The sequence below is a fragment of the Staurois parvus genome, unplaced genomic scaffold (genome assembly GCF_062004578.1).
Source record: "Staurois parvus isolate SC_StPar_1 unplaced genomic scaffold, SC_StPar_1.0 ptg000064l, whole genome shotgun sequence".
NCBI lineage: Eukaryota > Metazoa > Chordata > Amphibia > Anura > Ranidae > Staurois > Staurois parvus.
Window position 1 is genome coordinate 5692464 of NW_028317860.1, and position 144179 is coordinate 5836642.

The 144179-nt window shown below is 41.1% G+C and overlaps 3 protein-coding genes across 7 annotated transcripts; 2 read left to right on the plus strand and 1 right to left on the minus strand.

Annotated features, from left to right (window-relative positions):
- Window positions 1-10525: 10525 nt before the first annotated feature.
- Window positions 10526-48965, minus strand: MTRF1 (mitochondrial translation release factor 1). Of its 5 annotated transcripts, none has more exons than XM_089668816.1 (10): window positions 48875-48965; window positions 38383-38811; window positions 37040-37131; window positions 29623-29704; window positions 27612-27719; window positions 21670-21842; window positions 21464-21581; window positions 20089-20225; window positions 18707-18805; window positions 10526-13714 (listed from the first exon to the last, which is right to left on the minus strand). In XM_089668816.1, the coding sequence occupies exons 2-10, from the start codon at window positions 38789-38791 to the stop codon at window positions 13598-13600; spliced, it is 1335 nt and encodes a 444-aa protein (XP_089524942.1). In that variant the 5' UTR covers window positions 38792-38811; window positions 48875-48965; the 3' UTR covers window positions 10526-13597. The 5 variants fall into 5 exon arrangements, with proteins under 5 accessions (XP_089524942.1, XP_089524941.1, XP_089524939.1 ...); XM_089668815.1 differs by having other exon boundaries at window positions 38383-38808; window positions 48719-48954; XM_089668813.1 differs by having other exon boundaries at window positions 48719-48954.
- A 26-nt stretch (window positions 48966-48991) lies between these two features.
- On the plus strand, window positions 48992-100536 carry NAA16 (N-alpha-acetyltransferase 16, NatA auxiliary subunit). The gene is made up of 20 exons (XM_089668810.1): window positions 48992-49148; window positions 56094-56178; window positions 56879-56983; window positions 59007-59164; window positions 61942-62076; window positions 63408-63561; window positions 69842-69961; window positions 72431-72526; window positions 75001-75107; window positions 75946-76018; window positions 79006-79175; window positions 79854-80006; window positions 80170-80298; window positions 84313-84526; window positions 86536-86729; window positions 88424-88532; window positions 90507-90605; window positions 90689-90832; window positions 92695-92792; window positions 95697-100536. Exons 1-20 carry the CDS (start codon window positions 49095-49097, stop codon window positions 95895-95897), a joined length of 2598 nt encoding a protein of 865 aa, XP_089524936.1. The 5' UTR covers window positions 48992-49094; the 3' UTR covers window positions 95898-100536.
- Window positions 100537-116128: 15592 nt separating this feature from the next.
- On the plus strand, window positions 116129-120106 carry LOC149469682 (activity-regulated cytoskeleton-associated protein-like). Its single transcript, XM_089668817.1, has 2 exons — window positions 116129-119264; window positions 119461-120106. The coding sequence occupies exon 1, from the start codon at window positions 116659-116661 to the stop codon at window positions 117805-117807; it is 1149 nt and encodes a 382-aa protein (XP_089524943.1). The 5' UTR covers window positions 116129-116658; the 3' UTR covers window positions 117808-119264; window positions 119461-120106.
- Window positions 120107-144179: the final 24073 nt, after the last annotated feature.

Below are 144179 nucleotides of genomic sequence, written 5' to 3' on the forward strand. Positions count from 1 at the left end.
ACAGCCCTGCTCACTCACCAGCAATCCTTCCAGATCCGCCACAATACTCAAGTGATGCAACCTTAATAGCTCGGTTCGCTGATTTACTGCAACGCGAACTGGATAGAGCTACTTCAAAATTGACGGCTGACCTTAAACAGGATTTTCAGGAATTGGGCCAACGCCTGGATAGTATCGAAACAAAAGTTGATGCGACAGTCCATAGAGTATCCCATAATTCTATTATGATTACCGACTTGCAAGATCATTTGGAGGAAGCTTACTCTAAAATTGATGATTTGGAAAATCGGGCTAGGCGCTACAATTTCCGCATTCGAGGACTCCGTGAATCAGTCAAAGAGCTCACTAGCTGCACACAAACCTTCATGCGGTCTGCACTACCTGATATCGATGATCTTTATACTGAAATTGATCGTATCCATACAGCATTGATCCCCCCTAGACAAGGTGGGCCTCCTAGGAATATCATCATAAAGCCTCACTTTTTTCAGGTCAAGGAAGCGGTCAGGAAGTATAGTAGGGAGACTCCGGACCTGGAATTTGCAGGACATAAGATACAAATTTTTGCTGATGTCTCTCCGACCACCATCCAGAAATGGCGATCTCTTAAGCCACTACTTTCCCACTGAGTGCAGAAGGATATCCGGTATCGATGGGCCTACCCTTTTCACCTACAATTCAGTTTTAATGGAAAGCCTTATGGGTTCTCTACATTCCAGGATGGCGAGGAATTGTTACTTCAACAAGGCATTATCTCCCGTGGTCCTACATCCCACTCCCCAGTGGGATCGGCTCCTCGACCGCCGCCACTTTCACCTTTGTGGATTGCTCCAAATGCTGGGAAGATGGGGTCGTGGAAATCACCTGGGAAGACTCCTTGAGTTAACATGTCTTTTTGTGGGTTTTCTTATGTGCTCTCTGCATAGGTGGTGGCCTCTCAGTGGTTCCTTGGGAACATTGGCCACTGCTGTTCAGATGTTGTGGGAGGATTGGAGAGAGGAGCGGGGGGGGGGGGGGGGAGGGGGACCTTGGGTTGCCTCGCATCCGTCCACTGTTTACATATCAGAGGGTTCGGTTATTTTCTTTTTTTTTTTTTTTTTTGCATTACTACTATTTGATATGTTACTGATGGGTTATTGTTGGTACCCTGGAGTGTCTATGTGTCCTCCTTGATTGGAAGACTCTTCCCTGAGTTGTTTTCTCTGGGTAGATCCATTCCATTGCAGGGCTATAGCTTGGCTATTATTGGTATAAAGTTTGATTTGCTTATACTATATTATTTGTATACTACCACTGGTTACTTGACATGAGGATTTTTATACTCTGAATGTCTCCTCTTTTCTCTCCTCCCCCTTTTTTTTTTGTCGATATATCTGTGGATATATCTGGATCTTCGGACCATTTTCATGCTCCAAGAGTGGTTGGTTCCTATCTTCTATAGTTCTTTAATTGTCGATTATGTCTTCCCTACAGTCTCATAGCGGAACTATCCGTCTACTTTCTCACAATGTTCAGGGGCTCAATTCCCCCGCCAAACATATAAAGGTCTTTAATTCATACCGCTCTTTTGGGGTGGACATAGTTGCTCTGCAGGAGACACATTTTCCCCCTTCATTCACCCCACGATATGTTCATAAAGATTCTCCTGTTATTTTGCTAATGCTACAGAGAAAAAACGGGGGGGCTGCCATTTGTTTCTCCTTTACTGAATCTAAAATTATCTGGGACAGGGAGAGGCGGTATCTTCTGGTGAAAGGCCACTTGGGGGGACAATTACTTACTTTTTTGATCTACTACACCCCAAATACCAACCAGGTGGAATTCTTTAAGTCCTTATTGAGCACTATGGCTAAGGAATTCGAAGGCGATGTTATTCTGGCCGGTGACTCTAATTTAGCATTAGATCAGATTTTGGATCGTTCCCGAACCGCCGTGCTTCAGCCCCCTTCTAGACAGAGCCGTAAGTTGGCCCAGCTACTGTATCGTTATGACTTTGTCGACGCTTGGAGAGAAGCTAACCCAACTTCTCAAGATTACTCCCATTATTCTAGGGCTCATAATTGCTATTCTCGCATTGACCATATATTTCTTCATACACACTCACTCCCCAGACGCCTTACGGCTAAAATCCTTTCCACGCCTTGGTCTGACCACGACCCTATTTCTATATCGTCATCCTGGATGCTGGTATGACTGCTTATTACTGGTGCCTTAATGAATCTATTTTGGGTAATTTCTCCTATTGTCGGGATATCTCCTTGCACTTACACACGTATTTTGAACATAATAAAGCAGAGGATACGAACCCGGCCATTAATTGGGCAGCCCATAAGGCCTCGGTTAGGGGGTTTATTATTCAACTCTCTTCACGAATCAAAAAAGCCCAAAACAACCTACTAGCCACCAAAACTCAAACATATACTGACTTAGTTGCCAAACATAAGCAGAATCCCAGTCCTGATTTGCTGCTTAAACTTGATCAGGCCCGATTAGAACTAAATCTATGTCTTACTACCACTGCTGACAAACAACTACGTTGGTCTAACCATAAATTTTTTACTTGGAGGGATAGAACTGGCACTTTATTGGCATGCAAGTTGACTCCTAGACATTCCCAAACGGCTCTCCCTAAACTCAGATTGGATAACGGAACGTTATCTCAAGATTCTGGTAAGATCCTCCAAAAATGTCATTCTTTTTACACTGAACTATACAGCTTTTCTCAGGGAGGTTCTTCTTTGTCTCTCGACACCTTTTTGAGCTCTGTTCCTCTTCCCTCTCTCCAGGAGGCCCATAGGGAATCGATGGAATGGCCTCTCTCATGCGAAGAGACTAGGAGTGTTTTGAAATCTCTTGCTCCTCATGAATCCCCAGGACCAGATTGTCTTCCTCACAACTTTTCCTGATATACTGATTCCCCATATGGCTCATTATTTTAATTATCTACGGGATGGGGGACTGGTGCTCTCTGATGAAAACAAGGCATTCATCAGTGTCATCCCCAAACCCCTCAAGGATGCTTCTATAGTCTCTAATTATTGACCTATCTGCTTAATTAATTGTGATCCAAAGATTCTTACTAAAATCTTGGCCTTACACCTCCACAAATTTTTGGCCCTGTATATTCACGATGATCAGTCAGGATTCATCAGCAGTCGACAAAAGTCAGACCAAATTCGTCAGACTTTAGCCCTGCTGTCAGCTGTACAATCCAATTGGTTTAAATCCTCACAGAGGGAAATCCTATTGTTATCATTAGATATTCATAAAGCGTTTGACAGTCTATCTTGGGACTATTTATTTCAGATGCTAAGTTTGGGTTTGGCCCTTATTTCACATTACTACGGGCCCTATATTCTAACCCTTCAGCTCAAGTCTCCATTCACGGATATAAATCAGCCTACCTTTTGATAAAACAAGGTACTAGACAGGGTTGTCCTCTCTCTCCACTACTATTTGCTCTGGCAATGGAACCTCTGGCGATTGCTATCCATTCTGATCCCACCATCTTGGGCATCCGCTGCGGTGAACGGGACCATAAATGCGCCCTATTTGCTGATGATGTCCTTATGTATATATCTAACCCTCAAACTTCTTTACCTGGTCTCCTCCAACTGTTTCATCATTTCTCTGAGGCCTCTGGTCTTACGCTTAATTCCTCTAAAACAGTTGCCTTAAATATTTTGTTGCCTGACTCGGGAGGTTCATCGCCTCCAGGATAATTTCCAGTGGGCCCCTCGTTCTCTCCCCTATTTGGGGATTCACCTCACGAAATCTATTTCACTCTTATATAAGACCAATTATCGTCCGCTCTTCAAACGACTCAAATCTGACTTACTAGAATGGCAGGATCTCCCACTTTCCTGGTTTGGTAGAATTCACTCAAAATGACTTTTTGTATTACTTTAGGATGTTGCCGATCATGGTTCCCAAATGGGAACTGTTACTTTTACAAGCTGCAGTCTCTAGATTCATTTGGAGGGGCAAACGTCCTAGGGTAAACAAGTCAACTCTATTTTCCCTAAAAAGGCATGGCGGTTTGGGACTTCCTAATCTCCTGGCCTATTTTCAGGTGGCTCAGATAGCTCAGTTATCTTGCACTATGGCCAGGGGTTATGTTCCCCAGTGGGTTGGCATTGAGGCCTTATCGCGCTACCCTTATGCTATTGGTGCTCTTATGTGGCTCCCCAGACGATTGCATCCCCCTATTCTGTGTCCTACGTTGTCCTATTTGTTAACGGTGTGGGATAGATGGCGGGCTCGCAAACCTTTTTTCTCCCCACATACCCCACTAGCTCCAGTTTTTCATAATCCCAAGTTTATTCCTGGCTTAACACCGTCTGTGTTTCAATGGTGGATGAATAAGGGTTTGCTGCGTATTGGAGACTACCTGGATGGATTCCATCCTCGTTCTCTTCAGTGTTTTTTGACAAAGTATCAGATGCCTTCTGGGGAATTGTTTCACTACTATCAACTTATCTCATTTATCTCTAGCAAACTCAAATTAATCGCAGAACCTTGCACACTCACTATTTTAGAGGTCTCCTGTGGGATAACTGGGATGATGAGGGGTCGTTTGCCTATTATAATAGATAATTATCTATGCTTCCCTTGTTGATTCCCTTACTAAATTATCATATATTACTCAATTGAAAGGGATTTGAATAGCTCACTAGACCTGGATACTTGGCGGAATGCGGCCCACACGTTATCAAAGATTTCGATTACTACTGCTCTGATTGAAGCCAATTATAAAATGCTACTTCGCTGGTATCTGGTTCCTATGCGCCTTACTAAAATGTACCCTGCAGTATCACCTAGTTGCTTCTAACACTGCAAAGAGTGGAAATAGATTTCCTCTTGATGAATCTTATCTTCATGCAATGTCTATATAATATCTTCTTTAAATTCTGTAAAGTAGAAACATTTTTGTTGAATGTGATATATCAGTCACAAGTGTGAAGTATTAAGCTCTTGTTCAATCTTCTTCCCATATGAAGATCTCTTCTTTAATGTCCAAATTCCTTAAAGTTGGCTTGTAGGAGATTGTTACACTTCATGTTTGATTTTAGATGTCATTTCTGTAAAGAAATGCAGTATCATTACTTTGGCACAAACATTGCATTATTCTTGCACCTTTTTCAACAAATATGAAGATTATGGAACAATCAGTTTATGAGTTTGAAACACATATTGTGAAGTAACATTATTTCCTATTTCCTTTTACAGAAAACCTCTATATATCAATCAAAATACTGTCCTAATCCTGTCTGAAATTACCTAAACTAGAATACAAAAGTAGTGTGATATTTAGGTATGACAGGACGCAATATTTCATCATAGGTCATGACCGCAAAACCCTGTTTTACTAAACAAAGAAAGGTTTTGTATCACCCCAGAGATGACAAAGGTTTATGCCTTTGTTCTCATCCCTATAATATTAGAAATATGCGTAACTGTTTTCTGTGCTGATGTCATTATTCTGGTGTTAGAGTGTTTTTCAGTAGTACATGTGTTGCTGTGAATGTGAGGTAGAGACTTGTCTGATACAGCTGTACCTATCACAATGTATTTGGCTAACAGTGCTCTTATCCACTGAGGATACCTTTCACGACATTCTCTGAATGTATCTTCCTCAAGAATTCTTCTTAGTGAACTGTCAGGAGACTAATATGATACTATGTGACTTTACTATGTTTTCTGAAGCTTTGATTGCATAAAAGAAACTCAACAGTTGTTGTACCTCTGATGTAAAAGTTCTTTCCAATGGTGATAAATTTCTGGAGAAGTAACCAGTTAGTCTCTCATTACCTTCTTTTAATTGAGACAAAGTTACTGAAATTGCATTATCAGATACATGAGTTTTCACAACAAAAGGAGCATTGGAACAAACCTCAATAGTACCTAATGCTGGCGCATTCTGCAAATCCTTTTTCAACACTTTTAAAGCATTATTCTCATTTGGACCCCATTGGTCAACTAAGTTATTTTTACTCTTCAAAAGATGATGTAATGGCTTAACTTTCTCTGCGAAACCATGTATAAACTCTTTACAATGGTTTATGTTTTTCAAAAATTGTTGCAATGGTTTATGTGTTGTAGGAACTGGAAAGGCAGTGATAGCTCTGACTGTTTCATGTAATAATTGTCTCTTTCCTTGACCAATCTGCATGTGAAAGCATTTCACCTGACTTTTCATCAGCTGAACTCTTTCCGGGTTTAATTTTAGGCCTGCATCCTGTAACAACATAAATAACTCAGACAAAAGAGTAATATGTTCGTTAACATTCTGCGTATTTAGCATAATTGTATTTACATGCTGAAAAATGCATTCTGGCCTTGAAAATTGTGATAGAATTTTTGCTATGGATTCATGGACTATACCATCACTGATATCTAAATCAGCTACTAATCGAGTGAATGCATAGGTCTCTTTCTGAAACTTAAAAGCTAGCTTGTATTGACAACTTTTAGCTAAGGGGATCGAAAAATGACTGTTATCGATTTCCAAAACAGAAAACACTTTGGATTCGGCCTTTAAATGTGATTTGATATTAGAATGATCAGGAACAACTGCTTTGTTATTTGTAATATGTTTATTCAGTGTCCTGAAATCAACTGACAAAGAATATGAATTGTCAGCATTTTTGATAGGCCAAATACAGTTATTTACTACTGATTGTGTTTTCTTTAAAATGCCAAGTTGTACAAACTCTTGAATAATGGCAGAAAGTGGTCCTATTGATTCTTGTGGTAACTCATATTGATTAAGGGGTATGGGATCTTTTCCCTCAATATTCAATTCTGTATCTTTCAATGTTCCTATGTCATTTTTAAACTTTGACCACAAACTTGGAAAACGTTGTACCAATTCATTTAAAGCACAATTACCAACAGTATCAGGCCATTTTTGTGCTGTAGAAATTTTAGAGTTGAAACCAACATCACTGTATATAGAAGGATCCATTAACATTGATTTGGGCCTAGATGGATTCCTCCAAATAACTTTGGTCATAATATCAATAATCCACTTTTGCTTATTGATAAAATCAATGCCAAGAATATTCTCGGTGGCATTACTATACCAAATATCAATGTTAGTTTTCACTAGCCCAGGTACTTCAAATGCTACATTAGGCACCTGTCTAGCAGTGGAATGACCTGTATTATTAAAACCTTTTATTTTACACATGGGTGAATTTGGTTTCACAGGTATGTTTTCTCTGGTAAGGCTAATTTCAGATCCACTGTCAATCAGGAATTTAATCTTTTTACCATTTAGTAATCCGTGTAGAAATGGTCTTCCATTGTCATCCAATACAATTGGAGCGACAAATTCTAACGATATCGGGGATGAATGTGGACGTGATTCTATTTTTGGAACTGGTAATAAACCATTTCTGTCAGTGACAGCCCTTCTCACCCTGTTGTCAGAACAGTTGTTTCTAGTCAAAGTATGAATTTGTTTAACTGTTGAGGCATAAGGCAATTCAGTTAAACTTTTATCATTACACAACACAGCAGGTTGTACAAAAGCTGCTTTTTCACTTTTTATTTCCATTTTCTTTATTTGTGAGTCAAGTTTAAACTTCCAACAATGCCGTCTGATATGACCTTGTTTATGACAGTGAAAGCATGTGGTATACTCATTATGGCTCACTTGCTTGCATCTGTCGTTGTCATTCTTACTGGGACCTGTAGTTCCTGGCATAACTGCAGTCTGACTGTTGTTGTCACTTTGAAGCACAGCTACCTCATAAGTGAGATTGCGGTTTTTCAATTTTCTCTGGATTTTGTCAATGAAACTTACTATGTCATTCAAATTTTGTTTTTCCTCTGCTATGACAATGGTTACTGGGTCTAGATACGTGAATTTCTTTACAAAAGCTTTGATCATAGCTGAGTCTTCCTCCTTTTCTACTCCAAATATAATTTTATATGCTTTGGAAAACTTATTTTTAAACTCAAAAGGGTCTTCGTTAGCAGTAGTCTGAAGTAAGTCTAGCATTTCTACAGAAGGTACGTCTTCACCTGTTGAACATAACAGCAATTGTCGCAGTCTGTCTGTCGCGTCATTATGTTTTTTCTGATCTTTATCGTTAATAACAGAATTTTTAATTCGAGACATAAATTTAATTGGCAGCCACAACGGAAATAAATAATTTATGTCATGATTTGAAATCTGATGGCATTTGACATGCATTTCATATATTTCCATGTTGCTGTAGATATCTTTATCTGAATCATAAGCAGGGATGTCTTTTAAAACTTTCATTAATTATGTATTTGCAACTTAAGTTTTGCAGTTTTACATAACAATTCTTTATGTTTAATTTGTGTTTCGTCATCAGAGTCAATATCCGAACTTTCAGAGATATCGGACAGCCGTGGCTCTGATTTTGAATCACTCTGTTTGTCATCTGTGTTTATCATGGCAACCTGTTTACTGTCATTCTGCAGTCTTAACAAAAGATTTGTCTTTGAGTCAATTTGTTCCTCAAGATTCTCTATGTAATTACAAAAAATGTCACAGTTTGGGCAACTAAGAGCATCTTGAGACAAATTTTCATGCTTTTCTGTATTCTGTACAGTGTTACATTCTGTCTGTTTTAATGTACAAGCTTTTTTAACAGATAAATCAACATTCAAAATCATTTTGTTGAATATTCTTACTAAATTTAAGATGTTAGATATCTTTTTACGCTGTCTGTGCACAGTAAATCTAGCTTTATCTATCTGAATATTGGCCTGTAAACATTCGTTATACATATAGTGCCATAGCTGACCGTCTTCAGGATATAAAGAAACATCTTTAAACTCTAGCTTGCTTTCATTAACTAAGTCATCAATAAATTCCATAATTGTTATTCACCGTAATCAGAAGATTTTCTCGTTTGACCCGGCTCAGTCACTGGACCTCTCGTCCACGTCTGTTTAATCGCCTTTTCTTCTAGGTTTTTTTCACCGTGTTTTTCCCAAGACTTGACAATCACAGAATCGTGCGTTTTCTCCCTTAGCGAGGCATGGGAAGACCGTGGAAAAAACGACGGCGGTGGCTGGCTCACCAAAATGTTGGATGTTAGACACATATAATACTTCTTCTAGTGTCTTGAGGCGATTATGAATGAAAGAGCCATTGAAATAAAAAATGAATTGTGATTTTATTCTATCACACAATGGTGTAAAATAACAAATGTAAAGCGTATTATGAACAGTTCCATGTAGATAAAATTACTGTAGAAATAACGAGCAAATGTGTAAAGATAAAGTCACCATTATTAGGTATTGAAGTACGGCCATGTGCAGTTATCCATGTCCTTGTCCATCTCAATGACTTTGTGAAGAAGAAACCGGACGTGACGATATCGTAGCCGGAAGTGATCTTGTAACAGTATGCACCTGTTGCAGCTTCTCAGACGTGTGTATGCAAGAGTCATGTAGCGTGTAAGTGTGTGTGAAAGAGAGTTCCCCTAGTCCGTTGTCTCATGGTCTTATATGAGGCAAATTTATGTCATAGTTAGTGATCTTAATACCTTCTATGGAAATTATCACTGCTTAGCAAAGCCATTTCATAAAAGGAAGCTGATGCTATACATATGATGTTTGATGGACAGGAACATATGTATGCTGATGTAAATAATATTAATGATGTAACCCTCAGCTATATATTTAAAGAATATTATAGCTTAAGAACATATCAATGTATAATCACTAAACTATATATGTATCAATGTTAGAAACGTATACTAAATACACACAGATACTATTAAAATACATAATGTAATAGTAAGTCACTTCTAATAACCTTGACATAACTACCAGATACTTTATGCCTAAATATAGTATACTCAGCCTTATCTTACTGTCTCAGCTTAACTTATTCATATCTTTTTCAGCCTCAGTTTAATTGAAGAATACTAATACTACCATTTGTCAAAAGACCATTTACACATATTAATATTAATTATGACTAATCATAAAAACCAAATATTTTGCAAGCTTGCCATCAATATAAGTGCCGAATCATAATTTAGATTTATTACACACACCATTTCACCATGTAGGTGAAAATTGTTTCTATTTCTGTGTATACCACTGTATACCAATTTTCAATAAAAATACTGAAGTATAAATGGCCCATCTGACATGGATCTATTGCCCTAATGCATGTTTGCTCACACAGCGTTTAGTGCAAGTCCATGTCAGATGGGTCATATATTGTCAACAATCCTCATATTTTTTTTACATAGATATTTATTATGGAATTGTTAACTCACCAATTTTAAAGGTGCTTCCTCCCATAAAGTAGCTAAGGGGTACTGGGTGTGAGGGTGCTGTGAGTAAGAGCTAATTCAAACATGTGTGGGGCGGATTGAAACTCAGGTTTCACAGCTAATTGACACAGTAGTTGTTCAGTATCCAATCCGCATATATGTGAACCGGCACTTAGTTTTTTTTTGTAAAAATGTCATCAAACCTTTTCTTTCATGTTTGTTTTGTAACAAAAGTAACATAGTGATATATATTATTTAAAAATGTATTATTTATATTTTATTTCAAAATATATAAATTATACACATGTATTGCTGTATTTACAATATTTGCATGTAAGAAAGCACATCCAATCTGTTTGTCAGCAGTATTTTGTATGGTTGACCCCCGAAAATCCTACCACAATGTTTCCATGTCTGCAGTTTATATAGAAACATTAATGAAAGCAGACCTCACCAGATGAGGCAGATACAGAGACTAGTTTCACTACTTCGGAGGTGATGTGGAATTGTACTTAGCACATCTATTCCACTTGCAACACTAAAAATTACCCTTAAATGCATACATTAGAATTATCTGGTGTACTTCCCAAGGTCTAAACAGAACTAAAACTACCGTATTTTTCGGACCATAAGACGCACTTTTTCTTCACCAAAAAGTGGGAGGAAAAGTACCTGCGTCTTATGGTGCGAATAGAAAAAGTTGCAGAGCGGCAGCGGGTCCCCCGGGACCTTCCGTGTCCAGGCTTCTCAGGCGACTGCATCATCCCTCCCCCCCGCCCCGTGTCCAGGCTTCTCAGGCAGAGCGGCAGCGGATCCCCCCTCACCTTACCTTGTCCTCGGGAAGCCGATCTGTGCAGGAGGCGCGATGCTGCTGCTGTGTCACCGCCGTATGCTATTGGAGGATAGCATGTAGTAGGCGGTGTTACAGTACACAGCAGTGCGCATGCCCCTCTCACCTTACCTTGTCCTCGGGAAGCCGATCTGTGCAGGAGGCGCGATGCTGCTGCTGTGTCACCGCCGTATGCTATTGGAGGATAGCATGTAGTAGGCGGTGTTACAGTACACAGCAGTGCGCATGCCCCTCACTCCAGTCATCGGCTTCTGAGGTAAAATGTCGCTACACACTACACTACATTTTCCCAATAAACTGTTCCCAATAAAAAAAACTGTTTTCCCTCTGTCCCTTTTTTCCTTTCAATTGTCACTCTTTTTCTTTCAATTGTCCCTCTTTTCCTTTCAATTGTCACTTTTGTGATCTGAAGTACCGTACCATATACGGTACTTCAGATATACGGTACCATAAACCATACTCCCATATATGGTACCATAAACCTGTATGAAAAATACCGTATACAGTATGCAGTGACAAAGCAAATGGTCAGCGGTCAGTGACAACGCACATGGTCAGTGGTCAGTGACAATGCAAATGGTGATTGCTCAGTGAAAACGCAAATGGTTAGTGCTCAATAGTAATCATTGAAGAAATTATGGTATACTGAAAGTTCCTTCATTTCTTGCAGAAAAATATTGTACCGTACTACTGTACCTCATTCTACAAAGATGCTGAAGCAGAAAAGAATAGCCTATAAAATTCCATACAAACTGGAGGTTATCAAATATGCTAAAGAGCATGGAAACAGAGCAGCGGAGAGGCATTTTGGGCCGCCTCCAACTGAAAAACTGATTAGAGAGTGGAGGAAACAGGAGGATCAGCTGCAAAAAGAAGACAAAAGCAAGCACACTTTCCGTGGGCATGCTGCAAAGTGGCCAGAGTTGGAGGTGGACGTGAAAGAATGGATCATGCTTCATCGCAATAATGGCTTCTCCATCTCAACAAAAATGATAATTTTTGAAGCGAAACGCATTGCTAAAGAGAGGGGCATTCAAGACTTTACAGGATCACCATCATGGTGCTACAGATTCATGAGAAGATGTGGTCTTGCTATGCGTACCAAAACCAGAATTGCCCAAAAAATGCCCAAAGAATATGAGGCTAAAATTCTGTCCTTTCACAATTTTGTTATCAAAGCCAGAAAGAAAAACAGCTTTGAAATTGGCCAGATTGGGAACATGGATGAAGTTCCGCTAACATTTGATGTGCCTTCTAATGGGACTGTCGACCTGAAGGGTGCCAAAACCATCACAGTGAAAACTTCAGGGCAGGAGAAGACGCATTATACAGCTGTGTTGTCCTGCTGTGCCGATGGCACCAAATTGCCACCCATGCTGATTTTTAAAAGGAAAACATTTCCAAAAGATGCCATTCCAAGAGGTGTTGTGGTACACGTCCATGAAAAAGGATGGATGAATGACAATGGCATGAAAATATGGGTTGAAAAGGTGTGGTCCAAACGTTCTGGAGGACTTCTGAAAAAACCTGCCCTATTAGTGCTTGACCAATTTAGAGCACATATTAGTGAACCAACCAAAAAGTGCTTCAAGGAAGTAAAGACCCATCTAGCTGTCATTCCCGGAGGTCTTACCAGCCAGTTGCAACCTCTTGATGTCTCCATAAACAAGCCATTTAAGGTCTTTATGAGAGAAGAGTGGAACAAGTGGATGGCTGATGGACGAATGAAGAGGCCCACCATCACTCAAGTTTGCGAATGGGTGAAAAGATCATGGGACTCAGTGAAGGAAGAGATTGTTGTACAGTCGTTCAAAAAATGTGGCATTAGCAATGCCTTAGATGGAAGTGAAGACTGTATTTTATACGAAGACAGCGAAGAAAGTGATGTCAGTGATTGTGACCAAATGAGCTTCATGAATTCTGACTCCCAGCGAAGAAGAGTTCTTGGGGTTTTCAGAAGACTAGAGTACTCAAACCTTTGTCTTTATGTGTTAATGACAGTGATAATGGTTCTTAATGCCACTGTTGACTGCTGTTCAGTTTATATTGTTCAAATATTATTCTGTTATACTTTATTAAATATTTTATTACACTATTTGGTTCAGAATATTTTTTTTCCTATTTTTCTCCTCTAAAAACCAGGTGCGTCTTATGGTCAGGTGTGTCCTATGGTCCGAAAAATACGGTAAATCCTTCAAAAGCCAGACAATGTTAATCTGATTGACTTCCTTCTTATGGGAGACACTCTTAGTTTACATGGTCTCAAACTAAAAAGTACATTCTTTTATCTGAAAAAAGGTCTTTAATTCTCTGATATCAAACAAACTCCAGGAATTCAGCGGCTCTCTAAAATGTGCTGGCTTACTTTGCGGTAAGCGATAACAAAAAGAGACGACAAGGCAAGGCTTAGAGGAACAGGGAAGGCAAGAGTAAAGGCGCCACGTAGTGAACGCTATCACAAGCCCAGAGCCCTTCATCTGTTTAGCCTTAAAGAATTATTTTCTATGACCTCAAGAAGAGCCTCTTCATTTGCTGACTGCTGTAACCTTTCTATTAAGTCATCCAAAAGGTCTTCTCCGTTTATGAACTCCTGAAAGGGAAAAACAAACATCAGCAGGATTTACACTTTTCTTCACACAATGCGTGCAGTTACTTCACCTATTTTTATTTAGCAAAAGCAAATCGCTGCTATCATTTTAAAAAGACTAACAAATATGATTGTGTCAGGAATGGACTTGCCAATGGTGGTGGGACTCACCTGCCTTGTGGGCTGCAGTACCAGGGCTGGCCAGCGGGTGCTCTCAGCAACCAGAAGCTCACTCCTGCAGTCAGCCATCACCTGAGGCTGATTGCAGGAGGTGTATTTAAGGAATGGCCAGACCTGCAGTCAGTGCCTTGGTGTATGTTTCCCATGAGCCCCTGTACCTGCATCCTGTCTGCTTCCTGCCTGATTCTGCTTGATCCTGACCCTGAATGAACTCCGCCTGTCCTGACCTTGGGTATTCCTGACCACTCTCCAGCCTGCTCCTTTGGTACCATGTCTGCCCGATGATTCCTGACCCGGCCCACCTGACCACTCCACCTCACCAACCCTGACTGCTCTTATCTGTGTACATTCCGTTATCAGTTGGAGGTTTGGTTTTGTAATATTGTGCGTTATATTTGTGTATAACCCTTAATAAAATTATATTGTTACACCATACTTGAGCCTGCGTTTCCCTGTGTCAGTTCACGCATCTCTGGTCTTACCGGGAGCCCTGACAGATTGATATAACCACCCATGCTATTGAAATTGCATTTGAATATTTAATATGCAGCCATCTATGATTTTTTTAAAACTGAAAATTCGAATTCTTATCCTTTGCAACCACGGCAACTCTTATCATTGGTCAGAACAGCTTAGGGCTCATGCACATCGAGTGTTTGCTACACTGAACCCCTTTCACCTAGCAGGAGAAAAGCTGCTTAAAAATAAATAAAAAAATAAACGAAAATGGGAAAAGCCATGTAGCGCACACGTTTATGCTCATTAATGCATTCTATTGGCTAGAATATTACTTTATTCTGGCCTATAGAATGCATTAAAGTGTGACCACACCTAGCATTTAGGCGCATTTTGCATTTTTTGTGCCCAATAGCTCTTCTCCTCAATGCGCCGGGGATGTTTATTATCTGCCTGTAAATGGTCCTTTTCTAATATATCTGTAAACACCTATGCGTGCATGGACACATAGGATAATATAGAGGTGCTGTTACAAGCGGAAAAATTAAAAAAAGCCAAACAAAAGCAGCATTTTTTAACCGCCTCTCGGTTCTCTCGTTCTGGGAGGAGGTCGTATGATGTCCTCCCATTCTAACTGCACATGCGCGGCTCCAGGAGCGTGGCGATCGTTGGTGCCCTGTGTGCCTCGGACACAGCAGATCACAGATCAACGGAAAGAGCCGAAGATGTCGGCTCAGTCATGTGATCAGCTGTGTCCAATCACAGCTGATCACATGTAAAAAGGGAAATGCCGGTTATCAGCATTTCTCTCCTAACGAGCTGTCACGGTGACAGCTCGTGAGGAGAGGAGAGCCGGTAATCGGCATTACTCAGAGGGGACATGTGCACTGATGATCAGTGTGCCCTGATGATCTGTGTAGCCCCAGCAGTGCCACCTGTCAGTGTCCATCAGTGCCAGCTGTCAGTGCTAGTCAATGCCACCTGCCAGTGCCCCTCAGTGCCACATATCAGTGCCTACCAGTGCACATCAATGCCACATATCAGTGTCCATCTGAGCTGCCTTTCAGTGTCACCTATCAGTACCAGTCAGTGCCACATATCAATGCCAGTCAGTGCCACATATCAGTGCCCGTCAGTGCCACCTATCAGTGCCACCTACCAGTGCCAGTCAGTGCCACCTAACAGTGCCACCTATCAGTGCCAGATATGAGTGCTGCCTTTCAGTACACATCAGTGATGCCTGTCAATGCCCATCAGTGCCACCTACCAGTGCCTCCTCATCAGTGCCACCTATCAGTGTCCATCAGTGCAGCCTATCAGTGCCCATCACTACAGCCTCATTAGCGCACATCAGTGAAGGAAAACAATCACTTATTTACAAAATTTTATAACAAAAACGAAAGAAAAAACTTTTTTTTCAAAATTTCCAGTGGTTTTTGGTTTGTTTAGCAAAAAATAAAAAACCCAGAGGTAATTGAATACTACCAAAATAAAGCTCTGTCTCAAAAAAATGATAATTTCATATGGGTACAGTGTTGCATGACCATGCAATTGTCATTCAAAGTGTGACAGCGCTGAAAGCTGAAAATTGGGCCGGGCAGGAGGGGGTAAAAGTGCCCTGTGGGCTTGTGGTTAAAGCCAGTGTGCAAGAGAGCTTAGAAATCTAATTTCTCTCCTATGGTAGTGGGTTGCTCTTTTTTCCAGAAATCTGAAATCAGCTTGATTTAAAATTTCTGACATACCTAACACAGTCCTTAAGTTCAAAGCAGTGAACCTTTTACATTGAGATACTGCTTATAGGCCTTCACGGGGGAAAGAGAGGGAGGGGGGAGAGAGAAAGAGAAAGGGGGAGAGACAAAGAAGGGGGGGGGGGACAAAGAAAGGGGGGGGGGAGACAAAGAAAGGGGGGGGGGGAGACAAAGAAAGGGGGGGAGACAAAGAAAGGGGGGGGGGGGACAAAGAAAGGGGGGGAGACAAAGAAAGGGGGGGGGACAAAGAAAGGGGGGGGGACAAAGAAAGGGGGGGGGACAAAGAAAGGGGGGGGGGAGACAAAGAAAGGGGGGAAGAGAAAGAAAGGGGGGAAGAGAAAGAAAGGGGGGGTGAGAGAAAGAAAGGGGGGGGTGAGAGAGAAAGGGGGGGGTGAGAGAGAAAGGGGGGGTGAGAGAGAAAGGGGGGGTGGAGAGAAAGGGGGGGGGGAAAGGGGGAGAGAAGGGGGGGGGAAAGGGGGGAGAGAGAGAGAAAGCGGGGGGGGGGGGGAGAGAGAGAGAGAAGAGAGAAAGAAAAGAAAAGAGTTGGGGGGGGATTAAAAAAAAAAAATCTAGATTTAAGCAAGCAGTAATATAGCAACCAAGAAAACAGGCAAAGAACCTGCAGACATTGCAAGTCCAAGGTCTTTATAGCCATCAAGAAAAAAAGTGAAGAGATGCTATTTTTTAAGGAACATCTAATAATGTTAATTTTGCCCAGACTGCCCTGAAAATCTGACCCTAATATGGTTGCGGGTCCAGTCTCTCCTCTCTTGCGAAACTCTGCATATGGTAAATAGGAAAGAAAAAAGGAGCTCCAATAATGTAAATCTGTTTTACTAAAATTGTTCTTTATTTCTATTAAAGCGGTAGTAAACTGTATCAAAAAAGAAGAAAAAAACCCCACCCCCTGCATGGTAAAGGTATAATATGCTAGTATGCATTACATATTAGCACATTATGAAGGACTTACCTTGAAACAAAGCCCTCCAATGGAGTGCTGTCATGGCTCCCTGGGACTTCCATCTTCACCCAGTCTTCCTTCCAGGTTTGCAAACTCTGGCTGAGCTGCGAATACATCATTCCCACGCATGCATGCAAGAGTCCCGGGCCAAGGCACAGTGCTCTGAAGGAATGGCATGGGTATTCCGTTCCTTCAGAGCTCTTGTAAGGGCTATCAGAAATGGCTAATATCTCCTAAATGGTTCACGTTTAGGAAATATTAATTTTACGTAAATGTAAGCTTTATTATAAGTTTACCTGTAGGTAAAATTATTGAAGAAGAGTTTACTACACACCCACAAGAAGCTAAAACAATCCAGCATTACTAATGTGACTCAGCTTGCATGATGTATTGTGCCAGAAGGAACATTAAAGCGTGGTCACGGTCTCACCCAATGTCCACGGAGTCCCTTCTGGAACTGCCACTGACGTCATATTCAGTTGCTGCTCAACCAACGCCCCAAGGTTTAGTCTATTCCGACTTTGTCAAGGGGAAGGTTTGGGTGTTGCTCGAGCAGCAACTGGATGTGACGTCAGAAGTGCCGGCAGTGACATATCGGAATTAATGCAGTGGACATTGGTTCAGACCGAGACCACGGTTCAAAGTTCCTTCTGGCACAATACATCATGCAGGGTGAGTCACTTTAATAATGCTAGATTGTTTTAGCTTCTTGTGAGTGTGTTTTTAATGCAAATAAAGCACATTTTAGTATCACAGTGTAACACTGTTGGAGCTTCTTTTTTCTATCCTATTTACCATATGGGGAGTTCCACAAGAGAGGTGGACATCATCTCTATAAGCGTTGATGGACATCATCTATATAAGCGTTATATGACAATCTGTAAAAAGAGAGGCATTGTTGTCTAGTGAGTCCTAGTCTGCTGGGGAGAGGTGTTTGAGCACTGGAGAACTGTTGCAGGATGTACTAATCTTCATTTGTCTTACACTACATCTAATGAATTTTCACAGTAGTGTTTATTTTATATTACACACCTTTTGTGGTCGCAGCACCTTTCTTATTGTTATATTGTGATGCATATTTTGGGTATATTGAATTGGAGGCTGCAACAATATTGCACATTGTATTAATTTTGGGGTAGTGCATGTCTGTAGTGCTGAGTTGGGTGGTTATATGTAGATTAAAGTGGTAGTATAGTTCCCTGTAGTAATTTGTACCTACAAGTACGCACGCTTACAATCAGGCTTACCTGTAGGTGAATAACTCCTAAACGTGCACAGTTTAGGAGATATTCACATCAGCAATAGCTGATGATGTCACCCACACATGCGCAGTGACACTTTGCATTCAGGACACACAGTTTGCCATTGAGGAGCGCAGAGTTGTAGCCGGGACTCCTGCGTGCATGCGCAGGAGTGATGTCATTGCAGCCCTGGTCATTCAAACAGCCCAAGGCCGTGACCCCGGAAGGAAGATCGGGTGAAGATGGAAGCACTGAGGGATCCATGACAGTGCTGCGCTGGAGGGCTCTGTGTGCAGGTAAGTGTGTCATAATGTCCTTGTATTCAGTGCATACTGGCACATTATAGGATAAACCAGCAAGGGACCCATTTCTTTTTTTTTGGCGGTTTACTACCGCTTTAAATACTTACCTTTAAATTTCTAGATTCATAGGATATCCGGTGGTCCGTTAGTCTGTCCTGAGTGAAATTGTAAGTACGAATTCGGTCAGACTGGTCTCTTGTACCAACCTGTATGGGTAATACAACCATAACTTAACACTCATCAAATGTTTAAAGAAAACAGTATAATGACTTTCAAGAGTATGACACATTTGCAGCTATTGCTGTCAAATACTACACAACTTTTCTAGAGAACAGAATGGCTAAAAAACAAAGTAAATAACATATACAAAACGTAGATGAAGAAATAGCATGAAATGGGTGCAGCTTGTTCTAAAGTATCTAGAACTACAGCATTAAATATTATGCATCACAGAGTGCAGGGGTCTCAAAAAATTTCAAAGGGCCAATTCACTGGTCTTCAGATTGGGGGGGGTCAGACTGTGGCCAAAAAATGCCAAATAAAAAATGCCCCAGCTTTGGAGGTCAATAAGAGTTAAAAAAAATAAAATCCCCCTGCATCAGAGTAAGTAATAAACTGCCCCTGCATCAATGGGAGTAAAGAAGTACTCTGCATCAATGGTAAGTACAAGTAAAAAATGTCCCTGCCTCAGTGGTCAGTGATAATAAATTACCCTGCACCAGTGGTCAGTGGGAGTAAAAAATGCTTTTTACTCCCACTTTGCCTGTGTCCAATCTCATGAAGAGAGCAGCATAACCCAATCTTACAGAAAACTTCTCCTGTGTCCTGGAATATATGATTAGCAAAGGCCTCTGTGCTGGAGGTCAGTAGGAGTGAAAGAAAACCCGAAAACCTTTACATCAGTGGTCAGAATGGAGCCCCAGCGTTTGTGTCAATGAGTGTAACAAAACAGCTCTTCAGGCACTGGTGGCAGTTGTAATAATAAAGAAACCCCCAGATTTTGTGTCAATGGGCATAATAAAAGAGCCCCCCGTCAAGCATTTGTGTCAGTGGGCTAAATCCTCCACCCAGATATTGGTGTCAGTAGGCATATTAAATGAGTCCCATAATTCATTGGTGTCACTGGATCCAAAAAATAGTCTATCCTTGCATTGCTGTTAGTGGGATTAAAAAAAGAGCTCTTGTGATAGACGTGTCGGTGGCATTCACTTCCCTGTGGGCTCCGTGTCCTGCACCACTTCTCGTTGTGAAGTTACAGCTTGCATTATTGGGCAGAAGATCACTTCACCCAATAGTGCATGTAAATAATAGTTGGGTGCTGGAACACTTTGCACCTCAGCACACAGCACCCACTGCCGCTCTGCACAGTGGATCCCTGGCTTGGAATGAGTAGGCGGTGTATGCAGGGCCTTCATCTTGCAGAGGCCAGTTTACAACAAGCAGAAGGCCATAGTTAGGTGAAAGTTAATGTAGCGTGTATTTAACCCACCTGCAGTTTCCTGGCACGTTGCCTTTGGGACAGCTCTTGATTTACTGTCTGTTCAAAGAGTTTAGCTCTTAGCACCTTCATAGCAGTTTCCTTATTCAGAATTTGAGAACGCCCTTCTTGGCATTCCACTGACATCCCTACATGAGAACAAAAATGGTTTTGTAAACTGCGTGTACTTGCACTTATGATCTGAACCACCATGACATAATAATTTTGACATAAACATATCACAGAATGCACATAAGTCATGGAATATTAAGAAATATAGCACAGAAACATTAGTGCAAAAACAATGGTAATAAGAACAAGAAACGAGATTGAAGTATAAAGAAACTAGAAATATGTGGTGGTTTGATTGACAATATCAATATAAATGGTAGTCAAACAGTGGGGGGTATGGAAAGGAGGGATGAAAAAAGAACGTGTCTTTAAAGTGGTTCTAAAGGCTCAAGGTTTTTTACCTTCATGCATTCTATGCATGAAGGTATAAAACCTTCATTGTGCAGCATCCCCCCAACCCCCCCATAATACTCACCCCAGCCCGTTCTCAATCCAGGGATGTGCACTGAAGTCTAGGCTATCCCGGGACTCCCTTTTCTCATAGGCTGTAGCTGCTCTTTCATTGTCCAGATCGCAGACTAGGGGTGGAAAGAGGACACTAATGAATTCTTGTCTTAAGCGTACTACCTGGCTATACAAATATCAGGTGTGGCAGGAGATAAATATAAATCCTTTGACAGATAACATATATTGTACATAGATGTACACATATCAACATATATATGTAATATATGTATTTTACCTGTGTATTTAAAGTGATTATAAAGGCTAAAAAAGAAAAAGGAAAAAGGAAAAAAAAAAAAAAACAACAAACGTGTCTATACTTACCTGCTTTGTGCAGTGGTTTTGCACAGAGCAGCCCAAATCCTCCTCTTCTTGGGTCCCCCTGCCAATGCTTCTGGCCCCTCCCTCCCGTCAGGTGCCCTGACAGCAAGCAGCTATGGAGGCACCCAAGCATGCACACTCCCCAGCCGCTGCTCGATGTGTCCATTCACACACGGAGCCCTCTTCTCATTGGCTTACTGGCTGTGATTGACAGCAGTGGGAGCCAATGGATCCCACTGCTGTCTCAGCCAATGAGGAGAGGGAGTCCCGGGATAGCCAAGACTACAGTGCGCTGGATTGAGAAGGGGATTAGTTGAGTATGTATGGGGGGGGGTTGCAGATGCTGCACATAGAAGGTTTTTCACCTTCATGCATGGTATGCATGAAGGTAAAAGCCTTGAGCCTTTACAACCACTTTAACTGTTTGCCTGGAGTTCAGGTCCCTTTGCTGGCAGTGCATTGATTGTAACAGACTGATATTATACAGTACCTGTAGGTAGGTGAACAATCCTCACTGCACTGTCTGTCGTATTAACATGTTGACCTCCAGCCCCTTTAGCTCTGAATGTATCGATTCTCAAGTCCTTTGGATCAATTTTAATATCAACCTATTCAGGACATAAAAACTGCTTAATTTTTATAAATAAAACATATGACAACCACCATAACTTGGATGATAAATTTCATGTACTTTACCTCATCTGGCTGTGGAAGGACAATTACAGTCATGGTTCCTGTGTGAATCCTCTGCATCCTAGAGGACAGGCCCACCTGTGGAATGCGCTGAACTCTGTGAACTCCCCCTTCATATTTTAACTGCTTGTAAACCCCTTCACCCGCAATTCGTGCAGCCGCATGGTGAAGCCCTCCTGGAACAAAATTAAGAGGCCTTTCATTAGGCACAACCACAACAGACCCAATACATACTGTATATGTTGTACTAACAACTGGTCCACATTCAATGACCGATTAGTACACAGAATACTATAACAAGTGTAAACGTAAATATTCTCAACACTACTATTTTAACCGCCTCCTGCCCGCCATATAGGGTAATGACGGGCGCAAGGTGGTTCTCTCGTTCTGGGAGGACGTCATATGACGTCCTCCCACTCTAATCACGCATGCGCAGCTCGGGGAGCATGCAGCACGGCGATCGGTGGTGCGTTGTGTCCCTCGGACACAGTGGATCACCGATCAACGGAAAAAGCCGAATATATGTCTGCTCGGTCATGTGATCAGCTGTGTCCAATCACAGCTGTTCGCATGTAAATAGGGAAATGCCAGTTATCGGCATTTCTCTCCTCTCGAGCTGTCACGCTGACAGCCCCAGCAGTGCCACCTGTCAGTGCCCATCAATGCCAGCTGTCATTGCCCATCAATGCCACCTGCCAGTGCCCATCAGTGCCACATATCAGTGCCTACCAGTGCAAATTAATGCCACATACCAGTACCCATCTGAGCTGCCTTTCAGTGCCACCTATCAGTGCCAGTCAGTGCCGCCTATCAGTGCCATATATGAGTGCTGCCTTAGAGTGCCCATCAGTGATGCCTGTCAATGCCCATCAGTGCCACCTACTAGTGCCTCCTCATCAGTGCCACCTGTCAGTGCAGCCTATCAGTGCCATCACTGCAGCCTCATTAGCACACATCAGTGATGGAGAAAAATCACTTATTTACTAAATTTTGTAACAAAAACTAAGAAAAAAACTTTTTTTTTTTCAAAATTTTCAGTTTTTGGTTTGTTTAGCAAAAAATAAAAAAAGCCAGAGGTGATTAAATACCACAAAAAGAAAGCTCTATCTGTCTCAAAAAAATGATAAAAAATTTATATGGGTACAGTGTTGCATGACCACACAATTGTCATTCAAAGTGTGAGAGCGCTGAAAGCTGAAAACTGGCCTGGGCAGGAAGGGGGTATGAGTGCCCTGTACTAGTGGTTAAAAGATGCTTCAGGTAAACACTGTTAAGAGCCGATTCACACATGTGCAGTGGGGATTGAAGCTCAGGTTTCACAGCTAATTGACACAGTAGTTGTTCACAGGTTCAGGGCAGGTTTACATCAGGTTCAGGACAGGATCAGCTCAGGATCTTATCTTGTTCACACATATGCGTTTTAAAAACAGTTCCCATAGAAGTCAATAGCCTGTAATCCGTACCTGAACAGGACCGCACTGCTCAGAAATCGGACATGACCCTTTTTAAAATCAAACTGAGTCTGCACCGCCAGAGCACCAGACATATGTGAACAGGCACCATAGGAAGCAATGTTTTTTCACATGTCATGCGGATTGGATGCAGTTCAAACTGCACCTAATCTGCATATATGTGAACGGGCTCTAAGCAATATACACACTGTTATTTTTTTACAGTTAAACATTTTTATCCATGTAATATACGAGGCGAGATAATATTACATCAGTAAGCTGTGAAGTCTTAAGACCTAGGTGAACATGTTAGAAGATGCAAAACAAGGTAAAGTGAAAAGAAGACAATACAACTTTTTTAAATTTACCTTTTTTTTTTTTAATATGTAAGTGGACTAACTCTTTAAAGGTAGGACAGGGGTGGGGTAGAGAGTAAACTATAGTCTTAAATGGAAAGGATGGGGATGGGTGGGAGGGTGTGGTGGTATAGGAGGCTTTGTGCCCATCAACCAATGAAAGATAGGGGGCACCAGTAGTACTCTGAACAACTATATCATCGTGAATAAGGTAAAACGTTTTAGCCTTGGTTATGAGCATTTGGGTGTGACATTCTAAAATCTAAGTATTGAGGGAAATGCACAAAGTGGATTCATGAGGATCAGGCAGTACTAAATTTCTCTTCCATATTTTCGATAGAGGCTGTCAGTTCTGCCATCTGTCTTGCAACATTAAAAACTAAAGAGGTATGGGAAGGTGGGGTGGCATTTTTCATAGATCAGGTAAGCAAGCATGTGCTACGTTCAGTAAATGTATAATTAGGGATGACTTGTATAGCAATACTAATGCGTGGTATGGGCTAGAGTTTTGCCCAAAAATAAGCGAATATCAAAGGCTTCACAGATATGGAACATCGGGCTCCTTCCATAACATCCAGCTTTACAAAAAAAAAACCAGATCATCACTCTTGTTGTCTTAAAATTATGAGGTCCACACAGAAACAGTTCATAAGACAAATCTGTTGTCTTATATCAATGATGGAGGACGTATGACCAGTGTATATTTATAAATGTACTTTTCCCACAGCAACTAACAGTTCTTTTCCAGAGAGATGCATTTATTCGGATAAAGATATTTGTTACAGATGACAGAAATCCAGCTGAATACTTGTAGATATTACAATTAACAACAACCCTCAAAGTCCCATTTCTTCATATCAAGCATAGAGATACTACAACGTCCAGCATATGTCCGATCTATAATATGCACCTAGGTAGCTTCCATGCATGCAATAATGTGAGTTATGATCTACACCTGTGCTTCCATATTAATGAAAGGAAGAAGCTCCTCTCCCAGTGGAGTTACAGGCAAGGCAGATGACAGGCAATCATTAGAACCCTTCAGAGAACTTTCCTGTGTCCTTTCACACTTAACCAAAAATAAGTTTCCTTAACATACACATTTTTCCCATTCAGTACAATGGCAAGCACTCTGATTGGCCACTTTTAGGAGCCCCTTTGATCTTCTGGGTGACAGGTAATGCCTTTTGGCCTTGGAAAGCTAAAGTAAAGTTGTTTAGATATTTCCTAAACTGCATTCTTTTACTATTAATTAGATAAACAAGTTACCCTTTGAAGAATGCTATTTATTATACTTAATACCTCCGTTGGCCAACTTCTTTCAAGTCTGACTGAGCTATCTGCATTTTATCACCCTTGCAATTTGCAAATTACCTACTTTGAAAATGAACTTAGCAAAGAGTTCTTGGCTGCATTTGTTGTGTAAAATACATCTAGCTCAATCATATTCTGGCTTGGTCAATAACTTGAGAATAAATCATATATATATATATATATATATATATATATATATATATATATATATATATAATTTATTACACACAATACACTACAACTCTCTCCCTCAAATCATGGTAATGGTACTCACCTATCTGATGAGTGACTGCAGGGAATCAATCTCTGATATTTTGCTTCTGCAGTCACTTCTCCATCCCTAGCCTGCTTTAGGTCAATGTAGGAGCAGTAGCATATTAATGAAGTTACCGCTGTGTTCCACCTCCTGTAAGGATGCTCACAAAATGATGGACAATGTACACCCTCAATTCCAAAATGATGGGATGCTGTATAAAATCTTCATAAAAACAGAATTATGTTAAAAAAAAACATATTTTATTCACAATAGAAAACATATCAGTTGTTTAAACTGAGAAAATGTACCACTTTAAGCAAAAAGTAAGGCCATTTTGAAACTGATGGTAGCAACACATCTTAACAAAAGACAGGGCAACAAAAAGCTGTCAAAGTACATGTTACTAATAAGGAAGAGCTGGAAGAACATTTTGCAAATATTTAGGTTAATTGACAACAGGTCAGTAATATGATTGGTTATAAAAAGGGCATCTTAGAGTCAGAGTGTCTCAGAAGTGGAAATGGGCAAAGGTTCACCAATCTGAAAAACGTCATCTAAAAATTGTCGAGCAATTTCAGAATTATATTCCTCAACGTAAAATTGCAAACACTTTAAAAATATCATCATCAACAGTGCATAATCTCATCAAAAAATTCTGAGAATCTGGAGAAATCTCTGTGCACAAGGGACATTGCCAAAACTTAATGTTGGAAGTCTGTGATCTTCGGGCCCTCAGATGGCACTACATTAAAAATAGGCATGATTCTGCGATGGACATCAATGCATGGACTCAGGAATACGTCCAAAAAAATTTATCTCTGTGAACACAGTTCACTGTGCAATCCATAAAGGCAAAGTATAGCTCTATCATGCAAAGAAGAAGCCATATCTGAACATGATCCCGAAATGTCGCCATCTTCTCTGGGCCAAAGCTCAATTAAAATGGTCTGTTGCAAAGTGAAAAACCGTTCTATGGTCAGACTAATCAAAATTTGACATTCTTTTTGGCCCCCATGGGCGCCGCGCCCTTCAGACCAAAGAGGAGGAGGAACCTTCTGGTTTTTTATTGGTGCTCCGTACAAAAGCCTGCATCTCTGATAATATAGGGGTGCATTGGTGTGTATGGAGTGGGCAGCTTGCACATCTGGAAACTCACCATCAATGCTGAAAGATAGAGATGACATATGCTCCCATCCAGAAGACATCTTTTTCAGGGAAGGCCTTGCATATTTCAGCAGGACAATGTTAAACCGCATACTGCATCTATGACAACAGTATGGTTTTGTAATAGAAGAGTCTGGGTGACTAACTGGCCTGCCTGCAGTCCAGGCCTTTCACCAATTGAAAATATTTGGAGCATCTTGAAACGAAAAAGACAACAAAGAAGACCCAGGACTGTTAAGCAGTTAGAATCCTATATCAGGCAAGAATGAGACAACATTCCTCTCCCAAAACTGCAGTAGCTGGTCTCCTCAGTTCTCAGAAGTTTACAGAGTGCTATTAAAAGAAAAGGGGATGCTACAATGCGTTAAACAAGGCCCTGTCCCAACTTTTCAACATGTGTTGCTGCCATCAATTTAAAAATAACCTTTTTCTTTTTTTCTTAAAATGGTACATTGTCTCAGCTTAAACATTAGATGTTTTCTACATTATATTGTGAATAAAATATGGGTTTATTAGTTTTGCAAACCATTGCATTGTGTTTATGTAGATTGTATACTCAGAGTACTAACAGTTCTACTCACTGTCTTTGTACTGCTGTACAAGCAACTGCATTAAAGTGGTATTAATCCCTAAACCAAAAATGTAACATATTGCAGTTTACCAATCCATTAGATGTGGTGGCTGTATTCGTTCTCTTTTTTCTTTAGTCTTTTTTCTCTCTCTTTTTCACCTGGTGATCTGGCCAGTAACACACCTCCTGTATATTACAGACACCGCTCTTGATGAGTGAGCACAGGAGGCAGATTTGGACAGTAAAACTGGCAGTCTGGGAGGAGGGGAGTATTACATGTACTAGCAGATAAAGTAACAAATTGAAGCCAAACTCCAGCTTATACCCTATAATCAGTTACAGCAAACAGTTTTGTTCCTTTTGAGAGAACGGTTTTACATAAATAAAAGCTGATCATTGTAATCACCCCTGCCAGTGGTAAATAGTTTGTCTCATCCCTATAACTGCAAAAGAGTTTTTCTGTGGAAAAACAAATAGACTTACTGGCTGGATCACCAGATGAAAATAGAAAAAAGAAAGCCTAAAAAGAAATGTATGTGGCCATCCCATCTAAGAATTGATAAGCGGCAATATAATAATGTATGCTTTTGGGTTTAATACGGTTTTAAGGCAATACCAAAAGAGTTGGGTACATATACCAGCCATGTTTTAAAATACATTTAATTATGCTTTAGTTTAAACATGACTGAATTAGAGGGTGTTTTGGTTAATATCTTCCTGGAGTTCCACCTTAAATAAGATAGTTTTCATTCAGTTAGCAAAGCATTGGCTTCTTATACACAAAAGGATGACATTCGTTAATGTGAAAGGAATAGTGTCCAAAATATTACCAGAGCCTTCCGGCATGTAATTCAAGATCTCAAATGTCCAAGACTTGTAGTGTGCATAGTTTTGGTACATGTCAAAAATCTCTCTAGTAAACTGCTGGCAAATATCACCTAAAAAAGAAGAAAGTTACTAAACCTTTCACAGATACTTCACACACACTACTAAAAAGATAACAGACAGCTACTCATTTATATATTACTGGTACAAACTGCATTCACATACTGTAGATACACACAGTACATAAACACAGACACACACTATATTATAAAAGGTGCAAACACAGCCTTCATAATAAGAATAGCTTAATAATATTATGCAGCATACAGTAGAGATACAGCTCCACCTTTAGAGGATTGTGCATGTTTACCTGATATTATATTATGTGGCAGTTAAAGTATATATAAAGCTAAAACTTTACTTTTCATTTTAGATAGAGTAGGTGATAGTTAAAACCTCTGTAAGTTTATTTTCTCACATTTGAGCACTATGCAGGAGATTTTCCTTCACTTCTTGTCCTGTAAACACAACAGGAAGTAAGAGGAAATCTATCCAAAGTGAGTTAAATTCCCTCTAAGACAGCTGTCACTAGAACAAGTGTCTCCTTTGCAAGATTTCTATTCTATTCCAGTTTTGGTGCAAACTCAAAATATTGCTTTTTGATTCATCTTTAGTCCTGGTGACAGCAGTCAATAGGACAAATATAAAATTGAATCTCCCCAACAAAAACACAAATTGCATTAAAAACTGGACAGGGCATTCTAAATCTTCCCTACTTTGTCCAAAACAAAAAAACTGGGAAAAAAAAAAAATTGGGGCTCATTTACACTTCCTTTGACTTTAACACACAATAAAGCGCCTTCTGCTTCAACATGCTTGCACATGCAACGTGATGCCCTGTGGCTACAGTAGTAAGCGTGAGACTTTACTGCAGGCAGAGATGAGAAAGAAACTAAGATATAGAAATTTTGACTCTGGAGTCCCGCATAGATCAAAAAGTACTCTGAAATATTAGTTTTGTGTGAACTAACCCTTAATAAGCCAAAATCACACTTATGCACACTGTGCTGCACATTAATGTGAGTTGTGAAAGGCACTCCAACACATATGTAGTATAAACAAATGCACTTCCCTTTCAGTCTACCACAACACAATGACCTGAATGGTTTGTGTGCTGTTGTACTCTGCATTGCTTACTAGTACAGGTGTATTTTTATATGCATCAAAGGATCCATTCAAAGTGAGTGAGCTTCTTTAACACAATGTGCATCAACAAGTGCTTCCGTGTGAGTAGGGCCAACATCAAGCACCAGAGTGTTAAAACTGGCTGTTGAAAGCAGCTCACGGAGATGAGCAGAATTGTCATTTTCATGTATATGTGACTTTTTGGTGAAGTTACTTTGCGTATTATCATCCAAAATGAATAATCACAGTAGCCAAAAACAACCTGCATATTGCAAATTGGATTTAAAATGAGAACCTGTGGTCCCATAAAATAATGTAAAATGACTCTTGCAGAATGTCCAGGTCACACTGAAATGTAACTAAAGACAGGCTTCATGGTTGCTGGAGCTGCCTTTGTCTCATCTGCTTTATTGGTTGGTAAGGCTGTTCAGTATAACGAGGGGATAGTAGAAAAATGGATGAAACAAGGAGTCGTCAGTGACCGCAAAGCTGGTTAGTCATTATCTCCTAGATTGTAAGCTCGAAAGAGCAGGGCCCTCGATCCCCTCATGTTTTGCATTGTATTGGTATTGTTCTGTCACATGTTCTGTCCCCCTTTGTAATGTACAGCGCTGAGCAAACTATTGGCGCTTTATAAATACTGTATAATAATAATAATGTTACAGGGTCACTTGAGTTTTGGGAATACATGACAGTCCAATAAAACTCAAATACCAGCATGTGCAAATGCATAGTCTCTTTCCACAAACCTGTAGAGTTATGTACCCACAATAGTGCACTATGTATGGATTGCGATTTTTATTTACAACATTAAATATACGACAAACTAACCTCCAGTAGTTCTGCCAGATACCACCTCTAGTATTGCATTATTCTTGTCATATTTTTCTTGAGGCATAAGAAGCCGTAATAGCTAAAAAAAACAAAAAAAAACAAAAAAAAGAAACAAAATTATTTTTTTCAGCTTGAAAGGATTACACACATTACCAGTCACTAAATGTCACAATAAGCGCAGTGCTGTAGTATTTCAGTCACTCGCCAACCAGATTATCTGAGTGTGTCCCACAACTCAGATAGCTACATCGTTGGTGTCAGTGCCCCATCGTTGGTGTCAGTGGGGGGGGGGGGAATAGTGCCCCATCGTTGGTGTCAGTGGGGGAGGAATAGTGCCCCATCGTTGGTGTCAGTGGGGGAGGAATAGCGCCCCATCGTTGGTGTCAGTGGGGGAGGAATAGCGCCCCATCGTTGGTGTCAGTGGGGGAGGAATAGCGCCCCATCGTTGGTGTCAGTGGGGGAGGAATAGCGCCCCATCGTTGGTGTCAGTGGGGGAGGAATAGCGCCCCATCGTTGGTGTCAGTGGGGGAGGAATAGCGCCCCATCGTTGGTGTCAGTGGGGGAGGAATAGCGCCCCATCGTTGGTGTCAGGGGGAGGAATAGCGCCCCATCGTTGGTGTCAGGGGGAGGAATAGCGCCCCATCGTTGGTGTCAGGGGGAGGAATAGCGCCCCATCGTTGGTGTCAGTGGCAGGAATTGCGCCCCATCGTTGGTGTCAGTGGCAGGAATTGCGCCCCATCGTTGGTGTCAGTGGCAGGAATTGCGCCCCATCGTTGGTGTCAGTGGCAGGAATTGCGCCCCATCGTTGGTGTCAGTGGCAGGAATTGCGCCCCATCGTTGGTGTCAGTGGCAGGAATTGCGCCCCATCGTTGGTGTCAGTAGGGGGGGGGGAGGAATAGCGCCCCATCGTTGGTGTCAGTGGGGGGGGGGGGGAATAGCGCCCCATCGTTGGTGTCAGTGGGGGGGGGAGGAATAGCGCCCCATCGTTGGTGTCAGTGGGGGGGGGAGGAATAGCGCCCCATCGTTGGTGTCAGTGGGGGGGGGAGGAATAGCGCCCCATCGTTGGTGTCAGTGGGGGGGGAGGAATAGCGCCCCATCGTTGGTGTCAGTGGGGGGGGAGGAATAGCGCCCCATCGTTGGTGTCAGTGGGGGGGGAGGAATAGCGCCCCATCGTTGGTGTCAGTGGGGGGGGAGGAATAGCGCCCCATCGTTGGTGTCAGTGGGGGGGAGGAATAGCGCCCCATCGTTGGTGTCAGTGGGGGGGGAGGAATAGCGCCCCATCGTTGGTGTCAGTGGGGGGGGAGGAATAGCGCCCCATCGTTGGTGTCAGTGGGGGGGGAGGAATAGCGCCCCATCGTTGGTGTCAGTGGGGGGGGAGGAATAGCGCCCCATCGTTGGTGTCAGTGGGGGGGGAGGAATAGCGCCCCATCGTTGGTGTCAGTGGGGGGGGAGGAATAGCGCCCCATCGTTGGTGTCAGTGGGGGGGGAGGAATAGCGCCCCATCGTTGGTGTCAGTGGGGGGGGAGGAATAGCGCCCCATCGTTGGTGTCAGTGGGGGGGGAGGAATAGCGCCCCATCGTTGGTGTCAGTGGGGGGGGAGGAATAGCGCCCCATCGTTGGTGTCAGTGGGGGGGGAGGAATAGCGCCCCATCGTTGGTGTCAGTGGGGGGGGAGGAATAGCGCCCCATCGTTGGTGTCAGTGGGGGGGGAGGAATAGCGCCCCATCGTTGGTGTCAGTGGGGGGGGAGGAATAGCGCCCCATCGTTGGTGTCAGTGGGGGGGGAGGAATAGCGCCCCATCGTTGGTGTCAGTGGGGGGGGAGGAATAGCGCCCCATCGTTGGTGTCAGTGGGGGGGGAGGAATAGCGCCCCATCGTTGGTGTCAGTGGGGGGGGAGGAATAGCGCCCCATCGTTGGTGTCAGTGGGGGGGGAGGAATAGCGCCCCATCGTTGGTGTCAGTGGGGGGGGAGGAATAGCGCCCCATCGTTGGTGTCAGTGGGGGGGGAGGAATAGCGCCCCATCGTTGGTGTCAGTGGGGGGGGAGGAATAGCGCCCCATCGTTGGTGTCAGTGGGGGGGGAGGAATAGCGCCCCATCGTTGGTGTCAGTGGGGGGGGAGGAATAGCGCCCCATCGTTGGTGTCAGTGGGGGGGGAGGAATAGCGCCCCATCGTTGGTGTCAGTGGGGGGGGAGGAATAGCGCCCCATCGTTGGTGTCAGTGGGGGGGGAGGAATAGCGCCCCATCGTTGGTGTCAGTGGGGGGGGAGGAATAGCGCCCCATCGTTGGTGTCAGTGGGGGGGGAGGAATAGCGCCCCATCGTTGGTGTCAGTGGGGGGGGAGGAATAGCGCCCCATCGTTGGTGTCAGTGGGGGGGGAGGAATAGCGCCCCATCGTTGGTGTCAGTGGGGGGGGAGGAATAGCGCCCCATCGTTGGTGTCAGTGGGGGGGGAGGAATAGCGCCCCATCGTTGGTGTCAGTGGGGGGGGAGGAATAGCGCCCCATCGTTGGTGTCAGTGGGGGGGGAGGAATAGCGCCCCATCGTTGGTGTCAGTGGGGGGGGAGGAATAGCGCCCCATCGTTGGTGTCAGTGGGGGGGGAGGAATAGCGCCCCATCGTTGGTGTCAGTGGGGGGGGAGGAATAGCGCCCCATCGTTGGTGTCAGTGGGGGGGGAGGAATAGCGCCCCATCGTTGGTGTCAGTGGGGGGGGAGGAATAGCGCCCCATCGTTGGTGTCAGTGGGGGGGGAGGAATAGCGCCCCATCGTTGGTGTCAGTGGGGGGGGAGGAATAGCGCCCCATCGTTGGTGTCAGTGGGGGGGGGGAGGAATAGCGCCCCATCGTTGGTGTCAGTGGGGGGGGGAGGAATAGGGCCCCATCGTTGGTGTCAGTGGGGGGGGAGGAATAGCGCCCCATCGTTGGTGTCAGTGGGGGGGGAGGAATAGCGCCCCATCGTTGGTGTCAGTGGGGGGGGAGGAATAGCGCCCCATCGTTGGTGTCAGTGGGGGGGGAGGAATAGCGCCCCATCGTTGGTGTCAGTGGGGGGGGAGGAATAGCGCCCCATCGTTGGTGTCAGTGGGGGGGGAGGAATAGCGCCCCATCGTTGGTGTCAGTGGGGGGGGAGGAATAGCGCCCCATCGTTGGTGTCAGTGGGGGGGGAGGAATAGCGCCCCATCGTTGGTGTCAGTGGGGGGGGAGGAATAGCGCCCCATCGTTGGTGTCAGTGGGGGGGGAGGAATAGCGCCCCATCGTTGGTGTCAGTGGGGGGGGAGGAATAGCGCCCCATCGTTGGTGTCAGTGGGGGGGGAGGAATAGCGCCCCATCGTTGGTGTCAGTGGGGGGGGAGGAATAGCGCCCCATCGTTGGTGTCAGTGGGGGGGGAGGAATAGCGCCCCATCGTTGGTGTCAGTGGGGGGGGAGGAATAGCGCCCCATCGTTGGTGTCAGTGGGGGGGGAGGAATAGCGCCCCATCGTTGGTGTCAGTGGGGGGGGAGGAATAGCGCCCCATCGTTGGTGTCAGTGGGGGGGGAGGAATAGCGCCCCATCGTTGGTGTCAGTGGGGGGGGGAGGAATAGCGCCCCATCGTTGGTGTCAGTGGGGGGGGGAGGAATAGCGCCCCATCGTTGGTGTCAGTGGGGGGGGAGGAATAGCGCCCCATCGTTGGTGTCAGTGGGGGGGGAGGAATAGCGCCCCATCGTTGGTGTCAGTGGGGGGGGAGGAATAGCGCCCCATCGTTGGTGTCAGTGGGGGGGGAGGAATAGCGCCCCATCGTTGGTGTCAGTGGGGGGGGAGGAATAGCGCCCCATCGTTGGTGTCAGTGGGGGGGGAGGAATAGCGCCCCATCGTTGGTGTCAGTGGGGGGGGAGGAATAGCGCCCCATCGTTGGTGTCAGTGGGGGGGGAGGAATAGCGCCCCATCGTTGGTGTCAGTGGGGGGGGAGCAATAGCGCCCCATCGTTGGTGTCAGTGGGGGGGGGGGAGCAATAGCGCCCCATCGTTGGTGTCAGTGGGGGGGGGAGCAATAGCGCCCCATCGTTGGTGTCAGTGGGGGGGGGAGCAATAGCGCCCCATCGTTGGTGTCAGTGGGGGGGGGGGGAGCAATAGCGCCCCATCGTTGGTGTCAGTGGGGGGGGAGCAATAGCGCCCCATCGTTGGTGTCAGTGGGGGGGGAGGAATAGCGCCCCATCGTTGGTGTCAGTGGGGGGGGGAGGAATAGCGCCCCATCGTTGGTGTCAGTGGGGGGGGGGAGGAATAGCGCCCCATCGTTGGTGTCAGTGGGGGGGGGGAGGAATAGTGCCCCATCGTTGGTGTCAGTGGGGGGGGGGAGGAATAGTGCCCCATCGTTGGTGTCAGTGGGGGGGGGAGGAATAGTGCCCCATCGTTGGTGTCAGTGGGGGGGGGGAGGAATAGTGCCCCATCGTTGGTGTCAGTGGGGGGGGGGGAATAGTGCCCCATCGTTGGTGTCAGTGGGGGGGGGAGGAATAGTGCCCTATCGTTGGTGTCAGTGGGGGGGGAGGAATAGTGCCCCATCGTTGGTGTCAGTGGGAGGAGGAATAGTGCCCCATCGTTGGTGTCAGTGGGGGAGAGGAGCGGCTGCTCCTTCTTCTAGTTCGGCCGCTCGATTTTCGCGGGGCCGCTCGGCTCCGCCTCCTCGCCGGTGATTGGTCGCCTGTGTGCCTTTCCAGTGCTGGAGCCCAATCACCGGTGAGGAGGCGGAGCCGAGCGGCCGCGTGACCATCGAGTGGCCGAACTGAAAGAAGGAGCAGCCGCGCTTCCTGGACCGGATCGTCATGGGACCGGAGCCAGGTAAGGTACAGCAGCCCCTCTGCCCACCCCTGTACTTAGTGTCCGTTGGAGAAGGGGGGGGGCAGTGCCGCACCGGCCCTCGAAAAAGTGCCGCCCTGACACCGGGTCGCACCGGCGTATAAGACGACCCCCGACTTTTCAGAAGATTTTCAGGGGTTGAAAAGTCGTCTTATACGCCGGAAAATACGGTAACTGTTTTGATGAAAAAAATCATATCTTTCAGAAATACTCCATCCAACTTGTTACAAATTAAACAATTACACATTTCCTTTAACCACTTCACCTCTCACACCTGTTCACCCACTATGGACCAGAGCAATTCTTACATTTCTGATGTGGACCTGTTTATTCCACAACAATTTTATCATTACTAAAGATAACAAGGTAATACATACATTTTTTGTAAGGGCAAACAAGGCTCTCTTTTCATGATATTGCCATATGATTTTTTGTTTTTCACAATCCTCAGACAATAACAATGCAACAAAAATATACAAAATGCACTTTTTTGGGTAGTGTTATTTTAAAAATATATAGTGCTACTGCACATATACAGAGCACATCTTATTCTGTAATTTGTCATTTTTAAAATAACACCAAAATTATGATTCTGGTACAAAGCATTGCAAAGTTATTTACAAATGAAATACAGTATTTTTTTTATTTTGTATGTTAAATATATAAAAATATTAAACAAAGAAAACAAGAAGTTTAAATATGAATAGAAATTAATAAAATAGAAAAAAAAAATGTCAGCAAGAAAATAATAGTTTAATAAAGAAGGAAACGGACTTAATTATGGCGGCTTAGAGTAACCTAAGGGTTAATAAGGGGTTAAACAGAGATACATTCCTATTAAAAAAAAACAAAACAAAAAAAAAAACCCCACGAAAAAACACCGTTTTACTTGTCAGGTTGCTTTAACTGACATCATCTCCAGAACTAAATTAATCCCTGCAGATGAGTGAACAAAAAGATATAATTGAGCTCTGAGGAGCAGGGCCCTCCTAACCCTCTTGTATTGAACTCTATTGTTGCTGTACTGTCTCCCATTATATTGTAAAGCGCTGAGAAAACTGTTGGCGCTATATAAATCCTGTATAATAATAATAATAATAAATGTAAGTTTGTATATATCCACTTCTCCTCTGAGTGTATTGTAATGCCAGCTTCATGATTACTCAATGCCAACAATTAGGTTATACTGGGAAGGGAGGGTTCCAAAAGCAGGGCAGAGAGGCTGGATGAGCTACATATTCCCTGTGTAGAATGATTACGTTTTTCACGCTAAAGTCTGCAGCTAGTTAAAGCAGAACTATACTCACCTTAGTTTCAGCGATGCTAGCCGCCCGACTGCTGACATCTTCGAGTGTCTGGATTCTGGGTCTTGACTGCCAGCCGCTGTTATTGGCCGGGATGATGTCACTCCATCAGATTCAGCATTGACGAATTTATACAGTGAGCTGTACATGCATGGCTCACTGTACAGGGGCGGACAGGCAGGTAACTTTAACCTCCCTAGCGGTATGATTAGGTCAATATTTCTGTGCACAAAGCATTACATTTTTTTTGCATGGAAATATGTCATAAACTTTTTTATTGTAGGCCTGTAATTTTTAGGAATAACTGAAATCCATCCGAACAAGAGTCTAGTAAACATCCCGGGTATGATAGAATTTTAAACACGAAATCATAAAATATAATAAATAATCATTAAAAATAATAATATAATAAATTTAATTCAATAATATAATCAAACCAAAAACACTGAAATTTGAAATATAGCGCGAAGTTCGCACATCACTGAGCTTAGTCGCAAAATCGTTTTCAGTGTCTGATGATGAATTTCCCCACGAATCGTTATCACTCAATTCTGCAAGTGGTTCTAATTTACTTTCGCTGTTCTCTAGCTGATCTAAACCCGCTTTTGACGTAAAGGGACGCTTTTTGGACGCCAAGGACGTTTCTCAGTTTCCAGGCAGAAAGAACAGTAAAAATGCAGGCAGGGCACAGGACAAAGCACTAGGGACAAAATGTATGTGAAAAGGTTTGATACAGTAATGTTTTACTATGTGATTTTAGTGTATTTTGTGAATGTCACTTTTTAAAATTTTAAAATTTCCCGCCGATTCTGGTCCCTGTATGTCCCGACGCTCGCAGGGAATAGAACCTGGAAGATGGATGTGGGCATCGACCAGAGGAGATGGCCAGGGACGCTACAGGGGGGGCATCGTGGGAGCGCAGGACAAGGTAAGTGAAACAGGGATCTCGCAGCAACGCTGCAGGGTAATCCCGTGTGTAGCTTGGGGTTACCGCTTTTGGCACTGATAATTAACAACGAGCTACACTCAGGAATACCGCCAGGGAGGATAATGTAGAAGAGACACAGCATGTCTCTTCTGCATTAAAATTCCTGCCTGTCTTCCAATTTTTATTTTTTTTAGTTAAAGTGCCACTTTAAGCAGACTCCGATCTTTAGGTGCTTTAGGCTTGCCTTCTCCCCAATGTGTAATCAGTGTTCATAGAATAAAAATCCACATCACTGGCTCTGCTTATATAACTTTTTTTTTTTAAAAAGTATATTTTAAACAATACATGTATTGACTATATCACCTTTGTACGCAACTGAGTGATGTTATGAGTTATAGCATCCTTTTCTTCCAGTGCAAGGCTCAGCAACTGTTCCTCTTCTCTGGAAGTGAGATCTAAAAAAAATCCAGTAATTATAGCAGTTAATGAACAACATTCAATTATAGTTCCTACACAGGACAGTAATGGGTATCTCAGCTTTAAACCTATAACTCTTTCCGTGGTCATGTTGATGCACCCCAAGTCCAGTGGTATACACAACAGGTTTTTAGAAAAGGTAATTAAATGGACCAAGTCAACCTGCCATCCACAGTTTTGAACATTTAACTATTTCCATAGAAACAGATGGTGGCATGTTGTCCTGACCTTTTTGCAATAAAGAAAAAAACTTTTGTGTACAGGGTCTGCATATTATTTTTAAAGGCATGACCTTCACTTATTTGTTCCTGTTAAAGTGGTTGAATATATCTGTTCGATAAGTGCAAAAGATATCTGTTGATTCTGACAGAAATCTTGTGAGCTGATAACTTCCTGCGAGCTCTGTGCTGCATTCTTATCAGTTATATTGCTCCCAGCTATTCCTGAGGACAACAGAACACATTCCCCTTTCAATGGAGAAAAAGGGAAAGGACGGTTTCTGGAGCTATGTCCTAGGGTGACAACACTGTTCTTCCATAGATATATGATGTACTGTAAATATTGTTATCCTAGGACGGAGACTGTTATTGACAGAATCACTAGGTATAAATTAAGGAGAAAAAAAAAACTAAACTAAAATAATGAAGCCCACCACATTTTCTTGGGTTTAGATACACTTTAAATATGAGAGTCTCTCAAATGCTTATTCACTAAAAAAAAAGTTATCCCTTAAGAAGCTGGAACAGGAACACGTTTCAGAGCAACCTTGCTTCTTCTTCAGCCTGTCTAAAAATTGTTGCTTTGAAATGCATTCCTGTTCTAGCTTCATTTTCATGCTTCTTAAGGGCTAACCTTTTTTAGTGAACATTTGAGAAGCTCTCATATTTAAAGCTCCAGCATTCTCCAACAATAGAAGGTGGCTTCATATCCTGGGCCCTGTGTTCCGCCCATGGCTTTGGCTCTCCAGTGACAGCAAGTTCCCACTTCCATTCCATCTCCGCTGCCTTGCCGATGGCCAAGGCAAGGCATCCTGCTTGCCTGTCCGAACTCTTTCCCAGAGGTTACCTGACTGTCATGCTGAGTTCCTTTTTAACTTTGGGAGGCCTTTTTTTACACTTTCCATGCTACACTATGGTTGTTGTGCTTCTCTCCCCCTCCCCTCTTTTTGTTTCCTATGGCTAGGGTTAGAACCTGGATTTAGATTTATCAGGAACTAGTCCATTACCTACCAGCACACATGGCTTCCAACTCTTTGCCTTCTTTTTCTAATTCTTGTATTTGGCACAGCAAATAACAAATAGGGGACAGTTCAGCATGCTCAATATTTAGGGCTTTGCGTTCCTCTTCTTTTAATGAATTGTTTAACATTTCTCCTATTCGTCCATGCTCCTTGACTAAAGACTGCAAGTAATTTTGCAAGGTATCATTTTGCCAAAGAGCTCCAATGCCATGAGAGCAGCTTCTTCTTAGCTGAAGCCCATGAAGGAATATACCATAAGGTGGTCTTCTATTCTGCGATCCAAGAAGTTGTTTTATAAAAAACTTTGTACATAGTCTGCGAGATGGCTGGTTAAGGTCCACCAAATTAAAACAAGGAGTACAACTCCTCCACAGTGCAATACCTGGCAGACGTTTCATTATGACATCCCTTAGTCCTGCTGAAAAAAAGTATAAATGTTAAATATCATATCTTTCAGGTAACTATTAAATAAACATATATGCAATTAAACAAAACCTGTACTTAAAGAATAATATAGGCTACAAGTAGGCAATCTAGTTACATGGCTGGTTCTAGTTCTAATACTCACTGAGTAAGAAAGCCTGGACAAGCATACTGCAATATTTGGGTAAAGGCAGGACTCCTGATCCACACAGGTGTATTTGGTCAGTGACTCAAAGTATTTAAGCCATTGTATGATAGTTATTGCCAGTAAAATAGCATTTTGAGATAGTGAGAATTCAAATTTTTATAAAAATATAGCCAGATTTAAAGGCAAATTCTAAGGGTTCATTCACACTGCTCGCATTATCCCGCATTTTGCAATGCAAAAAAATTGTAGGGTTTTCCGGAAAGTAACAATTTTAAAACACATAAATCAGACTGCATTTTTTAAGAGTCCATCTTTTTTGTTTTAAAGAATATGTAAACCAAACATTTCATTTTACCTAATATGTGCCTGCTGTACCATGTACTATATGAAAAGAGTATCCTGTTTTCTTTGTATTGCTTTCTTTGTGTGAAATCCCTGGTGTTTCTGCCAATCCCTTTGATTTCCTATCAAAAACAGACCACACTTGGCATGAGAACACTGTGACAGGAGTCACTTTGGGTGGGGGGCCCATGGAACCCAGCTCACTTTGAAGAGGTGGGGAGACCCCTGTCTCTGCTCCCCATATCCCTCTTATGTGTAAATCGCCCTGTGCCTCTTAGGGGTACAGGGTGATCTGTCCTAATATTGTGTGGACTTTGTCTCAGACTGTGTAGATGTGTTTAGGAGATAGGTGGGGTGGGGGTTGTTGATTGTTTAATGTTATTCGGCTGCATCCCATTTTCTATTGTTTGTCTGGCTTGGGAGCAAACTATTATGGGATGTATGTGTTTATGTGTATTAGCTTAGTAGGAGGTTGTCTCCAGCGGCCCTCCCTCCTGATGGGACTGTCTGCTGGTGTGAAGTTTGAATACCTGTGTGTCTCTTGTTACTAAATGTAGATTGCCCTGCCCTGTGTCATTATGCAGGGAGGGGAATTGTCCCCAGAGTGTATATATCTTGTATCTGTGTTCAAATAAAGTAGTCTACTTCTGGTTTACTTCAAATCTGGTGTCATCTGGATCTTGGGGTAACAATAGCCAGATTCACTGGTCTCGTGTTCCAGAGCCTGAGAAGCAGCTTCTTGACGGAGATACCCAGTCGTGGGTGTCTGGGGTCCGTTACAAACACAGTGTGGTAATTTATCTAGCTATGCTGGGAACTCCACCTGCTCTCCCCCAATGATCAGACTTGTCCTGACACCCCACTCACTGCACAGCCATTCATTGGGAAGCTTGGTGTGCTGCAGTTTCTCCTCTTTCAGCTGATAACAGAGGGAACGTGATCACTTATAAAAAAGGAAAAAGTATTTAAAAAAGGAAAAAGTATGTTCTTTATATCTATACACAAATGTTTTGCATTTCATTTCTATTTTAAACTGAATGGGTTGTTTTACAAGGTGAGGGATTACAATCACATGAATTTCCTCGGGTTTATTTATTTTTTTTAAATGTGACCTCCAACTCATCCAATCAGAGAATGCTTTCCTTTCATTGAAGAAAGGCAAAAGGGTTGTCTAAATTGCCCCCATGCTGGGTGAATTACTTCCTGTGCTGACTAAGCAGCAGAGCAGCCGCTCAGTAAGGGACTCAGAAGCTAGTGACAACTACCAATATAAGAATTAAAAAATATCCATGCCTAACCTTCAGCTTTAAAGTGACCCAAATGGCATGACAGCCATGCAATTAGCATTTAAGATCAGTAACGGCATCTTATATATTTCTCCCAGTGACATGTCTCTATTGACCACAATAGAAAAGTCTTAGTGATGGTATATTAGGAGCTTTGTCTACTGTTCATTTGTTCAGGGTAGGAGCTCCGTCAGGAATAACTGATGTGGTAGGTTCAGTGCTTCCTGTAATGCTCTGCAGAATACATGGTCATTTTATTATTTAATACATATTTCATCTCTATATTATAAAAAAAACTATAGCACTTTAAAAAGACCCTGTCAGTCTCCAAAAAAAATACTAAACTAATCTCCCTACCACAGAAGAGCTGTTATACTAATCTCTCTGGCGGCCTGTGTGTCCTACCTATCCTTCATTCCAGTGTTGCAGCCTCTTTAAGACCTGACACCTTTCAAGTCTTTTGGGAGTGTCAGTTGCCTGTGTCCCCCACCATGCGGTGGCTCTTTCCTCCAACCCCTAGGTCCTGTTTAGAAATGAACTAGGGCATGCACTGAACATGTCTCTGAGCTAGAACTCACGTTCCTTTTAGCTTCTGGCAAAGTCATTCTTGCCCTACAGCTCACCTCTTTGTTAACATGTGCTACAAGGGTTAAATGACCTGGCTGCAGCTCACTGGAGTCAAAAAAAAAAAAAAAAAAAAAAAAGGGAGCAAAGTTCAACTAGAGAGGAGTTCAGAGAATGTCTGAGCTCATCCTTAGTCCTGTTGTAACATGGGGGGTTATTTACTAAAACTGGAGAGTGCAAAATCTGGTGCATATTCAGAGAGTAGTGGTTAATGATTCATACTCTGAATGGTCTAGGGTTGTCAGTGGTGTACCCCAAGGTTCAGTGTTGGGACCCTTACTTTTTAATATATTTATAAACAATATAGGGTCTGGGATTATAAATCCCATTTCAGTCTTTGCAGATGACACCAAGCTGTGCAGTAGAATAACGTCCTTACAGGATGTCTCCAAGTTACAAGCCGACCTCAATACACTGTTTAATTGGGCAACTATGTGGCAAATGAGGTTTAATGTTGATAAATGTAAGGTTATACACTTGGGGGCTAAGAATATGCATGTATCATACATACTAGGGGGAGTACAACTGGGGGAATCAATGGTGGAGAAGGATCTGGGAGTTCTGGTAGATCACAAGCTTAATAATGGCATGCAATGCCAAGCTGCAGTGAGCAAAATCCTCTCTTGTATTAAAAGAGGTATAGACTCCAGAGAGAGAGATATCATATTATCCCTGTAAAAATCATTAGTAAGACCTCATCTGGAATATGCATTTCAGTTTTGGGCACCAGTTCATAAAAAGAACATTGGGGAACTGGAGAAAGTATCTGTACTTTCTCCAGTTCCCCAATGTTCTGGAAGGACAACCAAACTGATAAGAGGCATGGAGGAGCTCAACTATGAGCAAAGATTAGAGGAACTGAATTTATTCTCTCGAGAAGAGGAGATTAAGGGGGAATATGATCAACATGTATAAATACATCAGTGGTTCATATAGTGAACTCGGTGTAGAGCTATTCACCCTGAGGTCATCACAGAGGACAAGGGGGCACTCTTTATGTCTGGAGGATAAAAAGTAATCTCCAAACACGGAAAGGTTTCTTAACAGTGAGAGCTGTGAACATGTGGAATAGACTCCCTCAAGAGTTGGTTCTGGCCAGCTCAGTGGATTGCTTTAAAAAAGGCCTGGATTCTTTCTTGGATATACAGAATATAACTGGATACTAACATTTATAGGTAAAGTTGATCCAGGGAATATCAGATTGCCTCTCGGGGGACTTTTTTTTTTTTTTTGATGGTTGAAATGGACTTTGTCTTTTTTCAGCCAGACTAACTATTTAACCAACTATGTAACTCTACAGAAAACCCAATCAGCTTCCAGGTTTTATTGTCAAAGCTTAATCCCTTCCCCCCTAAGGATAAAACAAATGTTAATGCCTAAGCACAATTTTGATATGTGTTAGTAAAACCATACATATCACAACTACTTTGTGCATCCAGGTGAATTATACCCTGTTTATTTCAGGACAATTGGGTTTTCATTTGGTGGTAAATGGTAATAGATATCTGATTTTTTTTTTAAGGAAGGAAATTTTATTGTTATATTTTGCTGTATATTTCTTTCTACTACCATAACCTATCACCAAAAACAACTCAAAATAAATTCTTCTGCTCCTGACAAGTGTAGCGATACCACATATGTGTATGTTATTTTTTTGTATGTACCTGTAGTACAGCCCAGAAAAAATAGTTAACATTTTGCTTTTTTTATCCTACACACACTGACACTAACTGGCACTGATACTAATTATTAATTATTATTTTTTTAAATCTTGCCCAAAAAAATACTGACCCTGATCTTTGACCCTAACTCTGGCACTGACCTAGATCAAACTTTTTTTTTTTTTTTTAAATGCGGGCTTCACAGTGACTGATCACTGTGATAGCCAATCAGAGGCTATCGCAGTGATCAGACATCCAACTGTTAGTATGGGACTCTGTGTTCCTGGTGAGACCCCAGTTTCTGTGCTGGGAGTGCGCCGTGCAGCACACTCCCAGCACAAAGACTGACAAGTATATATGAATAAAGTCCAGTGCAGTGGGGCCGCACATATGTGTATGCTCGGCAGGAAGAGGTTAATTGAACAAGCTGATGTTAGAAGCCGATTGGTTACTATGCACGGCTGCACCAGATTCTAAGTGCATCAGTTTTAGTAAATCTCCCCCATAGTGTATAGAGGAAGCAATGACAGTGAGCAGAGGAAGACACAGGAAACTAACATTTTTGGAGGGCTGAAGAGCATTTGACTTCATTCACACATGCAGCACCATGGCAGTTGCAGATCAAACAGAAGCAGCTTCCTTGGCTGAAAAGGATAGGAGGGTTTAATTCCACTTTAAGGCTGTCAGCAGGTCGGCCTCTACAAATTATGCAGTGCCTAAAAATGGACAGCAACTGAGCATGTGCAGAGCAGGGTGAGACAGCATATTACTGGATTTCAAACAGTATAGGCACTCGTTTATAATGTTTTACATCCTTACAAAAGGGGCCAGTCTACAGTCATCTAGCTGGACTTAATTTTCTAGCTAAAGTTCCACTTTAAGGATCTGAATGCAGCTGCATGTTTTCAATGGAGCCATTCACACAGGTGCATAAACATGAGCTGCTTTCAGATCCGTAACACAGAATCCGAAAATCTGTGTCTAAGAATATGCGCTTACACTTTTACATGCGCAACAAAAGGCGAAAATAAATTATAAAAATAAATTATGTACGCATTTGCGTCTTTACGCATTTAAAATCATTTATATGCAAGTATTTTACTAATCATTACACAGGAACTTTTCTCCTAGAAAACACATGTAATAGCATCAGTAAAATGGTTATGCCCATGTGAAGGATGCCTTAGAGTTACAGTGTTGAAATAGATCGAGTGTAGGATGTGTGGTATGTCAGAGAGGTTAGTATAATATCTCTTCTACTGCAAAAGACATCAGATAGGATTAGAGACAGACAGGGTCCCTTTAACATCATGACCTGTAACTGTTATGAGAAAATTACAGTCACCACTGACATCCTTCTAGAAATAGATACAATATATCCTCATGAAAAAATTACAGTCACTACTGACATCCTTCTAGAAATAGATACAATATATCCTCCTGCACTGCCACAACCTAACCAAAGGAAATGAGTTGCTGCAGACACCTAATTGTGTTCCCACAAGCCTAAAGAATAAAAATGAAAATAGATGCTGCACTACTCCCTTATTAACGGCTTCGCCGCTGCCCTATGGTAGAAACACTGCTACAAGGCTGCAGGGGTACGCAAAATCACATATATATATGTGGTTTCGTATCTCCGGGTAGGGGGCACACGCGACCTGCGTGTGCACCCTACACACGCCGCCATTCATGGCTGCGGCTGTCAATCACCGGGTCCAGGTTGGCAATTACCTGCCGGCGCCTGGTGATCACCAAGGATCTGTGACGAGGAAGAGGGCTGCTTTGTTTACTAACAGTCTTCCTCCCTGTTGCCTTGGGCACATTGCTCTGGATGGCTGTGCACAGCGCAGCCATCCAGAGCGGTGTGCTTACAGTGAAGCACCAACACACCTCCCCCCAGTAAAACACTCCTAGCACACAGTTAACCCCTTCCTGCCCAGTGCCATTAGTACAGTGTCAGTGCTTTTTTTTAGCACTGATCACTGTATTGGTGTCACTGGAGATGTCAGTGACACCAAGTCAGTTCCCTCCAGTGTCAGAATGCCTGCAACAGTCCTGCTATATGTCGCTGATCACTGCTGTAGCAAACTTGGTCATCAGAGTTGGACGTGGAGTTCCCCTTTTCCTTTTATTTTATTTGAGGTATTCCTCGATCATTCACTCCCTACCCCCTCCCTTCCCGAGTGACAGATGGTGGGGGGTCAACACAGGTAAGGGCATCCCTAGTTTGGTACCGAGCAGTTTGCGAAAGTGTAACCTTTCTCACCCAACATAAAACAGATAAGGCAGCTTCTCCCCGGACTTGAAAGAAGTTGGAACCTCATAAAACTGACCAGCAGTTAATTGAACATTCCTCAGGTCAGCTGTCACCTATGTTTCATATCATAGAGTATGAAGCTGTTAGTTTTAATTGAGAGTCCACTGACATCCTGCCCAAAATATTGTATTGGGCAGACTAAGAGCCACCCCCCCCCCCCCCTTGCAGGGGGATTTTAAAAAGGACAGGCTGCAAGCCTGGAAGTTAGAGCTGCACACATCTCCTGAGCTTAACATCGTAACACAGGAGATCAAAGACCCTTCCTGCGCAGAAACTTGGATCTGCTTACAAACCAAGGCATATTGGCAAGTAACTTAACCCTTTAACTTCCTTCCTATTATCTCTTTGCTGTACCTTTATATGCATATATATATATATATATATATATATATATATATATAGTTACATTTTCTTTGTAAATATTTTATTGCACCTGTTTGACTCTTAGTAATAAATCCTTCTTTCTGAAAGTGTTAAACTGTTTCTGAGCGCTTTCTTGCAATTCACGAATTCCTGCCTTTGAAGAGACGCTACTGTGTTTGTTTAATCCTCTGCCCAATCGGCCTGCGGTGACCGTATTGGACAGGCGACTTTTTAATCATTATAGTGTATATTTGATAATGGGAGTTTCCCAGTCTCCGACAAAAGTGGTGGTGGCAGGTAGAGGGTTATTTGCGTAATTAACCCGACCCAGTAACAAGCGCATTCAGGCTGCAGGCACCGATTGTAGCCCATTAGCTGGACAATCGCTGTGCAGGGTGCAGCTGCGTGGGGATTTTCTACGCGCGTCACACCATGGTTTTAGATCGGCCGATCCTTCGGTCACGAGTTGGTGAGAAGGTCTGGGGTCTGACGCCACGGGCGTGACGTATTACTGTTAGTCACGGTCGTGTGATTGTCGCATGTTGGTGGCGGCGACCGTGCGATCGTGACAGCCGCCATTACTAGTAAAAGAAAAAAAAATTCCAGCATATAAACCACCATTTGTAAACACTATACCTTTCAAGTAAACCAATTAATTTACTTTTTTCTAGCAAAGACATGTAGCACAATACATTTTGGTGTAAATTTATGACAAAATTAGATAAAAAATTTTTTACTGGACGTGTTTAATAGCAAAAAGGCAAAAATATTGTTTTTTTCTCAGAGCAAAAAATTAAAAAAGCACAGGCGATCAAATACCACAGAAAGGAAGCTCAATTCTTGGGAAAAAAAGGAAGTAAATTTCATTTGTACCGCACTCACCAGATTATGGTGAAATAAACGCCTTTTAGGTATTTATGGGATCCTAGACCCTTCTAATATGCCTCCAGAGCTCCACTCCACCACAGGAAAGCTTTCCTCCAACTTCCAACACCACCAGGTTCCACTTCCCAAAGAAACTCAATGTAATTAATTAATGTAGGAGAAATAGGAGCGGAGTTCTGGAGGCATATTATAAAGGTCTAGGATCCCATAAATACCTAAAATGCATTTATTTCACCATAATCTGGTGAGTGCGGTATATATTGGTTTGAGCACTAATTTTGATGGAAGCACACTTCTTTGGAATAAGGACTTCCTGAATATTTAAGGAGTTTTTTCCTTCATTTTTGTATTTTTATTTTTTCACTTGTCATATTTTCTCCACAAATTTTGGAGTGGGACTATATTTTATATTGATATTTATTTTTTGTTTATAATAATATTTAATTTTTTATATATTGATTTAGCACTATAACAAATTATTTTGCGCTGTTTATGATGTTATAATTTTTGGTGTAAGGTTACACTTATGTACAGCAGCATTTAATTTTTTTATTTTATTTTAATTTTTTGGCGCTGGTGATTTATGTTCATAAATTTCATTTGGGTGCAGCGGTGCATGACCGCGCAATTGCCAGTTAAAGTACCGCATCCTCAGGAGGGCAAGTGGCTAATAAACAATGTAAAATAAAGTAAACACCTGGCTGAGTAGGTGTACAAAAATGAGTGAGAATAAAACTGCCAGAAAATAACCTCAAACGCTATAGAATGTTCCTTATAAACTACCCTTCATAAAATGACAATCACAAAGAATAAAAGGTAAACACCCACACAGGGAGAACATACAAACGTCAGGCAGGTGGTGCCGTGGTTGGAATTTGAACGACCCTAGTACTGCCAGGCGGAAGTGTTAACCATTTAGCCACTGTGCTGCTTTAGATTGTAAGCTCTAATGAGCAGGGCCACCCGACTCCTCCTGTGTTGAATTACTTTGTAACTGTACTGTCTGCCTTTTCTGTGCAAATTGATTGTACTACATAAATCTTGCCTACTAGTAATAATAATGTATGCAGATTAGGGGGTCCACATGAAAGCTGAGGTTTCAGATGGAGAGATCACCAATAGTAGCCTCTATGTTTCTCCCTTTTTAAGCAGAACTCCGGGGGAAAACCTCCTTACATGTCCTTGTTGCCGATTTCCTACCTTCACTGAATATCTCATCCATCTTCTGGTTCACTCAGTACTTGCTCTGAAATAGTCTATTCATTTTCAAATCAAACTGTTAATTCTCTTTGGTTTCCTGTGTGTAAGACCAGAAGCTGCTATAGCTCCTATCCCTCTAGCCACTGGTCTTGGCACATCCCCTCTGTAGTTCTTTCTCCAAGAAGCAGTGAGGTAAGGTAATTCAGGCCCACTTGCAGTGGTGGGCGGACTGAGACTGTTGGACATTCAACATGTACAGGCATAGTGTACCCGCCCACATTCACTACAATTCCCTGTGGTTGATGGGAACTGTAGTTTCCTTTTACTGCAGAGCGAGAGGAAAGGATATGGTGTAACCCCGGCTGTTACCCCTCCTCCTGGGCAGAGCAGATACTGTTATCTTTTGAATTACAGAGATGAGGTCATGAAAACTCAGTGAGGCTTTTCTCATCAATGATAAGGATTAGATTGTATTAATGGTTTAGTGTCTGCATTTTCTGCCTGACCCGGAGTTCCTCTTTAAAAAAAGGTTTAAAGGGGATAAGGCTGTGACTAAATACCTGTATATAGAGGGAGTAGAGGAAGCAGTCCCTGACTTCATCAGACTTCGATCCCTGACTTCAGCTACACGCACACTATAACGCATGAAAGTGCGCAGCCATGCCATTCTGCACATGTACATAAAATGGACAAAAACCGCGAGCCGCACTTGCGGGGCCATTTATTGTTGATGGTACCCCAAGCAAGGCAAGCAGATGGGCCGTTATTAAATGTGCATGAACTATTTTGCTGGATTTGTGGCATGTAGGACAGCCAAATGAAATGAATGGGCAGCACTGTCAGCATAGAGTGACAACACACACAAAAAAAACAGATTTTTAACATCTGGTGTCATATTGTTAATAGGGCCTTATATATCACATAGTAATCGTGGGGCTATTCACTTGCCTGGAACTTGTATGCATGAAGAGCTGCTTCAATCAGAGCCTTAGCACACAGGTGCAGCTACAATCCTCTAGGGTAGAATTCCTGTGTGGTGTCGGCCTCTGCCTGTGTTCCCCGACTACACTCACCTTACAGCCGGCACACACTGAGGTCAGGACAAACGAACTACAACTCCCAGAATGCACACCGCGCACCACCAATCTACGGAGAGGGATCAGCACCAAACCTCCTCGTACATGCAATTCCCACCGCACACCCGAAATAGAACCATCAGGATGGAATACCTCTCACACATTACATGACATTACCACCCCACAGACATCTACACCGTTCTACAGCCACCCAGGGGCCAGGAAGCGAAAATGACATCATCAATGTGCGTTCCCACACAAGACTCGAGGAGCCGTGTGCGCAGGCGCAGTCCCCATCTTGTAGTGCGGCCTCCGAGAAAGGTGGCTTCTTCCTCGGGACCCCCGCGAGGGGCGGGCAGAACACGGAGACATCATGCCGGGTGTCACCCTCCCCCCAAAAGAGAACAACCTCTTCAAGAGGATCTTGGTGAGAGCTTGGTCTCCTGGGCCACAGAGCACACACTCTAATAATGACTCAGTACGAGCTGTCATCCTCGTGCAGATACTGGTCCCCCATTATCAGGGTGCACATTACAGTGACCACAGATCCACACCCAGCGAGCTGCCTCGATTGACGATCCTGGCCTTCTGATCACTCTAGTCCCCCATCATCAGCACGGGGCACATCTCCTGTCCAGAGACTCACAACCAGTCACCTGACTGTCATTGTGATCTCAGCCTTCTGATCATCCTGATCCCCCACCTGCACGATGTACTTTACCTGTCCTAAGATCTCATCTCAACCTTTGTATAGCTGTGCACCATCTTATACTGGTCCCCCATCATCATGGTGCACATTCCCTTCCTAGAGACCCTTACCCAGTCATCTGACAATACTGCTCATCACAGTCCTTTGTGTACCTTCTGATGACCCACATCCAGTGATCTGACAGTCCCTGTGATCTCAGCCTTCTGGGTACCTTCTAATCATCCTGACCCCCCTCCATCATCATGGAGCACATTCCCTTCCTAGAGACCCATACCCAGTCATCTGACAGTACTGCTGATCGCAGCCCTTTGTGTACCTTCTGATGACCCACATCCAGTGATCTGACTGTCCCTGTGATCTCAACTTTCTGGGTACCTTCTAATCATCCTGACCCCCCCCCATCATCATGGTGCACATTTCCTTCCTAGAGACCCATACCCAGTCATCTGACTGTACTGCTGATCACAGCTATTTGTGTACCTTCTGATGACCCACATCCAGTTATCTGACTCTCACTGTGATCTCAGCCTTCTGGGTACCTTCTAATCATCCTGGCCCCCCATCAACATTGTACACATTCCTTTCCTAGAAACCCACACCCAGTCCTCTGACTGTACTTCTGATCACAGTCTCCAGTGTGTCCTATGCTGATTACGCTGTTCATCAAATTTTTATTTTTTGCCAGTTTTGGAAACAAAAGGATCCATTTCTTAATGAATTTCACATTCTGAGTTCAAATATAACAATGAAATTTGTCAATTGGCTCTAGTTTTTCTGTAAACGGAAAGTTTTCTACTATAGGCGTAATGACTACATAATGCACAATAATTATATAGATAGATGTCTTTCCACAAATATAAAGCAAGTGATATTGACTACATAACAAAGCCTAAATGGCATAATATATTGCATAGGATTACCAAGAAAAATTATAGCCATAAGCTAAGTTGAATCATTTTAATACTTAGGATTCTCACTAGTTTTGTCTTCAGTTTGTGTCGGTTTTGCTTCTCTTGGCTTTTCTCTTGTATTCGAGGAAAGGGCTATCTCTTACAACTGCACGTGACTACACGCTTCAGGTTCTTCCTCACTTGACTCAACCACGAAGGATTCTGGTGCTTTAGGAATTGGTAGCCCCTCTCCATGAGGAACTGGACGTATTGCCGATGGAATATTTGGATAGTGCACAGATAACTTTTTCTTCTTATTTAGCCCTTTTACAATTGGAGGCACCATACAAAAGTAACAATTACTAACATGATCTGTTGGCTCTCTCCAAATCATTGGCACAGCGAAAGGCATAGATGCCTTTTTTCCATTCAACCATTGCTCCAGTGCCGTCCCACAAGAATTGCAGCATATATGTGGTGCCCAGCTCTTGTCCTGGTCTCCTATCTTGCAGCCAAAATACAAGTTGTAGGCTTTCTTAATCATTCCTGTTATCCTCCTTTTTTGTGAGATAAAAGTTATTTCACCGCAGATATAGCAGAAATTATCTGCTTTATTCACACAAGTTCGAGGCATTACTGAGTAGCCTATATAAGCATAAAACGAAATGTAAAGACGCTGTCGAACTACAATCAGCTACAGATACTGCAGCTTTTATGCAGTGAAGTGATGCAATTAAAGGCTAATATTGCATCATCTCAGTATACATGCAATTTTCTATTGGTCACCAGTATCAATTGCGCAATATGCAGCTGAAGTTGCATCATAATTTTGAATGGCTTACGTCATTAGATGTGTGAATATATCATGGAAACTAGAGCCAATCAACATTTTTTAGGGTCATTTTCGTTTTCAGCACCCCAAAATTATGTAAGATTAGCTAATTTTATGCCCAAAACTTTTTACCTGTTGAACAGTGTTATGGTCCCCCAACTGCAGGATGCATATTACCTGTCTAAAGACCCACAACCAGTCACGAGTCATTGTGCTCTCAGCCTTCTGTGTATCTTCTGATCATCCTGATCCCCTACCTGCAAGGTGTACATTACCTGTCCTAAGACCCTAACTCAGTCTTTATTGTGTGGCTGTGCACCATCTTTTTATACTGGCCTTCCATCTGCAGGGTGCATATTCCCTTCCTAGAGACTCTTACCCAGTGATCTGACTGTACTGCTGATTACAGCCCCTCGTGTACCTTCTGATGACCCACATCCAGTGTTCTGGCTGTCACTGTGATCTCTGCCTTCTGGGTACCTTCTCATCATCCTGGTCCCCCATTATCATGGTGCACATTCCCTTCCTAGAGACCCATACCCAGTCCTCTGACTGTACTGCTGATCACAGCCTCCAGTGTGTCCTATGCTGATTATGGTCCTCCAACTGCAAGGTGCATATCATCTGTCCATAGACCCACACCCAGTCATTTGACTGTCACTGTGATCTCCACCTTCTGTATACCTTCTGATCATCCTGATCCCCCACCTGCAAGGTGAAAACTACATGTCCTAGTACCTGATCTCAGCCTTTATTGTATAGCTGTGCACCATCTTCTTTTAATGGTCAACCATCTGCAGGGTGCACATTCCCTTTCAAGAGACCCATACTCAGTGATCTGACTGTACCGCTGATCAAAGCCCTTTGTGTACCTTCTGGTGATTGTGGTCTTTCATCAGCACATTATCTGTCCAAAGACTCACACCCAGTGATCTGTCTGTCATGGTGATCCCAGCCTTCTTTGTATTGTCGTGTACCATCTTATTATACTGTTTCCCACTACAGAGTGCACATTACCCACCCAGAGACCCACACCAGTGATCTATATGTAGTGCTGATCACAGCCTCCTGTGTACCCTCTGTTGATCCTAGTCCTCCATCTGCAGGGTGCGTATTACCTGTCCATAGATCAGCACCCAGTGATCTGAATGTCCTGTTGATCCCAGCCTTGTTTGCTTAGCTGTGTACCATCTTCTTATATTGGTCTCCCATCAACAAATTACATCTGCCCAGAGACCCATACCCAGTGATCTAACTGTACTGCTGATCACAGACTGATTTGCACCTACTCTTGACAGTGGTCCCCAATCTACAGGGTGTATATACCCTGCTTAGCAAACCATACCCAGTGGGCTGTCAGGCTCCATTCACATTAGTGCGATTTCAGATGTGACTTGAATCACATGACAATGGAAATCATATTGTTTTCAGTGGTGCCTGTTCACATCAATTCAACTCAGCACAGCGTGAGTTTGGAAAAGGTTCCTTTACTACTTAGGCATGATTCCAGCATGATTAAGGCCCTATAGCAGGGGTGTCCAAACTATGGCCATCCAGCTGTTGAAGTACTACAAGTCCCATCATGTGTGGGTGTCTTGCCTGTAGATGTTGGAGTCTTGCAAGGCCTCATGGGACTTTTAGTTTCGCAACACCTGGAGGGCCATAGTTTGGACACCCCTGCCCTATAGAATATGCAGACCACATCCAAGTTGCACCACATAATCACACTTAAAATCAGATTACAGCAGTGTGAACCTAGCCTTATGATGATCTCCACCTTCTGTGTACCTTTTGGAGGCTTTGGTCCACCATCTGCAGAGTGCACTCTTCACTGCTCAGGAGCCTAAATCTAGTGATCTGTATGTACTGGTGATCACAGCTTTCTGTCTCTATAGCTTCCATTGCAATGACTCCCTGGTAATTTGCATAACTGGGACATGCTCCCTGGCTTTCAAAACTGGATGAACCATAATATAAAGTCTACATTGCTGTGAAATTTAGATTGAGTTCTCTTTTCTTGGTGCAGATGTAAAACAATCCTGACAGATATCTTTATAAAGCGGCAAATGTGAAATTCACTGCTTTATAATCCTGGAGAATGTTCTGTGTGTAAGCCCCATAGGTGGGGTGAAACCTATCAGAGGGGTGTAGTCAGGAGGTGCTTAGGCTGAGGCCGTATCTCCACCTTTCTGCATAGTGGCTGGGTCCCGGCATGCAGTGCTTCCACCTTTTGTTTTCCAGTTTAACAAATGCGTTCTAGTTTGTTTTGAGGTATTTGGCACCTAAATCTAATGTAACTTATTACGTTGTCTTAGTGCATTTTTATCACAGAGTAAACCTGCACAGGGGGAAGATTGTTCTGTAAATGAAGGCACACAGAAATATTGTGAAACTATGAAAACATTCTAGGCTTTATTAATGCTTATTGTTGGGGGGCAGCAAAAACATGTTCTTGAGCTGTGTTTTAACTGCCCCGCCCCTTCGTAATTCCAAAGGCAGCGGAGGGGGATGTATGTATGCCAGAGCTGTCATGTTTTTGCATTGCAGCATGGCAATAATTATCATTGCTGTCATGTTTGGCAAACAATACTGAACAAAACCCATTTAGCTGAATGTGGGCGCCCTGCAACCTTGTGCAATTTATGCGGTTTGCTGGAACCGGGTTAAAGCAGGCAGGGAGGAAGCAATATAACACCTCCTCACCACCTGTCAAAAGCCCTCTGAAGAGCAATCCGAAAGCAAATCATTTTTCAGAGTGCACTGCATGTGCTAACAAGGTCTTAGCTTGTCTTCATTCACAGAATGATCTCCCTCTAGTACACTGTTACAAATATTAATTTTCCTGAGCTAATGGCATAACATTACCACACTCACTCATTGTATTCTTTTAACTTGCTGACCAGTGCAGTTTTCCTCATTGTTATTTTGTACATTCCTAAAAGATCTAGAACATTCTCTTTAAACACCTTTTATTAAAAGGAAAATAGGTTATCATACTCACCAATACAAAAAAACATGCTCATTACAAGTAGCCAAATGGAGAACCGTCAGAACCATTATACATGCTTCTTGTATGTTGTGAAGATGCCGCACAGGTCTGCAAAATCTAACGTGATTCAAGGGGGTCCTTTCTTTATCAGAGCTCGAGAGATACTGCAGACTGTGGATTTTTATATAAAAATATTAATATTAATATAAAAAGCCAGGTGCAGTTGTAAAACTGGGACAGATAGCCCCTGTTGCTCTTCCTGTGCCATTTTAAAATGCTACCTGCCACTCAAATGGTTATAGTGATCGGTTCACCTGCAGTGAATGTCACATTTACTGCTTTCTAAATGTGCAGAAATGTGACCTTTATTTTAAAATGTTGTCAACTATGTTTTGTACAGAGTGAAGAAAGGTTAAACTGACCATACACCAGTGGAATTGTGTTCCAAAAAAATCTCACTTTGGAACATTCATTTAATTTTGTAATAAGGGGTAATTTACTAGGAAAAAAAAATAGAGCGAGCTGCATGGAAAACCTTTTCTTAAAAAATCTAACTGTGAATGTGGTTTTCAGTCAGGAAATTCAATTCATTGCAAAATTGAATGTTCAAAGAAAACTGAATTTGAAAGTACTTTAGACTGGCATTTATCAAAGCTCTGGTGGGATTATTAAAGAATAGGCTCATCTTTCAGAGCATGTTACACATTACAGCCATAATTTGGGTGTATCGTGTACCATGTTAAAGACCTGGCACCTGAACCCCCCTGTTCCCCTCCCCTCCATCCCTTTGACAGCTGGCGGGGATCTTCTCCCCGCACCTACTGTCACATATTGAAAATAGCATGGCTATGCGGGGTTCCACATGGTATCGTGTACCATGTTAAAGACCTGCCACCTGAACCCCTCTGATTCCCCCCCCCCTCCCTTTGACAGCTGGCGGGGATCTTCTCCCCGCACCTACTGTCACATATTGAAAATAGCATGGCTATGCGGGGTTCCACCGCCACAGTCATGCTATCCATTCACATCAGTTTGTGAATGAGAGAGCTTACCATTGCGGCTGATGGCTTGTAGTTCTCAGTGAACTGTGGGGGTGATGATGAGCGCTCTTGTAGTTCATGCACAAGCCCTGCAGCTTCTAAACAGTCAGCCTGTATCAGAGCTTTGGGCTGAAAGCTGCAGGGCTTGCCTCCACTGATTATGGGTGTAATGCTTTGCAGGATCCTGAGGGAGAAAATAATAAATGCAAATTTTTTTACTGCAAAAATATTTGCAATTATTTTTTCCCAAAAGATGAACTTAGCCTTTAAATGTACTGATGAGATTTTTTGAATGAAAGTTCATTCGAAAATCTATCAGTGTATGGCTAGTTTTGGAATGTCTGTTCAGTTCAAAATGCTTACTGAGATTCCCCCCTTCCTCGCATCTGGATACCTGCCACTTTGACCGAAAGTGAGGTGGGCCTTCCCAAAGGGGGCACAGGTAAAATAAAATTCCAATTCTTCCTCTCTACATAAAACAACCAAAGTTTATGTTGCTGTTTGTGAGATTTCCTCTCGCTTCTTTCTCTGACACCTGTTTCCTCTCACTTCTTGTGCTGAAAGCTGTCATATAGATAGGAAGTGAGGGGAGACTGCAATAAACACTCCACACCCTTCATTCTTTTACCAAAAACTTTAAAAGAAACATTTTGGCTGATCTTTAAAGAAGAAGTCTCATTAGACTTCTTAAACTTCCATTTACACACACACACTACTGTGTACAGCTCCTCAGACCTCTCGCCCAGTTCCATAGCATATGGCTTCCCAGAACTGTCAGTGAGGCAATATAGCATGGTGTGATGAGGGACCAGATAAACATCTCCATGCAATGTGTCCAATTTTAATTTTTTATATTATTATTTATCTGCATGTGATAACAAAAGTATTTTTTCTTTTTTTTTTTTCTTGTAGAAATGCTATGAACAAAAGCAGTATAAAAATGGGCTTAAATTTTGTAAGATGATCTTGTCCAACCCAAAATTTGCAGAACATGGAGGTAAGATATTGTACCAAGGTACAATTTTATTCATGATATTTATATTACGATATCACTACATGTACAAGTACACATGTGACTGAAAAAATATTTTCTGAGAAATAACACTACCTTTATTAAGGCTCATGCACGGTATAAAGACCTTGCATATTCTGGTCCCTGGGAGGTACAGCTTACCACCCACTACTAGCAGCCCTGTTAAAATCATGGAGAAGCTGAAATATGCAGTGACTACACTGTTCTGAGTGGTTCTTACGTTTAGTAACGTGGAACTTCTGCAATAGAAATGTAATATTTGATGAGATACTCCCTAAGGGTTGACTGCTTCTGAAGAGATGCAGACACCGCAGCTTTCTTCATCCCTCTGGAATGAATATGGTGAAGCAAAGAGCAGTCTCTAACATTAAAAGGTAGATAATCACCCAGATCGGTGATATATATATATTTTTTATTTTATTGATAGCATTCTGTATTTGATCAAATAAGCAGTTATAGAACTTGATAATCTTTTTTGTAGATTTCTTTCAAATAGTTTGTTTCCCGTTTTTTTTTTTTGTTTTATATATAAATACTGTAATCTAAAACATGCAGTTGGGTACAATCTCTGTGTAGCTAGCCTAATAAAACCTAATCTAGGATCAGTTGGTGTTGTTAATAAATGATCTAGTATCTAAATAGTAGCTATGTTCATTTCTTACAGAAACATTGGCAATGAAAGGACTGACACTGAACTGCCTGGGAAAGAAAGATGAAGCCTATGAGTTTGTGCGAAAAGGACTACGCAATGATGTTAAAAGTCATGTCTGTATCCTTTTGCGTAGAGTTTTTTTAAGGGACATTTTCATATCCATGGCAAATACTAGTCATTCCTAATCATTACAGTTGCAATTCATACTATTAAAAACTGCATGTTTAATAATGCACCCAGTTTTGTGCCACAATGCAAACTCCTGAATGTTAGTGGACAGATGTAAATTATCCTGCTGTTACAAAACAAGCAGCTAATGGAATCGTGGAAAAATACCTTGGGTTTCATTGCTAAGCCACATTGCAGTGGTCAGAATGACCGTTTCACCTAAATTGTACCAGTTTCCCTAATAATATTCTGTCAAGCATCCTGCACATTCTTCAGAGACAACTCCTTTTTTATCTGGAGTAACTCCTGGCCTAGCATAAGACAGCAAATCTTGAATCAACCTAGTCATCAGGGTGGCTTGTTGGTTTCCCAACTATAATGCCATGGCTCAAATTTCCCAATTACCAGCCTATCATCTGGGGACTGGAAATTCACTCTGGGTTTCCTTGGAGGCTGTGGGACCTGATCCTGTCTCACTTTTGTGGCAATCCTGTGCCATTTGTTACATATATAGGACAGTGTGAAATACATACTATTGATGTCTCCCTATGCACCATTAGTTTCTATAATCTGGAAATCCCATGTTTCCTCCCAGATTTATTGAACCAACTTGTTTCTGATGATAATTCTCTATGGAATTGTGCAGGGTCTTTACTATCACTTGAGGTGACCCTTAGCTTCTCACTAAACAGCTGTTATGAGGCCCCAACCTTGTAGACCTCTCGGTAGTTACAAATCAACAGTATTGTTACATCTTCTATCAAGATGTCATCCTCGCTACAGACTACTGGAGGTTATTATATCGACAGTCTATAATACTGTGGTGGATGGCTAGGCTCTCAAGCCCCTACAATATGGGGAACGCTGGGAAAGAACCTTGGTGAGATCACAGATCAAGAGGACTGGGGCAAATCTGGTGTACCAGTTCCATACATGCCTCGGCTATAGAATCCAATTGTAAATTACTTATGCGCTGATATTTGGTACCTTAAAGCCTGGCAAATTTCACTCCATCAGTGTCAAGATCATGCTACCAAACTCAGGGTACCCTTTTTCACATGTGATGGATTTGTCCTCTCATTAAGTGGTTTTGGAGCAGGGTATACCAGATGCTCCACACCATTTTGAGGAGAGGTATTCTGAAAAATACTAAAGAGGCTCTACTAAGTTTGATACCAGGGCACAGTACAAACACCCAGTTTCACCTCCTTAATTTTTACGAAGGTGAAAGCCAAATCTTGGTGGTCCTCCACCTCACAGGTGAAAAGTAAAATGGCATGGTACCTCCTTGAATTATTGACAAATTACCTAAGTTTGAATAGGTCTGGACCTCTTGTTTTAAGCAATATTTAGCAGAGACTTTCATCACTCACTACTGACCATCTTTACTCAACAATTAGACTATCCTGTTTGGTTATTGAGTGGCTCATACCCATCCGCCACAGACTTTCTCCCACTACCGCCCACCTATCTTGTTGTCCTAGTGGGCCCTCCTGTTTCTGTAAGTAACTTAATGACCCCAGAGTTGTTTAAGTTTCCAGTGAACCAAGTCTCCAGTAGGAGTGACCCTGTGTTTAGAATAACTGAAGAACTACCCTAATGGCACTCTTTGTGAAACGTTGGTATCTATCTCCAGTAGGAGTGACCCTGTGTTTTATAGTAACTGAGGAACTACCCCAATGGCACTCTTTTTGAAACGTTGATATCTAAAGTGTTACATTTTTTTTCTATCATCGATATATTCATCCTTATGTACTAGTAGTACTGTTCAGATATGCAGATAAATAATTTACAGGTAAATGTATGCTTGGCCTTTTATACTTTTCAGTTAGATTGCTATAATTACTAGGGTCAAGCTATACAGGCTTGTTCCTGGCCTACGCAATAAAAATGGCTCTAGGTGATTCATGACTTCACTTTTAAGTGAATGATGTGCAATGGTTGTTTATCTATTTTCCTCAACATTAGACAGGTTGGCATGTGTATGGCCTTCTACAGCGGTCTGACAAGAAGTATGATGAAGCAATCAAGTGTTATAGAAATGCACTTAAGCTGGACAAGGACAATTTACAGATACTCCGAGACCTCTCATTATTGCAGATACAGATGAGAGACTTGGAAGGGTATCGGGTATGCATGTCTGCATTTATTTTTCTCAATTTATGGAACTACAAAATGGAAATGTGGAATGCTAATATTTTCTCTTATATGATGATTTTAATTTAACTGGTTATACAGCTGTTGTTTTACATCCAGAACCAAACTTCTAAATAGATCCCCAGAGCATTTACAGAAGGGCATTTAAGAATGTGTGAAAATTTTAAATTGAAAAATCCCAATGATGATTTGTTCCTAGACTATAAATATAGACTAATGGCTTCTTTCTGCAAAATCCCTTCTTCAAATATGGACTGGTGTAGTATTTACATTCTCCAATACTCCTGATAAAATGAGTGGGGGTGGATAGAACATTATGAGGGGAAAACAGGAAATTGAGGTTGATGTTGGGCGGTCTATTACTCACCTTGAGCTAGGATGACCTTCACCCCAGTCTCCCGTCTTCCTCCTTGAGTATGTTACATGTCTCAAAATAATAATTTGTGCCACAGGATGTAAATCCTGGACTGACACCATACAGCCTGGGTATTTGCTGATGGAAAATATTAAAATACTTGAAGTTTGGCTGCATATCAGTTGGCAAGATGCTTCAGTTTTAAATAAGATATACTTCTTTAAAGTAAACCTGTCACAAACCTAGGCAATTCAAACTCAGCATGTGATGAAATAATGTACCTTAAGTAGAGTTTATCTTAAAGTGGAACTAAATGTATAAAAAAAAATTCAACCTGGCAGGCATTTTATTGCAGAAGAGACATGCAACTTTTGTTATAAGGTATACTTACTTCTTATTCACAATCCTCTGTGAAATGAACACTTGGCTGTGCAACTAAAATAGATCAAAATTAGATCAAAAACAGTTGAGCCCTGGATCTGAAAATGATCAAAAATTGTTGAGCCCTGGATCTAAAAATTGATTAAAAACAGTTGAGCCTTGGATGTAAAAATACTGAAGTTATATACATACCAGGGTGGATAAAAATCAATGATTTTTTTTTATTTAAATCAGATTTTTTTTAATTTAAATCGGATTTTTGCGATTTAATTCGGATTTTTGTGATTTAAATCGGATTTTTTTAAATAAAATGCTTTTTGAGGAAAATATATTACCATCCAAAGGTTATTCCATCATGAAATAAAGATTAGTTTTTTAATTATGTAGAATAAGGCTGTATATGTTTAATTTGTTTGGTAAATAAATTCCATTAATCCATTCACAATGTCATCCTCTTCCAGAGGTCTTTGTAAGATTATTGGGCAGTTTCTCTGCCTACAAGATATTATCACAGATGCTTGGTTTACTTTTGCAGTTCTCAAAACTGAATTTGACTCAGCGGAGATCACATGCCTCTTCTTCACAGCAAAAATGTTATAACATGAACAGAGTTAAGAAAAAGACCTTAATCCTAACTTCTACAAACCTATGAATACAGAATCAACCCCTTCAGTGCTAAGTTTCAAGAAGTTCAGTGAATAGAATAGAAACAATATTTTTCTGATTGTTTGGAGTGGAATAGATCTGCACAAGAAGAAAGTGAAACTAAGTGTGAGGAGGAAGGGGCTGACAGTCTAAGTTTCTTAAAATATATATATTTTGTTTAGCCAAATTAGTTAACAAACATGCATATTTGTTTAAGCAAATAACATATGATGTAATGTTATTGTTTCAGTTGAATAAATCTATTTAAATTGTTATTATTAAGGTAATGATTATTTTTCTCCTTCCTAAATACAACAGAAAAGTTGTCCAAATATATTAAACTGGGGATAAAAAAACTAATATGAAAAGTTGTTATTCTAAAAATCTTCATCTACTTGCATATTAAAGTTATACCAGCAAGAATTAGTCTTTATGTAGAAAACTATGATTTAAATCAAGCCTTACTAACTAGTGATTTAAATCGTGATTTAAATCAGTTTGATTTAAATCAAATCCACCCTGATACATACCATAATTTATTTGGTAAAGATGGTGTTTCATTGTGTCCTCTTCTATTTGTGTAGTCTCCCTGTTGGTCCCTTCAATCCAACGGGAAACCTAACTGACTTATGGGGATAATTGTCCCAAACTAAGTCAACATCTATTCCCCCAGTCATTCTGATATACAATTTTAACTGAAGGTAGCAACTGCTTATAATTTTTTTTGCTCAGCACAAGATCATTTTGAATTGCCTAGGTTATGACACATTGAATTTTAGTTGGCTAGAAAACAGTCAAAATTATCATGTTGCATTGATGTGCAGTCTATTAAAACAAATCTTCATCCAAATACAAAAATAGTTTTCCATGAAGAATAAGTAAGTTAGGCAGCTCGTACACTATGCATTTTATTTTTCGTTCAACCATTAGGTTGAACAAAAGACACTGCCTCGATTCTATGTGGATAGGGGAATTCCTCTTGCAGTGGTATAGTAATCTGACAGCGGGGAGCATTCCCTATCACCAGAATATAATGATTAATGTTGCTGGCTTTAGCTGTCAGCACTGATCATTTGGAAAAAGCAAACAGACTGATTATACAAAAGTCAAGATTGATTGATTGACTTGTGTACAACCAAGCCTGCTCATACATGGATTGAAATTCTTCCATTTCAGCAAGGACAATTTTGATCCATATATGGCCATGTTCTAATCCCCCTTCCACTCTATCCAAAACTAAAAAATCCTTTATATTATGTTTTGACAAAATATATCCTTTAGCAATAACTACATTGGGGAACGTGGACAAGTTATTGATATTGACATTTTGTTATAATAATGTTTTATGTTTGTTTGTTTTTTGTAACAGGAAACCAGATATCAACTCCTTCAGTTGCGACCAATGCAGAGGGCATCATGGATTGGCTATGCCATAGCATATCATTTATTGAAAGACTACGAAATGGCCTTAAAATTGCTTGAGGAATTCAGGAAAACTCAGCAGGTACAGTGCTATTTTAGACAGGCTGTTGGATTTTCTACCATCAGGGCATTTTTATTAAAGCCAAATTTTCACTTTAAAATTAATAAAACGGCAGCATTCATAGATGGCTGGCACCTACAATTGGTTGTAAGTTGTCTTACATACTTTACAGTGTGCCCTGGTTGTGTTTTTATGAAACTACATACATTTGTTCCTGAAGTCCGAGCTCCAACCAGCTCCCTCCTGCTGTCTACTTTCTGTCTGTCACACAGATGGGTCAATAAAAGGGAGAGGGCAGGTCACAGCTCTGACTTATTAGTTGTTAGAATAATGGAGTACCTGGGATTTTGGAAGAACTTTACACGATATTTGAAACTACCTGCAGGCATCTCTAGGTATCTGCTTACTGTATTTGCTGGCAATGAGGATGTGTTTTTCATGTATTAATGGTTATTATTTTCCAGTAAATCTTTAAAGAAGAACATTGGCAGAATAGTATTGTGGTGTAATCCTTAAATACAATCATTTAAACATTTTTGTTTGTTAATAATGTTTACAAATACACTTAACAACGCACTTGGGTAGATGTGAATACAGCCTTTATTCTGTTTTTTCAGTTGGTGCTGTCTGAATTCTCTAACAATCTAGGGGAAATCATCTTCCAGTAGGCTTGCAGAATGATTTTTCTGTAGACTAGTAAGGGCGCTAGATGGCAACAGCTGTATTACTTTAATGTGGATTTTATAGGGTTAATTCTAACATTTATTGACTAAATAAATTAGTTCTGCTTTTCAAATAGGGCTAACGTTTATGTATATCACTTCTTTAGGCCCCTTCCAAACTTGGTGGACTCTGCCAGGAGTCCGCTTGCTGAGTGGGGGATCTGTCCTCTGATATGCAGAGCGGACACAGACACAGCCCGCTCTCCTCAATGGGCCGTTCGATGTAAACAGATTGCCTGTCCATTTACACCTGACTGCCATCCGATCTGTTAGACAGAAAGGAAGCGTCTGTTCTTATCGGATTGGATGTAGGCAGGTGTAAATGGACACATGTTCGTTTACACCCACCTCTCCATAGAGGACAATAGAGGGTCTGATTGCGTCTGCCTGAAAAACTAACAGGCAGACTCAGTCAGTCTGCTCGTGTGAAAGGGGCCTTATGGTTAAAAAAAAAAAAAAAAAAAAAAACACTGTTCACATACTGAAGAAGACTGATGGTCACAAAGGCAGTGTCTGGTTTGCAAAAATGTAATTTTACACATTTTATTAAGTACATTTACAGAACATATACAGTACTTATTTAGTGCATTTTATTGCCAGGCCAGTTATATTATTGCCATGTGCTTGCAGGTACCTCCAAATAAGATTGACTATGAATATAGTGAGCTAATCCTCTACCAGAATCAAGTAATGAGGGAAGCCAACCTCTTTCAAGAGTCCCTGGATCACATTGAAGCCTATGAGAAGCAAATATGTGACAAGCTTCTGGTAGAGGAGATTAAAGGTAAATTGCTAATATTCTTGTCCTGTTCATGATAGGAGATTATAGGCACCTCACATGTGGTCTTGACCGTTTCGGCAGAGAACACATTTTTACATAGTTCTTCAAGAATTCATTATCTACTAAATCTTATTATTCCAGCATTAAAGTCTTTGCCATTCTCTTTATGTTCTTCAGCACTTGCTTCTTCACTGTTTAAGAGAGTGCACTGTGCCCTGGACATGCCAATGTCAGTGCTGTGGATATAACTTTGTGGCTTTGTGCTTGTGTACACAGGTCATTTTTACATTTGGGAAATGGCCATGTCTGGCTTGAGGTGCTGTGATATTCAATGTGACCATTAGGTGGTGTTTAAAACAGCTCACCATCAATCATTACTTGATGTTATCAATAGTAAAAATGTATTTGAATATAAAATTGAAGCCAAAATTAAACAGGCTGCAGCAAGCCCGGTGTGGCAGAAGACAGCACCATCTTTGTAGTCCTTGTTCTTTTCTTCCATCATTCCCGATGTCATTCAAAATCCGCACATTCGCAGTATTGCAACCAGGCTACCTTAACAATGTATGAACTTGCATGGAACACACAGTACTCTCTGCTCGTTCAATGAGAATTATTTTTTTAGAAGCTGCTGTAAATATACAGATCTGCAGCAGTAGTTAGGTCCCTGCTTGCAATACATGATAGACTTGTGCCTGATTTCTCTTGCAGCCCAGGCCATTTGATGGAAGGGAGACAGTAGATGAAGTCTTCCAGCTGCCACTGGCAAGAATGATGTGTACTCTTCTCTAGCAGCCTCCTGAGACATTCAATTCAGATATCCCAGGAGACAACAGCTTACAGAGAGTGGCTGGAGGAGAGCAGACCTGGCAGCACATCACCAGGGAGTCAGCTGCAAGAATCCAGAAAACAGCTTGCTTGCAATGATGTAAGGAAAGAAAAAAGCAGTGCTGGACCCAGTGAGCGTCAGTGAGTCACAGGAGGACAATGTTGGATTCACTGAGTTTGAGTGTGTTATTTGAGCATAACCCAGTGATGGTTTAAAAGAGAAGTATGAGATTTAAAAATAACAAACACACAAACCCACCAAGTTTTGATACCGCATGAATCTAGTGCTGCATCTGCCCCCCATTGGCTTTAAGACCGAGAACGAAGTGGTCACAACTGCTGATTGCTCTGTTTTTGGTCTTCACTGAGCAGAAAGCAGTGACTGTCAGTCACCACTTTCTCCTTTGCCCCTCCAGTGCTCACTAGAGTGCCGTGCTGTGCAGGAGGCGTGTTCAGAGGCTGAGCCAGCTGCTGGTCAGTCATCTGGGCAGATCCCAACATTATTGTCGGGATCCCTGCAGAGCCTGGACCGGCTCTCTGAATCTGAGTTACAGGCATGCAGAGCTAAGTGCATTCCTGTGACCCACAGGAGAAGTATGGCCAAAAGAGCAATGGCCATACTTCTTTTAAAAGCTAAATTAATCCCAGGGGTGAGGGGAGGGGATGTGAAGTTCCTCTTTAAGCCACAATTAGCACTGTTTGGGAACATTGGATTTGCGCTCTTATCTATCTGTCTGCTAAGGTGTGTATTCTGGCCCAGTGGAATCAGCCAGTTACCCCCTCTAGTTTCTCTGTGGTTAGCTAAAATTGATAATATTGGGGACAAAAAAGCCTCATGGCTTCTGTATATTACGGAAGAAATCTTTTGCAATACCTGGTACTCCTAGATGGCTTTTACATGCTCTTCTGCGTATCAAGAGATGTTACACCAACCCACAACGTACCCCCCACAACATAGAGTTGACTTAAGCTAAATGGAGGGTGTCCCATGGCCCATTTTCTGGGATCGGATCATGAAGTGCATTTATAGACCCTTTGCAAAGTGTGCGTAACTGATGTATAATAGTCTGTGTTGTCTTGTCCCTAGCCACTCTCACTTATCCATTATGACCCCAGTAATCAGTAATTCTAGCTTTCCCAGTGGCCTGTATGACAAAGCTTTTTCATACATATGATAGGTTACAGCTATTTCATTTTTTTTTTTAATCTCAAGGGGAGTAAAGTCCAATGCAGGGAGAACCAAATCTTAGTGGAACCCAAGCCTCAACTATGACAGGCAATCCATTTGAGACTATTTCTCTCATCCCTTGTGAAGCATACCTCTTTGACAAGGGGGGGGGTCTCATGCTTTTGAGGAGTTATGCTTAAAGTCAGGAACACTTAGACACACCTTGGCAGCCACTTACGCTTTGTTGATCATTCCCTCAGACTCTAAGCTACTATTTCACCAGGAAAGAAATCTTGGGACGACTTTTACCTTCGAAAAGAGGGAACACAATCTTTTCTTTTCTCATAAAGCTTGAATCTCAAGAAAAAAAAAACGAGTTTGCTAACAAAAGGTACAGTATGCCCTCCATCTGACTGTGTTATTGAGTGACCCCCCAACCTGCTAGCACTACTTGCACAATGCTTCACATCTTCTGGGATTGTGCTGTTACAGAGGTTCAAGGATGAAGTAAGAGGTATCATACACAAATTAACAAACCTAGACCTTGGAGGCAATCTTGAAACACTCCTCCTACTCATGACTCCTATCCCTAATTATCACTATGAAAAACAAAAATACACTTCTTAATATTAAAAATGTATTTTACTTTTTTTTGTACTTTTTTGGCATGAGATCTGTGATTTGATCATTGATGTTTTTTTACATTTTGGACATTTCCCTATTTTTCTTTACCAATTTCTGAAAAAAAGTTGTTTTTTTTTATCATAAATATTGATTGAAAAAGATATTACGTGAGATAAGCAGTCAATTTGTGAGCCTCTCGCATGATTCATAGTGGGGTGGTGATTACACGTCCCCATCCCTCTCCCCTCTCACCCCTTCCCCCTTGTTGCTGCAAGGGGGTTGTTTTAATACCTGCCTCTCCACTCTTGAAATGTCGGGTGCCTGCGATTTACAGTGTATAGCATAATTTAGTGGTCTAGGGCGACTCTACATCCATAGTTGTAATCTGCTTCCCTGACATAGGCTTTTGCCTCTCTCTGTTTTCCCTTCTTGGCTGATCTGCCAGAGGGGTTTACAGGGGTGGGTAGGCTCATTTTGGAGCCAGTGTAGTAGTTTCCTGTAAATAGGGGTCCTGTTTTTGAATGTGGTATCCCTTTTTTTTTTTCTTTTTTTTTTCTCCTCTCCCCAATTTATCTCTTGTTCTTTGCCTCTCCTGTAGTCTACCTCTCTTTCCTTTCTCTCTCAGCCGGTGCAACGGACATATTGTTCCATGCTCATTATGTCTACCATACACTGTATAACTCAGAATGTCAAAGGACTGAATATCCCTGAGAAATGCCCTATGGTCCTGTGTGTACTCTGGCACACAAGTGCACAAGTTGCGTTCAATCAAGAGACCCACTTTCAATATGGCAAGATGCCTAAGTTTTATAATTTTCACTATCTATTGGGGTACCACAGTACGGCGTCCACTTCGAACACAAAGGGGGGAGGGGTGAGCATCCAGCTTTCTAGGTAGTTTTACTTGGACCCTCATTCATCAGAAATGTGACCAGTAAAGCCGTTGTATTTCTTAACGGAAATCTGGATGGTCGTAGACTTTCATTGGCTTCCATCTACTTACCCAATCAAGCTCAGTTAAGCTGTTTAATTTCATTTACAAACAGATAAAAATGAAGAACTCACAGAATATCATTCCATAAAGCTCAGTTTACAATGCATATTTTTACATATTTTTCAAACCCCCCCCCCCCCCACAACCCCCAACCTCACCCTCTATTTTCTCTGCTCCTCCTGCTCTTCTGTTGCTACTTGTATTTTCCTTCTCTCCTCTCCTCTCACCTTGTCCTTTTCCTTTTTAATTAAGCTATCGTTCCCTCATCTCTCCAGGTATCTTTCTCTGTACTTTAAACACCCATCAGTTCTACATATCTCTGAGGATTTGAAGTCACACCATCTCCTCCATATTTTCAATCAATTCCCATTTTATCTTCTACACTATGATATACCGTATTTTCCGGTGTATAAGACGGCCCCCTATTTTTCCAGTTAAAACATAGGTTTTGGGCTATACTCGCCGTATAAGACTACCCCCCTTCCGAGGCAACACCATTTAAAAACATCAGATTTATTAATTGAAATGGTTATAACTTACTGGTACTTAAAATTCTTCAAAATCCTCATGTTCATCCTCTGACATCATAAGTTAATGAATGACATCTTGTGATTCATTTGTAAGACAGTCATCATATGGATCAAATTCCAGATCCGATAGTTACAGCTGGATGTGCGGTAATACGGTAGCTTCGGCTACATACAGCATAAAGTATAGATACAGCCCGCTGGATGTGCAGTAATGTACATACAGTATACCGCCCTGAGCCAAGCTGGCTCAAAACAAATGTCCCTATGACAGATTAATCTGTCAGCCCGCTGGATGTGTGTATATACGGTAGCTGCGGCTACATAAAGTATACACTGGGCCAATCGCGGCGAGCGATGTATTTTACTAATGAATACAAAGCCTGCTCGGATTGGCTCAGTCAGAGAGGTGGGCTGATGATGTCACAACCTCAGCCAATCCGAGCAGGCTTTGTATTCATTAGTAGAATACATCACTCGCCGTGATTGGCCCAGTGTATACTGTATGTAGCCGCAGCTACCGTACATACACACATCCAGCAGGCTGATTACAGTAGGGACGTACCGGTACGTTTTGAAACAGCTTGGCTCAGTATACTGTATATACCACACATCCAGCGGGCTGACAGATTAATCTGTCATATGGACATTTGTTTTGAGCCAGCTTGGCTCAGCACGGTATACTGTCTGTACAGTATTACCACACATCCAGCCAGCTTGACCCAAACAAACTCAAGGTTCACATTTTATACCCCGTGTATAAGACGACCCCCAATTTTTGGGGTATATTTTTAAGTATAAAAAGTAGTCTTATACGCCAATAAATACTGTAATTCCTCCATCCTATAAATAAATATGTTCTACCCTATATATCCAATCCTTTACTTTAGGGATCTCCCAGACCTGCCAAAACTTTGGGATCAATCCTTTTTGCTGCATTTAATAAATGGCATATTATCATATTTTTATATTGTTTCACTGTAAACTCAGTATTATGGAATAAACAAACCCACGGGGCTTTTTAGAATATTAATTCCCGAGATCTCTTGTATTTTTTGTATTATTTCCTGCCAAACTCTTGTATCCTAGGGCATTCCCACTATATATGTGCCATAGTTCCTTTTATCCCACACCCTCTCCAACATAATAGTGAGTTCTCTGTTGCTTGTGTGCCACGCTAGGTGTAATATACCATCTTGCTAAACATTTGTAATTCATTTCAACTGCATTCATGTCCTCCGCCCCATGTGCTAAAGTAAATATTTTCCTTTTTTGCTGTTCATTTAATTGTATTCCAAGTTCCTTTTCCCATTTCTCTAAAAACGGTGGAGAGATAGGTCCAGATATTTTAGTAAGTACCTTATATATACAAGAGGTACCATGTTTCTGTATAACACCCGAACTCAGCATCTGTTCAAGTCGATACAGATCCTCTACTGCTCTTACTGGTTGTGGAAGTACCACCACAAAGTGTCTTAATTTAAAATATCACCACTCATCTAATACATAGAATAACTCCTTTGTATGTTTCAATTCTTGAAAATAACATATTTCCTTCTTATTCATAATATCTTTTAGTTGTGTATTCTATCTTTTATCCATTTTCCTGATATATCATCTTTTTCTGGTGGGAAAAAGTTTGTTCCCACCAGTGGTACTAACGGTGAATTCTACTCCCAACCCATTTGCTTATGAATTACGTCCCATACACGAAGTACATTCGATGTTACAGTGCTTGTATTTTCAGACAACATCCGAAACGGTTGTGGAATCCAAATAATTTTATCTGTGTCTCGGTGTACTTTCCATTTTTACCCCACTTTTCCTTCGTGCATTATATACCCACTCTACTACCCGTGATAATAATACAGAATAAAACCAAACAATGCCAAAGTGATATTTCTGTTTTTCCTTTTTCATAAAACAGTTCTAAAGTTCTGTTTTCACTTTGTCTTTATGGGGTACTGAATGTAGATTAATGAGAAAAAAATCAATTTAAACAACTGTAGAAATAAAATTGAAAAAAGTGAAGGGGGTGAATACTTTATGAATGAATGCACTATATATACATACAGATTTATTTAATATTCTTGGAATCATGTACTATGCTTGAATTGTGTTTTTTTTTTTATTATTTTAAAGGTGAAGTATTGCTAAATCTAGGAAGATTAAAAGAAGCTGCAGAAGTCTACAGAGAACTTATTGACCGTAATCCTGAAAACTGGAAATACTATGAAAATCTGGAGAAAGCATTGAAACCTGGTAAACCACACAACTCTTTAAACAATGGGGATATTGTTGAAAATGATAAAAGTTGCTATGGGTTAACTATCAAAATATATTTTCCTAAAATAAAGTATCCATTCTTGTGTTTATATACAATGCATTGTAAAAAAAAAAAAAATCTTTTTGGATTAAGACGATGTACTTCAGGAACACAGCGTTATAGGAGTTGTTAAAACTAATTTTAATCTGTAAATTATATTCCCATAAATCACTTCATGCCGGCCCTTTTTGCTTGTATAGCAATGTAAAGCATTAAAAATAAGTGTCTATACAATTTTAAAATCCAGTAATGCACTGTCTCACCCTGCTTTAAACAACCTCAGTTGTCCTATATTCTTGGCACAGTGCTGATAGTGAGTCACTAGAGGCCAATCTACTGACAGCCTAAGGCTGGCCACACATTTATACACTTTTCTTGTGCAATTTTTCCAAAACCATATAATATGAGGTCAAACCTAGACACTTTCAATTTGTATGCAATCAAGCAGGCCCTTGCACTACATAGTTGAAGATAAATCTAAAGGAGAATTGTATAATGTATGGCCAGCTTAAATATTTACTGCTGCTAAGGGAGGCTGAAGCAACAGGAATGACACAGACTGATAAAGAACAGATTAGGGAGGGGAAAAAAGAAAAGCAGGAATGATGAGAGGACAAACTCTGTTGCCAGACACAAGAGTTAAACTTACAATAATATTGTCTTATCTACCTGATATTCTTTCACTTCTACATGCATCTTGTGAACCTGACCACTGTCAGCTACTACAGCCTTCCCCATTAGCTGAGCCAAGACACAATCAAGACTGGAAATGTACTTATTTTAATTGCAGAAAGTGACATATATACGTTTTGAGACTATGTAGAGGGGGATATTTCTCAGTAAGGAAATGACTGCTCTGCGCTCCAAGGGCTCCAACAAAATGGTGGCCTTCAGCAAGAAGAAACAGGAACAATGCTGGAGGCAATTTTCAGCACACACTAATTTTGGTAGAATAATTATTAATGTGAAATGTATGTTCCTTTCTGAGGAGCGTCATATTTTATCAAGTTGTTATGGGTAAATTTACGCTTTAAGCAATTCCAAAAGCTGCGGCCACAGCATAGTAGTAAATAGAAAAAATTGTACCTGTGAATTTACATATACTTCTGATCGGATTCAGAAACGTTACTCCTAACAGGTGTCCTTTGACATTAGGATGAAAATGAAAAGAGCCACCATTGACTTTTTTTTTTTTTTGGTGGTAGGGACAAGTATGCACCTGATCCTGGCTTAGTAAGTTATTGACCTAGTACGGGTGTCGGCAACCCGCGGCTCCAGAGCCGCATGCGGCTCTTTTTCATCTTTGCTGCGGCTCCGGAGCACACTGCCCACCAGGTGACAGGCAATAGGGTTTCAGTGGTCGGCAAGCCGCGGATCGCAAGCCACATGCGGCTCTTCTGTGTGCCGGGCGCCCGCTCCCCTCCCTCCTCTCGGGCGGCCGCCTCAAAAGTCAGGACTCTTTTAATCCGGCCCGCGGAGCGTGGAACATTAGCTGTCAGGATGTAGGCGGGGCAGCCAGGATGTAGGCGGGGCAGCGTGACGAACTCCTCTCCTCTCACAGTCCGCCCTGAAGACTGGAACACAGCGCGGGAACACAGCGAGAGGAACGCGCGGAGCAAAGGTAAGTGAATTGAGACAATATGGGGAATGAATTACTATAGGGGGGATGAATTACTATAGGGGGGATGAATTACTATATGGGGGATGAATTACTATATGGGGGATGAATTACTATACGGTGTAGCTACTCAACGTGGTTCAGCTCCGCCTCGCCACGAGTACAGTGCCTGGTGACGTTGGGATTTGTTTTAAATGTTGCAATGGTTTTGCGGCTCCCAGTCTTTTTTTTCCCTTCGGAAACGGGTCCAAGTGGCTCTTTATGTCTTAAAAGTTGCAGACCCCTGACCTAGTACATGCATGCAGGAAAGTGAAAGTTAGACGTCTTAGTCTTCACTGGCAGCATGCTTATTCCAGGTCATTGATTCATTCGTTAGTAAAGCCAAAATAGGAATGTCAGGCCTGGAGGCTGCAACTTGTAAGAACTTATTGGCTTCCATATTTCTGTTCTCACAGATATATCTTTAGGCATGGTTTGTGTTCATCTATGTACTCAGGGTGGAGAGGAATGTAACACACATTCAGAATGCTTATTTGTCATAATCCGCAAGTATTCCAGTTCATTATTTTACAGGGAATATTGACACTAAGCAAAGATGCTTCAGATTGACAGTTTTAGGAGGTTTACCCTCAGGTTAGTTAGCAGCTTGCTAAATAGATTCTTGAATCTGGGAAAATCAAACAATATTTTTTTATTTTATTTAATTGCATTAGAGCATGTGTCTTTAAAAAAAAGTTTTCTCTAGCTTTAGGCATTTCACAAGATAACTATTTTTTTTTTATTGTAGATACTGTTGAAGAACGACTTAAAATCTATGATGATATTAGCAAGAGATACCCACGGGCTGTTTCACCAAGAAGACTGACGTTAAATTTTATTACAGGTGACGTATTGGGGTTATGTCATTAAATGGCATTGCGTTTGTTGTATGGGGTTGGGGGTCACCATTTGTAAATTTTAAATGCGGTTGCTCTAGGATCTTTCAACAAAAGTTGCCATTGCACTGAATCTCTGTTTTTGATGACACACATTTACTTTTATTCAACTTAGAGCAGAAAAAAACAGCCCCAGCTTCTAAACCATATTCATTTGCAGGCATCCATTCTGTCAACTGGTTTTATCTTAATTCATGTATTCTTCACTGGCAACCTATTTTAGATTACTAATTTGTGGAGGAAAAGGCTGCAGTGACTCTATGGCCCATACTGGATCACTTTAGTGATTCTGTAGTAGATGCAGATCTAAGAATCGGTAGCAATTTGTTATATTACAAATTGTTCCGTGGCTTAATTGACAAGTTTTGCTTCCAGCATCAAAAATTGGCATACCTTACTTGAACAGCTTTGGCTGTCTAAATGTTACATTCTGCTGCAATACTGCAGAAGCTGCTCCTAATCACCATTAGAGGTCGCTCTTGGCAGATGTTTAGCCTCCTTTTTCCTGAGCTCCCCATTGTGGCAGATGAGAGAGACTTCTGCATTGAAGGAGATTGCAAACATAAGTACTGAGACTCTAATGCTGCTGTGGCATCCTGGTTGAGAATGGCATTCGGATCCAACCGAGCTCCTGCTCCCCTACTGAATTGTATATCTGTGCAGCAGATCGATCAGGTGAGTGAAGAGTAGAGGGAGTTGGGAAGGTGTCCTGAGTCCTGACCTTTCCGCCTCCCCCTACAGTGTTGTACCTGGCAGTGCAAGGGTGTGTATGTATGTGAGGGTGAGTTTATATTTAGGTACATGTATGTCTAACTTTTAATCATGACCCACTAATCCTGTATGCATTCACCTGGGGGTTTACTTCCTGCTGCGGCTTGGCCTCTGCAGCTAAAGGGAGAGCAGTTGGTGGTGATAAAAACACAGCTCAGCTGCATAGTTTTTGGTGCGCCCAACCTTATTTGTGAACGACCCTTTGGTTCACATGTGCAGCTGCATGTAGGGCAGCCCATTCATTTCAATGGACTACCCTACCCACAGAAATGCAAGGAAAAGTGAAGTGGGAACACAAGGAATAAAAGAGAAGTGGGGGATCTTCTTCTTCTCCTCTTTCCTCCCTTCTTCCCTTCTTTCTTCTTCCCTTCTTTCTTCCTCTCTTCTTTCTTTTATTTTTTTTATCACATTGCACCAAAAACACACTGCATTTACCATTTCTTGGTACTATTAAGAAATAAAGACAGTCCTGCGCATGTGCATGTCAGGAATGTGCGCAGTAATGGCAACAAAGCCTTAGACTGGGGCGCCTCAAGACTGAAAAATACCTTTTTCAAGGGCACCATGACTTGGAAAAGTTTGAGAAAAACTTCTCTAATGAAGGAAGAGGGAACACACACCAATCTCTTGAAATAGTCTACAGGGTCCTATGTATTTATTTTTTAGCTATTCTTATTTTTTTTTAAACTGTTGTCACTACTAAAAAATCGCAAAAACATTTTCCTTCATCAAAAGTGCTGTGTGATGGGGTTAATTACAGAGGTCATAACTGAGCTGTCGGTTGTGTGCAGAAGGATATCATGGGTGTAATTCATATAGTTATACATAGAGTGTGGAGGTGTTAGATTTTCAGCCAGGTAGTTATTGCGGTCTTTATTCTCATTGGGGAGATTACCCCCACCTACAGTCCCAGAGATTCCATGAAACATGGTCCTATAGTAAGAAAGGTTGTAACATGAACCATTTAAATACTTGTATGAAGAAGACAATAGTAATGCGTGAAATACTATGAAAAAAGGGAGGACATTAGGGAGGTATTATTTTTGAGTCTGTATCTGCCACCAGGGAAAGGGAATCTGACAGCCAGGTTCTAGCTACGATTTGTTTGGTAGCTGTAAAAATGCAAGTTGTCAATCTATAGTGATGTTTGGAAAGTCCATCTGGTTTCAAGTTGAACAACATCTCTCCAGGTAGCGTTGAAATATCAACTCTAAAGAGTATTTAAAGCACATTGTAAACCTGGATCCATAAAGAATAAACAATTGTGACAGGTCCACAATATGTGGACTTAAAGCGGAGCTCCACCCAAAAGGGGAAGTTCCTCTTTAAGCTTTTGCCCTACGCTCCTCATTAAGATTTGGCTCCTTTGGGCAGTGGGGGGGGGGAGTGGGTACCCAAATTTGACAGGTACCCGCTCCCACTTCAGCTGTGATCAGAAGTGGCCCTTTGTATTGGGGAACAACAAAAAGCTAAAAGTTGCTAATACTTTTTCACTGTATCCAGAACTAAAAATAGTTTTGGGTGGAGTCTCCCTGTACCTGCTTCTCCTACAAATCAATTTCTGTGAACAAGGCCAAATATTCTCTTTCCTATTAATATTTGCATGTGTTAATATTAAAAGTTTTGAATAATTGCATTTTTATTTCTCTAGGCAACAAATTTAGAGACAGAATGGATAAGTTTTTACGAATTAACTTCAGCAAAGGTTGCCCTCCTTTGTTTACAACATTGAAATCTTTGTACAGTTCTTCAGAAAAGGTGAAGCACTTTTGATTGTTAGCCTGGTATTGGTATGTAAATGCACACTGCTGTAACAAACTTTGTACACCTGTTGACAGTCTGTATTACCTCCCTGAGCTCTGCTGTTTTCAATTCTACCTTTAGGAGGGTTGTCATGATTTAATTATTCAGTAATGTAGAGCAGACTGCAATAAATAACTATATTTTAACTTGCATATTATCCTTTAGATTACCCCTCCAGTCTTCTACTCCCCTGTTCACACTCTTGCTGCCACTGCAAACTCTGCTCTGCTTATCCATTGTTTTTCTGCATGCGTTTGAAAAATGCAATTCATTGCTTAGAAAAAGACCATTTATCTTCAGGATGTATAATTTCTGTATAGAAATATACAGATATTCTACATTATTATAGAAATAATGTATAGCAGGAACTGACCGACTTTTGGTCTGTGTGTACCGTTGTCTGTTCAAAAGATGCTGGTCTAATGACTGGATTCTTTCGAATGGTCATACTGAAAATCAGCATTCAATCAGTGCTTCCAGTCAATGGCTGGTCTGCGTATTCTGACTAGGGTGAGTCCCCGCTGTCAGAAAACAAAGACACAGCGGTAGAGATCCCTGCATCAACATCACTTGTGTTGATGCGGGGATCTATGAGTTTTTTGTTTTTTTGTTTTTTATTTTCTTTTGTTCAACCAGCTGGTTGAATGGGAAATAAACAAAAAAACTCAATGGGTATACCCTGCTTAAGGTTGAAGACATCATTGAAATTCTTTGATTTTTGAAAGATGTAAAAGTGTTTGAGTACAACACATTAGACATTTTTACAGCAATATTATGTTTGTTTAATTTACAGGTTTCAGTAATACAAGAACTTGCTATTGGTTATGAGAATTCATTGAAGGCCTGTGGCTTGTTTTGTACCGATGGTAATTTTTTTTTTATGTCACTTATTGTACAAGTTTAAGTATAGTTTATTAAACATTTTTTTTATTTAGGATTGCAAAAAGTGATCCATATGAGCCCTTTGTTTCTGACCGTAACTGCCAGGACAGCTGGTATGGCTGAGGCTCCCATCCAGAACTGCTATCATCCAACTCCCAACAATCGTTCTAGTTCCAGGCCAGGCACATTATTCCCTGTGTGTGCTGTGACATAGAGCAAGGAGCCTATAGTGGACATTTTTTAAGAATACTTGGCCACAAGTAGTCTTTTATACAGGTAACAAATTGAGATTAGCAGCACTCCCTTTAAGAGACTGCTTCTAATCTCAGCTTGTTACCTGTATGAAAAACACCTGGTAGCCAGAAATCCTGCTGAATGATAGGGGATCAAATACTTACGTCCCTCATGAATATGTAAATCAGTGCATAATTTGTTAGATGTGCATTTCTTTTGAATTTTTTGTTGCTATTCTGTCTCTGTGTTACAATACACCTACCATTCGATTTTTAGACTGATCATTTCTTTGTGAGTGGGCAAATATTCAAAATCAGCAGGGGATCAAATGCTTATTTCCTTCATTGTATTTACATGGATTAGTGGTTGGTTTACCCATAACACAAGATTAGCAACAAGAAGGTGATATTGTGGAACTAAACTCCTTAATATACTCACCTCTACCTTCCAGGGTACTTGTTTTTAGTCCACTTCATTGGCAGTCAGGGGATGATGTCATCAGTGCATGTGCACGGGAGCAAGTCATTCCTGCACAGTTGGAGTGTGCCGTGAATGTGAAGCACAGTGTACATTCAGTAGGAAACTAAACTGGCAGGTAACTTTATTTAATTGCAGAAGGGACAAAGCATGTTTCTTCTGCAATAAAGAGCTGCCAGCTCGCATTTTTCTGAAAGTTAGGTTTAGTTCCACTTTAAGTAGTGGAAAGGCTCGGTAAACTCACCTATGCATGCATGAAAAACAGAATCCTTGGGCTAGTAAGCCTTTGAAGGTTGAACCTTCATTTTAATTTTCCAAGTATTTGTAGTGCACCCTCCTTAGCTGTGATTGAGTTGAGAGTATTATTGAGCACTTAGATAAAATACAAATGCTGCTTTTTGTTTTACAAGAGAATAAATGTACAACTGTTGCAAACATATAAGATTGTCTAAACATTCTGTAAATCCGAAAATCTTTTTTTTTTACAGTATGTTTTGGCATCATGTCTTGCTGTACAGTTTCTAAAGCAAATCACTTTGTAAGTCGGCAAAGTTTCTTACCTGAAGATTGCGCCAGTAACAGCATTTCTTGTTTTAGGCCATTGCTTTGCAGTTAGCAGCAGCATTGTCAGGCTGCCATGCTCGCTGTTTAATTTGGCTATTGGACTGCTTTTTTGGTCTGCCCATACCTCCTGCAATCCTAGGCAGCCTGATAGCTAACTGAAGGAGTGCACATGGCTGACAGACAACAATGCAGCAATAATTGCAAGGCAGCAGCTTAGTGTTGTCAGCCTGAAACTGGAAGTGCAGTTATTGGCAGGATCTCCCTGTAAGAAACTTTACAACATATTAAACGATGTGGTTTCAAAAATGTTATACAGTGACATGCCAGGCATACCGAAAAATAGATTGTTGGTTTACATACACTCTAAAAGCAAGCTTTAGGGGGTCGGTAAATATAACCAGTGATTTTTATCCTTTCAGTAGGAGAGAAGCTGATATACATTTTTATTTTTGCCACCTGAAAAATGTTGTTTTTGCCCTCCCCAACACTACAATATGCTCATTTTAAGCTAAGCTTCTAGTGCACATATTTTATAATACTGTACTCTTGTAGGGGTGGGTAAATAAACCATTACTTGAGCTGATGTACTTTTTTTTCTGTAGAGTAGGCTGCATCAAGTCCCTTGTACATGTCTGAAGGTCTTTAGCAGGGGTGTTCAAACTCTCTAAACAAAGGGCCAGTTTACTGTCCTTCAGATATTAAGGGGGCCAGACTCTGGCCACTGGAAATAGCAAATGACCCAGAATCAATATAAATAATGCCTCAGGCTTGGTGGTCAGTGGGAGTAAAAACATTGCACAGCGCCTGTGATCAGTAGAGGAGAAATGATGGGAGGAATCATGTCCCATTGTTGGTGTCAGTGGGAGAAATTATGCCCCACTGTTGGTGTTAGTGGAAGGAATGGTGCCTCATTGTTGGCGTCAGTAGGATGAATAGTGCCTCATATCAGTGAGAGGAATAGTGCTACCAGGGCCGGATAAAGGCAAGCAAAGGGCCACAGTTTGGAGACCACTGGTCTATAGCATCTTGGAAATATGCTTCTTTTTTTTTTTTCCGGGTTCAGACATGATCTGTTATGACATGCTGTGTGGAAGAGTGGCTCCACACATATTTTATTTTTTTAATTCTTTGACGAGTTTGATTGTAAAAATGAATTGGTTTCAGTGAGTCACTGAGCCCCAGTTCACGCTATGAATCTTACAGGAACGTGTGAGATTCGGTGCGGTGCAAATTGATCCTATTCATTTTGAATTGGCTCAAAGCACACTGCATAACACTGCAACCAGATCACATGGTACTTTTGTACCATGACATCCAGTGCAGGCACGCACTGCGTTTGTGACCTGTGTTTGAGTTGTCAACTTAGCATTGTCGCCCACTGCGAATCACAACTGCATGACGTTCTAGTGTGAATCTAGCCTATATGGAACTTTTTTTGTGTTTCCATATCCTCCAATCAAAATCCTTGCTTTGTATTTAAACCTGCACTGCAGAAATTACAGCTGGATGTTGATTGGCTGCTGTGACCTTTTTTTGAGATTTTTCTTTTTTTTTTCTCCTGTAGCCCCCTTCACTTTTAAAAAGCAGTAAGTTAGCAGTGTATGACTACTGAAACCAAGCCCCTTGCTGAACTTTCTGGAGGCTACTGGGTTTGTTATCAAATCGAATAAAATCATTACTATTTTTATGTTTGCAGATAATGAGGAGCGAGAGCCGCCAACAACGCTTCTCTGGGTTCGATATTTCCTAGCACAGCACTTTGATAAGCTTGGTCAGTGGTCTGTTGCCTTAGACTTTATCAACTCTGCCATTGCAAGCACACCAACGTTAATAGAGCTATTCTATATGAAAGCCAAGATTTATAAGGTAAAAAAAAAAAATTCTCTTTTATCCCAAAAACTTTTGATTTTATTTATAGCATACAGCAAGGAGAGGTTACATGAACAACTTTGTGAGAAGAAGGAACACAGAAGTTGTATGTGGTATATATATATATATATATATATATATATATATATATATATATATAAACATTTTAGCTCTGTAGAGTGCTATAGTATACATCTATTTAAGAAGTTATCCACCGGGGGAGATTTATTACAACTGGAGAGTGCAAAATCTGGTGCAGCTCTGCATAGAAGCCAATCGGCTTCCAGGTTTTATTGTCAAAGCTTAATTGCACAAGCTGAGGTTAGAAGCTGATTGGCTACCATGCAGAGCTGCACTAGATTCTGGGTGTTCCAGTTTTAGTTAATCTCTCCCATTGTGTCTAGCATGGTACCTGTTCTGTCAGCTATAGAATATACATTGTTTAGGAAGGTTATTGTGGTTATCTGCAGAGATTAATACTTTTTAGAAATTTAGCTGAGTACTTGACAAATACTAAAGTTGTTCTTTGTTAGTCTATGATGATTTCCTTGAAGTACAGAACATTGCCTAAGTGTGATTGAGTGTTTCTGGACTCAGTGAAAATGTATTTGCAAAGCTGCCAGGATGCAGCTTGATTGCTAAAACACTTTAATGCCATTTCGTTTCTTAACACAGCATATAGGAAATCTCAAGGAAGCTGCCAAGTGGATGGATGAAGCTCAGTCATTGGACACTGCAGATCGGTTCATTAACTCCAAGTGTGCAAAATACATGCTCCGAGCCAATATGATCCAAGAAGCAGAAGAGATGTGTTCAAAGTTTACAAGGGTAAAACTAATGAATGTTTATTTAGATTACAGTGAATAAACTATTATTTATGAAAAACTTCTTTTCAGAGCCCATAAATGCAGGTCATTTTATGTGTTACAAGGACGGAGATTGACAAAATACATAATACTACATTTTATAATTGTAGGACCCTTTCTTTCAGGAAGGAACACCTGCCATGGAGAATCTGAATGAGATGCAATGCATGTGGTTCCAGACGGAGTGTGCCAGTTCCTACCAGAGAATGGGCAAATATGGGGAAGCACTGAAAAAATGCCACGAAATAGAAAGGGTAAATCTAAAATATGGTAAAACTTGAAATCTCTGTGCTTTATTTTTATTGTAATGTAGTTGTGTTTTAAAGAATGTGCAGAATCCACATACTTTTCGTACAACGTAGAACCATTGTATATGAATTTTGCTCTTGAAATTCATAATGCCCAATATAATAACCTGGTATAGAACTGAGGATGCAAGGATAAGGTGGAATATTTCTACATAGGTAAATATTTCTTTGAAACCACCAAAACCCAAATAAGGTGTAAACGGATGTTCAAAATTGATAAAATTAGTGGTGGTATTGGGCCCGGTACTTAACTCTTCTCCTTGATGATCTAGGGATTTAAATATTTATGCTAGTGAATGTACAATAATATATGTGTAAAGCGCTGTGTCAATTGACAGCACTATATAAGTACCTGTAATAAATTAAAAAAATATATTGATGGTATGATGATAGCTGTAAAGAATTGGGTAAACTTGGTAACATCGTGACATATAAAAAGATCTTGACTAAACAGAAACACTGTCAAATGGCAAATACAATTTATTAATAAGAAATGTAAGGTTATGCACCTAGGTAATGAGAATAACATTGCCAGCTCTACATTAAGTAGAATATATTTGATCAAATATGAAGGATTTGGAAAAACAGATTAACAATGCATTAAGCAATACTACTTGGTGCCTTGTGACAATGGCATAATCTGTTATAAATAGAGAAATAAAAACATGCAGTATTAACCGTTGTATAATTCACCTGTAAAGCCATATCTTGATTAAGGGTTCCAGTTCTAGGCATAGCTTTCTAAAAATTACATAGAGTTTTGTAGAAAGTGGTAGGTGAAAAAGTAAATTAATAAAATCTGCATGCAAAATCTTACACTGTATGATTAAAACAAATGTGTGTTTAGTTTGCAAAAAAAGTCAGTAATGGAACATCTAAAAGGACTAGCCGATTGTTTTGTAACTAATATCCCAAACTGAAATTAAACAAAAAGACTAAGGCCATTTTAATTCAGGGCCTTTTGCTCTTACAGGGTCAGGGATAAAATTTCCTTTTCCCTTTTGTGTTAGTATTGGCAACAGTTTTTTGCCTTTTTTAGGACCAAAACTGCATGAGCTGTGAGAGGTTTAACTTAGACATGTTTTTTCTTAAAGCTGCACTCCAGGGTAAGCAAATAATGTTTTATTACAAAAGACTTTTGTATTCTTACTGGAATCTTGGGGTGCGTTGTGTATTTCTTCCAGATCTGTGCAGTAATCTGTTGTGAAACTTCGTCTCTGTGCCGGAGCTTTCTTTTAACTAGAAAAGCTACAATTTCTGGGGAAATTGTGTGAAGTGTTCTTACCTCCACCAGTAGTCTACAACTGGAGTGGGCGGAGTAACTGGGTGGAGTGGCTTGAGTAACTGTTGTGTGGTTGGAGTAACTGTTGCGTGGTTGGAGTGTCTGGAGTAACTGTGAAAAGGTTGGACTGGGCAGAGTAACTTTATGGAGTGGGCAGAGTAACTGTGGAGTGTTTGGAGTGAGTAAAGATAGTAAACTTTACACTAACCAATTGATTGATCAATTTTAAAAAGTGCACATGGCAAGCTTGATAGAGTGAGAAATGCATTTCAACTTTTAATTATTTATATAGCACATTTAATTGCAATGTTGTTGCCCAAAGTGCTTCACAGTTACATTAAAACATACATTTATAAAAACATTAGCAGCATTATCACCTCAAATACTCTCTACTGTAGAAAACGTATTTCCAAACCTTTAACCAGAAGCCGGCCAAACTGTCACAATTCCAAAATTAGATTTCAAATAGGGCAGAGAAGAGCGGTTAAAAACAAACTGCTCCAAATTGCTCACTTCAATGGCGTCTTCAAATGGTCGTAGTTTTAAAAACTATAAATCCTACAGCGAAGAGTTTTATATTGTGAGAATCACAAGACCCAGACCTACATTGTGATGCATAGTATGTCTCTGAAATATTACAAATGAAGGCACAATCGCAGTTTAGAAATTGCCCTTCAAATTTGGGGTGGCTAGAGTGCAATTGCAATGACTGTCAATGGGCGGCATGAGTTGCAAACAAATGGTCATATTGTGAAAACTATCAGGACTATGGCTTAGCCGTGGACATTTTTAGTGGCAGCAGGGATAGCTGAACGTTTTGATATAAGATTTGTGTAGGTGGGCTTGAAAATGAAGGAGTGATGGCAGTTTAGAAATCATGTGCTGATTTTTCAGCTCACACTCTAGCTTTTGTCAGCTCCCACTCTAGTTTTGAACATTCCGCCATTCATTCCTATGGGACCAATTTCACCACAAAAACGCCGATATTTCGTGAACCATTCGGTAAAACGTTCCACAAAGTAATTGCACACTAATCGGAAACAATCCGCACGTTTCGGTATATTACTGTCTATGTAGTGTAAAAACTGTGGGAGGAGTTAGGGTGGTAAATTTGGCTATAATAATAAGAATATATATGTGAGATAACAGTAAGTGGTCTTGCCATTTAAGAACACTTAATAAAGAATAGTCACTGCTGCTGTCTCTCCTTGTGCAGGGTGACTGGTCTTGTATTCACCCCCTCCTGTAGTTTTCTCTAGGTACCCTGTAATGAATGGAGCTGTTGAACCCCACCCACTGCTCTGCTCTCTGCACTTGCTAATCCCATTGCGGTGATGTCACTGCTACTTTTAATAACTGGGTTTGTACAGGCATTCGGTGTGCACAAAGTAGATTTATATGCTTTGTGGCTATTGAAGAATATATTTAAATGAGAGCTTTTTTGTTTAACTTTAACCATATTTAAAAGGGAACTATAGCTATGCATGCATCCCTTCTTGAGCACATTGCTCAGGGAATAGCCCTGTTCAGAACATATGTCCAATATATAGACAGTTCCCCACGCTTTGTCTTTCTAAAATGCTTCAGGTACATGTTGATCCTGCCAGAAAACCAGTAAGCTAACTTCCTGTTCTCTTTGCTTCTGCTACGCTCTTCCCAGTGTACCTATGTACACTTTTATGGTTATGATGTGAAAGTGAATTGTTCTGAAGTCCAATTTGGGAGCGAGCAGCCTAGGATGATAATGTTGCTCCTTCATAATTACAGTACAGTGAGTGAACATTGCCACCCTAATGCAGGAATTGTGTTACTGGCAGGATCACCACAAGAAAATAAGGTGAGGGGGCTCAAACCAGTGCCAATCTATGGACTGGTAATCTGTGGCAGTCTGTCTTGAAGTAGAACTAGGTAAAAAAAAAAAAATTGTTCGGTGGTGGTAGAGGAGGGGAGAAAAGCAGAACTTCCACTTTTTTGGGTAAAATTCCGCTTTAATGTGTCTCTAAAGGCCTTTTTCTTTTTTTTTTTTTTTTTAGATAAATGAAGAGTTAAAACTGCTGTCAGTTTTTTGTTGTGATCTGTGTCTCATTATGGGGCTTTCCCTGTCCTTTTGCCTCAACAGGAAATAATATCTTTCCAGTGTGAGGGATTTCCTGTCTTAGATAGTTGTCATGGAAAAAAGTGTTCCTTTTGGAAGGTTTCCCCTCTATTCCTGTTCTGGCGTCAACTCAAAATTTTGAATTTTCCATGGCTTTGATTCCTGGTGACATCAATACCTGACAGTCATTCTAACCTCTTACCACTCTATCCAAATATAAAAAAGAAAAATAATTAGGCATTCTTTTAGTTATACTTTAAAGCTTTCATGTGGTCTCCATGTAGCAAAGTGAAAGGATTCCTTACCTCACAGAACAGCCTTGTAAGCAACAATGCCGTACTTGCACTGAGGTGAGAAATAAAATGGTAAAATGCAGTATATGATCGCCCATGTTCTCCATTATAGCAGTGGATTAGCCATATTTAGGCCTGCTGATGTTAGTGTAATTCCACAACATTACTGCTGGAGGAAGATACCCCATCTGTGTTTTTCTTTGGAGTAGTCTGAATCGGGACGTCTGTTTTTATAAAGTTTACCAATTTGCCTTAATTTGTATATCTTTAAAAACATATTTGTTTTTCAGCACTTCTTTGAAATTACTGATGATCAGTTTGATTTCCACACATACTGTATGAGGAAGATGACCCTGCGAGCATATGTTGATCTCCTGCGCTTGGAAGATGTACTACGACAGCATGTCTTCTATTTCAAAGCTGCTCAGACTGCCATAGGAATCTATCTAAAGCTTCATGAAAACCCTTTAATGAATGAGAGCAAAGAGCAGGAAGTCAATTCTGGTACGCTCATCTTCTACATTCTATATACATTGATTGTCTATAAAGCTGCAGAATATCCTGTGTTCATATCGTATATTAACATGTGATTCAGTCTACACTCACCGGCCACTTTATTAGGTACACATTGCTAGTATCGGGTTGGACCCCCTTTGCCTTCAGAGCTGCCTTAATTCTTCATGACATAGATTCAACAAGGTGTTGAAAACATTCCTCAGAGATTTTGGTCCATATTAACTTGATAGCATCACGCAGTTGCTGCAGTTTTGTCGGCTGTACATCCATACTGCGAATCTCTCTCTTCCACCACATTCCAAAGGTGCTATATTGGATTGAGATCTGGTGACTGTGTAGGCCATTGGATTACAATGAACTCAATGTCATGTTCAAGAAACCAGTTTGAGATGATTTGGCCTTTGTGACACGTTGCATTATCTTGCTGGAAGTAGCCATCAGAAGATAAGTAAAATGTAGTCATAAAGGGATGGGCATGGTCATCATTTATGCTCAGGTAGGCCATGGCGTTTAAACAATGCTCATGTGGTACTAAGGGGCCATAAGTGTGCCAAGAAAATATCCCCCACACCATTACACCACCACCCACCTGAACTGTTGATACAAGGCAGGATGGATCCATGCTTTCATGTTGTTTACACCAAATTCTGACCCTACCATCTGAATGTTACAGCTGAAATGGAGACTCATCAGACCAAGCAACAATTTTCAAATCTTCTATTGTCCCAAGTTTGGTGAGCTTGTGAGAATTGTAGCCTCCTTTTCCTGTTGACAGGAGTGGCACCTGGTGTGGTCTTCTGCTGTAGCCCATCTGGTTCAAGGTTCGATGTGTTGTGCATTCAGAGATGATATTTTGCATACCTTGGTTGTAACGAGTGGTTATTTGAGTTACTGTTGCCTTTCTATCATTTTGATCCAGTGCCTATTCTCCTCTGACATCAACAAGGCATTTTCTTCCACACAACTGCCACTCACGGGATATTTTCTTTTTCAGGCCATTCTCTGTAAACTCTAAATGTGGTTGTGCCTGAAAATTCCAGTAGATCAGCAGTTTTTGAAATACTGAGGCCCGCCCGTTTGGCACCAACAATCATGTCAGTTCAAAGTCACTTAAATCCCTTTTCTTCCCCATTCTGATGCTCGGTTTGAACTTCAGCAAATCCTATTAATCACATCTAGATGCCTAAATGCATTGAGTTGCTGCCATGTATTGGTTGATTAGCAATTTGTGTTCCCAGGCAATTGAACAGGTGTACCTAATAAAGAGGCCAGTGAGTGTATATATTAGAAGGATCAACCTGGAATAATATACACACAATGTTTGTAAGCTTAGTTGGTCATTATTTGTGTAAAATGGACAGCCATATTTGTTTATTTTATACGCTATATATCACAGTGATTAAACTTTGTTGAGTTCTGCCTCTGCACTTGTACAAACATCCCTATCCCTTGCATTGAGTTGCAAAGAATGACTGCTGCTATTTGTGTGGAAGCCATGGTCTCTGCATCGGTCCAGTTGGCCTTCCCTACCCAAACTGATGGAAGGACAATTTTAAACAAATACAAATTTGAATATTCTTTTATAAAATGTAATTGTGCATTAAATATATTTTTACATTCAGCTGGCAAATATTCCTGAATCTATCATAATTTTGATTTTCTGTAATTCTCAGAACAGCAGCAGAGTAATGAGATGATTGATGATTTTATTAATGAACTGCTGCTCCTTTCTTGTGCATTCTCAGCCTGGGGTGGGTCCTGAAGTACAGTTTTAAATTTGACTGTGCTACAAAAAAAATCTTTAATCCTGCACACAAAAGTAAGTATAATTGAATGTGCATCAAGCAGCCAACCTTTAAACATCTTGACTGGCATCACATGGTTAGTTTTCTTCCATCCACACATGCAAGGTTCCATGATGTCAGAATACACTGGTCAGTGGCTGCAGCTAATTATGCCCACAAAAGTAAGAATATTTTCTGTTCATTTTTGTACAGAAAACCTCTCAGCCAAGGAACTAAAAAAAGTTTTAAGTAAACAAAGGAGAGCTCAAAAGAAGGCTAAACTGGAAGAAGAGCGAAAACATGCAGAGAGAGAGCGACAGCAGAAAAATCAGAAGAAAAAGAGAGATGAAGAGGAGGAGGAAACAAGTGGGCCAAAAGAAGAACTTGTTCCTGAAAAACTGGAAAGGGTGGGCTATTCTATCACTTTAGATGATGATGGAAAAACTGTATTATTATTGAGTTTATGAAAAGAGTAAGGTGTCTGTTTTGAAAGGTAGTAAACATTTTGAACTGTTTTAACAAATTGAACTGCATCTGTTACTACTCTGACAAGCTGTGCGTTGGTAGGATTAAGACCTCTTTCACAAGGGCATACTGATCTCTACACCCGTGCAAAGGGCCATCCATTTGCATTCTAATTTGTGCTTCAGATCCACGCATATGTACAATTAGGGATGCATTTGGAGATATATGAAGGTCTGTGTAGCTGCCCACCTGTCATTCATTGAACAGTCTGCTCACATGTGGCTGCACAGAGCAAGTGTAAATTCTGTGCGGATGAAGATGGCCCTTTATTATCAATCTGTACACCCACATGAATGAAGCCCATGTCAATTATGTTATTAGACACAGTTCACTAGTAATATGCAGAGAACATATTACATCCAAACATTGACTGTATATCCCCCAAAAAATTTTTGTATAGTTGCTGACAAATCACATTTTTGGTTTAAATCTTTTGGGAAATTCAATAAGATCATCTCTGGCCTGTCCAGCTGATGTGGCCATCACAAACCTGAATGTTGGTGAGATTCTCCCCAGATGGGTCCTATGTACTGCAGAATAAACAGATACAATGGGAATCCCACTGAGTGTCACTTGTGTTACATATTTGTGAAAGCGTGAGTAGATACAATGAGGCACGAAGCTATGTACAGTACGATCCGTATTATCCACCATGGAATACTCGGTATCACGATCACCTCCTCCTTCCTTTTTCAAGGGCTCAGGTGTGGAGAAAAAAAACAGATGCCAATAGTGAAGTACTGCAGATAAAGTTTATTAACTAAAAGTCAAAATTCTACTTATAAAATTCTAATGTTAAAATCCCCTTGACAAAGTCTGTTTAGCTGAAACATACGTCGGGGAGGAGGAGTCTGTGCTAACGTCACCCACTTCTGCTGCAGCCAACAGCAGCAGAGTTGTTGCTATATGCGATTTTGACATTGGAATTTTGTAAGTAGAATTTTGACTTTTATCAATAAACTTCATCTGCGGTACTTCACTATTGGCATTCATTTCTTCTCCACACCTGAGCCTTGAAAAGGGGAGGAGGAAGTGATCGTGATACCAGGTATTCCGTGGTGGACAATACAGATCGTATTGTACACAGTTTCGTGTCTCGTTAGACCACCTATAATTTGGGGTCTATACATCTGCTAAGAGGCTGTTTTCTGTTTGGTGGATTTCACTGGATGATTTAAGTTGATGGAAACTATTTCACGGAGGAAAGCTTAAGGTGGATTCGTGGACTTTTTATTTTGTCAAAAATAATTATTCACAATTATTGCTTCAAGAATAATTGCTACACTCATAGACACATTTTTTGGGTTTATGGTTTTTTGAATGTTATATTTATTCATTTATTTATTCATATAGTCATTTATGCTATGTCTAGGTTTCTAGAATCAAAGTGATAGAGGTATCTCTTTTTGTACTTTCCCAGCTAGCTCCAATATTGCAGTGCCTAACTCCTGAATTGTACTTTGTTGCCTTTTCCTGCTGTTTACATTGGATTTTATTGTTGTTTGTTGCCTTATGGTGCCTTCTGGAGCATCACTGTGGCTGTGTTATTGACTCCTCATTATTGTGTCCCAAACAGGTTGAGAATCCCTTAGAAGAAGCTATCAAGTTTCTCACACCATTGAAAAGCCTTGCAGCAAATAACATATATACACACCTACTGGCATTTGAAATTTATTTTAGAAAAGGTAACTAAGCGATCAGCCTTGTGTTTAAGAATTCATTTTTTTTAGCTCCTTTAACTCCTAAATGTTTAGAGATAAAATTCTTTCTGAATAGATCACATTTTGAAGAGTTGACATGCTCCATTTTTTTGTAACTTTTTTTAAACCACCCCACATGCCAAACTTTATTGGAAGTATTACGAGATCCCCTGAAAATATTATATGATTTGTAGCTGGCATATTTTTCATACCTGCTCATGAATGTCAACTCTTACAATTTTTTGTCTTGTATTGTTTTTATTAATTTATTTACTATAGGTATTTATATAGTGATGACAATTACCGATGGGCTTTATATATATTGAACATTCACATTAGTCCCTGCCCTCAAGGAGCTACAATTCAAAGTCCCTACCTTACATGCATAAATACACATACTACAGCCAATTAACTTACCAGCAGGTCTTTGAAGTGTGAGAAGAAACTCAAGCACCTAGAGGAAACCCACACAAGCACAGGGAACACATGCAGACTCCATGCAGGTTGTGTTGAGGTTGGGGTTTCTGAAATTGGCATAGGTGTAGTGATTTAGTGGTTAGCACTTTTGCCAAACAGCACTAGGATCATTGGATCCAATGACCCTAGTGCTGCAAGACATAAGTGCTAAAAACTAAAACACTATGCCCATGTCATATTTATAAATTGATAATATAAACATAATATAGTCTTAAAAGAAATACAATGTAGCCTTCCAAAACCTTTTTGCTTTGGCTTATGCATTTTGTACTGTGTAATTTTATTATGTGCTACATAAAGTAGGAGAATAAATAATTAGAATAGACCATCCATGGTACATCCATGAATGGGTTAAATAAAGCTGAATGGTGTTTGTAATACACTAGTAAGCGTAACTGCCTAACCAGATAATATTTTAGTTGGACAAAGCAGGAGCTTCTCAAGAGGCATAGTGGGAGCCGACTGTACTTGGAGGGATGGTGGATCTGCAATTGATTGTGGATCATTGGAAGAAGGGATGGAGCAAGCCAATTGTGGATCAAGGAATGAAAAAATTAGGTGTAGTAGAAACAGGGTAGAAACTGATAATGGTTGGAGGAGAGAAGAAAGGTACTGACTATGAAACATAAGGAGAGGAGGCGCAGCAGCTATTTGGGGACCAGGGAGGATTTAGAGAGGTAGGGATGTCAATTGAGAAAAGAGGCAAAATTAAGCTGATGGTGGATAGGGGGAAATTTAGGCTAAGGTAGAGAAAATGGGCAGAGTGGGAGCACACCGTAGACAGGAGATAGAGGAAGCTGAGAGAACAAGAGGTAATCCATTTGGTGGGAGTGGGAGCCAATGTGGAAGAGGAAGGGGGGGAGATCATAGTGAGGGATACAGAGCAAGATCTAATCATGGACAGGGGAGAGTGGAGGAAAAGCAGGAATTGTCGATAGAGGGAAGAAAGGGGTTTATTTGTTAAAAGAGGTTCACTCAGAGTCTCTTTCACTTCTGCATGTAAACTAATCAGCTTCCAGGTTTTATTGCTAAACCTTAATAGAACAAGCTGAGGTTGGAAGCTGATTGGCTACCATGCACAGCTGCACTAGATTCTGAGTGAACCAGCTTTAGTAAATCTACCCCAAAGGAAAATTGGAAGTAAATGCAGTGTTGCTTATTCAGTATGGCAAAATTCCATATGCAAAGTGCAGTCATCCACATAAACTATTCAAAATGCTTGATTTAGTAAGCTAAAACTTACTAGGATGCTGTACGTGTCTGCATATGATCGTTACTGTTTGCAGTTTTTGTAAATACTTAGTCATGATGTATTTTGGGCTTCTATGACTTTGAATAAAATAACAGAAACAATTGATACTTTTTTTTTTGTTAGTGCAAATAAAAAAAAGTATCACGGACAGTACTCAATTGTTTCTGTCGCAAATGCACTAATACGGCTACAATCACCTCGAATACGATAACAATTATTTTTTTTCATAGGAAAATTCCTTTTGATGTTGCAGTCTGTGAAAAGGGCATTTGCCATTGATAGCAATAACCCCTGGCTACATGAGTGTTTAATACGGTTCTCAAAATTAGGTAAGCGGGTATTATTTTTTTTATGCAATGAATGCACTTTCTGTGCCATTGAATGTAACTGATGGTCTATTCCATTATTTCAGTTTCAGATCACAGCAATCTCCCAGAAATTGTAAATAAAGTCCTCTTACATGAAATGAAGAGTATCTTTACTAACAAGGATCTGGAGAGCTTCAATGAAGAGTTTCTCAGAAACAATTCTACCTCCATTCAGCATTTGCTTTCAGGTACAATGGCCTTGTTGCAATTTTTCCACTGGTGTAAAATACAATTGCAGTTTTTACATTTTGACTTAAATGAAGCTTGAAGAGTGATTCCACTTTTGATGAGAAAAAAATCCCAATCCACTCTGGGTGATCAGTGTACATTACAGATACACTATATTGCCAAAAGTATTGGGACACCCCTCCAAATCATTAAATTCAGGTGTTCCAATCTTCTCCATGGCCACATGTGTATAAAATCAAGCACCTAGGCATGCAGGCTGCGCCTGCAAACATTTGTGAAAGAATGGGTTGCTCTCAGGAGCTCAGTGAATTCAAGCGTGGTACCGTGATAGGTTGCCACCTGTGTAATAAGTCCATCCGTGAAATTTTCTTGCTACTAAATATTCCACGGTGAACTGTTAGTGGTATAACAAAGTGGAAGCAACTGGGAACAACATCAAATCAGCCATGAAGTGGTAGGCCACGTAAAATGACAGAGCAGAGTCAGCGCATGCTGAAGTGCACAGTGTGCAGAAGTCACCAACTGTCTGCCTAGTCAATAGCTAAAGACCTTAATGTGGCCTTCAGATTAGCACAACAGTGTGTAGAGAGCTTCATGGAATGGGTTTCCATGGTCAAGCAGCTCAATCCAAGGCTTACATCACCAAGTGAAATGCAAAGCGCCAGATGCAGTGGTGTGAAGCACGCCGCCACTGGACTCCAGAGCAGTGGAGACATGTTCTTTGGAGTGACCAATCACGCTTCTCTGGCCATTCGATGGACGTGTCTGGGTTTGGCGGTTGCCAGGAGAACGATACTTGCCTGACTGCATTGTGCCAAGTGTAAGTTTGGTGGAGGGGGGATTATGGTGTGGGGTTGTTTTTCAGGGGATGGGTTTGGCCCCTTGGTTCCAGTGAAGGGAACTCTCAAGGCTTCAGCATACCAAGACATTTTGGACAATTTCATGCTCCCAACTTTGCGGGGACAGTTTGGGGATGGCCCCTTCCTGTTCCAACATGACTGCGCACCAGTGCACAAGCAATGTCCATAAAGACTTGGATGAGTGAGTTTGGGGTGGAGGAACTTTACTAGCCTCCACAGATTCCTAACCTCAACCTGATAGAACACCTTTGGGATGAATTAGAGCGGAGACTGCGAGCCAGACAGAGACATAGACACACACAGTGGGGTTTGGGAGCAAAGCATGTACGAGTGCCCCCAGAACAATTGGCTTGCTGTGGGGGAGTAGTCCAGAGTGCGGGTGGGGGGACCTAAGAAGAACAATTGGCAGGGGGGAGTAGTCCAGAGCACGGGCGGGGGGGCCTAAGAAGATGAGAATCGAGATTGCTCTGTGCAAAACCCTTACACAGTAGGTAAGTATACCATGTTGTTTTTTTTTCTGTAATGTAATCCTTTATTATCACTTTAACATTTCATTACAATATGGCTTATGTAACAATTGTGTAAATGTTATATTACTTTTATTTGCAATTTTGTTCCCCCAGAAAAGTTGTTGCCCATTACAGGGTACCTATATTAAGTTTCCTGCTAATTAAATAGTGGCTAGATTTCAAATTCATACAGCTCCAAGCATCTGCACTTCAGTTTTTATCAAGACTGCCCCAGGAACCCTAAACACTAGAAGACTAGGGCATGCTATTATACAAATACTGAAATGTCAACTCATTTGCCATCCCCTCCCTCGCTTTGGCTAAATATGATGGCCAGATCCCTTACCAGTACTGAGGGTACAGGAAGGACAGGCCAGTTACCTGGTATAAGTTAAGTTACCAAATATTTAAATGCAATTTTTTTTTCTTGTTTAATAGGCAAATCATAATAATCTGCAGCTTGTGGCATCATTCATTTTTTCTTTTTTGCAGGTGCGAAGATGATGTATTATCTTGACAAGTCAAGACAGGAGAAAGCAATTGCCATAGCTACAAAACTTGAAGACACTTTAACTGATAGAAATGTTCAGGTAAGGCTAGCAGTCGTGTGGGATGATGACCCCCAGTAAACAATGTTGACACAAAATTTTTCTTCTGATTTTGTATTTACTTGAGCAGAAGGCTGTTTATTTCCTAGGATATACACTTTTTATACTACCTTTTGTCTTTATAGTTATCTTTGGCATTGTAATGACGTGATTGCTTATCTGAGAAGCCTGAGACTAGGACCTTGCAGGCAGGGTTTGAAATAACATGTCAGAAGCATACAACTCCTGTACTGCTGCGTATCTATCACCAAAGTAAGAACTGTATGTAAAAGTTCAGTTTTAGCAGAGAAGGATCAGGCCTCCTCCTCTGCAAGACTAGACTTTGTTGCGTGGCAGGGCTGTGTAAATACCAGGACTGGATGGACAGAAATTATAAATTCTTTGTTAAGTAAAGCAGCTCCCATGTACAGAAAGAGAGGAAAAAGCTAACTGCTTTTGAATTAGTAGCTCCATTGTGCATGTGTGCACACTGGGTGTGTGTGGGGGGGATATAATCAAATTATTTACAACACTTTTTTTTGGTGATATGGTCCCTTTTAAAATGGCATGCACCAGATTCGCGAAAGCTTTTCAGGTTAAAGTACTTATTACTACTACTTTTAGAGTCTTGTCACTATGGCTGTAACCGATTCAAAAAGAATTACCATTAGTTTGAAGATTAGGAAACTGTCTGTAATTAAGACCAACTCTGAAGTGGCATGCAAGACGCCAGTGCTCAGAGCGGGGCATGTCTGTGCTGGGAAGCTATCGTGAATGTGACAGTTTCATGCACAGGGCTTGTGGTTGCTAGGATGCCACTGACTGTCTAGCAACTGATTGCTCTTCCCCTGCCACATTCAGCTGCTGGCTGTTAAATGTAAACAAAGGGGCAGGGATGCTTGTGATGTGATTACCAATGGCAATGGCCATCTGTATACAGTGACAGGAGTTTCCTAGCCAGCAGCTGAATAGGGCCAGGGATAAGTCATTGTTTGCTGGGATTTTGTAGGGGACCTAGTCTGCACTGAGCTTGGCCTTAGTGGTACCCCTCCATTCAACAAACTAATTTCTTATCTATTACAGGTACAATCATTTCTGATAGGTGCCACAGAATTCTTTCTGGGGGTTGGTTCAAAATGCTACCTTCAGTTTCCTGAGAGGCTTCAGAGGAATTTATACCAGTTTTGATGGAGAAGGCAGGATTACATTGCCTGTTGGGTTTTATAACTCTTTAGAACTCTAGAGGGAATATCCATCTTGCACTTAGCAGTGACAGGTTTAACTTTCTTTTTAGCCACAAAAGAATTATTCTTATGCTGAAAATAATTATTCTTATGCTCCTGATGATCTGATAAAAGCACTGGTCACAGAAATGTAACACCCTGTGATGGTGTAGTGTGTGAAGAGTTAGCTTGGACAATCAGCTGAACAGCTCTGAAACCACATACCTGAAGAGGTGGAATTTTCCAGGTTTCATTTCACTTTAGTTTGTTTGGGCCGAGATGGACCAAACAAGCTATTTTCATTAAAACAATGTGGATGTCGTGTGTTCTTTATTGCACCGCAATAGTATTGTCTACATTCAGTAAGCGGCGCTTTGTCCTGGCAGCAGTTCGGCCAGGACATCCCACCTGCTGCTGGAATTAAAGAGAGTTGGACTGAGTGCTTCTCGACCATTCAGGAGAAGCCTTGTATTTTTTATTTTGGCATACAAAGCTTCCTCTGATTCGCTAAGGTGGAAACTGTGATGTCATCTGCCTGCTCTCATTCTCAGCCAATTAAAAAAAAAAAGCCTTGAATTCTATGATAAAAATACAATTCTCCTCAATAGCAAAGAAGCACTCAGTGCAACTCAATTTAAAGGCAAATTGTCTTTATTGCATTTTTGCATTAAATTTAACAAGATAAAGTAAAAGGAATAGTGATAACATATACATGCCAGTAAATAAATATACGGAAATCACGAATGAGGAGATGATCCATGAGAGTAAATATAAATCGTTCCAGACATCGAAAAGATAAAAGGATCAACAGCAATTATTACTGAGATATTTATATATATATATATATATATATATATATATACACACACACACACAGAAAAAACATAGTTTCAAGGCAGGTATCCCTGGGTGAGACTTGAGGAACAAAAAGAAATACCTCTGTATAACTCAGTATATAAACCTACAGAGAAAAAAGACAAAAAGAATATAGAAAGAAAAGAGAGAAGCCAGTATTAACGTCAGTAAAGGACAAGAAGGGAGAGGGTTGGGAGGCGGGGACAGCAAGAGACCGAGTCGAAGTGGTCCACCACCAGGACCCGCGTGACTCAATTTAAGGAAGTCGCCTGTACTGCTGCCAAAACTCAGGTCACTAATGCTACTAGAGTGCATTACAACACACACAGCTGCCACATCATTTACTAATGGAAGTACTTGAAACAGAGAATTCTACTTTTAGTCGAAAAGGGTTGAACCCTGCACTAGTCCATTCAAAAGGGAAAAACCTACTATGTTGTCACAGTTGCATATATAAGTATAACCAACATAGGCCTTATGTAGATTGCTTATTTACATGCTGCTCAATGTACATACAGCTATTACAGAGTACAAAGCTGTAAAGTAGTACTGTATTGTATGTGCGTGTATGTATATATAATATACTTGTGTGTGTATGTATATATAATATATATACTTGTGTGTGTGTATATATATATATATATATATATTTATGTGTGTGTGTATGTATCTATCTATCTATGTATATACACACACACACTTCTCTTTTTTTTTTTTTTTTTTTTAATCACATGAGTATTGATTTGACAGTATTTTATATATTGCTGTTCTAAGTAAAACTGACAAAACACCTTCATCTTTACTTATTTTTACCATTCTTCTTGTACAGAGTCTGACAAAGGTCTTGGAGGCCCTGCTTGATGGCAGTTTTGGAAGCTGTAATACTCAGTATGAGGAATACCGGGCAGCCTGCCATAAACTTTTCCCATTTACACCTGCCTTTATGTTATCTGCAAATGAGGAAGACTGTAGCACCGGACAGATAAACCACACCGCCATCAACCATGATGTACTCTGCAACGAACTCTAACACAGAAGGCCCAATTTCAGGACAAAAATGTTCAGGGTTCACGTGCATTGAAATGCATGGCAGATCTGAATGTGGTTCGCTTTGTTGTCATGGCCTTTTGGCCTTCTATAATTTCTCTCACTGAGCCTCCCAAAGAAAGGCCAATAGAATCAGTATCTGTCATGTTTGCAAATGTACAGTCTTCAGTCCTTTTTTTTTTTTTTTCATTTTTTTGAAGGAGTTTTTAAATACTCCCTCTTCTGCAATATGAACATTAAGACAGGGCAAAATGCTTTCCTAGAATGTTGCAAATCTAGTATAATATTTTGCATCATATGTAGCAGTTTTAGTTGGGGGGAGAAAGTACTCTTAGCTCAAAGATTTTTACATTTTTGGATTGATTTTAAAAACAAAACAGTTGAAAATTGTAATTTTTATGAATTCTCTTTAGAACAATGCTAAGTGTCAGTGACCTGTTCAGGGAAGCACCTCAACCATGTGCTCTGAGCAGGCGTACTTGTTTGCCAACCATAGACACCGATCAAACACCAATCACTTTTAATTTTAAAAGAGAATGCAACATATCAAGGAAGCAATATCAAAACAGAATGTCTGTGTTTTCTTGTAACTTGTGTGCGTTGTAAGGAGAGTTTTCATTGGCTTTTAAACCGGTCAGCCAAATAAGCTGTCCCTGTGGGTTGCTGTTGTTTTCCTTGTTCAGACTCATTATTCTCGTTGTCTTAAATATAGGTTGAGAGCAAAATCATAATGAGGCCTTCTGCAATGAAGATGATTTACAAGTGCTGTAATTTGCTCAAACCACCTTTTGATGCCTGGATGTAGTATTTTAGGAAACCCAAAGCTACCATTGAATCAGTTGCCACTGTGGACCTCAACCACCCATTCTAGGCCAGGTGCTGAAGTTGTTCTCAAACCACTTTTCAAGATCCTATAATAATTTATCATTATTTGATGATATCCTGTAATATTTGATCACTTTTGTGTCATGACTGAGATATCCACCAGTCCTGGAGCAGTAAAACAGCTGGGGGTGTATGTAGAGGTGCATGTTCACCTCTGTGGTCAAGATAGAAATCATTATAGAAGACATCTGTTTGACTATACAAGATTGCACCATATAGATGGCTGCACCCTAGTCATGCAAGAGCAGGTCTCCTATTACAAATGCTATATAACATATAACAGTTCTTTTTCCTTAGTAAATCAGACCCACTGTGTTTGTATTGAGCTTCTGAATCTTTTTAAAGTATATGTGCCTTTGGCGGCACAGCTGTAATGCTGAAAAAGCATATGGTATGCTCACAGAATTGTAATATACATAGGTGCGCACATGCCAGAGTGTATATAGATTGAATTTATTATGGTGTTTAGTATGGAATTACACTCCAGTATCCAAGCAGAAATTTGATATATTGCAGTTTAAATGTGGAGACTGCATTAGTTTTCTTTTTTAAACTATTTTCTCTGACTTTCACCTTGTAATCTTACCAGTAAATCTGGTATTTTTCAACAGACAAAGCTGTTCAGCAAAAGCGGCTGTTAGATTGCTGAAACAGACCACTTAACTCTGACAATAGTGCTTACAGTTATCAGCTTTAAAAGAGAAGTATTTTTTTTATTTTTTTTTATCATACTTAACTAGGTGGATACAGCATCTGCTGCTGCATCTGTCCCCCCCTGACTAAGGGTGAAAACTGATCGGTCAGTTATCCCTGACGCTCTGAGCAGAGAGCTTTGACTGACGGTCACCGCTGTCTACTCTGCCCCACGCTTACTGGAATGCTGGGTTGTGGAGAGGGCAAGAGCGACTAGCTCAGGCTTGTCTCCTGGGTGGATCCTGACCGTATGGTCGCGATCTTTCCCCAGCCTGAACCAGTTCTGTGATATCAGCCAACAGCAAGCTTTAGCAGAACTAACTGCACTCCTGTGATCCGCAGAAGTACAGCCAAACAAGATTTGGCTGTACTTCATCTTTAATGTAAATCCTTTATCCCAAAAGGAAAAAAAAAAAAACTTAGCTGGAGTCCTGCTTTAATTTGTTAATGAAGTCCATCTAAAGCTGCTAGTTCATCTAACACTACAACATCACCTGACTGACAGTGCTAATGTCGAAAGGTGTCTGCGTTGCTCCTACAGTGGCGTGGAGATGCCATAATATAGGAAATGTGTTACTGGCCAGATCATCAGGTGAAAATAAAGGGAGAAAAATGCAGCCACCACATTTAAGGATTGGTAAACTGCAATTTTTTTTGGTTTAAAGCCATGTCCTGCATAAAATATTTAATTTTCTCTAATCTTTTGGGGTTTGTCTGTTTTAAATAAACATGCCATGTAGGACTAAAGTTAAAAATGACTGTAAAAATTAAAAACACATACTATGTAAAAGACTCAGAGAACTGTAAACGGAGTACTGTTTTGTATTGTACTGTGCACATAGACAAACTATTTGCATTTTTTTCTATGACCACATAGTATACAGGGCTTTGCATATGCATTTTTTTGCTTAACATGTCGATATGCACATTTTATTTTACACCTTATAGGAGCAGAAGGCACATTTACAGCATTATTTAGATGTTCAGTGCATGTGGCCAACTAGGACTGCACATTATGCATTGATACATCAGTGTGCATGGGGCCCTGAGAATACAAGAACACTGTAATTATTATTATTATACAGGACTTATATAGCGCCGACAGTTTGCTCAGCGCTTTACATTATGGAGGGAGACAATACAGCAACAATACAGTTCAATACAAGAGGGATTAGAGGGCCCTGCTCCTTGGAGCTTACAATCTAGGAGTGATTTATTCCTGCTCTGGTTCATACGCTTTGTAAATCAGACCCAGTTTTTGTATTTGATTTGGTGCTGATGCAAATGCTTGAATTTTTATCTCATCAGCCAAAAAAAAAAATCTGTCTAAAAATAAAATCCGTTCTCTGTATTTTGTCAGGAAAGGCCAGAAGCCCAGTGGTTGTTTTTTATATCCACATCGGCAGACCTGGGCTTTTTGTATGTATTTTTTATTATTTTTCTATCACTACCATCATATCTGGGCCTGATGGCCATTTTAGTATGGTAATCATATCTGCATCGGTATTCTAGGATAAAACCTAGATGACGAAAGCTGACCAGACATGGTTCAGTTGGTTCAATCTGGTCAGCTAAGGATTTGATCAGCTAAAAACCTGTTGCCAATTATTTGAACTAATCTGAGTGCTGTACCAGGTGCTTTTTTTTTTACACCATACTTTGGGCCTTTAGGCTCCTTTCACACAGAGCCAAATCTGGATTGCTCAGCAGGGGGATCTGTCCACTGATCCCCTGCTGAGCAGAGTAGATGGATGACATGTCCATGTCTGCTCATTTTATGTAGAGCAGGCATGGACACAGCCCACTCTGCTCTATGGGCAGTTGGGAGTAAATGTTAGTTTACACACTACTGGCCTCCGATCTGATCTGCCTATGGAAGGGGGATGGACCTGCTTACACTGTTTTTTTTTTTTTAGCGGACAGGGGACACATATGGAGTATCTGAAAAACTAACATTTGGACCCGATCAGATCACTGTCTGAAAGGAGCCTTATTTTGAAAATCTGCAGGTGGCCATTGTGAAATCTCTCATAAAGTATGCTAAAGAAACATGCATAAGATGTTTATATAGGTTTATGTATTGTATATAGTACATAAAAGTGTATAGAACTATCACGTTTTATAGCATTTTTGTTTTCAGGACTTGGAAGCTCTTTAGGGAGAGGAACTGTGTGTGGATATGTTAGACCATCAGATAAGACCTGTGTAAATGTGAATGGGTCTAAGATGATAGGACTACTCCCTTACCTTCCAGTTTTATTGTTTAGAAAACCTAGCCCCTCACATAGCAGACTTTGCACTTACGTGCTAAACTGACATAGGACTGGATAATTATTTGACTGTGTAGGTTACATGTTGCACCTAAGCCTACAGGATCATATATTTGAGAAAGCCCAAGCAGAGATGGGGCCTGTGTACAATGAGTGTTTGTACTGGAGTTTTGGGGAACACTGACATTTTAGGCAATTTGTTTTGTAATAAAAGCTTGGTTCAGTCCTTTGTTTTAAAGGCCAGACATTTATTTCATTTGCTGCCATTCCATGAAAGTGATCTTAGTGATTTAATGGAAAAGTTTTCATTGCGCCATCCTCTGCGATCTTCAGTCGTGTGATTGTTCTTTGGAGACTGTAAACCTGGAATAATCAAGATGGTGATTGGTTTGTTCTACAGCTCTGCACAATGGATGGTATTTCTTCCAGGGGTTGTGTGTAAGCCAGTGAGACAAAGTTAAAACTGATCACTACGATATCTTAACTCTCATCATAGTGGCATCTGAAAATTCCAGTTACTCCTGGGTTTGGTTGGTTTGGGATCTCAAACTTTTATCAGCTGGTATCACAGCACGTGTTTTATCTGTTCATTGCACTGGAATTGTGTGGCGTTCATAATCCTTTCCTTTTCTTTACAAAATCAGCGGCTGTTTTATCACACTTTGTTACATACGTTTACAGCTGTACCATGTGTTATAACCTTTTGCATTGCTACAAAGAGGTTCTATTTATTTCATGTGATATGGATTTATAAATAAATTCTTTGTAAGAGTATTGGCTCCATTCTTTTATTTACCATAGTGACATATTGAAAAAGATCCAATCATAATTTGAAATGAGCAAACATTCCATAATCTTAAACCAAATTCTTGATTGCAAACCAGCCTGCTATTTTCTAATAAACTAAACTGCAACAATATTTCTTTTACCAGCTGTAAGTGTCCACCCCCCTCCCACAGCGTTGGCAGCCCTGACAGACTACAGATCAAGTACAATACCAGAGCTATATGTTTGGTTGTTGCTGCTCTTATGGTCTAATATTTAAATGCATTCCAGCCCTCTTACTCTAATCTTTAATAATATTTTCATCAAAAATCCTGTACATATGATACAATAATGTGGAAAGGAAATCAAATAACTCCACAATTAACAAAAAAAAATTATAAATAAGGATAGTCCATATAGTGAATGAATAACAAGTGAATGAATGAGAAAGTCCACTCAGATTTATTTTCCACCAATCATTAGGATTTATCCCCTGTAATCTCTAATTATCTATTATATAGATGGAAGCTCACCAGAAGATCTTGACCCCTTACAAGGTAAGTGAGTCAGAAAGCACATTCCCCAACTGGGTATTTTGGAGTAAACAGGATGATCATGCCTATTTCTCCATGGAAAGGATTCACACTCGTACACGGACTCTTTAGATGTGACAAAATCTATCTCCAGGATTATGCTCTTCCTTCCAATCTAATAATCACACAGACCCATATACTGTTTGCTCAGGATTATTATAAAGCATATATATATATATATACACCCAGAATAAAATATCAAACCACCTCATGTCAGTATCTCTACTTACCAGACCTATTTACCCCTTGACCAAGAAGTGGCTTTGATTAGCTTTTTACACACAGACCAAATTGATCCCCTTCATCAACAAGGTGAGTAAAGGCCTGTTTTATCAGTATCCTGTCGAACAGTACCCCTTCTTTAGTGATCCTTCCAGTCACATAAAAGGGCTGGAGATCCACCAAACACTTTTTAGAAATTTATTTTTCTTCTATTCAGCTAGTCCATGTCAGCCTTCAATCTACACCTCTCAGTTCAAATGATGCCAAAAGGGGTGAATTTAAACTTCAAAATACCTAGGGAATATGCTTTCTGACTCCCCTTATCAGTATCTTCTGGTAAGCTTCAATCTATATAATAAATTCAGAGATCACAGGGGAGAAATTATAGTGATTGGTGGAAAATATATCAAGTGGACTTTCTGATTCATTCACTTGTTTATTCATTCACTTTATGGACTACGGTTATTTAAAATTTGTTCACATTAATTTTGTTGTTATCCGATTTCATTTCCACATTATAATATATGTACATACAATTTATGATGAAAGTGTATTATTGGAGGTTAGAGTAGTACTGGAACACATTTAAACATTAGATTATAGGACACTGTGGAGTGTTTGTTCCAGCAGCTGCATTAGGATATTGGGGAATGTGTTATAGTTAGTGCAGTGTATCATATTTTATTAGTTTAATGGTCCACCAAAATGCCTGTAAATTTCCACTCCTTTTCCCAGTGGATTGGGAAGATGTTCTTTGAACCCCTTAGCTTTATATATTATGGCGCTTACAATCTAAAGGGAGGTTGGAGGTGGTACAAACGTAATAGTTGCTGGCGATGATCTGATGGAGGTTGCCGAAGTACAGTTTTTAGGTGAAGGTGGGGTAGGCTCAAATAGATGAGTTTTCAAAGATTGCCTAAAGACAGACAGAAAGATGGAAGAGGTTCTGGAGAATTCCTGGAGGTAAGAAGGAAGGTAGAGAGCAAGATGTTTTGGAAGAAGCGGAGAGGACGATTTGGATATCTGCAGATGAGGCTGGTAATGCTGCTGGGGACAATGTTGTGGATGCCTTTGTATGTTGTAGTTCGTATTTTGAATTTTATATGTTGTGCTGGTGAAATTCATCAATGGATTGGCAGAGAGAGGGGTTACAGCCACGGATTGGTTAGTAACGAGTAAAAGCCTAGCAGCAGCATTCATTATAGGTTGAAGGGGGATAGCCTGTTTAAAGGTAGGGCAGTGAGGAGGGAGTTGTAGTCAAGGTGGGAGCTAACCAGGGAGTAAATAAGTTGGTGTGTGTGTGTATATATATGTGTATATACAGTTGTGTTCAAAATAATAGCAGTGTGTTGAAAAAAGTGAATAAAGCTCATAATCCTTCTAATAGCTTTTATTTCCATACACACAAATGCATTGGGAACACATTCTATTTCAAATCAAAACATGAAGAAAAATATATCAAATTTGTGTTGTTCCTCTAAAAAAATTGAAGAAATGTGAATATTAGACTGTTCAAAAAAATAGCAGTGTTTGTATTCTTCTTTACAAACTCAAACATTCACTATAGAAACTGAAAAATGTTTGAAGATTTTGCTTTCCTTCGAATCACCTAATTAATATTTAGTTGTGAAAGCACTGTTTCTGAGAACTGCTGTACATCTGTGTTGCATGGAGTCAACCAACTTCTGGCACCTGTGAACAGGTATTCCAGCCCAGGATGATTGGACTACATTCCACAGTTCTTCTCCATTTCTTGGTTTTGCCTCAGAAACTGCATTTTTGATGTCACCCCACAAGTTTTCTATTGGATTAAGATCCGGGGATTGGGCTCGCCACTCCATAACATCAATCTTGTTGGTCTGGAACCAAGATGTTGCACGTTTACTGGTGTGTTTGGGGTCGTTGTCTTGTTGGAACACCCATTTCAAGGGCATTTCCTCTTCAGCATAAGGCAGCATGACCTCTTCAAGTATTCTAATGTATTCAAACTGATTCATGATCCCTGGTATGCGATAAATAGGCCCAACACCGTAGTATGAGAAACATCCCCATAGCATGATGCTTGCACAACCATGCTTCACTGTGGCTTGAATTCAGTGTTTGGGGGTCGTCTGACAAAATGTCTCCGGCCACTAGACCCAAAAAGAATAATCTTACTTTCATCAGTCCACAAAATGTTGCGCCATTTCTCTTTAGGCCAGTCAATGTGCTCTTTGGCAAATTGTAACCTCTTCAGCACATGTCTTTTTTTCAACAGTGGGACTTTGCGGGGGCTTCTTGCAGATAGCTTGGCTTCACATAGGCGTCTTCTAATTGTAACAGTACTCACAGGTAACTTTACACCTTCTTTGATCTTCCTGGAGCTGATTGCTGTCTGAGTCCTTGCCATTTTGGATATTCTTCGAATGGTAGTTTTTCACTTCCACGTCTTTCAGGTTTTGATTGCCATTTTAAAGCATTTGCGATCATTTTAGCTGAGCAGCCTATCATTTTCTGCACTTCTTTATGTTTTCCCCTCTCCAATCAACTTTTTAATCAAGGTGCGCTGTTCTTCTGAACAATGTCTGGAACTACCCATTTTCCTCAGAATTTCAGAGAGAAATGCACTGTAACCAGCATGTACAACATTTGCTGCCTTCCTTAAATAAGGGCAATAATAGTGGCCGGAGACAGTTTGTCAGACGACCCCCAAACACTGAATTCAAGCCACAGTACACTGTGAAGACAGTGAAGCATGGTTGTGCAAGCATCATGATATGGGGATGTTACTCATACTATGGTGTTGGGCCTATTTATCGCATACCAGGGATCATGGATCAGTTTGAATACATCAGAATACTTGAAGAGGTCATGCTGCCTTATGCTGAAGAGGAAATGCCCTTGAAATGGGTGTTCCAACAAGACAACGACCCCAAACACACCAGTAAACGTGCAACATCTTGGTTCTAGACCAACAAGATTGACGTTATGGAGTGACCAGCCCAATCCCTGGGTCTTAATCCAATACAAAACTTGTGGGGTGACATAAAAAATGCACTTTCTGAGTCAAAACCAAGAAATCCTACTGTGTTCAGGGACCTCCTACCTACAGATCCATGAGTCCTCATGTGTTCAGAGACCTCCCACCTGCAGATCCATGAGCCCTCCTGTGTTCAGGGACCTCCCACCTGCAGATCCATGAGCCCTCCTGTGTTCAGGGACTTCCCAGCTGCAGATCCATGAGTCTTCCTGTTTTCAGGGACTACCCACCTGCAGATCCATGAGTCTTCCTGTTTTCAGGGACTACCCACCTGCAGATCCATGAGTCCTCCTGTGTTCAGGGACTGCCTGCCTACAGACCCATGAGACAAACTGTGTTCATTCATTAGGTACATTTTTCACCTCTAGGTCTTCTTCCCTGACACTTTTCTGTGTGAATAAAGTGGGCCTGTCAGTCTGCATGAGATAATTCCTGACGTCACAATATACATTGGCAGTTACTTTTTTTTTTTAAATTACAAATCCTTCCTTAATATCCAGTCACTGGCATCAGGGACTGGACTTGTCCCTCCTCCAGCCTGTGATTGGACAGTGAATGGAGAAGCCGCACCCTAATGAGTTCATCTCTCTGCTCTCTCCTCCTATCTGCATGCTGCATGCAGTTTATCAGAATTGACTGACTCCTTCTGCTGCTTCTCCCTCTCCTAGGTCACGTTCCTGTACTCACAATGCTTGCATTTACAAGAAAACACATTCAAAGCTGAACTCCGGGTAAAAGAGCTGAACACATGTATGTAGCACACATATAGGAGCTGTTCTACCTGCCAAAGGATTTGTTTTTCTGTCCACCCAGTCCTGAGATTTATATGCCTATGCCACACAGCACAACCCTGTGTAGCAGGGGAGGGGGCAGATTTGTCTCTGCTGCTATTAACCAATTCACTGCCAGAGCCATTTTTGCTTTTTTTTTTTTAAACAAACTAACAAAATCTTTTAACCCCTACCACCTGCCCTGTGGTCCTTTTAAAAGGTTCTGAAAGCCCTGCCAGCTACCGATAGTCAGTACGCTGGGTGGTAAAGCTCACCCTTTTTGCCATCGCATATATGTGTTATGTGGGAAGCAACCATAACTAAAGTAAAAAATGTTCACCTACTCTCTAACAGGCTAACTCCAGCGCCAGATCCTTACAGGGAGAGGAGCCAGTCTTTGGCCGTCTTGATTGGATGGTGCAACTCTGTATATTCTGCAGAGGATTGTGAACAGGCAAGTACGTGTATTGTATTACAAACAAACAAACAGCAACTGCCCCAATCTATAACTGGCCTTTGTAGCAAGGAGCACATGGAAGGGTGACATATGTCAAACAACAACAAAAATTCCTAGCTCAACTTACCAACCATTCTGCAACCAACAGAATTGTCCTGTCTAACAGTTCAAGTTACAAACGGGTTTAGTTTGCACACATTTGCAAATACATGCATAAGCTGCAGAGCCTCTTGATGGCACCCCAATATTCTGCAGTCCTAACTCTATAAATCTTGTGTAATGTATTGCAGAAAGAGACACTGAATGCAAAGAGCCTGCTTATTTGTACATTTTAAACAAAGATATATACTATAGTACCAAAAGTATTGGGATACCCCACCAAATCATTGGATTCAGGTGTTTCAATCACCTCCATGGTCACAGGTGTATAAAATCAAGCACCTAGGCATGCAAACTGCTTCTACAATCATTTGTGAAAGAATGGGTCGCTCTCAGGAGCTCAGTGAATTCAAGCGTGGTACCATGATAGGTTGCCACCTGTGCAATAAGTCCGTCCGTGAAATTTCCTTGCTACTAAATATTTCACGGTCAACTGTTAGTGGTATTATAACAAAGTGGAAGCAACTGGGAACAGCAGAAATTCATCCATGAAGTGGTAGGCCATATAGAATGACAGAGTGGGGTCAGCACATGCTAAAGCGCACAGTGCATTTTACAACAAAAAAAAAAATCAGGAATTGTGTTTACACTAAAATTAATTTTAATGTATTTCCCCCCAAAAATATTTATTTTATTATTAGCTGCGAAAATATCCTGCGACATAAAAAAAATTAAAATTCAACTGCCACCATTTTATTCTCCAGGGTCTCTGCTTTCAGAAAATATATAGTTTTTTTGTGAGGGGTTACATTCATTCAAAAAATGCAGATTTTAACATATGTGAAAAATAGTTCTGGTAGTAATACAATGCACATAAATGCCGCAATAACGCAACACACTGGTGGGAATGGGTCCTACAGGCTGGTGTGACCACTTTACCGATAAAAGAAAATAAAAGCAATTCAAACAGAGAGAACACAACAAAACATGTATGACTGTGAGTATGGATTTCACTTATAATCACCTTCTCAAGGAACGCTGTCAGTCAGGGCCACACTGCAGCAGTAAAAAAAAATTTTGAGAGAAAATTTGCAATTATAATGAAATCACAGCTCATCGGTAATGGATTCATGGTTGGCCACTCTCTACTCCTCTTACAATAGGAACAGATGTGAATCATCTATCTTCTCTATCTGAAGGAACAAAATCACTGAGTAATCTGCTCAACGTCTTCCTGGCACTAATTTGCATTAAACGCCTAATTGGAATCCCACTCAAAAAAAGCTGGAAGGTGCGTTGTCACTTCTGCTGCTAGAGAGAAAAGAAAAATCACACGATCCCCCTCACATGTGAAGCTTGAAAGTACAGCCAAGTGAGGCACAGAGCCATGCCTGTGAAAACGCTTTATCACGCTGTAAATTAATCAGTGATTGGGCGGGAATTTCCGCTTCCGCTGCTATCCTGTGATCGCCTAGGCAATCGGAAGCAGAAGTTGCCCCCCCCTCCTCCGTCCCTCCCTGTAGTTCTCTGGGACACGTGACATGTCCCAGAAGACTATGGGGCCATTCACAAAGCGCAACGCTTCTCGCGCATGCGCAGTGGGCACCCGGCTGTGAAGCCGCAAACTGTCACAACCGGGTGCCCACACTGAAGATGCGGGTGCCAGGGAGAGAAGATGGCCGGTGAAACCAGTGGTGGGGAGGACATTGCTGGACTGAGGGACAGGTAAGTGGCTGTATTTTAAAAGTCAGCAGCTATAGTTTTTGAAGCTGCTGACTTTTATTTTTTTTTAGGTGGAACTCTGTGAGAAACACTTCTAGAGGCTTGTGTTGGTGGCCTTTGTCTGTTTACCTACCTACCTTTCTTCCTTTCTTTCCAGTGAGAGAAGCAACAGACTGATGGATTTATCTCTCTGTCACTTTGCTTTCGCCTTCTATCAGCATTCTCCCATGTCAGCACATGAACTCTGCAACATGACTGGTTGACTCCGTATGCTGCTTCTCCCTTTTCCAGTCTGAGTTCTGCTATACGGGGACTGCAAGAAACTGATACCAGGTCACATTCAGGTACTTGCATTTAAAAATACCTTCAATGATGTAATACTGAATAGAATACATAGCTGTGTTCATTTTTTGTCTTTATATTTTAGTTCAGCTTTATCAGTTGTATTAATATGAATCATTTCCATTTGTATGGATATTTTTATGATGAGATAATTAGGTAAAGTCAAGGAAATGTGCACTTTTTTTAAAGTTTTTTTTCAAAAGCATTCAGGTGTTAAGGCCTCCATCAACATACCAGAGCATTCTGTATACGTATGAGTGTTTGGTAACACCAAGCAAGTCACAAACGAATGATGAAGATGTAAGATGGGGAAACAGCTCTCATTGTTTGAACACTGTTTGGAGTAAATCAAATGTTTTGACTGACATTCTGCAGTTTAGCCACAAGATGTCACTGTTTTTCTAACACAGCCTCAGACTGCATAGATACTTCTATATTCATGAAGAGGCAGGGTTTTCTCACAGGAGTTGAGTGAACAGGAAGAGGAGACAGCAGCCATGCTTTGGAGAATGGGGCTGTGTGTGAGCTGAGAATACAATGCCATTCAGGTGTGAGAACATCCTTCCGTAATCAGAAATGCAGCTAAGTGAAGCTGATGGTGTTCAAGACGCTGATCCTGTTCAGAGAAAGGAAGATTGCTGCCAGGAATGCTGATGAGATTTCTGCTTGTTGGAGAGACATTTGTTCTGTTCAGAGTCACCAGTGGATCCAAAGCAGACCCGGGTCGGTAAGATCGTGCACGCACCTCATTTCAGTGTTGGCGCCTTGAGACTGAGTCCAGGCCTATAGTTAGTTAGGGTCTCTGTTTGTGTCAGGCCACAAGTGTTGTCACTGATCATTGGAAGGACTCCACAACTTAAAGTGACATTTCACATTGGAGAGCTGATAAAATCCCACAAACTCAAGCCAGACTGGCGTTTTGCTCAGAAGGAATACTCAAGCACGTGCTACAGGACCAGTTATGGGAGAGGGAATACTGTAGATTTGTGTAAGATTGTAAGCTGTTGTGCTGCACCGCAGGCTAGCCCATACCATACACCCATACACTGATTCTTCCTCTTTTAGAGTAATAACAGGTAAGGTATGGCAGCTTATTTATGCCCGCCAGTAGGTAAATTACTTCACTTTCTACCTTCATCCATCAGAAGGCGCTGTGCTGTGCTGTGCAGCACAAGGGTCTCCGCCTTTGGGCTGGGTGTATGTAAGTTTATTGTATGTTTCCAGCATTTGTGGTTGTGTTTATTTGCCACATCTAAGTAAAATTCTGTTGTTGCAAAAGCTGGTGTCAGGGTTGCTTTCCTCGTTCGTAACTTCACTGTATCCTGGGGAGCCCACCCCGGTACATGGCTTACAAAGATATTATTATTATTATTACACAGTATTTATAAAGCACCAATAGTTCGCTCAGCGCTGTACATTACAAAGGGGGACAGAACATGTGACAGAACAATAAAAATACAATGCAAAACATGAGGGGATTGAGGGCCCTGCTCTTTCGAGCTTACAATCTAGGAGGGAGGGGATGGTGGCACAGGAGGAGATAGCTGTGGGGGATGGAGTGGTAGGAAGAAAGGAGGAGGTCGGTCAAGTTAGCAGGGGGTGGGGTAGGCTTCCCTGAAGAGATGGGTTTTCAGGGTGCACCTAAAGGAGAGGAGAGTAGGTGATAATCTGATGGGTTGGGGCAGAGAGTTCCAGAGTCTGGGTGACACCCTGGAGAAGTCCCGGAGGCGGGCATGGGAGGAGGAGACCAGGGAACTAGAGAGAAGGAGGTCTTGTGAGGAGCGGAGTGTGCGTGCTGGGTGGTACTTGGATATTAGGTCAGTGATGTAGTTCGGGGCAGTGTGGTGGATGGCTTTGTACGTCAGTGTTAGGATTTTGAATTTGATCCGTTGCGCAATCGGAAGCCAGTGGTGGGATTGGCAGAGGGGGGTGGCGGAGATGGAGCAGTTGGAAAGGTGAATGAGTCTGGCAGCCGTATTCAGGATCGACTGGAGTGGGGATAGCCAGCGGCGAGGCAGGCCAGTGAGGAGGGAGTTGCAGTAGTCGAGTCGTGATATAATGAGGGAGTGGATGAGCTGTTTAGTGGTTTCTGGGGTTAGGAACGTGTGGATTTTGGCGATGTTGCGGAGGTGGAGTCTGCATGAGTTTGTTAAAGATTGGACTTGGGGCTGGAAGGATAGGTTGGAGTCCAGAATGACACCAAGTACTCTGGCCTGCGGGGCGGGTTTGATGGTAGCGTTGTTGGATGTGATGGAGAAGTCAATGGGGGGTGGTGTCCGGGCTGGGGGGAAGACAAGAAACTCGGTTTTGGAGAGGTTCAGTTTAAGGAAGTGGAGCGACATCCAGTCAGATATGTCGCTCAGTAGGTGTGTGATTCGGGCGGAGACTGAGGTGGTGAGGTGGGGGGGTGAGAGATAGATTTGTGTGTCGTCGGCATATAGGTGGTAGTTGAAGCCGTGAGAGTGTATGAGTTGGCCAAGGGAGGAGGTGTAGATGGAGAAGAGAAGGGGCCCGAGGACAGAGCCTTGAGGGACCCCAACAGAGAGGGGGAGTGAGGGGGAGGTGGTAGCATTATAGGTAACGCTGAGGGAGCGTTGTGACAGGTAGGATGAGAGCCAGGAGAGAGCAGAATCTCTGAGGCCGAGGGAGTGTAGTTTTTTGAGGAGGAGGGGGTGGTCGACTGTGTCCAAGGCTGCAGAGAGATCAAGGAGTAGGAGCACTGAATAGTGGCCATTAGCTTTGGCGGTTAGCAGGTCGTTGGAGAGTTTGAGTAAGGCAGTTTCGGTGGAGTGTAAGGGACGGAAGCCGGACTGGAGGGGATCGAAGATATAAAGGAAATCTCCATTGTTCCATTAAAGATATAAAATATTTGATCAGCATTCTCTTTTTACTGCAGAGATGGAACAGTTGTGTTTAGGAACATAATAGTAGTGACAGGACTGGGACAAGGGGTGGGCAGGAGAGGGCAGCTGCCCTTAGTCACATTGATAGATAATGCCAGTTATGACCATATTTCATGTTCAGTCGATATTATGAGCGATCAGCAGCTCCCATATCATATCCCCTTAAAGGGCACATTTACTCATGCTAAAAAGAAATTCCACTTTCCCCTTCATTACTCCCCTACCCTAGCTTACCATTTATAGCCTCTGTTTGTACTCATTGTTTTGTGTGTTTGCTATATTCCACTGTACCCCTGCTGTTTTGCTCTTAGTTAGACCAACCTTTCAGTAGACTCTCCCAGTCTCTGAATGTTCAGTTTTGGTTTCTGTTTTACCTTTCTGAGTAGACTTTTGTAGCAGTCATGCCCACAGAGATGGACGCGATTCAACTGTTTTGGCTTCAACCTCCATCTTAGCAAAGGGTCAACCATCTCGTACCAACATATTCCCCCCCTCATTCTCCCCCTTCCTCTCTGTTCATACGCAGTGACATATGGCCTGTGTGTTAGAAGTGTCACAGGCCGGCCAGGGCACAGCAGGAAGCCCCGAGCTATAAAACATTTTTGAGCTGGGTGCCCGGGTGGGCTGGGAAGCTGAGTAATCTGGCACTTTGTAAAAAGATAACCCAAGCCTTCCCCTGAGTTCAAACACATTCCAAAGGAGTAGAGACTAGATAACACTTTTAAAATCCATTTTTCCCCTATGTCTCATATCTTGGAACATGAGAGACTTACATAAAAACCAGCTATATCTTCAGATTGGCCACGAGAAGACAAACAGTTTGATAGGTCACACTCCCTGACTGGAATACCTAGGAAAGCAGAAAATTACATCTCTGGAACCCTTCAAATATGTATTTCATATCTACCCGTTCCTCAGATGCGTCTGCATAGTAATCTACCCACGGGTGGAATGTCACTTGTGCATAGGGAAAGTTATGAGCAAAATATAAACTATGAGAGATTTTGGCTCTAGTTTAGGTATCTGCCCAGATGATCCCTCCCTAAACGGGGCATTGGTCCTTGACTTCAGAGACACCCCCTGCTGGGGAACTACAAAATGGGCTGTCAGGCCTAAGAGAGGTTAAGTTGAACAATTCTCCCCTTTATCATCAGAACCACCTTGGGAGACCGTGCCCTTTTGCTCTGAAACTTGATCTGCTTAGCCCAGGACTTTGGCAAGTACTTTAACCCTCTAACTTCTCTCTGTTATCTCTTTGCTGTGCTGTTGTTCTCTGTATATCTATTTATATATATATATATATATATATATATATATATATATATTGGTTACATCTTTTTTCCGTAAATATTTTTATTGCACCCTTTTGACCTTTTAGTAATAAATCCTTCTTTCTGAAAGTGTTGAACTGTTTCTAAAGCTCCTTAATGCAATTTACGAATTCCTGCCTCTAAAAGAGCGCTACTGTGTTTGTTTAACCCTCTGTATAACCTGTCTGCAGTGACTGTGCTATACAGACAATTATCTCAACCATCATAGTGCTATAGCTGATATTGCCAAGTTTCCTCTTTCTCTGTACAAAAAGGAGGTGGTGGCAGTGTGAAGGGTTAATTGCGTAATTAACTTGACCCAGTAACAAGCGCATTCAGGCTGCCGGTACATCAATTGGAGGTCCAGTGAGCTGGAAAATTGTTGTGCAGGGTGCAGCTGGGCGTGGCATTGTTACGCACGTGACATCACGGTTTCAGATTGGCTAGTCCTTCGGTCACGAGTTTGGTAAGAAGGTCAGGGGTCTGACTTCACAACTTTCACACCCCATGCCTTTTCACCTCTAAACACAAGAAAAGAGACTAGGTTCGGTTATCTCTATGGTGCATCATGATCAGATGGGTTTTATGCCACGGAAGGGTACGGACATTAACATACGGAGACTGCTCAGCCATATTTCTGCGGCTCGCGATAGGGATGACCCTGGGGTGGTGCTGTCCCTGGATGCCGAGAAGGCCTTTGATTCGGTTGAGTGGGAGTATCTATAGGAAACACTGCATCGATTCGGATTTGGCCCTCATTTCATTTCGTGGATTAGGTGCCTTTACAGTGCGCCATTTGCCAGAGTACATACTAACAATATCCTCTCCCCCCCTTTTGCTCTCAATTGGGGCACTCAGCAGGGCTGTCCACTTTCGCCAAGCTTGTTTGCCCTGGCAATTGAGCCCTTAGCCTGCCTAATTCGCTCTTCCGATTCTTTACATGGCCTACCAGTGGGTGACTGGGAGTATAGGATTTCCCTATATGCGGATAACACTCTCTTATATTTTGAGGGACTGTAATTCGTCTCTTAGGGAGGCATTAAGTCTTATTGATCACTTCGGCAGTTACTCCAGTATTCACATCAATTGGAAGAAGACCATACTGTTTCTTCTTGCATCAGGGCCCTTACCTGACATTTCAAAACTCATAAAAAATAGCTCTTTTTGTGAAAAGGTTTTTATGCTTTTTTTCTGAGGGGAGGTTTTCAGCGCCGTTTAAAATACCATTACTCTTCTCTTGGGATGAGAAGCTAAGTTAGTCAACTAGACCCACTACTACTTTCTTTTCTACTAGGTGAACTTTCTGACTAGCACTTGTTGGACATCACTTGCAGTTTAATGACTTCTTTACTTTTTACCGAGGATCCATGTGAAACAAGTGGCATATTTTACTAATAACCATCCCCCCACCCTTTGATACAAACCATTGTCTGCTCCCCCAATGCTCTGTCTGAGTCCTTGGAAAAACGCCATACTTCTAAGTATGTGGGAACATGGGACCTTCCATACAGGATTAAGTAGCCACTTAATAGTAACCCTTTACAACTCCCCTCCCCAACTCATTTGTAGATCATGAACTTTGCCCACTGCAGAGCTTATACAAGTATCACAACCTTGGTAGGTACACAGAGTGGGTGTCTTACCTGTAAAGATTCATTTTAATAATAACTTTCAGAAGGGTTTCGTGAACCTTTCAAGGTACACCATTCTGATTTTGTAAAAAGTTTATTACACAGGTTGGACACTCCCATATCCTGAATAGATTTGCAGCTTACTGCTGAATCCTATCAAAGAAGGTCTTTGGAATCTTCTCCATTGGTCTTTTTATTTAGGCAACACTAATTGTGTGGGAACTACACATTGTCTGCCAACAAGCTTTGACATACATTTGTGTTCAAAATAATAGCAGTCAGACATCACTAACCTGATCAATCATTGTTTTTTGGTAGAAATGATATTTACATGGCAAATAATTTACTAGCAGGTGTAGTATAGTAATAGAAATCCAACAGACCCAACAGTCATGACATGCATGCTGCTGATTCTGTGTAATTGAATCACTAACTGAAAGAGGCATGTTCAAAATAATAGCAGTGTGGAGTTCTATTAGTGAAGTCATTCATTCTTTGAAAAAGAGGTGGCAATTATTGCCCTTATTTAAGGGAGGAAGGCAGCAAATATTGTACATGCTGCTTACAGTGCATTTCTCCCTGAAATTCTAAGAAAAATGGGTAGTTCCAGACATTGTTCAGAAGAACAGCGTACCTTGATTAAAAAGTTGATTGGAGAGGGGAAAACGGGAAAACATATAAAGAAGTGCAGAAAATGATAGGCTGCTCAGCTAAAATGATCGCAAATGCTTTAAAATGTCAACCAAAACCTGAAAGACGTGGAAGAAAGCGAAAAACTACCATTCGAATGGATAGAAGAATAACCAAAATGGCAAGGACTCAGCCAACAATCAGCTCCAGGAAGATCAAAGAAGGTCTAAAGTTACCTGTGAGTACTGTTACAATTAGAAGACGCCTATGTGAAGCCAAGCTATCTGCAAGAAGCCCCCGCAAAGTCCCACTGTTGAAAAAAAGACGTGCTGAAGAGGTTACAATTTGCCAAAGAGCACATTGACTGGCCTAAAGAGAAATGGCGCAACATTTTGTGGACTGATGAAAGTAAGATTGTTCTTTTTGGGTCTAGTGGCCGGAGACAGTTTGTCAGACGACCCCCAAACACTGAATTCAAGCCACAGTACACTGTGAACACAGTGAAGAATGGTTGCGCAAGCATCATGATATGGGGATGTTTCTCATACTACGGTGTTGGGCCTATTTATCGCATACCAGGGATCATGGATCAGTTTGAATACATCAGAATACTTGAAGAGGTCATGCTGCCTTATGCTGAAGAGGAAATGCCCTTGAAATGGGTGTTCCAACAAGACAACGACCCCAAACACACCAGTAAACGTGCAACATCTTGGTTCCAGACCAACAAGATTGACGTTATGGAGTGGCCAGCCCAATCCCCAGATCTTAATCCAATAGAAAACTTGTGGGGTGACATCAAAAATGCAGTTTCTGAGGCAAAACCAAGAAATAGAGAAGAACTGTGGAATGTAGTCCAATCATCCTGGGCTGGAATACCTGTTCACAGGTGCCAGAAGTTGGTTGACTCCATGCAACACAGATGTACAGCAGTTCTCAGAAACAGTGCTTATACAACTAAATATTCATTAAGTGATTCAAAGGAAAGCAAAATCTTCAAACATTTTTCATTTTATATAGTGAATGTTTGAGTTTGTAAAGAAAAATACAAACACTGCTATTTTTTTGAACAGTCTAATATTCACTTTTCTTCAATTTATTTAGAGGAACAACACAAATTTGATATATTTTTCTTCATGTTTTGATTTGTAATAGAATGTGTAGTGTTCCCAATACATTTGTGTGTATGGAAATAAAAGCTATTAGAAGGATTTTGAGCTTTATTCACTTTTTTCAACACACTGCTATTATTTTGAACACAAATGTACTTGCTGCATTCAAAGGTTCTGTGAGGGGTCCCCTCCCCTCTGTAGGTACATGACGTATGTCTTGTTACTAACAAAACAACACTGGAGGGGGGTCCTACTTGTATTTATGAAATCAACCTGCTTTAATGAGGACATCCAATTTCTTCCCCCTTTCTATTATGACCTAACAACCTTAATGTGATTAAATGATGCTGCACAATCTTCCCACACTTCAAAATAACAAAGACATTGTGTTTATTTCACATACGTGTGCAGAAAGGAGGAGGACGGCTTCTTTCAATCACCAAAATGTGAGATGAGACCTTTTATGGCTGGTTGAGGCGGGAAAGACGCTACAATACGTGGGAGACGTGTCTCCTGCTTCTAGCTGAATTACGTGTTCTTTTTTTTTTTTTTTTTTCACGTGGGGGAATTACACATTTTTCCATAGCTGGAGTGATTGTAGCTTCCGTGTGTTTGCTGAATCACTGGGAGGGCGAGTGAATTGAAGTGCCATCTGTTTCCAAGGAGATGGAGACTCCAACCAATCAGAGCCTTGAGCGTAATATGAGGTTTGCTGATAACTCATAAGTCTAGCTGTGCTAGAAAGAGTATAAATACGCTCACTGGCAAGCTATTCCCACAAACTCAAACACCAGCAGCTAGAAAGGACTTTTCTCTACACGCTTGCAGCTTTTAACTGCTAGCTGATATCTTCTTTGAATTCCATCTCCTACTTCCCGACTTCGAGACAAAACTTTGGACCAAAAGATTCTTCATCTTTACACCATCACTCCTAAGATTTTGGGACATACTCCTGTTGCTTCTGAGTACAGAAATTTGCATCGGTTCTGAAAAGACTGGAAAAGACTGAAAAGATATCCAACTGCAGCCTTTCAACCCCTTTTTTTCTTGCTAAAATCTGACAACCGTGCTTTGTAATTCTGCTAATTTTATGCTTGCTGAATATAACTAGTTGGAAGGAATTGTTAGGAACTTTGTGCTGATTTCTGAAAATGCTCTTTGCTTAACAGACCAAGGTGGTTTGCAAGAGCCCGGCTGTCTGACAAGAGCAAACAATTTGATTTTTAAACTTTGTTGCTTGTAAAAAAAAGTTTGCAAACTTTAAAATAAACCAACGCATTAACTAGCTAAATTTGTAGTTCAGTTTTAACAGCTCATTAAAATGGCAGTAAGCCTGGCTCTCAGCGGTGTTGGGGTACCTGTCCTCCCTGTTCCAGAAAGAACGGTTGCTCTGCAGATTGGCACTTGTAGCCCAGCTGAAATGTTTGACAGAGTTAGGAAGACGCAGGTGTACATTCTGTCTGGAGTCTCCAGGCAAGTCGAAAATGACCTGAAAGGATTTAAGAGGTCTGTGCAGTGGCTAAATTTCAACATGCATGTAGGCAAGCGGTCAATAAAGGCTTGTCTTTCAAGATGCCAGGATACCTTGGCCAACTTAGAGAGGTGGGTGAAGAGAGAGATGAACTCTTGGAGGGGAGTGTTTTCTCGATTTGAGAAAATGGTAGGCAAGGAGGAGAAGCGTAGAAGACCTTTTTACAGAGAGAAAAGCGAGAAAGATAAGGAGGCAGAGGCAGCTCATGCAGCTCAGGAACTTCTTGATAACCCTAATCCTTATGCTCCTACCCCACCATGTTCTCCCCCTCCTCCAGCTGCTGTATTGCCATCCCAAGCATGCCTGCAGCACCACTGGGTTGTCCTTTCCGTTGACATCCTGTCTACCCCTGAATTTGATGCAAACATGTCTGAGGATCCTCGGGATTTCCTAGTGAACTTAGAAAAGCATTTTAAGCGCAGTGGGTGGAATGAAAGCATTTGGCTGTCTCAGGTAGACAACCACTTAAAAGGTGCTGCCAAGAACTGGTGGGAATACAGACAGGAGACAATAGAAAACTGGCATGACTTCAAAGTCGCTTTCTTGCAATATTGTGAATGCTTAGTGGTAAGAGAGGCCATCAAGAGGGACCTAGACCTTCCCCAGCGGCGCTGGGAGCCCTTAGAGCAGTTTGTGTGGAAGAAAAGAGCCCTGTACAACCGGCTCTATGTCAATGCCAATGAGGAAGACATGATCCAATACATCATTAGCACCCTTCACCCAGAGATCAGGCGTTTTCTCAAACCCCCTTTCCCTAAGACCATGGACCAGCTAATGCAGATGGGCAAGAAAATCCAATTTGACTTTGAGCAGTCAGAGAAGCAAACCCTCAAGGCTGCTTATTCAGATGAGCAGATTAGCACAAAACTTAATGTCCTTGTCATAAAGGATCCTTATGATAGCAATGGTGTTTGCACTGAAAAATCTAGCTACGAGTAGGAAAGTTTAATGACAACTTTTGGATAAATTTGTTGCTCTCTGGTGAGAAAACATCAACTCTTGAAATGAAAGAGTGAAGTTATCTAGTGAATTTTAAGGTAATCTTTCTTGACTTTGCAAAGTGGTTTTCCGATACAATGCCACAGGTAGGAAGGCGATGGCTTGTGTCTGGTACTGGAAGGCAAGTTAGCTGTGACAATTTCAAGTGTATCTCAAATTTTATGGAGGGCAAGATGTATGTCACATAAAACTATACTTTTAATGCTGAAAAAGAACTTGAGATGTAAATTCTAATTTCTTTATACATTGTGCTATAATCAACTCCAAACAGATATGCAATGCTTGGATCTTATTACGCAACTAGGACATATTGCCCTAAAGTAAGAAAGTATTTGGACAAAATTTGGAAAATGTCACAAATCTTTGTCATGGTTTGAAGAGATTGTCACAGTAACAGTTCATTTGCATGATTGCCAGACGAAACCATTTACTATAAGTGGGGGTTATTTTCACATGTTTTGCCTTTTCCCTCTAAATTTCTGGGAATAATGGAATTTGTGAGAAATTTAACCATTTGTCTGGTTTTAAAAGCATATTTTTTTAATTGCTGAATGTATAAAAAGCAAAAAATTAAATATTTTTGATATTTTTCAATCTGCTTAGTCTACAGAAATATCATCCATGAAATCTATTATGTGTAGTGCAATACCATGTATATATTAGAAGAAAAATTCTTTAGAATAATTTCAAACCAATAATCAGGCAATAACACGTTTCTAACATTTGATATGTTGTGACAGACCTATGAGTTAACTTTTTGAATAATGTAGTATGTACTAGAAATTATTCTAATTTATTTGTAGCCTTAAATATGAATTGAATGTTTTTTTGGGGTTGTGGGCTCTCTATATGAACACTCGGTAGCACTTTTATATCAGCTTGTCAGATTTAAAAAAAAAAGCAAATGGATAATAGTCACGAGACTAGGACTTTATGCAAAGTTTTTAACAGGACATGGACTCAGGAAATCTAATTAAGCATTAATACAAGATGGACAATTTCAACTTTTCACAACCATCTCCTTTACCTGGAAGCCACCAGTTCCTTTGAGGTATCTAGGATGTTTCACCCAGCAGTAAACTACCTACAAAAGAGACTTTATGACCAGGACCCAATGTTCTTGGCTATGTCAACTACCGGCCTATTTAGTTGTTCTGCTATATAAAGTGGGGCAGCTTGGAATATAAGACCCCTACAGGAATCCTGCATTCAGTAATTCTCAGGAATATCTGATAAGCCCAGCAATTATTGAACTGATTGGACTTGGTTGGTACAAGGACACGAAGACCTTTTCCTTCTGGCCTAAAATCCTAGGCATTTAACATTGGCGCATCGTGCTCCTGACCAGAGATCCAAAAGGTCTTATGATTGGAGGCCCACCCAGTTAGCTAAACAAAGTAAGTATCTTTGAAGGACTTTGGACAACAAATAGCTTAAAAAAAAATTGTCTTCAATATAATAACTAATGGCCAATATTTCAAGATCTTCTGAGTGCACATATTTAAAACATGGCCAATCTCTAGTAAGCAGTATAAAGTATTGAACGTGTTTGATATTATTTGAATTCTAACTTGTTCTTACTTTTGTTTTCAGGTACAAGAAATAAAATCCTGGTAACCCATTGGCCGTGCTTCATCCTTGCCCAAACTTTGGGCCAACATTTCAGACCAAAAGGAATGGTTGCATCCAAATGGAAAGATTGCATAATGCTGGCAGAGGTCTTACATCAAGTCTGGACTTTTACTCCAAAGCCCAATATGAACTATGACAAAAACAGACATTTACCTTCTTTTTCAAAGAAATCATTCTTTAATTTTGAAACCACCTTCTCAAATCTCCTCAATTGTCCATCTACAGCTCCATGCCACTCCAATGTGCATCGTCCACTCAAGTCTCCATACATTTCCTAAGATGCAAATATCTTTCTTGCAATATGTCTAAAATGCAATGAATGTACTTTTTTCTTTTTAACGAAAGAATGTTGATACCTCTCTTATAATTTACCGGAATGTACCACTTAAAAGCAAAAGATAAACTGATGAACTATCAAGAAATACGTAATTCTATAAAAGTGACCTTAATTGGAAAATAGTAGCACTTTGCGCAGATGATCACAGTGTCTATTTTTGTATGAAAGCACATTGCATTATCCAAAGATCATGTAAAGAGGTGGATATTACCTGAAAGCTATAATGTATACATACAATTTGTTGGTTAATAAAATTATATTTGATGGAAATCACACTGATTTGTTATTTCTGCATGCTGGCCTTGTGGGATGTTAGGTAGTTGTATGTGAAGATTCACTTTACTTTCTCTAGGTCACGGAATGTAGTCTAGTAGTCGTTAGCCACATTAACTTGGACTCATTCTGTACCATTGAAGATATTTTGCTGCTTATCCAAACAACTTCCTCAGCCTGGATAAGAAAGAACTTCATCAACATTACAGAATAAGTTAAATGTAATATATTGCAACTTATTATTCATTAGATGTGGTAGCTGCACTTATTTTTAATTTTTTCCCTTTGTTTTCACCTGGTGATTTGGCCAGTAACATCTGCCCCGACTCTGGATAAAGGAGCACAGGGGACACCTTTGGACACCAGCGTTTAATAGTCTGGGGACAGGGGAGTGATAGATGTGTTAGCAGATTTGGATCACTAACAAATTAAAGCCAGACTCCAGCTTTATAATCAATTACAGATTTTTTCCTCCTTTTGGGTAAAGGTTTTACATAAATAAAAACTGATTATTGTAAGCACCCCTGGTGGTGTTAAATGGTTTGTCTCATCTCTAACTGATACATTCTGCTGGAAAGCTTGTGCTTATAAAAAACAACAGACTTACTGGCAGAATCACCAGATGAAAATAGAAGAAAAAAATGCCTAAAAAAGAAAACTAATGCAGCCATCACATCAAAGAATTGGTAATCTGCAATATATTAAATGTTAACTTTTGGGTTTAATTCCTCTTTAAAGCCAAACTAAACCCATCAATTTAACAGTTTCAAAAACCGTTACATTTAAGACATTCCTTGAATGATAATTGTCACATATGCTTGTACTCTCAAGCAAACTGTCAAACCATCATATGGCTGGTGTCATAACTGATCACATGTGCACCACTATGGCAACTGAAGATCAAACAGAAGCTTAGGTGGCAGATTCATTGACTGTTTAGTTCCTCTTTAACCGCCTCCCACCCGCCATATAGTCCAATGAAGGACGCAAGGCGGTTCTCTCTGGGAGGACGTCATATGATGTCCTCCCATTCTAACTGCACATGTGCGGCTCCGGGAGCTGCAGCGTGGCGATCGGCGGTGCTCTGTGTCCCCCGGACACAGCGAATCACAAATCAACGGAAAGAGCTGAAGATGTCGGCTTGGTCATGTGATCAGCTGTGTCCAATCACAGCTGATCGCATGTAAATAGGGAAATGTCGGTTATCGGCATTTCTCTCCTCACGAGCTGTCACGCTGACAGCTCGAGAGGAGAGCTGGTAATCGGCTTCGCTCAGAGGGGACATGTACAGTGATCATCAGGGCACACTGATCATCAGCGTAGCCCCAGCAGTGCCACCTGCCAGTGCCCATCAGTGCCACATCAATGCCATATTTCAGTGCCTACCAGTGCACATCAATGCCACATATCATTGCCTACCAGTGCACATCAATGCCACATATCAGTGCCCATCTGAGCTGCCTTTCAGTGTCACCCATCAGTGCCAGTCGGTGCCAGCTATCAATGCCGCCTATCAGTGCTGCCAGTCAGTGCCACCTAACAGTGCCACCTAACAGTGCCATATATGAGTGCTGCCTTTCAGTGCCCATCAGTGATTCCTGTCAATGCCCACCAGTGCCTCCTCATCAGTGCCGCCTATCAGTGCCCATCACTGCAGCCTCATTAGCGCACATCAGTGAAGGAGAAAAATCACTTATTTACAAGCGACACCATTGTAGATGGGCACCACTCAATCAGCAGCATCAGGAGTGCATTGATTCCATGCTTAAAGTTGTTCACCTTTGTGAGTACATTGGATTTTATATTATTTTACAATAATGAGTGTTATGATAATGCACTAGGCTGGTGTGTAGCCTCTCTTTGTTTCAGCTTTTGCTTTAAAGATTTCCACAATCTGGAGTAGCCAGCAAGGCCTATATGTTGCTGAGTTCCTCACTGTCAGTTGTTTCCTGCATTTGATGAGACAGAAGAGGAGCTATATCAGACACTATCTATATAGACTCAAACTTGCAGGTCTCTTTCACCTGTAGTTTTTCGTTCATGATGGTGAAGGATTATAATTAAGGATAATTATATAAAATCAACAAAAAACTCTATGACACAAATGATCAAATTTAGGTGCAAAAAAAAACATGGTGCAAAAGTCATTGAATGTGATAACTATCGTCAATCACAGAAAATGTTCTTGTATATCCAAGTGCAGCTTTTTCCACCCCACTCGATGTGAAATATCCTTGGGTGCAATTATAAATGATCAAAATGTGAAAATGAGCAAACATAATCAAGTGCAATACGCACAGTGCTAAAGGGAGGCTTACTGGAAACATTTGACCATTATGTTATAGAGTGGTCAGATAAGGCATAAAGGTGATCAAAAGGCAATTGCTCCAACCTCCTCCACAGCCTCCAGATTTGTATAAGAAGACATTTCCAGACTCCACATGGATCGTCGACATCAAGAGTGTAGTGGGAATATAGATGGAATAAAAAAAGCTTCCCATAGTGTAAAATCCTTTACAACGTTTTTTAAAATCAAAATATTACACTTACATGTAAGATACAAAACAGCACTGTACAAATTACAAAAAACCAAGTGTGTCCACTTCCAAGATGGCCACGAGCATCTGCGCATGCATGGTGACGTCCACCCTAGCGCCACCCGACGCATTTCGTCAGAAGTTATCAAGGGTCCAGGGCGCACATCCGTCACCACGCTCTTATAGGAGGATCACAGAGAAAGCCAGCTATGATTGGTCAAGCTCCGAGACTGATAAGAATGTCAAAACAGAGATGATTGGTCAAGCTCCATGATTAAAGATGCCACAGCAGAGCCATAAACACCTTGGAACATATTTGATGTAACCAAACAATAAACAAAAAATGTCTCACAAAGATCTAAAAAAAAAAACAAAAAAAAAACCTAAAATTATTATATATACCCAGACTAATAGCCAGGACATCATAGTGAGATTAAATAAATAGAAATATACAACCAAATCATCAAAATCATGTGAAAATGAGCGGTTAAAGGCAATGATATGCCCCCAGAGGTGAACTACATAATTATACCCCTTGGAAAATTTTATTTAAGAAATGGGTTGATCATATCATTAAAGATACAAAGTTGTGATAAAAAATACATAGATTGAAACCCAGCCGGCCATCTCAGTTAACAATCCATACAAAAACAAAGACTTAAAATAACATTGTTAGTTATTATTAGTAAAACAAATAATATCCCAGTCAACATTCAAACCGTATGGAACATAAATCTTAAAGTCATGAATCCACTTGACCTCAAGATGGCATCTCTCTCTTAGCATTGCCTCTTCTCCAATAAGGAATATATTTATCAATAGCAAAGAAAGCAGTTCCTTCAGGATTCCTATTATAGTGCATAGTGGCATGAAACACTGTGCCATTTAAAACCCTTCCTAATGTTCGCAATGTGCTCATTAAGGCGAATGTGCAATTCCCTAGTGGTGCTTCTAATATATTGCTTACCACAAGGACAGATAAGCAAATAAACTACATTTTTAGTATGGCAAGTAATAAAGGAGTGAATATCACAAGTCCTCAAAGTGTGAGTTGAATGAAAGTTAGAAATCTTTCTATCACTGAGTCTGTTGACCTTACACATATTACACTTCCTACAAGGAAAAAAGCCTTTATAACCATGAACAAAAGTAGGACATATAGGGGGATCATAGATATTAGGAGCCACCCTATATCTGAGTGATGGAACCCATCTGAAGATAACTGAAGATTTTTCTGGCAAAATTGGACCCAGCAATCGGTCATTTTTAAACACCGCCAATGTTTTTTGATAATTTGTTTAACCCTGTAATGTTATTCAGAAAAAGAAGTAATAAGTGAAAGACCAAAAGAGCTGGATTCTACAGGATCCTTAGGTCTTTCTGTTAGTAGAGAGTTCCTGTCTATCACAGTCACCTCTGATATGATCCTATCCAGATTATCCTCATCATAGCCCCTTTCTATAACTCTAGATTTAAGAAATTCGTCTTGTTCCAAAAAGTCCTTAGTACTGGTGTATAATTACACCTCAGATGCAAATATTGACTCTTTGGTACTGAGGCCAACCATGAGGGATGGTGACAACGCCCCTTTGGTATGAGGCTATTCCTGTCAGTAGGTTTGAAAAACGTGGAGGTGTTAAACGTTTTTCAGTTTACTAATTGAATATCAAAGAATGTCAACTGGTTGGTACACATAAGACAAGGATATACCCCTATCATTTACATTAAGAATATCTATATAAGAATTTAAGGAGTGTAAATCACCCTCCCAGATCAAAATTACATCATCGATGTAATGTTTCCACAGTATAAGTTCCGATCTCCTATCTTTAAATACTGTATCTTTCTCCTACATGGCCATAAACAAGTTGGCCATGCTGGGGGCAAATTTAGCCCCCATAGCTACACCCTTATATTGTAGGTAAGAGGAGCCACCAAACCAAAAATAGTAGTGGCTCATGGAAAATTTTAATAGACGTAGGGTAAATTCTTTTTGTTCTAATGGAATGGGAGAATGCTGGTACAGATGATGTACCGCTTCAAACCCATGTAGATGGGAGATAACAGTATAAAGTGATGTCACATTGGCTGTGGCTAAGATATGGCTAGATTTCCATTATATTTCACCCAGAATGTTGATTATATATCTAGTGTCCTTCAAGTAGGCAGGGGTATCAAGCACTAATGGTTGCAGATAGTAATCTATACATCTTCCAGCTCAGGATGTGATGGAATCTATCCCGCTAATGATGGGCCTGCTGGGGGGTGAGATAAAGACTTATGTATCTTTGGCAGGCTATACAGTTGTGTTCAAAATAATAGCAGTCAGACATCACTAACCTGATCAATCACTGTTTTTGGTAAAAATTATATTTCTACATGGCAAATAATTTACTAGCAGGTATAGTAGAGTAATAGAAATCCAACAGACCCAACAGTCATGACATGCATGGTGCTGATTCTGTGTAATTGAATCACTAATTGAAAGGGGCATGTTCAAAATAAGAGCAGTGTGGAGTTCTATTAGTGTGTTATGGACCGACCGGCGGTAGCCTCTAGCGCTACACAGACTGGGATTCCCCAGGGTGCGGAATCTAAGGCCCGACCTGCTTGTTCACCAGAGCCCCTGTTGATGGGGATGGACCTGGAGCAAGCCGAAACCAGGTCACGGCCCCTGGGTGCAACCAGCTGTAGTAGAAGCACTTGTCGGTGGTACATAGCAGGTGAGAGCCAGATGTGAGGAGGCGGAGTGAGCGAAGTCAGACAGGCCAGGTTGGTAACGGTGGAAGCAGGACGGTACTAGCGGCAGGCAGAAGAATAAACGGGTCACGGTCCCGGTTCGGTAACAGGAGATCAAACGTACAGGATTAGACAGGAGAATGGTCAGGCAAGCCAGGAATCAGAGCAGGAGACAGTCAACATATCAGGGTCAGGCAGGGTCGGCAACAAGGCAATCTCTCAGAACACAGGATACAGGAAAAAACCATACGGCAACTTGAGAATATTTAGTGTCTGTTTCAATAGGGTGCCTTGCACTCTCATTGGTGCCAGGCACGCGTCCGCGATCGCGAGTGCGCGACCGCCGTTGCCGTCGCAGGCGCCCAGGTCCTAGTGCCCGCACGCTAGTGTGCCCCGGCATACCACGCATGCGCAGACTCACGCACCGCTGTACAGCCCGGGGTCCCTGACATAGTGAGGTCATTCATTCTTTGAAAAACAGGTGGCAATTATTGCCCTTATTTAAGGAAGGAAGGCAGCAAATGTTGTACATGCTGGTTACAGTGCATTTCTCTCTGAAATTCTGAGGAAAATGGGTTGTTCCAGACATTGTTCAGAAGAACAGCGTACCTTGATTAAAAAGTTGATTGGAGAGGGGAAAACATATAACGAAGTGCAGAAAATGATAGGCTGCTCAGCTAAAATGATCGCAAATGCTTTAAAATGGCAACCAAAACCTGAAAGACGTGGAAGAAAGCGAAAAACTACCATTCAAATGGATAGAAGAATAGCCAAAATGGCAAGGACTCAGCCAACAATCAGCTCCAGGAAGATCAAAGAAGGTCTAAAGTTACCTGTGAGTACTGTTACAATTAGAAGACGCCTATGTGAAACCAAGCTATCTGCAAGAAGCCCCTGCAAAGTCTCACTGTTGAAAAAAAAACACATGTGCTGAAGAGGTTACAATTTGCCAAAAAGCACATTGACTGGCCTAAAGAGAAATGGCGCAACATTTTGTGGACTGATGAAAGTAAGATTGTTCTTACAGTGAAGAATGGTTGCGCAAGCATCATGATATGGGGATGTTTCTCATACTACGGTGTTGTGCCTATTTATCGCATACCAGGGATCATGGATCAGTTTGAATACATTAGAATACTTGAAGAGGTCATTCTGCCTTATGCTGAAGAGGAAATGCCCTTGAAATGGGTGTTCCAACAAGACAACGACCCCAAAAACACCAGTAAACGTGCAACATCTTGGTTCCAGACCAACAAGATTGACGTTATGGAGTGGCCAGCCCAATCCCCGGATCTTAATCCAATAGAAAACTTGTGGGGTGACATCAAAAATGCAGTTTCTGAGGCAAAACCAAGAAATGGAGAAGAACTGTGGAATGTAGTCCAATCATCCTGGGCTGGAATACCTGTTCACAGGTGCCAGAAGTTGGTTGGCTCCATGCAACACAGATGTACAGCAGTTCTCAGAAACAGTGCTTATACAACTAAATATTAATTGATTCAAATGAAAGCAAAATCTTCAAACATTTTTCAATTTATATAGTGAATGTTTGAGTTTGTAAAGAAGAATACAAACACTGCTATTTTTTTGAACAGTCTAATATTCACTTTTCTTCAATTTTTTTAGAGGAACAACACAAATTTGATATATTTTTCTTCATGTTTTGATTTGGAGTAGAATGTGCAGTGTTCCCAATGCATTTGTGTGTATGGAAATAAAAGCTATTAGAAGGATTTTGAGCTTTATTCACTTTTTTCAATGCACTGCTATTATTTTGAACACAACTGTATATCACTGGCACCCTGGGGGCCAAGGGTACCAGGAATGCTCTCTCTTTCTTATTAAGGATGACCTCCTTAAAACCCTTATCTACCAGAGTTTTAAGATCCTTCTTATACTTATATGTGGGATTATATGATAGTTTAAGGTAGGTTTCCGTATATGCCAAAATTCTACACATAATTAACATAATTAATCTATGCCCAACATAATATCCTTCTGTGGTCTAACATGTCTCAATGTTAACATATCTAGATCTTCCAACACCAGATCTTTAAACACAAGTAATGAGGGAGATAGGTTAGTCAGGGGATTGAATACAGAGGCATTGGACAAATTAGAATGCACAACCTGAGATACTATCTCCTTGGAGCCTCAAATAGGATTTAACATCAAATATCTTTTAATATTTAATTTTCATACATACTTTACACATCCATTTACACAGTCAGTGGTTTATTTACAAAGTCAGTGTTCACAAAGTGCAGGTATCAAAGCAGCAAAACAAGCACAGAAAATAAATCCTTGCCACATTCGGCGTCTAACTACAAACACAGGAACCTGACTACTTGTCCTGAAACAGCCTACTGCTGCCCAGACATTTGGCTTTCACACAGAATATATCAGAGTCCATCATCACCCAGACTTACTCCCACCATACAGGTAAATGGCTGCACCCCAGTCCATCCTACACAGACGTTTGGTTCCAGGGTGGAGCATTCTCCCTAAGCAACCTGGGAGTTGTGTAGAGTCCAAAGTACTTAACCTGCTTCAGCTGAGCTCATTAACCCATTAGTGAGCCAAGCAAGCTGCACAAAAAGGGAAATAGTTTGTATACCGCATGAATCAGGGACAAGTATATCTCCTATCCTGCACACAACCAATAGTTCTTCCTGGCTTTCTGTCACAATATATATATATTGTACATTCCCATCCATTTCTGCCCTCAAGCAACTTACAATCTAAGGTTCCCAAATCACATTCATACATACACATATTACAGCTAGGGCTAGGACATTGTGGCTCCCCCCACATGATGTTAAAAGCTTAACAATGGTTACAAGTGATATACTTGGAACAAGAAAACGTGGAGGAGAGAAGAAAAAGAAGAAGAAACAAGAAAGGAAACAGAGAACACAGGGAAAATAAAGGTCTCATCCATTATAACTGCTGCTAATCACCTAACAACACAACTAAAATCAGACACCTGTGCTTCAAGCTATAGCTGGTTTATGGCAGACAGGGCTAGGACAAGGGGTGGACAGGAAGGGCAGCCGCTCAGGACACAGCTCCTCACGCAATCTCCAGATCAGTGTCTAGCAACCAGCATGTTGCAGATTCCTGTCTGCTGTGACAGCTACTAGTGTCAAACTGTGCTCTAACATGCCCACTCTCCACGCTAACCCACAGCTGACACAAAAGCACACTATGTATGTGCAACTAGAAGGCAAGCAATTGGCCACAAATGTGCAGGACACACTTCATGCCAGCCATGCACAGCAGGAGCAAGAGTGCAAAGAATGGGCACAAGACAGTTGCCCAATGTACAGCATGCATTAAGAGTGGGGTGGGGGTGAAGTTCTCCATTCTTGCCCTGGGCACTGGATAAACCTGTCCTGGTATTGATTGCAAGTATTTTGATAAGCCAAGAAAAATCAAAGTGTTCTACACAAAGTTTATAAGCATACAGTGCCGCGCTTCTTAGCTCACTTATTAATGGAACCAAACAATAGTATAAACATGAATCAATAAAAAAATAATAAATGTAAATCATAAAATCAGAAGTCTCTAAATGGTGATTTCTTCAACTTGAATGTGTTTCATATTTCATCTCTTAATATCATTAAATCCTTCACCAAAGTCAAACACCAGACATGGCCTCACCTGGAGTTTTTGACCACACATAAAGCTAGGTCAAAAAACGCATGTGTCCCTTGAAGTGGACATACAACAACCAATCTATTAACCTCTAACACAAATGTAAGAAAATAAATATATAACGTCAATATTCTGGACTTAATGAAGCACAGTGGACCAACACCAGCAGATGACATGGCTCCCCAAATCAACACAGGCTGTGGAAACTTCACACTGGACTTCAAGCATCTTGCAGTGTGTGCCTCTCCAATCTTCCCCCATACTCTGGGTCCTTGGTTTCCAAATGAGATGCAAAAGTTGCTCTTATCAGAAAAGAGGACTTTGAACCACTGAGCAACAGACCAGGTCTGTTTTTCTTTAGCCCAGGTAAGACGCTTCTGACGTTGTTTGTTGTTCAGGAGCAGCTTGACAAGAGTAATATGACATTTAAAGCCCATGTCCAGGATCCATCTGTGTGTGGTGGCTCTTGATGCACTGACTCCAGCCTCAGTCCACCCCTTGTAAAAGTCCCCAACACTTTTGAATGGCCTTTTCCTGACAAACCTCTCCAGGCTGCGGTCATCCCTGCTGCTTGCGCACCTTTTTCTTTCACACTTTTGCCTTCCACATAACTTTCTATTAATGTGCTTTGATACAGCACTTTGGGAACATCCAACGTCTTTTGCAATTACATTTTGAGGCTTTCCCTCTTTATGGAGGGTGTCAGTGATGGTTTTCTGCACAACTGTCAGGTCAGCAGTCTTTCCCATGATTGTGATTCCTACTGAACCAGACTGCGAGACCATTTAAAGGCTCAGGAACCCTTTGCAGGTGTTATGGCTTAATTAGCTGATTAGAGTGGGACACTTTGAGCCTAGAATATTGCACCTTTTCACAATCTTCTAATTTTCTGAGATTGTGGATTTGGGGTTTTCATGAGCTGTAACCCATAATCATCACAATAATGACAAATCACGGCCTGAACTATCTTGCTTTGCATGTAATGAGTCTATCTCATGTATTAGTTTCACCTTTTAAGTTGCATTACTGAATAAATGAACTTTTGCACGACATTGAAATTTTTTGAGTTTCACCTGTATACTGCTGTACTCATATAACTCATATAACTGCATATTGAACAGTATACCTATCTAAATCTAATCATTATGGTTACTATTGAATGATCACATACACCATTTTTTCTATCTATGCCCCATATAAATGATCTTCTACAACAAATACAGCATAAAAATAACTAAAACATATTAATAATCACTCAAGAAATATGTGAGATCAAACTCTGTATTTAAGCCATTAAGGACTACAGACCCCAATTCATATATCCAGTGGGATTCCTTCTTGCTTAACTCCCTAATTTTATGATCCCCCCCTCCAATGTTTTTTTTATATAATTTCACCCCCAAAATTGTAATGAACTGTAGTCCCTTTGATGCACCAATCTGAAATGGTTGGATAAATAATGATCCTTGTACTCTCTACCAATATTATAAATATGTCCCTTTATTCTCTGCTTTAGTGCTCTCTTAGTCCTCCCTACATAAAAAACCCCACACGGACACATCAATACATATACTACTCCTTTAGTGTGGTAAGATATACAATCCTTAATGATATACCCTGTACTAGGGTTACTAAATTACTTTCTTCTCTTACTATTGTTCTTGACCCTCATACAACTATAACAATGGCCACAAGCATAGAATCCTTTTCCATCAAAAAAAGTGAATTATTTCTTTTCCTTAGGAGGATCTATTACAGTATATTCTGCACTAACCTATCCTTCAGTGTAGGTGCTCTTTTATAAACAAATCTCGGATTGCTGGGTATGTGAGATTTTAAATGCTTATCCTGATGTAGAATGGACCAGTATTTACGTATAATCTGTTCTACTTTTTTGTATTGCATATCCATTACTACTACTAATCCCCTATCCTCATAAATTGTTTCTTTATCTCTTAAAGTATCCATTCTTTTCATATTGCTCACTAATTGCCTTTCCTCTCTAAGACGCGATGTATCATATCCTTTATTGGAAAACATATTAAGGAGCTTATTGGTCTGTTCTTCAAAATCCTCATCCCGAGTGCAATTCCTCCTAGTCGTTATAAACTGCCCTTTCGGGATATTCATCAACCATGGCTTGTAATGACAGCTATTATTAGGTATATAAGAATTTCTATCTGTTTTTAAAATATGTTTTATTAATAATTTTATTCTCACACATCATTACTTCCAGATTGAGGAAATGTACCCTCTTATTACTAATATCCGCTTTTAACTGGATATTCCTGTTGTTATTATTCAGACCATCAATAAACATATTGAGGTCATCCTGTCCACAATTCCACAAGAAGATCAAATCATCAATAAACCTTCTATATCATTTTATCTCTGGTCCATGGGAATGGAAGTTACATCACTCCCGTTTGGCCATATATTTATTTAATAGTTTATAACTGTTGTTCTACACAAAGTTGTTAAACTAAAACTGTGCGTCATCTGTCTAATAACCAACAGGCCCAATTTTTCCTGAAAAGAGGTCCATATGCAGTGGGCATTAGCAAACATAAGTTCGAGGTGGGCATGAGTGTTAAGAATTTGTATTATTGATTTTAACATTGTAACATTTTTTCTTCCAAAGTCTCACTACTGACAGACCAACTGTTATCAGGGTATGGCTGAGGAATGTCATAGGGCCAAGAATCAATTCCTACTCCCGAAAGTGCCTGTGCTGGGTTGAGGGTGCAGAAGACAAAGGTGACGGAAGCCATAGACTGGAAAACCTTGGTCCAGAAAGCTGTTAATGTTTTTACAGCTCCACTATATATGTGGTAAGGACTCAACATATCTACATTCTCCCCAGCATACTAGGGACTGGTTGGGGTAAATTGCAGCTCACTTTACAAAATGTAAAATTTTTGTTGGTTGACTCTCACTGAATTACGCATCTGGAAGCTTTGAGAAGCCTTTGTGTGGTACACTGTCATTGCTGGGTATATATAGAAAAATGATTGTCCCTGGCATGCCCCTTTCATTCATTGGACTTCAGTTATTTCAATCATGGCGGCTCAGAATCACATGTGGGCATTATCATGGGGGCAGGGGGGGGACTGACCCCCCACCCATCAAGGCGTTTTTATATCTGCATAACTCCTCCCAAGAGCCAGTCCATTGCTTGCATGAGGACCGAGGGCTCTTGAGAGTAGTACTGAGGCAAGGTGTTGTGATTGTGATATTTTCAGAAAGCTATGTATAGCCCCCTGGCGACCCCTCTCACCATCCATTATCTGCCGGTATTATAGAGAGCAGCACAGAGACCCAGTGATGAAATCACTAGGCTTAAAGTAAGATATGTAATGAAAACAGAAAGGTTTTATTTATTAATTTCATTATTTTGTTGATGAATGGGAATGGGGGAACCATGGAAGGCAATATATAAGCAGATTAAACTTAGTCCTGTAGAATTAGTTTTGATATAGTTATAAGGAGTTAATGTTTTCTTTTAGGCCACCTCTCTGTTACCTGAATATACATTTAAAAAAAAGCTTTTAAATAAATATAAAAAAATTGATGAACATTTGATCTAAATTGATAATAAATACATTTGATCTAAATTGATAATAAATCCATTATCTCCCTTAAAACCGCTCTGGTGCTGTGATGTTCTGCCATTCACCGTTCCTATAGATCAGTGGTTCTCAACCTTCCTAATGCCGTGACCCTTTAATACAGTTCCTCATGTTGTGGTGACCCCCAACCATAAAATTATTTACCCAGTAATTATAATTCATGAGTGTCGTTTTACCTCCAATACTGCTGCTTTCAACACAGTAGCTGCTTTTAACAGAGTAGCTGCTTTTAACACAGCAGCTGCTTTCTACACAGTAGCTGCTCTTTACACATCGGAAATATGTGTTTTCTGATGGTCTTAGGGGACCCCTGTGAAAGGGTCGTTCGACCCCCAAAGGGGTCGCGACCCACAGGTTGAGAACCACTGCTATAGATAAAGCTTCTATGAGTAGATGTGTCTCCATTCTCTCACTGTCGTCTCCAGTGTTCAGTGAATATTTCATTGACAGATCCATCAGAATTTAGCACACACACAAGGCTTCCCACTTCTCATTTGTGTCCAGTGACAGCACTAATCCTACCATTACACATAAAGGTGTGTGATGGTGTCAGTGAAAAATTTGTATGCATCATTCTTAGCTCTTGCACATTTCTGATTTAGTTTGTTAGCCAATGGCCAGGAAGAGGCATGGTGGCTTTGTTTGCAAATGGAGCATGACCCAGTACATGGAAGGTGCATCTAATAAACTACCCTGAGCTAATTTCACTTTTTCTAAAGCCTGCCACAGATGGCCAGTTCGAATGTTGGCCAGTTAAGCAGGGACTGGCCACGATCCAAACCATCTTCCGGCAGGCTGGTTGTGCTCAATTCGATTGTTGTACATCTTGGGTACAACCAGCCTGTTGGAATTTCCAAGCGATCATTGCTAGCGGCTATAGCCGATAGCAATAATCACTGTGCTCCCCTCCCACACCCCCTGCCAGGAGAACACAATAGCTTTGAGGGAGAAATTCAACCATCAAAACTGACTGTGTTTATAGGGGAATTGAGCGATTGTTTTTTCATGCTACCCATGGTTTTAGGAAAGAAAATTGAATCTTCTATAGCGGGCTTAATTCTGAGACAATGGGAAAAGGAGCTTTGTTGAGAAAAAAAAATCCTTCCAGGTCATATATATCATCCCACTTTATTGCATAGTCTTTCTGGCTTCTGTTCTATAGATTTCTGAGATATACCATCCCACTATCCTTGCTGATATGTTTCAAAAGATTTCATTAAGCTCAAGGTAAAAGAGACTTTGTAACTTTAGATGTGTTTGATCAATGGAACTGGATAGAATGGCCCAATGCAACTGGCTGATCTTTGCTATACGTACAAATAAAAAATGCAGCGCTGTGTGATGTTGCCCTAATGTAAGCAACAATAGTGATATAGAAATAAAACCAAACATAAAAATTATAAAATTAAAATCATAAATGAAATGCAGTCCTGTAATAGTGAGGCTGCAAAAGTTGAAAGGCTCCTCACAGGAGACACAGGAAAGAGCTCTGCTCTACCTCAGAAGAAGTGCGTGCGCACGAAACGCATCAGAGGGAGCCCAGGATGTCGTTGACATCACGCCGCCGGTGCCACGTGGACTTTTGCAGCCTCAGAGTGACCCTTGCACCAGCTCCAGAGAGGGGGAATTACTTACTCCACACATCTCTGCAAGGATATCTCTTGCCTGTGGGATTTCATCTTTACCACACGAGGGCGCTTCATCTCCACATTTTCCAGCTCCTATCCATTTTCTGACCAGAAAGAGAGGGGAATCTTCAGGATATTTTATACACATGCGTATTACCAATACTCTTCTGGTTAGTGCGCATTTCTACCATTTGCACTGGAAAACAGTGAGCACTATTAAAGGACTGCATTTCATTTATGATTTTAATTTTATAATTTTTATGTTTGGTTTTATTTCTATATCACTTATGTTGCTTACATTAGGGCAACATCACACAGCGCTGCATTTTTTATTTGTACATTTATCTTGGGACTTCTTATGTGTTTTCCTTGAATGTTCAGCTGCTGACATTTTGGAGCGCTCACTGTAGCTTTTCTATTTATATATTTCTGATCTTTGTTATAACTCAGAAGGCAGGTCAATGGGCCACCCTACCATCTCCAAAAGCTAAAAAATTCACGTTTACCAGCTGTTTTTGTGGAAGGACCTTTGTCTTTTTAAACACTGTTCAGGTATTTTTACCCACATAAAATTCCCAGTGCAGCAAAGGGGATTCTGGGATGCCACATTCCATGCAACAAGCAACTCCTTAGATTGAGATGAAATTTTCTGTCTACTGCAGAGAGAAGGAAGCATTTCCTCAGTCTTCCTTCCCCCATTGACTCTGCCTGGCTAGTATGATGTCATCAGTCTGCTGCAGGCAGGAGGAAGCATTTTCTCAATACTCCCTTCCCCAGTGAACAGACTGCAACACTGCAGCAAGTCACAAAGTGCAGCAGGGGCTGATCTGTATCAGACATTTGTGAACACAAGCACTAACTGATTGTATAATTTCTGAGCCGGCATCTCAGTCCAAGAAATAGACGGTGACTCTGGATGATACCTAAAGAAAGATGGTGCCAACCTTCTGGAGAGAGAGAGAAGGAGATGAAGGCACTGTGGGGGAATTATTCGATCTCTGTAAAAGGGAATAAATACCAGGAGTGGTACACAGACACATCAAACATATTGGCGCTGTACACTCTGTCCCCTGAGGATGTGATAGCGGAACATAAAATGTAAAATGGTCTTCTATTGAATAGGAAGTTCCATAAAAGTTTCTGGAAATTCTCTTGAGAAAGGTCACCAGCACCTTCATATTTCCTGCTTCTAATCACTGGGGCCGTTCCTCTCCATATGAAGGGCAGCTTCCAATTCCTGCTATTACGAGACAGACTCTGAAAATACAAGGAAATGTAGAGGTCAGAGAGTGTAGAACACTGCAGAGGAGGACAAGAGCCTAATACGAGCTGGAGAGGAAAGGAGTTTTTCAAAAAGCATCCAGGGATCCTGGCTTTTCATAATTTAAAAATTCAAAAAGTCTCCAGTCACGTATGGAAGGCGCAGGGGCCTGGATCCATATTTATATAATGGTGCATGCAGGGGCCTGGGTTCATATAATGGTTCAGTGAAGTATCATGGCTTTCAGACAAGCTGAACCTCTGGTTGTAGCAGTACATGAAACATTTAGCAACCGTATTACTACTACTGCTAAATGTGACCACTTCCTGCTTAGTGCTCCTGGTTGTTAGCGAGCTGTTGGCCACCAGAATCCTACCAACCAGAGTCATCCCTGCCTGCCCTATTCAGCTCTCAGCCAAGGGTTCTGGCTGACAGCTGAATATAAATAAAGGGGCACGGATGGCAGCTAATACGTAAAAAAAAGGTAGATTTTGGGTAAACCCCATGCAAAGAAATAAATGAAAGGTGTAGGGTCCCCCCAAATTCTGCACCTCTCTCCTGCACATATCACCCATTGTCATGCCCTCTGCACTACTCTCTTGCAGATGGTAAACTTTAAATTACATTGGCTGTAACATTACTGCACTTTTGATAATCTATACCAGGGGTCTCTAAACTTTACAAATGAAGGGCCTGTTTACTGTCCTCCAGACTTTAGGGGGGCCGGACTGTGGCCAGTGGGAGAAGAAATTGTCCTGTCATCAGTGGGAGTAAACAATGCCTCATCATTGGTATTAACGGGAGATATAATGCCCCATCATTGGTATCAATGGGAGGAATAGTTTCCCATTGTTGGCGTCAGTGGGAGGAATAGTGCCCCATCATTGGGGTCAGTGGGAGGAATAGTGCCCCATCAATGGTGTCAGTAGGTGGAATAGGGCCCTATCATTGGTTTCAGTGGGAGGAATAATGCCCCATTATTGGTGTCAGTGGAAGGAATAGTGCCCCATCATTAGTGTCAGTGGGAGGAATAGTGCCCCATCATTGGTGTCAGTGGGAGGACTAGTGCCCTGGCATTGGTGACAGTGGTAGTAATAGTGCCCCATCATTGGTGTCGGTGGGAGGAATAGTGCCCCAGCATTGGTGTCAGTGGGAGGAATAGTGCCCTATCATTAGTGTCAATAAGAGGAAACGTGCCCTATCATTGGTGTTAGTGGGAGGAATAATGCCCCATTATTGTTGTCAGTGGAAGGAATAGTGAAACATCATTGGTTTCAGTGGAAGGAATAGTGCCCCATTATTGGTGTCAGTGGGAGGAATAATGCCCCATTATTGGTGTTAGTTAGGGCTGGATAAAAGCAAGCAAAGGGCCACATCCGGCCCCCGGCCTGCAGTTTGAAGACCACTGATCTACACAATAAATCAAGAACAGGTTAATTAGCAGCTTTGGAAGAACAATTTGCTGAACTTTGCAAACTGACTTTATCCAGCAGGTGGTGCCTGTGATCCGCCGTGGAAATGGCTTTGCAGTTTTTGCAGATCATGTCGCCAGGCTCTCTGCAGAGAACAGGCTGCAAAGTCTACTTCATTCTGAATAATCATATGTGATTGTTTTTTTAATTGCCATCATTTGTGACTGCAGATCATTTTTGTAATGTCAGGGAGGAAATCCTTGCATAGAAGGGAAATAATACATCAGTCCACACTGCTTTTTTGTAATAGAAGGATTTCTACTACTATGACATTATGTACATGGAGTTTGCATGTTCTTTATGTGCAGCATGGATTTCCTCCAGGTTCCTCCCAGACTGCATGCTGGTAGGTTAAATGACTTTTGTCTAAATTGGCCCTAGTACATTATGTGAGATAGGGACCTTCAATTGTAAGCTCCCGATGGACTCCTCATTGAGGGCAGGGACTGATGCGAATGTACATCAGAGTGAAAACTAAATTCCAGATCTGCACTCTTGGTCTTGGTCAGTGACTGATGAATGACTAGAACCACTGAATGAATGATAGCCAGGCAGCAGGCATTTTGAGGAGAGTCCAACAATCGTAGCCCTGAGCATAGGTTTCCATTAAAGTGGTATTAAATCCAAACCCAAGACCAAAAATAAAATATATTGCAGCTTACCAATCTGTAGATGTGGTGTCTGCACTAGGTTTTTTTTAGGCATTTTCCCTCTGTTTTTACCTGGTGATCTGGCCAGTAAAACACTTTCTGTATTAGAGTGCTTCCACTCTGGATGAAGGAGCACAGGGGGCATCTTTGGACAGCAACACTGTTAGTCTAGGGGGGGAGGTGTTAAATGGACTAGCAGATTTAGATACACTAACAAATTAAAACCAAACTCCAGCTCACGCTTTATAAGCAGTTACAGCAAACAGATTTTTGTCCTTTTGGGATAACGGTTTTACATAAATAAAAAGCTGATTATTGGAAGAACCCCTGTGGTTTGTTTCAACCCTCTAACTGCTACATTTCAGGAGAGCTTGTTCTGTCCACTTCACATTTAAGAATTGGTAAGCTGCAATATAATAAATTATTATTTTGGGGTTTGTTATCACTTTAAAGCAGAACTATTCTTTTTTGCTTTTGGGTTTAATGGTGCTTTAACTCTGAACTCTAAGCAGATAACAAAGACACTCTGTACTTAATTCACTATTAAAATATTTTTATTTAAATGCAAGGCAGTGTAAGTACTTGGATTTGACTTGGAATCAGCCTTTTGCAGTTAGAGCAGAGCTCAGGCTGGGAGATGGAGAAGCCATAAAAAAAGAGGCAAATAGTTATTTCTCTGACAAGAGGTATGTTGATAGAAGGAGCAATCAGAGTGACAGAGAAATGAGCTCATCACTGTTCTACTTTGTCTTTCACTGTTCAATCACAGGCTGGACCAATTCCATGACAGCCTGAGCCTCAGAGGAAGTTAAATGATACCAGCTGCCTTATCACCTGTACAGCCAGTCTTTGCTTTAATAAGTGTCCCTATGCTATATGAAAGAACAATCCTTCATTTAATTCTTTATGGGGTCACAACACCATTTCCCTTGAAACAGGCCTCGACCCTCTCTACCACCTTGTGTATCTGATATGTGTCAATGTATTTCCGGTTCCAGTGGATGCGTAGTGACGTCACGTTCGGTGAGTGGATCGCACGTTAGTTTGCGGCGCTCTGGAGTGACTTCCTGCTTTCATTAAGGGGAGATTGTTATCTTGTACTACCTACTGCCAGTCCACTTTTACAAAGGGGGATTTCATATGGATTTGAGCCTTAAATATGAGCCTTTAAGCATGAATACAATTTATATCATTTGAGTGCATTAAGGGCAGCATTTTTTAGAATAAAGAGTTTTCATACAGTATTGTACTATTTCATTATTTGTGTTCTTTATTTGTTTTTCATTGCCATCTAAACGTGGGAATCGTTTTTGGAGGATATCAAGTGCAGATGTATCTGGGGAGGATACACCTCATCTTTAAAGCTTGTTTGACTCTTTAGCCATACTAGCAAAGAGTCCACTCCATCTGGTGAGTGAGGATTGTTTTGTCAATCACGAATGGTGTGAGCACTTTTTTTGAACATTTTGTTGAGCACTATTTCTGGGATTAGAGCACATTCTTATATATTTTTGGGACTTTTGTTTGGACTTTTTACACATTTATAGTGGAGTGTTTATATTTACATTTGATTGTTTTTTTCTTTCATGAGCAGCGGCATTTAGATTTGGATTATATTTATATATTTTTTTCTTTGGCGCAGGTTTTACTTTATTCATTATAAAAAATTAATTGTCCATTTGACATGGTGCTTCTCCAAATAATCCACCTCAGTGCCGATGATCTCCAAATAAATAAATAGAAGCTCACCAGAATACCATGACCAGGTTTTTCCCCTAAACCAGAACTTATGGGTTTGTTCTAGACAGAATCTGTCACTCCATTCCTCAGTTGTAATCTGAATATTCTCCCTATATCATTTGGCTCAGAACTTACAGTACATAAAAACAAAAAGCTTACTGGATATCCTTGACCTGTTAAAACAAAGGTCCTCCAATCAGAACTCTTCTGAGCATATACAAATGTAAGGAACACCACACACTCCAACTTCTCCAGTTGTGGTCAAAGTTCACTTTTCACCATTACCTTAGGACTAGCATTAAAACACAGAAACTCCCATAGTGTAGTATGTTAGCATTTACATAATCACATCATAAGTACTGTATATACCCACATAGCAGAACATTTATCTACCCCCCTTTTCCAGCATAAGAATATAGGCATTTTAAGTTGAAAAGGCTCACCAAAAGATATATGACACTCCTAAATGTAAGCAAGTCAAAAGATTACTCTCTTCAGGTTTAGACACCTTCCTATAAACATATAAGCACAGGTACTGTACAAAAAGGAGGTTCACCAGACTTATCTGACCCCCTTATAATAAATGAGTCATAAATCATTTTCTTCCAGTACAAGCAACTGATAGGACCTCCCAGTAAACCCCTCCACACCCACTGGGCTTATTCATGTACAATGAGATTAACACATCTCAAAATCAATTCCTCCAGTCCTCTGTCAGATTCACTCTGTATGCAGTCAGCTCAAGCCAATATTAAAAGCAAAGATGATCCCAAAGTGTAGTAAATTTAAAATCCAGTCCAACTGGATTCGCTTTGTGTACAGATCAGCTCAAACCAATATAAAAAGCAAAGATACTCCCATAGTGTAGTAAATTTAAAATCAAAAGCACTTTATTAAAATTATTACACCCATAAAAACATATAGCAAAGTCCCTTTAAGGCAATTATACCGGCACTTCCTGGTACACGTGTGTGATGAAGTCACTTCCGCTTGGCATGTTTTGTAATTTGACTTCCTCAGGATGTGATATCAATGCTGGAAGTGCCCATTATATACACAGTTTGCATACGATGTGTGCCCTTACTTGGACCCAATCATAAGCTGCATTTAAGTCAAGGAACAGCGTAAAACAATCCACAAAACTCCATATCTACTGTATATAACCTTTGCACACATAGTAATATATAAGTCTATAAAATATTTGAACATTATACAATCCAAATACCACCCCTTCCTCCATCTAAACACAATAGCTTCCCCACAGTAATAGGCATACAAAGGGTAACACTGCTAAAATCGTATTTACATTAATGAAATCATAAAAATGAGTTAAGACAAGTACTTTCTCTGTATATTTAAGTAGTTAGATGTAAGGCTGCCCCATCCACTTTTCTGACCTCAAAATATAGATAAAAAAACAGTTCAGGTCAATTTCCACATTCAGACCTTAGGTTGCATTCAATATAATTCACATATCCACTTTGTCTCATTTTGGATCATCTTGCTCTTTTTTTTCCCCTCTCCAATGCCCCTTTATTGTATCTGTTCCATATACTTTTAATTGTCTCAGATCACAATTATAGCATACACTATGGAGTTGATTTATTAAAGGCAAATAGACTGTCAGGGGCTCTTTATGAAATCAGTGGACCTGTGTGCAAGATCATCACTGCTTGAAACGAAAAAAAAAAAAGCAGTGATTTTCAATGTGCCAGGGGTGTTGCTAGGACTGTAAAAAACCTGGAGCAGCCTTTTGGCGCATAAACTAAAAGAGTAATGCGGTGTGTGCAGCACGCTGTGGCAAACAGTGGGTGTGGCCAAATTGTATTACCAGTGGGAGGGGCTTAAGAGGCATGGTTAAATAAAACAAGGTCAGTCCCAGTATAATCCCCCCAGGTCAGTCTGTCCCCCAATATAAACCATGTCTCCTCCAGGTCTATCTGTCCCTCATGGTGGTCTGTGAAGGAGAGGAGAGAGTGCTGACTTGTTAGCACCCTGAGCGGAGATAATGGAAACTTAGAGTAGTGATCCTAAAGCGCAATTAGACCCACTTGTCATATTAAGGGATCATGAACTAATGGAGAGTATGGTGTTCAATGGGGTGCATGAGTGAACACTGACACTGGAGAGGAGTACAGCACTTTATTTTAGTGGCACTTTGATTTTGCAAGAAAAGATCACAAGAGACACAACATAACGGAAAGCGCCAGAATATTTTAACACTTTAACCACTTGTCTACCAGGTACTTATACCCCCTTCTAGCCCAGGTCAATTTTCAGCTTTCAGTGCTGTTGCATTTTGAATGACAATTGTGCGGTCATGCAACATTGTACCCATATGAAATGTTTATAATTTTTTTTCACACAAATTGAGCTTTCTTTTGTTGTATTTGCTCGCCGCTGGGTGTTTTATTTTTTGCGCTATAAACAAACAAGAGCAATCATTTAAAAAAAAACTGATGGGCACAGATAGGCAGTACTGATAGGTGGCACTGATGAGCTGACACTGATGAGGCAGCACTGATATGCTACAATGATAGGAACTGATAGGAGGCACTGATGTGCAGCACTGATGAACACTGATAGGTGGCACTGACTGCCGGCACTGACTGGCGGCACTGCTGGGCACTGACTGGCAGCACTGCTGGGTGGCACTGCTGGGCAGCATTGACGGGCAGCACTGATGGGTGGCACTGATGGGCACAGGTGGGTGGCACTTCTGGACATTTGTGAGTGGCATTGCTGGGCACAGGTGGGCAGCACTAGTGGGTGGCATTGCTTGGCACTGATCATCAGGGCACTGATGATCAGTGCCCTGATGATCGGTGCCGATCCGTCCTCTGACAATTGCCAGTTATCAGTAGTACTTTCCTCACGCTGCGACAACGTAAGGAAAGTGCAGCCGAAAACCGGCAACTGCAGTTACCGGTGATCTGCTGTGTCATTGGACACGACTGATCACGTGGTAAAAGGCCGCTGTGATTGGCCTTTTACCACATCACGTGATCATCTGTGTCCGTAGGACCCAGCGTTCACAGAGATCGTCAGGTGCACGCCCCCGAGGGTGCACAGGAAGACACGTTCTAGGAGGACGACATATGACACCCTCCCAGAACTGGCTGGCCGCAGTGAAACCATCATTCGACTATCTGCAATCGGTTAATATGGTTTTTGCAGGTGAAGCTTGATATATATGAAATAGGAAAATTCCTTTATTTATATATTTATTGATTTATGTAGGATTGATAACTTACAGCCTACAGGGAAATTGATAGAAGGAGGGAGATGTGTTATAGAGCGAGCCGCATACACAATATATCACAGAAGTGAGTACACCCCTCACAGTTTTGTAAATATTTTATTCTATCTTTTCATGTGACAACACTGAAGAAATGACACTTTACTACAATGTAAAGTAGTGAGTGTACAGCTTGTATAACAGTGTACATTTGATGTCCCCTCAAAATAACTCAACACACAGCCATTAATGTCTAAACTGCTGGCAGCAAAAGTGAGTACACCCCAAAGTGAAAATGTCCAAATTGGGTCCAGTTAGCCATTTTCCCTCCCCGATGTCATGTGACTCATTACTGTTACAAGGTCTCAGGTATGAATGGGGAGCAGGTGTGTCAAATTTGGTGTTATCACTCTCACTATCTCAAACTGGTCACTGGACGTTCAACATGGCACCTCATGGCAGAGAACTCTCTGAGAATCTGAAAAAAAAAAGAATTGTTGCTCTACATAAAGATGGCCTAGGCTATAAGAAGATTGCCAAGACCCTGAAACTGAGCTGCAGCATGCTGGCCAAGACCTGCATATATATATTATATATATATATATACTCTACATTTATGTCATTATCTCATTTGAGTGTAGGCTGTCATTTACTGTACTTATTTAGAGTCATACCATAGCGCCAGAATACTTAATGTTTTCACTTTGCATTGGATGGAACTACAGGTATATCCTGAGAAAGAGTGGAAGGTGATGAAGTAAGGAAAAGAAACACTTCGTTGACTGATTAATCAGGCTTTAATTGACCAATATACAGTATGTCAAGAGTCTTTGGATCTTGTGAGAGTTCATAAGACCCTACAGGCTTTGATCTTAGATTGATATATTTTAGTGCTGGTTTTTGATTTGTAAATAAAAAATCCAAATTTTGTTGATCTTTTGATTCTATTCCAGTGGCATGTACTGGCACACTTGTGGGCCTTCATCTATAGAATTCAAATGTGTTTGCTGGACTGATATTGTTTGAGGTGTTTTGTTTTCATTTCGTATGTACTCTCCAGCGCCTCAGGAAATGCACAGCAAAAGGAAAGCCAAGGGAACCAGGACAGCGATAACCAAAGGAGATGCTTCAGGGGTGCAGCCCTCCTCAGACGGGGAGATCAGCCACTAGATAAAGAATAAACAGGTGGCGCACACACCTAGTGCATTATCCAAGGTTTATTCAAGGGTATAAAGAATAAAAATATACTCACAGATGAAGCATGTATCTAAAAAGCATTAGCATTATGAAGTTGGCCACAACGGCAAGCAAGGTGTTCCAACTGAAGTATCAGCAGCAAGGCTCTTACCATCGGTCCTCCTCATCCACTACACATCTGTACCAGTCCAAGAGGCTGGTCAACAGCTTTGAGGAAAGGGACTCATCCCCAAAACGCGTCAGTTATTTGACCGCACTAACAGTTGGAACACCTTCCTTGCCGTTGTGGCCATCTTCATAATGCTAATGCTTTTTAGATACA

Coding starts and splice junctions, on each gene's coding strand:
- MTRF1 (XM_089668816.1), bottom strand. CDS start 38,791: ATGAAACGTCTGCCAGGTATTGCACTGTGGAGGAGTTGTACTCCTTGT. Junction 21,582..21,669: donor TCCTTCCACAGCCAGATGAG/GTAAAGTACATG, acceptor TGTCCTGAATAG/GTTGATATTAAAATTGATCC. Junction 13,715..18,706: donor ATGAATCTAGAAATTTAAAG/GTAAGTATTTAA, acceptor TTTCCCTTTCAG/GAGTTCATAAACGGAGAAGA.
- NAA16 (XM_089668810.1), top strand. CDS start 49,095: ATGCCGGGTGTCACCCTCCCCCCAAAAGAGAACAACCTCTTCAAGAGG. Junction 88,533..90,506: donor TGAAATTTATTTTAGAAAAG/GTAACTAAGCGA, acceptor TTTTTTTCATAG/GAAAATTCCTTTTGATGTTG. Junction 90,606..90,688: donor AATACGGTTCTCAAAATTAG/GTAAGCGGGTAT, acceptor CCATTATTTCAG/TTTCAGATCACAGCAATCTC.
- LOC149469682 (XM_089668817.1), top strand. CDS start 116,659: ATGGCAGTAAGCCTGGCTCTCAGCGGTGTTGGGGTACCTGTCCTCCCT.